Raw genomic sequence first — 134,908 nt, forward strand, 5'->3', positions numbered from 1 at the left:
ATTGAATATATTAGTAATACACACACACACACACACACTTAATAGCTGTCAACGTTTCCCTTTTTTAAAGGAAAATTCCCTTATTCCGAATAGGATTCCTCGCAAGAAAAGGGAAAAGTTGGCAGCTATTATATATATATAAACTATGTTATATCCTTCACGTTTAAACTGAGGTAAATCTGAGGGATGGGATGAACTATTGAATACATATTGCTTTTATACATTTTATATCGTTCCCGTTTAAACTGAGGTAAATCTGAGGGACGGGTTTTGAATGCATATGACAACAGTAATATATATACACACACACATATATATACATATATAGTATATATTTATATGTGTGTGTGTATCTATATATATGTGTGTGTGTGTCTATATATATATATATATATATATCTTTGACGTTTCAACTGAGGTAAATCTGAGCGGCGGCCCCTTCGCGCCAAACGCCTCCCTCTCTTTTTTTCGCGCCCTTTCTCCCCCTCCTCCTTCCCCGCCGCACTGCGCATGCGTGCCCGGCCTGCCTGCCTGCCTGCCGCTCTAACTAACCCAGAGCGCGGAAAGAGAGAGAGAGAACCGGCCCCCCCCCGCGCGGTTTGCGCCCCGACGTCACAGACGCGACGTTCCTCCTCCCTCCCGCCCTCCCCCTCCCCCGTGCGTGCGTCGGCCTGCGCGCGGCGTCACGGCGTCGGGCGTGTCCCAGGGTGCACCGCGCGCGGCTGCTGCTGGCTCTTGCCCACAGTTGAGCAGCTCGGCCTCCGCCGCCGCCGCCGCCGCCGCCGCCTGGACGGAGGAGCCCCGAGGAGGACGGGCGGCCGGGCCCGGAGGCAGCGGGGCGAGGAGGAGGAGCCCGGGCCAGGCCCACCCCCGGCCGCGGCGGGAGGCGCCCCCCAGGAACATGCGGCTCCGGCTGCCCCGCGGCGCGGCCGGCGAGTGAGCGGAGGAGGCGGCCCAGCGGCGGGGCAGGAGGAGGAGGAGGAGGGAGGCCGGCGAGCCCAGCAGGAGGAGGAGGAGGAAGAGGCCCGGCAGGAAGCGGGGGGAGGAGGGCGGGGGGGGCCGCCGCCTCCTCCTCCCGCCGCCGCCGCCGCCAGCGCAGGGCTCGGGGTCGCCGCCTCGACGGGGGGGCAATGACAGCGGCTCCGGGACCCTCCCCGCAGCAGATCAGGGACCGGCTGCTGCAGGCCGTCGACCCCAACAGCAACGTGAGTCTGGGACTGGGGAGGGAAGGGTTAATGGGAGGGAAGGGTTAATTTAGGGAAGCTCTTGGTGTCTAATAGGTTAATTGTGTTTTGTTGGAAGCCGCCCAGAGTGGGGGGGGGACCCAGCCACTTGGGCGGGGGTATAAATAGTGAATTATTATTATTATTAGTGGTATTATATTATTAATGGGAGGGAGAGACAGGGAGAGGGGGCTGGGGAGGGAAGGGTTAATGTGTTTGTGTGGGGGGTGTAGCGTTTTTGCACGCGGGGATGCGAGGGGGGGGGAGAGAAGATGAAGAAGTTTGGCACATACCATATATATATATATATATATATATGCTTTCGTAGATTTTCACGGGTATAGGAATGCAGGTTTTGGTGTCTTCGGGTGTCTTCCCGTGTAAGAGTCGGGGTGTCTGTGCGACGTTTCGACGAGGTCTCACTCGTCGCACAGACACCCCGACTCTTACACGGGAAGACACCCGAAGACACCAAAACCTGCATATATATATATATATATATATATATATATATATATATATACACACTAGCCCATGATAATAGCTGCTACCACCCTGGGGAGGGTGTTTCACCTGCCTTTCCTTCCTGGTTTCTGGGCTTTTAAAGGAAGAGTTGGTCCTGAGGAAAAAAACCAAAACAAAAAACCCACCCCACTCATGCAATGATAAGTATGCCCCCCAAATCTTGGGTCTCCCAGCTAACAATAAAGATAACCGTGTTCTCCAAACCTGGGGTCTCCAACTAATAATATTGATCTTAATGTCCTCTAAATTTGGGGTCTCCAACTATTAATGATGATGCTGATAACGTCCTCCAAGTCTGGGGTCTCCCAGCTGGTATTTTGTGCCCCTGGTCATGGCCTGCTGCAAGGTGGGCCGCATGCACGATTTGGTCAAAAGCAGGCCCTGGGTGCAGAGAGGTGGAAGGCGCCTGCTGTGAGTGGGCAAGTTGCAAGAGAGGGAAGGGCTGGGGGTGGGTGGGGAAGGGCTCCCTTGGTACTGTGGAGCACTTGCTTTGCATGCAGAAGGTCTCCGGAGAAGGCTGGGGAATTATTTCCTGCCTGAAGCTCTGGTCAGCTGCTGCTGCTGCTGCCGGTCAGTGCTGAGCTCTAGGGGCCCAGTGGCCTGACTCGGGAGGAGGTGAAGGACTGCAGCTCAGAGGGCCTGCTTCGTATGTAGAATGATCTCCAGGTAGGACCCGTGAGCCCTAGGCCCTGCAGTCATCATAGGCAACGTCGAGTTGGCTGGAGCAATGGCGTGACACAGTGTGAGGCAGCAGCTTCCAGCTTCAATGAGAGCCACGAGGTCAGGAATCTTGCTTTTATTTCTAAGGAAAGGCCCCCTGCTCAGTGGCAAGGTATCCCCTTTGCTCGTGGAACTACGGTGTCTCTAGGTGCGGGTTTGGAAGACCCCTGGGTTGGCACCCAGAAGAGCTGCTGCCAGTCTGTGCAGGGAGTGCCAAGCTGGGAGGACAACCTGGCCTGCACCAGTGCAAGGCGTTGCTCTGGGGCGTTGGGCTCTCCTTCAACGGGTTTCCTGCCGCCTCTGCCAGCTCCTCCTCCCTGGGCTTCTCACCTGCTAACATAATTTCCTCTTTTCTTTCTTCCCACCTCATCCTGCAAAAGTAAAAATCTCCCTTCTGCTGCTGAAATGCCAAGTCCGGTTTGTTTTCCCTTGGGCCTCCTTTTCCCTCTCCACCCACTCGGGTCTGCACAAAAGGGGAGTCAGGATGATTATCCCCACATGTATCCTCTGGGCTTGACCTTCCGCTTGCAGTTGCCCCCCCCCCAGCCCATTCCCCTGTTTTATTAGGCCGGCAGGTGCTTCTCCCCCCCCATCTCCTTGCCAGTGAGTCCTTTCCTGTGCTCCTTCTTCAGGCCCCAACACATGCCAGTCTGACGCTCTTTCCATGTTACATGGGAGCAGCAGTAGTACCCCAAGCCCCGGTGGCTTAGACCCCGGCTGTAGACTGCGGCTCCTCCTTGCCATGTAATGCTGACCCCCTTTCCCACATGCCCCCCGCCACCTGTCCATGGTGGCACTTGTTCCGTGCCCTGCATTTATGGCGTTCACTTTGTGGAGTCTTGCTATCAGGGAGCACTACGTTGGGCTTGTATAGGAGGCCCTGTTTTCTGTAGGGTCTCCTAATAGTATAAGGGGGGGGGTGTTGCGCTCGCCTGCTGGTCTCCACATCACCCCTCTGCTTGCGCCTTGATGGCTGCTGGTCATTTGGAATGAGCACCACCACATTGGCCGCACTTGGCGCAGAGGGGCTTAACCCGGCCACTCCCTCTGGCTTGCATCTTTCTGAACGGCTGCTCTTCTTGCGCGTCCCCCCCCCACACCCTGCAGACTCCCCCCTTCATGCTTTCTGTGCCTGCTGCCTGCGCTTTAACCCCCCCAATTCTCCTCATATCTTTCGCACGGGATGAAATCGTGCAAGATGCCTAGGGACACAGGAAGATGCATTGTGCGAAGATAGGCCCTTGGTCTCTCTGTCTGTCTGTCTTTCTCTCTCTTTCTATTGTGCCTTCTGACTGGCAGTGGTCCTCCAGGGTTTCAGCCTGGGGGGGGGGTCTTTGCTCCATCCCTGCACTGGAGTTGTTCCTTCAGGGGGTGGGGCCTGACCCGAGCCCTTCTGCATGCAAAGCCCTTTTTGATGTGTCTTCGCGTGGTGACGCCTAAAAGAGCCCTGAGCGAAAGGGGGAAAGTTTTTCTCCAGGTGAACCTTCCTGGGGAGGCACCTTGGAAGAGAAGGCCCTTCCTCTTCGGTGACCTTTAAGGAGGTTAAGGGCCGCAGAGGTCAGTTTTTGTACCTGGACAAGAAGAGATGTTGACTTTTAGGGACTGGCAGAGTGTCTTCAGGGCCGATTTCTGCTGTTCTCGCTGTGACTTTATGATGTGTGGGGTGCCACTGGGAGCTTCTTACGGACCCCGACCCCGGCCAGTGAACGCCACCGGTGATTGAGGCACAAGTCCAGAAGCAAGGGGTGGTTGTCATTCGGCTTCTGACTCGCTGGGTGGCTGGACTTGCCTCTCAGCAGCGGAGGGAGTTGGGGCAGCCTTCAAAGTCAGCCGGATCCATTCATTTCAGCCGGTCTACGCTGAGCTCTCCTAGCGTCACACGGCGCAGGGTGCGTGGTGTTTGGCACACGCTCCCGCCCAAAGCCTCACGTTTAACTGTTCTCTTTCTCTTCCAGATTCGTAACATGGTGGCAGTACTGGAAGTGATCTCCAGCCTGGAGAGGTACCCCATCACCAAAGAGGCGCTTGAGGTGGGTCCACATTCACCTCCTGATGGAAATAGCAAAAGCTGCACGGCGCTCATTTTTATTTCTTAAAATTTGTTCTCCGTTGATGGTAAAAACGAAAAAGAAACTGCCAAAGCCGTTTACAAATAATAAAAGGGTGAAAGCCAGAACAAAATGCCCAACCGTTCTTTAAAACACGTAAAAGTTAAAGCGCAGAAATAGATTTAAATCATCTCAGCTTTCTAAGCATCTGAGCAGGCTTGTCTAAACAGGACCGTTTTTAGCAAGCGCTGAAAAGAGTACGGCGAAGGCGCCTGCTTGATTTCGATCGGCAGGAAGTTCCAAAGTAGCCACACTGCCTCTCTGAAAAGCTGGGTTCTTTCGGATCTGCAGCCGTGGCAATTCTGCCTGTCAAAACGTTCGAGTGGGACCACCTGTTGGTAAGGTGATCTCACAGCTAAACTGGTCCCAGATTGTTAAAGGGCTGTAAATGCTAATAGCAGCACCTTGAACTTGGCCCAGTTGCAAACGGGCAGCCAGAGCAGATGTCTGAGCACAGGAGTTACACGCTGACAAGGCCTCGCTCAGGTTCAGCAATCGTGCTGCAGCATCCTTCGCCAACTGCAGCTTCTGGGTCAAGTTCAAGGGGAAAGCCCTCAGAGAGCACATCGCAGGAACCCAGCCTTGAAGCAGCTTAGGGAAGTGACCTTGGGTAGGCACAAGGTTTATGGTCTGCAGGAACTCCCGCCTGGCCTTGATAGCAAACCCCAAAATTGTAGTTGCCAGGGCCTTTGATGGTTTGGCTTCTGTCTGAAGGGTCGGCTGGGGCATGACCTGCTTTCTCCCACCCACCAACCCTTCAAAAAAACACTGACGCGTTGACCATTTTGCAGCTTTAAGCAAGTATGATGGGTCGCCGTATCCTGGACGGTGGACTTCTACGGGCTGCGCCTTCTCAGCTGCCCTGGTCTTACACCTGGGTCTCCAAGCATCCTCGCACAGCTCTGCAATTGTGTGACCTGGGGGAGGTGAACAGCTGACTCAGCCTTGTGGACTGGGATGGGGCTCCCTGGGAGGGTTGGCTGCTTGTCTGAACACGTTGCAGCCCACCTGCCTCCTCCAAACGGGGGAATTCCGTCGAAGCGTCCCCAGCTCTCCATGTGCCAGCATCGGCCGGAGATACGGAGACTGATTTTCACAGCCGCCTCGCGTTGCTGCGATCCTTAGCCGCTCTGGTCGTTTCCGCAAATGCCAGATGGCTCGCAATTCTCTTTCCAAGCCTCACGGGCTTGCGATTGTCTCAGTCTTGAGAGGCCTGCTCTGTGTCGGTAGCTGAGGAGACATGCAAACTGGCAGGAGGGTTTTCTGGAGACCTTACCCGCTGCCCTGATTTGGTGGGTTTGGTTTAGTTGGCTGAAATATTTAGCAGGTCAAAGCTGAGAGTTTGTCTTCTTCGTTTTATGAGCTCAGTCCCCACGCTGCCCAAACGAACTGAAATGCTTGTTTCAGCAAAAAGACACTTGGTGTGTTGATACTGCAGTCAAACTGAGAGCTTTGTTTCTATTATTATTATATTATCATTATTATTATTATTTAGTACAGTCGTACCTTGGTTTGTGAACGCTCCAAACTTGGAAGCGAGTGTTCCGGTTTGTGAACGTTCTTTGGAACCCGGACGTCAGACGCAGCTTCCGATTGGCTGCAGGAGCTTCCTCTTGCGGCCAATCGGAAGCTGCGCTCTGGTTTCCAAACGTTTTGGAAGCTGAGCGAACTTCCGGAATGGTTTCCGTTCGACTTCCGAGGTACAACTGTATTAACTGTGTGTTTTAAGACAACACGCCAGCAGGTCTTTCCTTTACACTGCGTAGATTTTGGAAGTGCTGAAAGCTTTTAATTCTAGCATGGCTATATAAATAATCTGTGGGAAGAGGTGGCAGCAACTTGGATCCTGACTTATGATTGCTTCCAGTTGTCCGTTTCTCCTTGCCATTCATTAGGTTATAGAGTACCGTATTTTTCGCTCTATAACACGCACCCGACCATAACACGCACATAGTTTTTAGAGGAGGAAAATCCGTAGGCATGCCACCCGTAGGCATTCCCTCCATAACACGCACAGACATTTCCCCTTACTTTTTAGGAGGAAAAAAGTGAGTGCAAAAAATACGGTAATTATCTCAACTGAGGCACTCCTTAGGATTGGGGGGGGGGAGGAACCCACAGGGCAAATAAAGCAGCAGCTAATTTCTGGCAAGATTTCCACCGCACCAATGTGCATATCAACACACTTGTGCAACCATTGACCCTTCTTGGTAGCGCGCCTCCCCGCTCATAGAGCAGCGGTTTTCCACCAGGGTGCTGTGGCACCCTGGGGTGCCTCGAATTATGGTCAGGGGTGCCATGGGCAACACTAGCCTCTGTCCCTCTTTCCCTCACTCCTCGGATGCCCTCTCTGCCTTGAGGAGAGGAGGAGAGGGAACACTCCCCAAGGGAGGGTGTTTGGGAAAGGGTGAGGCTGCCAGCTCTGCAGGGAAGGGGTGACATAACTGGGCTACTGAGCCCCACCAGGGTGCTGCAGAAAGAATGTAGTTGCTCAAGGAGCCATGGTTGAATACCTCTGTCATAGGGTGCTGTGTCTCCGTGTGTGTCACAGGTACCCACCCACTCATACCCCAAATTCCTCTTATTGGAGGGAGACCTTCCTGGGACAGGAGAAGCTGCCTCCTGCTGCTTTTGACAGGTTCACGGGACCCTCTGCCAGCCCAGCACCTCCCTTGTGTTTTGGATTACAACTCCCATCAGCCACCGTTCCATTTGGCCACACCGGCTGGGGACGATGGGACCTGTAGCCCGAAACATCTGGCCGCTGAAGGTGGGGTGATGCGGTATGCAGATATCTTGCAAAGTAACATTCCCTCCCCACTTTTCTCTCTTGTTCCTTTCCCCCCCAAAACTCCACAGGAGACGAGGCTGGGGAAACTCATCAACGACGTGAGGAAGAAAACCGAGAATGTGGAGCTGGCGAAGCGGGCGAAGAAGCTGCTGCGGAACTGGCAGAAGCTTATTGAGCCGGGGGCGCCCAGCGAGGGGGCCGCCAGGGGGCCGCCCAACCCACCAGGGTCTGCCAACGGCGGCGGAGCCCACAACTGCCGGGTGGAGACTCCTCCGGCGGGGGCCGGGCCGAAGCCCGCGCAAGATGCGAAGCTCCGGAACGACGTCCAGAAGCTGCACTCCCCGAAGCAGTTGGTGGAGAAGCCGGCGGCCCGGAAGAGGCGGGGGGAGCCGCGCGATGGCCTGGCGGGGGCGCCTCTCCTGCCTCTGCCAAAGGCCTCCAAGGCCTGCTTCGAAGTGTTACAGAACTCCTCGCCGCCCCCGACGAACGGGATCGGGGGCGGCAGCCCGGACAGCTTCCCCAGCCCGCCGGACGCCGGCCTGCCCGCCGAGCTGGTCGAGGGCGACAAGCTCAGCAAGATCCCCATCAACGCGGTGCGCCCCCACACCAGCTCCCCGGGTCTCTTCAAGCCCTCTGCTTCGTCCCTGCTGAAGGTGGCGCTGCTGGTCCAGCAGGAGAAGGAGGAGGCGCCCGCAGCCGGCCAGCCCAAGAGCCCCCGCTGCTCCTCTTTCAGCCCCAGGCACGTCCGGGCGGAAACGTTTTCCCGGCAGCACACCACCTACTCGCCCAAGGGCTCGCCGCCTGCCCCTTCCCCGACGAGGCCGCCCCCCGCCCCGGACACTCCCGCCGGGGCTCCCTTGTCGCCCCCTGCCCTCGTGCAGCCGGCGCTGGAGAAGCGGCTGGAGGCCCATCCGCAGGCGGGGCTGGAGACGCCCCTGCACGGCATCCAGGAGGCGCCGGCGGGCCGGCTGGCGGCGGACCCCCCTCTGAGCAGCGGGGCGGGCCCCCTCCTGGCGGAGCCCTTGCTGGCGGGCTTCTCGCCGGACGCGTGCCGGGCGGACAGCGACGGCGCCACCTCGGGGTCGGACAGCAAGAAGAAGAAGAAGTACCGGCCGAAGGACTACGTGGTCAACTTGGACGGGCAGGCGCTGGAAGGGGGGGTCAAGCCGGTGCGGTTAAAAAAGGAGCGGCGGCTGACCTTTGACCCCATGACAGGCGAGATCAAGCCCCTGGCGCAGAGGGACTCCTTGCCCTCGGCGGCCCACCCGCCCGCGCTCCCCGAGCCCCAGCACAGGACAGGCGCAGGGGAAGCCGCCGAGCCCAAGCCCCCCCTGCAGAGCCCCTTTGAGCAGACCAACTGGAAGGAGCTGTCCCGGAACGAGATTATCCAGTCCTATTTGAACCGGCAGAGCAGCCTGCTCTCCTCTTCCGGGGTACAGACTCCGGGCGCTCACTACTTCATGTCCGAGTACCTGAAGCAGGAGGAGAGCACCCGCCGGGACGCCCGCAAGACCCACGTCCTGGCGCCCCACAGCAAGCCCACGGACTTGCCCGGGGTGACCCGGGAGGTGACGCGGGGCGACCTCGACAGGATTTGCGGCCACCACTGGCCGGGCGTGAATGGTTGCTACGACACACAGGGTAACTGGTATGATTGGACGCAGGGAATATCCCTCGACCCGCACGGGGACGACGGGCGCCTCAACGTCCTGCCTTACGTCTGCCTGGACTGAGCGCAGGGATGCTTCTGACGCAAGGGGCAGTTCGGTGTGAGCAGGCGGGCGCGGCGGCAACGGCTGCCCCCCCTCCGCCCCCCCGTTGTGCTGAGAAAAAGGCTCATCCAGCAGAGAGAAGGAGGGAGGGAGGGAGGGTGTGTGAGAGAGCGAGAGCTGGACCCCGGCAGTTCCTTCTTCCCTAGGTTTCTTTCTAATTATTCTTTTCTTTTTTTGTGAAGTGCTGCTACCAGTCTACTAACAAAATTGCAAAGCGGGGGGGGGGGGGGAGACGCAGAACAGAGGTTTGATTTAAACGGCGGCAACGAAAAGAGTTCCAAACTCTTAGCCAGCCAGCTCTGAAAAAAAAACACAAAAAGAAAAAAAGTGTTAGGGTTTTTATTTTATTTTATTTTCGTTTCGAAAGGTGAAGATTCTTTCCAGTGATTGGCGGGTGCCGAAATCCGAGGGCAGGCAGGCAGGAGGCCGGGAGAGGAATGGCGGGAGGCAGGACGTTTTAACCAAGAGTAGCCGTAGCCTATTTATTTTTGTCCCCCGATTTTGTTTGTTTTTTTCTTGGAAAGGGAGTAAGGATGATAATAACAGCCGTGAGATTGTTTGAGATGAAACTCTGCAAAAATCCTGTGGTTAGTAGTTCTTCCTGGCGTCGCACCTGTCTCCAGAAAAAGGCGTGTGGCTTGCGGTGAGGGGTGCCAGTCTGCCAGGGTAGGCAGGAGGTAGTGCCCACCTTCAGGTTAGCATTCCGCAAATATCCCTTCCTTCCTTCCTTGGTGGGATCTAATCAGATTTTTGGCTTTAGCCTAAGAAATGCTGCACCACTACCTTTCGCCAGCCTGAGAGTGTCTTCCCGGAATTCTTTCTGCACATTTTTTAGGGAGAGGCAAGGGAGGGGGAAGAGCCCTCTCTCCTCCGCTGCCCCCCCATGTTAAAAAAGGCAAAATCCAAACCGTACAGAGGGTGCTACTTTTGTCCTGTGAAAGGAGGGGAGAGAGAGAGAGATTGGGCAAGCCTGTTCTGCAATGCTGTAAAATACACTCGTTACCATTCCTTTTTAGATAATTTGTTTGCCTTACGGAGATCCATCACAAAAATTTATTAAAAAAAAGAGAGAGGGAGAAGAAGAAAAAAGAAGCGCGACTTGCAAAAGCGAAACAGAGCCTTAGTGAATGTACAGTAACTATCCTAGACTTCTGCGTTCCTGGGACGCAGAAGGGAGCAACTTTGCTATTGGTCCTTTAAGTGGACACGTTGTGATATACATGTGGAAATAAAACAAAAATTTGCACAAAAGCACGGGCTGTTGTTTCTTAAAAAAAGGGAAGTTCCCGGAAAGTTGGCCGACTTGAGTAAGGCAGCTTCCTGTAGCCGGAGGACTTGAGTCCCCATCATCCCTGACCGCCGGTCCTGGGAGTTGTAGTATTCCCACAGCCCAGGTGTAGTGTGCGCTTGCTCTCTAGCTGTTGCCGGCGCCTGTTGCTTCCATCAGTCCTGGCTGCTGGGAGCTGTACTCTAAAGCGCCTGGGGAGGGCGGTACAGAAAGAACAAGGAGGTGTGCGTTTCGCACCCTGTTGCTCCTGGACTTACAGCATGGTGTCAGTGGGCCACAGCTCCCACCCTCTCTTACTGGCTGGGGGTGCTGGGAGTTGTAGCCCAATAGCCTCCAGAGAGGGGGACCATGTCGACTACCTACGACCTATAGAACTGGCATGGGTCAGAGCCTGTGCCCTTCTGATGTTGGTCCAGGAACATCATAATCACTGGCCGCTGGCCATTCCGCCTGGGAGTACCAATGGGAACATCCCGAAGGTCACTTGCTTCGCCTACCGGCTTCCCTTGCTATTTTTCTGCTTTTAGAAATACAGTGCTGCCTTGGAAGTTGGACGGAATCTGTTCCGGAAGTCCGTTCGACTTCTGAAAACGTTTGGGAACCAAGGCGCAGCTTCCGATTGGCTGCAGGAAGCCATAAGCCGTTATTTCGACCAAATAACGGTTGAAAACCAGAACAATCGCTTCTGGTTTGTGATCATCCGGGAGCCGAAACGTTCAACTCCCAAGGCGTTTGAAAACCAAGGTACGGCTATCTCCTTTGAGCAAGTCTGTGAAGATGGGACGTGTGCAAATTTGTTTTTGGACTTCAGTGCCAAAGGAACTGATTTATTTATTTTTATTAAAAATTTTCTTTTAATCAAAAGGGGTTTGCGATTAACAAGGCAGCTGGTTTCCAAGTAAGTGATTTATTTATTTTTAATTCAAGTGCACCTCACCACCTCCCAAGTTTTGTTTGGGGTGGGGTGGGGGACATGCTTTGCTTGGGACCAGTTTCTGTGCACAAATCCAGCAACTGAAACTTCACACACACACACCCCATTTTTACCTCCCCGGCAGATTAGGTTTTTCCTCTGTCAAACTTCTGCATATTCTCAGTTGTTAAAACCACTGCACCAGGGCAAGGAAAGCAAAGAGAGGAGAGCCCCCGCCCCTCTTTTTCACTCCTGGGGGGGGCATTTACCCTGCATTGTGGTGGTACCCAGTTCAGGGAGCAGATTCAAGAAGGGCCAGGGGGTATATTTTTGCCCCTTGTGGTCACTGGCTAAGTGAAAGGTCCCAGGGCTTACGTCCTGAACTGGACTGAGACCTGCGGATATAGTACTGTATACACATAAGAATAAGAATAATATTTGTCTAAGGAGACTGGACTAATAAAGATAAATGTAAGTTGTATATATCAAAATATTGAAAATGCCTAAATAATAATAACAACCCTCGCCCAGGGAAATGGGACTAATACAGATAAATGTAAGTCGTATATCTTCTTTGGCGATCACTCGTAGCCGAGCAAGATTGTCTCCACCCCTGTCGTCCATCCCAGATACGGAGGTCCAGCTCCGAGGGCCTTCTGCCGGTTCCCTGCGAGAAGTGAGGCTACCAGGCAGAGGGCCTTCTCGGTGGTGGCGCCCGCCCTGTGGAACGCCCTCCCACCAGGTGTCAAGGAAATAAACAACAATCTGACTTTTAGAAGACATCTGAAGGCAGCCCTGTTTAGGGACATTTTTAATGTTTGATGCTTTGTCGGGTTTTTAATACTCTGTTGGGAGCCGCCCAGAGTGGCTGGGGAAACCCAGCCAGATGGGCGGGGTATAAATAATAGGTACATAGGACCCTCGTAGCTACGGGACCGCCTCTCCTGGTATGCCCCGCGGAGGACCTTAAGGTCCACAAATGACAACACTTTGGAGGTCCCAAGTCGCAAGGTGGTTAGACTGGTCTCAACTAGGGCCAGGGCCTTTTCAGCACTGGCCCCAATCTGGTGGAACACTCTGTCCCAAGAGACCAGGGCCCTGTGGGACTTGACATCTTTCTGCAGGGGCTTCAAGACAGAGCTGTTCCACCTGGCCTTTGGCTTGGACTCAGTCTGACCCTTATGTCTTCCCGCCCCGTACAGTCTTGATCTATGGGCTACTTTTAAAATGAGGCTGCATTTTAATCTGTATTTTAAATTGTTTTTTTTTTCCTTTTCCTATTATGTTTCTACTTGTAATTTTACTGGTGTTAGCTGCCCTGAGCCTGGCTCTGGCTGGGGAGGGTGGGGTATAAATAAAATTTATTATTATTATTAAAATATTGAAAATGCATAAACAAATATTACTGATAAGATTCCTCGCCCAGGGAGACAGGGCTAATAATGATTAAATGTAAGTCATGTATATCAAAATTATTATTATTATTATTAAAATATTGAAAATGCATAAACAAATAATTAATAAAATTATTAATTATTTAATTAGTATTAATTAATTAATAAAATTATTAAGTATTATATTATACTGATACTCCTCGCCCAGGGAGACAGGACTAATAAAGATTAACGGTAGGTTATATGTCTATCAAAATATTGAAAATGCATCAAATAATAACCCTGGGTCAGGGCATCTCCAGGCCCCGCCCTCTCTTCCCCAGGCCCCTCCCCTTTGTGGGCGCGGCCTCTGACGCCACAACGCCCCTCCCCGGTCCCCGCCCCCTTATGGGCGTGAGCCTCCGCCTCTTCCGGCCGCTTGTCCCCGCTCGGCTCCCGTAGCCACGTCCGCTTCCGCCGCCGGGCGGAAGTGACGCGGCGGAGCGCGCCGGGGAGCGAGCGGCGGCCGAGAGGGGCCGGATCCGGCTCGGGATGGCGTCCTCGTCGCCGCCGCTGCTGCTGCCTCCGCCGCCGGGCCTGCTTCCCCCTTCCCCGCCGCCCCTCCCTCCCGGCGCGTCCCCGGGCGCGTCCCCGCCCCCTCGCCGAGGAGGAGGAGGCGCGCCCCCGCCGCCGGGCGTCTTCCGCGTGCCCGCGCTGTGCCTGGCCTGGTACGCGCTGAGCGCGGGCGGCAACGTGGTGAACAAGGTGCTGCTGGGCGCCTTCCCGCGGCCCGTCACCGTCTCCCTCTGCCACGTGCTGGGCCTGGTGGCGCTGCTGCCCCCCCTGCTGCGCGCCTGGCGCGTGCCCGCCGCCAGCCCCGCCCAGCTGCCCCCGCGCGCCTACCCCAGGCTCATCCTCCCGCTCGCCTTCGGGAAGTACCTGGCCTCCGTCTCCGCCCACGTCTCCCTCTGGAGGGTGCCCGTCTCCTACGCCCACACCGGTACGGCGGGGCTCCGGGGCATGGGCAGAGGGCCGGGGGAGGGCAGGATGGGGAGGGCACCCCCACGATCATCTAGTCCAGCCCTAGAAAGGGGGCAGGTCCTCTGCTCCTGGGAATGTGCAGAGTGCCTGGAAAGAAAGAAAGAAAGAAAGAAAGAAAGAAGTTGACCTTAGAATGGCAGAATTGGGAGGGCACCCCCACGATCATCTAGTCCAGCCCTACAAAGGGGGCAGGTCTTCTGCGCCCTGCTGCTCCTGGGAATGTGCAGAGCGCCTGGAAAGAAAGGAAGAAGTTGATCCTAGAATTGCAGAATTGGGAGGGCACCCCCACAAGGGTCTCGCGCCCCTACAAAGGGGGCTGGCCCTCCACGCCCTGCTTCTCCTGGGAATGTGCAGAATTCTCCTAGAAAGAAAGAAAAGTTGATCCTGGAATGGCAGATCTGGGGCTTTCAATGCCACCAGCCCGTGACAGGGCCTTCTTGGTGCCAGCCCCCTCCTTGCTAACCTTAGGTGTAACTGAAAAGCGGCTGGAAGAAACGGAAATATATTGCTTCCAGCCGCATTGAAATAATTGGTTTGAGGATGTTTCGTGTTTAATTTCTTTTTTTGGGGGGGGAGAAAAAGCATTGTCCTGTTAACCACAGTAATAAATAGTGGGTCAAATCTAGCATTTGTCAAGCTCTTGAGAATTTTATTTATTAAACCTATTGGACATGACCACATTATGCCCATTCATCTCACTGTGTTTGCTCTGCGTAAATCTCTTAGATGGGACACAACCCAAGTAAGGTGCTGAAATATTGGGTGGCTTCCTGCCCACTTTGGTTTTGGGGTCCCTTGGGTGAGTGAAGACTCATGCTCTTTACCTTCCCTCTGTGCAGTCATTCTCCCTTGTGTTTCCCATGGGCTTCTGTCTTTCTCTGCATGCAGTAGTCAGGCTGGGGCTGGCAGAGATTACTGCCTGCACAGCCATTGCTGCCACTTGGTGTAGACAGTCCTGAGCTTGATGGAGCCACAGCTCCCTGCGTTCCTCCTCCCCAGCCTTCTCTTCCGACTCCTCTTCTGCCTCTCTAACCTCCTTCTCCTTTCAGTCAAAGCCACGATGCCAATCTGGGTGGTGCTACTGTCGAGAATCATCATGAAGGAGAAGCAGACAACCAAGGTAGGAGGGAGGAGGAACGGTGGGCGAGACGTCGCCCTTCTTTCTGCAGACAAACTCCCTGGCCCTGAATGGGGTGACTGTGCCCCCGAAGGACCAGGTGCGCAGCCTGGGGGTCATTTCGGACTCACGGCTGTCCATGGAGGCACAGGTCAATTCTGCCTCCAGGGTGGTTGTCTAACTCACCAGAGTGGTTCATATTTTGGTTATCTCCCACTTGGGACTGCTGCAATGTGCTCTACGGGGGCGTCTCCCTTTGAAAGTGACTTGGAAACTACCAACTAATCTAGAATGCACCTCCCAGATTGGTGACGGGGTGCAGCCGCTGGGACAATATTACCCCAGTCCTGAAAAATCAACATTGGCGCACAGTACGTTTCCAAGCAGAATTCATAGGTTTATTGCTGACCGTTAAAGCCCTAAACAGCTTCAGCCCAGTATACCTGAAGGAGCGTCTCCACCCCGGACACCGGGGTCCTCCTCCCAAGGGCCTCCCTGCGAGAAGTGAGGTTACAGGGAAGCAGGCGGAAGGCCTTTTCGGTGGTGGCATCCGCCCTGTGGAATTCCCTCCCATCAGATGTCAAGGAGAGAAAGAACTATCTGACTTTTAGAGAGAAAGAACTATCTGACGGCAGCCCTGTTTAGGGAAGTTTTTAATGTTTGATGCTTTGTTGTGTTTTTAATATTCTGTTGGGAGCTGCCCAGAGTGACTGGGGAAACCGAGTCAGGCGGGCTGGGTACAACAAACAAGTTGTTATTATCTTTGGGGTGGTGACTTCAAGGCGCTTCTTTCCCACCTGAAGTGCTTTTCCCCTCCTTCCTCCCCCCAGGTATACTTATCCCTCATCCCCATCATCGGGGGTGTCCTGCTGGCCACGGTCACGGAGCTGTCCTTCGACACGTGGGGGCTCATCAGTGCCCTGGCTGCCACGCTCTGCTTCTCCCTCCAGAACATTTTCTCCAAAAAGGTACCGTCCACATTGCCTCTCGCGTTCTGCTCAGCAGGGACAGCGGCTTCACCGGCCTCAGGGACAGAAACCGGAATGGGTGCCTTGGGCCTGGGAATCTTTTGCCAGCCCAAAATCAGTCCCTGCCCATTCCAGCTAAATCACACTGGCGGTTGGGTGCAGAAGAACCCGTGGTGCCCTGGTGGTGGTGGTAATTTCTGGAAGATAATAGGCATTGTATCCTAGAGTCTAGAGCGTTACCAACCTTGCACCCCTCCATTTTTGAGCATGGAAGATCCAAGATGCCCCTAATACAGTGGAACTTCAGTTTTCAAGCGTCTCGGGAGCCGAACGATTCGGAACCCGGACGTAGAAAACCCGGACGTAGTTGCTTCCGTTTTTGAACTCGCCTCGGAGGTCGAACTGGTTCCGAGGCGTGTTTGCTTCCAAGGCGCATTGAAATTGCCGCCTGCCCGTTGTGCCTCGGTTGTCAAACGTTTATTGGAAATCAAACGGTCTTCCAGAACAGATTACGTTGGACGCCTGACTCCGTTACTCCTAGGAGAAATGCCCCTGGTCCTTTTGGGGGAAATGATCTGTTAGAACACGTTCGTTACAAGCCATCTCCCACAACCGTCCCATCCTCCTTTTCCCAGTGAAAGTGAGCGAGGCAGCGCTCTGTGTGGGGCACAGAGACTGGCTTCTTTTTCCCTGTGGGTGCTGAGCAGGAGGGGGAAGCAAGTCAAACGTGCCCGTCCCTGATCTCTTTCTCCGTCCTTGCAGGTGCTGAGGGACTCCCGGATCCACCACCTGCGCTTGCTGAACATATTGGGCTGCCACGCGGTCTTCTTCATGATCCCCACCTGGGTCCTGGTCGATCTCTCCGCCTTCCTGGTCGAGAACGACTTGGTGAGTTCCCGGGGCAGGGAGGTCCTTTCCCTTCCTCTCCGTGTTGCTCCCTTTGAAGGTGACTTAGAAACTGCAACTAATCCAGAATGTGGCAGCCAGACTGTGGACTGGGAATGGAGACCATATAACACTGGTCCTGAAAGACCCACATTGGCTCCCAGGACGTCTCCGAGCACAATTCAAAGGGTTGGTGCTGACCTTGAAAGCCCTAAATATCCCAGTAGACCTGAAGGAGCGTCTCCACCTCGGACACCAGGGTCCATCTCCCGAGGGCCTTCTGGCGGTTCCCTCCCTGTGGAAAGTGAGGGTGCAGGGAACCAGGCAGAGGGCCTTCTCGCTAGTGGCACCCGCCTATCGGATGTCAAGGAAATAAACAACTACCAGACTTTTAGGAGACTTCTGAAGGCAGCCTTGTTTAGGGAAGTTTTTAATGCCTGATGCTCTATTGTGCTTTTAATATTCTGTTGGAAGCCGCCCAGAGTGTCTGGGGAAGCCCAGCCGGATAGGCAGGGTATAAGTACAGTAGTACCTTGTTTTGCGACCGGGATCCATTCTGGAGCCCCAGTCACTGGCCAACCCCAGGATGCTGGACAAAATGTTGCGCATGCGTGAGCAGCGAACCCGGAAGAAACCCGTTCCGGTACTTCTGGGTTTGCCACGGACGTCCGACGGAATGGGCGCTCGACGGGGCGGAGGTGCCACTGTAATAAATTATTACTATTATTTTTATTATTTCCGCCGGAGTCCCGACAGCCCCCGGGAGTGACCGTGGGGCTGGCGGGGAAACTCCCCGCTGTCCCTTGAACCCTGCCTCCCTTGCAGAGCTCGATGGCCCATTGGCCCTGGACGCTGCTCCTGCTGACCATCAGCGGCTTCTGCAACTTCGCCCAGAACGTCATCGCCTTCAGCATCCTCAACCTCATCAGCCCCCTGAGCTACTCGGTCGCCAACGCCACCAAGAGGATCACGGTCATCAGCGTCTCTCTGCTCATGCTCAGAAATCCCGTCACCTCGACCAACGTCCTGGGAATGATGACCGCCATCCTGGGAGTCTTCTTGTACAACAAGGTAGGCCTTGGCGGAGAACCAAACGGGCTCCTCTTTTTTTGGGTGGGGAAGGCAGCAATTGCCCAGTATACTGTCTCCGACAGTGGAGGGAGGGAGAGCGTTGCCTTCGTAGCCGATTGCCGTCAGTGATCTTCCCTTTCCATTCATCTAATCCCCCTTATTCTTGTTTTTATTTTGATTGTGTATTTCGCGTTTTTGTGTTTGCCGTTCTCTTTTAATATATAGAATATATATTAATGTAAAGGGTTCAGCTGGATGACCTTTGGGGGAAACCTCCCGGTTCTCCGAAAGGGAGCCTGACGGGGAGCGCTTTTCTCCCCGCAGACCAAATACGACGCCAACCAGGAGAGGAAGAAGCAGCTGCTGCCCGTCACGACGGGAGACCTCCCCGGCGGCCTGGAGCGCCACAGGAGCCCCCCGGAGAAGAGCCAGAACGGACTTTCCTCCTTCCTGCACCACCACGGCGGGGACTTCCAGTACGGCAACCGGGGAGGGGGAGGCGGCGGCGCCCTGGCCGACCACTTCCAGTACAGCCGGCAGAACTACCCCGCGATGTACAGCTCCAGCCGCTACGACATCTAGCGAGAGGCTGGGTCCCGGCCGGCAGAACCCGGGACTCTCCGAGGACGGAGAAGGGTCCTCAAGCACTTGGGAGTGTATGTTTGTGGGCCGGGACTCCCCGTGAGCAGGAGGAGAGGAGGACCGTGTGTGCACTTGGAACAGGAGGAGGAGGAGGGCAGCTGCATGCTGATCAACTTTCTGCCCAGGGACACGGGTGCGGATCGCGGCTGAGCCCCCCGAGCCCAGCCTGGGCCTCTGCGGTTGTCCCTGAACCCACTGGGGGCAGCAGAAAGATGGCCAGTATTCTATTTTTCCTTTCCCCCCGTACGGATTTTGTTTTGTTTTCATTTGGGTTGCACTCTAACTTTTTTATTGTTTTGGTTGCTTTGTCTGGCAGCCGCGCCGGCCTTTACCAACCTGGTGCCCTCGGGGCGCTTGAGAAACCCGTCAACACCCGCAGAGCCCCCTGCGAGGCTCCAGGTCGGCCGAGGCTGAGCTCTGCTGCTGTTTTCAAAGTGCAATTTGCAAGAAGCGTCTTCCTCTCCTCCCTGCGGAGGAGCAGGCCGCTTCTTGTATCCCGCAGTCGTTGCGAGGTTTTGTGTGTGTGTGTGTGCAGTCAAGTTTGTAGCCGCCTTCTGCCCCGGCTTGTGACCGCCGCAAAGAGATACGGAGAGAGAGCGGCCATCTGTTTTAAAATAATAATCATGTTCCGCCGAGCGACGTGTGACAGATTTAGAGATGCGCTTCTTAAACGTTCCCTCTCCCTGCTCACGTCCTGATCCTGTTTTTTAAATCATGATGACGTCCCTGCCTGCAGCAAAACTGCTCATTTAGGAAAGGGCTCCTCTTTGGGGTTGCAAAACTACATTTCACCCCTTAAAAATGAATGGATTTGCCGGGCCCGTTAACTCTCAGTAGGGCTGGCCGTGTGTCTGCGAAGTAGCACTGGGCAACTGGGAAGATTTGGAGCCAGCTTGGTTTCTTCCTCCCTGGCCTTCCAAAGGGGGTCCACTGTGAGTGGGACCGTTAAGACGTCCAAGCCAGAAACCCCTTTTTTAATAAATCCGTGCGTAATTCTCTGCACGGTTTCATCCCATTCGCACCTTCGCTGTCCGACACAGACCCCTCCTCTGCCTTCTCCTGCGTCCTGGAGCTGTTTCTCCCATCGGGGCTTTGTCTGAAATGAGTAGGTCTCTTCGTCTGAGTTTTCTAATCATGTTTCTGGCTTGGCCAAAGGGAAAAGTGGAGGGGGGAAGCTTCGGAGACCCCAGGACAGGAGGTCTCAAGAGACCAGCCCTCTTCCTCTGCCTTGGACACAAGCAGGGGAACAGTTTCCGCCTGCCCTCTCTGTTTTGCTTTCTACTTTCTAATACGTACACCCCCCCCCCGAAAAAAAAAATAAGAGTCTCATTTCGACCAGCAGCTCGGAGAGGAGAGGGAGCAAGCCGTAGGCAGGGAGTAGCTGCTCTTCGAGGCAGCAGAGGGTTCTGATGTGGGCAAATTTTGTGCCTTTCCCCACAGATAACATCCTCTCGCTTCATCTGGTGGGTTTCTTCCCCTCTCTCTCTGCAATGGCGTGATCCCTTCTTGGGAGAGCAGGACACCAGACACGGCACCGAGCTTTTCCCATTCAGAGCTCGCCTCTCCCCAAGGCGAGCAACTCTTCAAGAACGGCTTGCCTGCCCCACTTGCCCCCCGAAGTCTCTGCTAGCCCCAGATCTAGCTGTCAAAGCCCATGTCATTGCCCCGTCTGAAACGACGGGGTTTTCCCAGCCTTGCAGCAGTTCCGGTTCTTTTGCCGCCCCTCGTCCCGTTTGCCAGGGAGCGGCGTGTTTGCGTGTTGCGTGTGTTATATCTATAAGGGGAGGGAAGGCAGAGCGCTTGAGTCCTTGTGTGTATATATATATATATATATTCCGCCCGGATGTTGCCATTTTATTTGGTTTGGAGCGTGTTGTGAAACCTCTGCCCCTTCCCTGAAGAAGCAAAACCACCGCCTGGGGTGAAGGGTCTTGTTCAGAGAAGAATCGTCGATCTGCTTTTCAAAATCTCTGCGTTGACGGAGCATCGTGTTTTATTTTTGCGAAATTAACCGAAGTTTGATTCCCCACTCTATTTCCTTTCCCTGCCAACCTGGCTGCGAAATGCAAACACTTCCTTTGCGGCCGGTTGGAGGTGTAGCTGGTGGTCTTTTCATGGCCAAAGCGCCCCCCCCCCCGTGGCCGGGGGAAAAGCGATGGGCAAGGTGTAATGGGGTGTGTGGAGGCTGCCAGGTCCAGGACTTGGCCTGGGGAGGCGGGGGGGGGGATTCCCTCTTGCCTAAAATCAGCATCTTCAGGAGGGAAATGGCAGAGCAGTTTATTAGTTGCCTCTGCCCCCAAAACGAATACTCCAATCCGTCTCCTGCCTCTCCAGAGACAACCTGGTGCCTTGCAGTTGTTTTCCGAAAAGACTGCAACTCCCATCATCCATAGCTAGCAGGACCCGTGGTCAGGGACGATGGGAGTTGTAGTCCAACCGCAGCCAGGGAACGACCCAAGTTTGAGAAACTCCGGACCGGAGCCTCGGTCATTTGTAAATTATGCGGGCGATTTCCGGAGGAAAGTTTCTTAATCGATAGGTGCAGGTGTACATGTTTTTAGCAACAGCGTTCCCTCCTGGCTCTTAAGTACGAGGAACTTCTTACAAGTTTGTTTCTTCTATGTACAGGAACCATAGTTTGTCTTTTTCTTTTTTAAGCCACTGCAAACTTAAAAAAGGAAAGAAAGAAAAGTTAACGGTTTTCTTTTTTAAGCCTGCAAACTTAAAAAAAAAAAGTTACAATGGAAAAAAGGTGTGTTGTAATTATGCTTTTAAAATATCAAAAATGTAAATAAACCTGAATTCTGCAAGAATCGAAACGTTCCCGTATGGAGTCTTCTTGGCTATGCCTGTGGTCCAAACACCTGCATGGGAGACCAGGGCCAGATTTAGGTTTGATGAGGCCCTCAGCTACTGAAGGTGATGGGGCCCTTTCTATGTCCAGCTGTCCTTTATCAACAACAAAGCGTCACTCTTTTTTGTGTTGAATATAGGCTGTATCGTAATTTATGGACCTAACAGGTATCTAAACCCATTTGCACATAACACAAAACACTGTTGCTGTATGTGGGTTTTATTTTATTTGTTTTTTTATATTTTGGAAATGTACATCCAGGGTTTTTTTCCCCTTTAGTTTTTTGGGAGCCCCAAGAGAGTGGGGCCCTAAGCTTTAGCTAGTTTAGCTTATATGTAAATCCAACACTGGCATAAATAGATAGAGAGAACTAAATATAGATCATTTTTTGGCAATGTACATCCAGTGGTTTTTTCCCCTTAAATTTTTGGGGGGCTCCCAAGAGAGAGGGGCCCTAAGCTAGAGCTAGTTTAAGGTAAAGGGACCCCTGACCATTAGGTCCAGTCGTGACCGACTCTGGGGTTGCGCTTTACTGGCCGAGGGAGCCAGCGTGCAGCTTCCGGGTCACGTGGCCAGCAGGACTAAGCCGCTTCTGGCGAACCAGAGCAGCGCACGGAAACGCCGTTTACCTTCCCGCCAGAGTGGTACCTATTTATCTACTTGCACTTTGAGGTGCTTTCGAACTGCTAGGTTGGCAGGAGCAGGGACCGAGCAACGGGAGCTCACCCCGTCATTGCGGGGATTCGAACCACTGACTTTGTGATCGGCAAGTCCTAGGCTCTGTGGTTTAACCCACAACGACACCAGCGTCCCAGTAGAGCTAGTTTAGCTTATACTTAAATCCAACACTGGCAAAGAAAGAAAGAAAGAGGAAGGAAGGAAGGGAGAGAGAAAGAGGGAGGAAGGAAGGAAGGAATTGATTGGAAATGTCCATCCAGGTTGTTTTCCCCCCTTTAATTTTTGGGGTGTCTGGTTAGCTTATTCCTCAATCCGGCCGGGCACCCTTGCCTCTATCTAACCTCCCCTCGCAGCCTTATGAATGAGGCGCCGCTTCCTTATGAATGGGGCTGCGCGCGCAACTTCCCCTCCTCCCCGCCCTCCCTCGGAATGGAACGCGGCGGGTGGGCGTGGCTCCGGTCTCCACGGCAACCGCGCTTGGCGGCGGCGGCGGCCGTCGCGAGCTCCGCCCGCTTTTCCAGCAGCCGCCGCCGCGCTTGACGGCCGCCCGGGGCCTAGCCAGCCATTCGGAGGCGCTCCTCGAGTCGCCGCCGCCGCCGCCGCCATGGAGATGCCGCTGCCGCCGCCGCCCGAAGGTGAGTCCCCCCCCCCACATACGCGGGGTGGGGGTGGGTGGGGGTCACGTGAGGGGGAGGGGTGGGGGGGTCTCCTCCTCCGGCACTCTGCGTATGCTCAGGAGTCCGGTCGGGGCAGGAGCACGAGGAGCCCCCCCCATTTCCCCACCACCCCCCGCCTCTTCTTGTGAGAGACCCCCAGGGGGGGGGAGAGGGGAAATAAAGGGGGGGTCCCCTCCTTAAGCCACGCCCCCTACTCGGAGTAGACCCCCCCAAAAAATAACCTGTATGTCAATAGGTCTACTCTGAGTAGGGGAGACAGATCGTGGGTGGGACCTGCAGGAACAGAGAGGGGTGGAAAAATTTTTGAAAAATTTAAAATCCGTTAAATTCAATGTTCTGTAGAAGGAATTGAGAGGGAGAGACGAAATAGAACAAGTTAAGGGGATGAGATTCAATTCGAAACCCTTTATTAGGCATAACACACATTAGCAAGCAAACATCATATGCAGACTGTATAGAATACGGGCTCAGCGAACACAATTTATCCTAGTTCTATTCTTAACTCCAAGAAGTGAATCAATGTGCAAAGATAATATAATATATAACACAGCAACGTCACCTGCCATTAAAACCACTAAGTCTCTTTATCACGGCCCAAAGGGGATGAGATCAAATGCCGGCTCCCAGTAGGAGGCTGAGCGGGGGGGGGGGGACGACGGAGGGAGGAAAAGCGAAATGAAGTATATATTAAATCAAATTAATAAAATAAAAGAGTACAATACAGTTTTTAAAAAAAGTATCGAAATCTTGCGCTTGGGTGGGTGGGGGGCAAGTGGAATTAGCCTTTGGCATTGAGTGCATTGGGGTCACACCGAGGGAGGGGTTGTGGGATTGAGACTCAAAGGCCAGCCCCATATCTACCTACCTACCAACCTATCTGTTGATAGTCCTATATCTGTCTGTCTGTCTGTCTACCTATATCTAAGGATAGCCCCATATCTATCTGTCTGTCTATCTATCTATCTATCTATCTATTGATAGCCCCATATCTATCTATCTATCTAGCTACCTATCTAGCTATCTATCTATTGATAGCCCCATATCTATCTATCTATCTATCTGTCTGTCTATCTATCTATTGATAGCCCCATATCCATCTGTCTACAGTGGTGCCTTGGTTTACGAACTTAATCCATTCTGGAATTCCGTTCTTCAACCAAAACCGTTCTTCGACCAAGGCGTGCTTTCCCATAGCAGCAGGGGACTCAATTTACAGATGGAACACACTCAACAAGAAGCAAAGCATGTTCTGCTTCCAAGGCAAAGCTCGCAAACCAAAACACCTACTTCCGGGTTTGCAGCATTCTTAGTCCAAGTTGTTCATAAACTAAGCTGTTCTTAAACCAAGGCACCACTGGGGCTACCAATAACACTTGGGTGTTGCAGGGAGGCTCCGGAGGTTTTTGTGCTAGTTTGCTCCCTGTGACCCAGCAAAGAGCTGAAAGTCAGGACCTTTTCTTTGACACAACCCTTGACTGGTCCCCCCCCCCAATTTCCTTCCCACCCCCTGGAACCCCAGACCAGGAGCTCCGCAATGTCATCGACAAGCTGGCTCAGTTTGTGGCGCGGAACGGCCCTGAGTTCGAGAAGATGACCATGGAGAAGCAGAAAGAGAACCCCAAGTTCTCTTTCCTCTTTGGGGGCGACTTCTACGGCTACTACAAGTACAAGCTGGCTCTGGAACAGCAGCAGCGTGAGTTTGGGGGGGCAGGGTGGTGGGGCGGCCGCTAGCGGGAGACTTTTTAGGAGCCGCAACTCTGTAGAACATTTCGAAATATCGGTATGGTGCGTATCAGTTTTCGAAGGGTGTGCCCTTGGTGGGGTGGAGAGAGGGGCTTCATGGGAATCCTTGGTTCTCTTCCGACCTTTTTTTGGGAAATAATTTCCTTCCCTTCCCTTTGAAACACCCCCGTGCAAATTCTGGCCGGCCCTCCTTTTGGCTTGGGATCGGCCAACCTTTGCCGATGCAAATGTGAGTTTTGCTGCAGGGGCTCACGACCCGGCTCATCGCGTAGCAGTGGAGTTGTTTTGCCACCTTTTTTTTAAAAAAAAGGGGGGGTTGGGACTGACCTTGAAAGCCCTAAATGGCCTCAAAGGCCCAGTAGACCTGAAGGAGCACCTCCACCCCCTTCGTTCAGCCTGGACACCGGGGTCCATCTCCCGAGGGCCTTCTGGCAGTTCCCTCATTGTAAGAAGCCAAGTTACAGGGAACCAGGCAGAGGGCCTTCTCGGTGGTGGCCCCCTCCCATCAGATGTCAAGGAAATAACAACTACCTGACTTTTAGAAGGCATCTGAAGGCAGCCCTGTTTAGGGAGGTTTTTTAATCGCATTATTATTATTATTATTATTATTATTATTATTATTATTATTATTTCTGTTGGGAGCGCCCCGAGTGGGCAGGGTATAAATAAATTATTATTACTATTATTATTATTGGAAAGGGCACCCGCAGCCCACGCCACACCCCCGAGTTGGCGCAGGGTTTGGAACTGTTGCCTCGAGTGGCTGGCCTCTCTCCTTGACGGGCTCCTATCTCCCTCCCCTCCCTTTCAGTGTTGTGCAAGCAAAGCCAAGATCTGGAGCCCGCCCCACAGATCCAGCCGCTGCCCCAGCCCGCCCTGGCCGTGGCGGCGGCCACCCCCATCGCCACACCACAGGGCACCCCCTCCATGGAGGAGCTGATCCAGCAGAGCCTGTGGAACCTCCAGCAACAGGAGCAGCACCTCCTGGCTCTGAGACAGGTGAGGACAGGCGGGTGGAGATGCAAGCAAGCAAGGGCTCTTGGCTCAATATATATATACGTATTGTTCTTCTGTTTTGTTTTCTACAAGAGTACTATTTCTCGTTTCTTCTTTTTTTTGCATTTTATCTTACTCTGCACACTTGCATTTTTGTATTTTTTTCTTTAAATTTCTGTTTGGCTTGTTTTTTAAAAATATAAACTTATATAAAAGCCAATTCAAAGTCAACTTCCCCCCCCATCCCCTCCAGGGGTCCCAATGTCAGTATTTACAACTGCATCCCAGTCCGTTAAGGGACGTGGCAGCCCTCAAGGGGCAGCAAGGGGCCCGGGCCTCGCTCGGAGGTGGGTGTGGGTGGGTGGGCTTTCTCGCCACCCAGCTCTGCCTTCAAGACCCTTGTCGCTCCCCCACCCCCAGGAGCAAATCACTTCCGCCATCGCGCTGGCCGTGGAACAGCAGATGCAGAAGGTCTTGGAGGAGACCCAGCTGGACATGAACGAGTTTGACAACTTGCTCCAGCCCATCATCGACACCTGCACCAAAGACGCCATCTCGGTAGGCAGGGCTCGGGGGGGGGGTGCGATTGCATTCTGGTGCCGTGGGGGGGCTGGCCCCAAAAGGCGTCGAAGGCCACATGTCGTAGCACTCTGCCCCAGAGGGTGCGCTCTTGGGTCCGGCTGTGGATCCTCCCTAAAGACCAGTGCCAGATTTACGTAGAAGCTAAGCAAGCTCTAGCTTAGGGCCTCACTCTCTTGCAGGCCCCCCAAAAATGTAAAGGAAATAAAACAACAACTGAATGTACATTTCCAAAATATTATCTATCTATCATGTATTTATCTATCTGTCTCTCCTCTATCAATTAATATCTCTCTCTCTCTCTCTCTCTCTCTCTCACCCACCCACCCACATCTATCTATGCCAGTGCCAGATTTACGTATCAGCTAAGCAATTTCTGGCTTAGGGTCCCACTCTCTTGGGGGCCCCCAAAAAATGTAAAGGGGAAAAAACACTCAATGTACATTTCCAAAATATTATCTATCTATCTCTCAATCTCTCATGTATCAGTCCTCTCTCTCTCTCTCTCTCATTTATCTATCTATCTATCTATCTATCTATCTATCTATCTATCTATCTATGCCAGTGCCGGATTTACGTATAAGCTAAACAAGCTCTAGCTCAGGGCTCCACTCTGTTGGTTCCCCCCAAAATATTAAAGGAAAAAAACAACTGGACATACATTTCCAGAATATTAACTATCATCTATCTATCTATCAGGGGGATGCGGGTGGTGCTGTGGGTAAAAGCCTCAGCACCTAGGTCTTACCGATCGAAAGGTCGGCGGTTCGAATCCCCGCTGCTCGGTCCCAGCGCCTGCCAACCTAGCAGTTCGAAAGCACCCCCGGGTGCAAGTAGATAAATAGGTACCGCTTACCAGCGGGAAGGTAAACGGCATTCCGTGTGCTGCGCTGGCTCGCCAGAGCATCTTTGTCACGCTGGCCACGTGACCCGGAAGTGTCTTCGGACGGCGCTGGCCCCCGGCCTCTTAAGTGAGATAGGCGCACAACCCTAGAGTCTGTCAAGACTGGTCCGTATGGGCAGAGGTACCTTTACCTTTTTATCTATCTATCTAATCTATCTATCTATCTATCTATCTATCTATCTATCTATCTATCTATCTATCATCTCTCTCTCTCATCTATCTATGCCAGTGCCGGATTTACGTATCAGCTAAGCAAGCTCCAGCTTAGGGCTACACTCTTGGGGGCCCCCCAAAAATTAAAGGGAAAATAAAATAAGGGAATATAAAATGAAAAACCTAACCTCTCCCCAGAGGCATTGCTGCCCCGGGAACCTCCCTTCTTGACTTTGTGGGGGACTTTCTCCCCCTGGCTGCCTCTGACTGTTCCCTTTTGTTATCCTCAGGCCGGCAAGAACTGGATGTTCAGCAACGCCAAGTCCCCGCAGCACTGCGAGCTGATGGCCGGGCACCTGCGCAACCGCATCACCGCCGAGGGGGCGCATTTCGAGTTGCGCCTCCACTTGATCTACCTGATCAACGACGTCCTCCACCACTGGTGAGATCCTGCCTCTTCTGGGTCCACTAGGTCATTTGGGGCTTTCAGAGTCAGCACCGACACTTTGAATTGTGCGCAGAGACGTCCTGGGAGCCAACGCAGGTCTTTCAGGATCGGAGTTAACGTATTTTTCGCTCTATAGGACGCACTTTTCCCCCTCCATAGGACACACTTTTCCCCCTATGGAGCGAATGCAGGCTCCTTGGCTTCGCTGCGACGCGCCTGTCCTGGAAGCCGGAGGAGGAACAGAAGGGTCTCCTTCTGTTCCTTCTCCAGCTTCGCTGAAGGGCGCTGCGCCTTCTCCCTCTCTGCGCAGCACCTTTCCTGTGAAGGAGGGGCGCTGCGCAGAGAGAGAGAAGGCGCAGTGCCCCTTCAGCGACGCGCCTGTCCTGGCTTCTGCCTTAGCCCTGCGCAGCCTCTTTGGGCAGGGGGAGCCTTCATCCCGCTGCCCTGAAGAGGCTTGGCGGGGTTACCCCAGAAGCCAGAACAGCCACACGGTATCCCAGAAGCCAGATCCCTCTTGCTGTTCTGGCTGCTGGGGTTCAGAATAATTTTTTCTTGTTTTCCGCCTCCCAAAACTAGGTGCGCCCTATGGTCCGGTGCGCCCTATGGTGCGAAAAATACGGTATATGGTCTCGGCAGCCGCTCTCAGTGGCCAGTCTGGCTGCCGCATTCTGGATTAGTTGTAGTTTCCGGGTCACCTTCAAAGGCAGCCCCACGTAGAGCGCATGGCAGTAGTCCAAGCGGGAGATAAGCAGAGATATCTGCAGGCAAGGTGGAGCCAGTCTGTTTCCTTCTGCTCCAGAGGGCAGGATCCCATACCCCCAGAGGGCAACTAACTGAACCTCAGGCCGAACTTTTTGAAGCTCCCCTTCTTCCCCCCTCTTCTCTCTCCTTTCCAGCCAGCGGAAGCAACAGCGGGACCTCCTGGCCGCCTTGCAGAAAGTGGTGGTCCCCATCTACTGCACCAGCTTCCTGGCCGTGGAGGAGGACAAGCAGCAGAAAATTGCCCGGGTGAGCCGCCCTGGCGTGGCCTCGGGGGTGCCCAGGGCCCTGCCTGGAGCCCCAGAGCCCAATAACAGCCCCTCTCTCCCTCTTGGTTTCCCACAGCTCCTTCAGCTGTGGGAGAAGAACGGCTACTTCGACGAGGCCATCATCCAGCAGCTCCAGAGCCCGGCCCTCGGACTGGGCCAGTACCAGGTGAGGAGGGGAGCAGGAGGAGGCCGGGGGGCGGGGCGGCAAGAGCAGACGGCCAGGTCTTCCCCCAAAACAGCTCCCTTCTTCAGGAAGAGATTTTGGAGAATAAGAATAATTTATTATTTCTACCCCGCCCATCTGGCTGGGTTTCCCCAGCCACTCTGGGCAACTTCCAATTTTTTTTTTAAAAGAATACAATAATTCACTAAAGATTGAAAGTTTCCCTAAACAGGGCTGCCTTTAGCTGTCTTCTGAAAGTCAGATACAGTGGTACCTCTAGATATGAACCGGATCTGCTTGGCTTTCAATTTGAACTTAGCCTGATCTTTTTATTCCCCTTCCTCCCCTCCCCTTCCCCTTTTTATGAAGATTACCCGCTCTGGGATCCCACAGCTAATTCTCCCCTGGTCTCCTCGCTGGCCCCAAACAGGACTAATTTAGCCAGCTAGCCCTGGTGATCATCTAACGTTTACTGGATGGATTTCCCCCCCTAAATTGATTTTTGAATTTATTGTTAATCACATTTCACACTGTATTTTATGCTGTTTTTTTTCTGAACCGGGAAGGGCGGGGGATAAATAAAAATGTATTATTTTTTATTATTCTCTGTCCTGTCCTCCCCCCCCCCCGCTCTCTCTGCAAATGCCACCCCCTTCCGCGTGGTCCCGGCAGGCCACCCTGATCATGGAGTTTGGCAGCGTGGTCCAGCCGGTCCAAGTGGCCTTCCAGCAACAGATCCAGACCCTCAAAACTCAGCACGAGGAGTTTGTCAGCAGCCTCAGCCAACAGCAGCAGCAACAACAGCAGCAACAGCAGCAGCCACAACTGCAGATCCCACCTCCGGAAAGCGAAGTGAAGGCCACGCCCGCCCCCCCTCCGCCGGCCGCCCCCATCACCCCCACAGGTAATGTTGGGGTCCCCCTTCGTGGTGGGGGTGTACCCTGTCCTTTTTCTGAGCCACAACCCCCCCAGGAGCTTGGCTCTCATGTCCGCCTTTGTTTCAGACGAAGGGAAGCCGCAGCTGCCGCTGCCGGACTCCGCCGAGTATGAGGCCACGGGGGCCGGGGCTGCTGACGCGGCCACGCCTGGACCCCGGGGGCCCGGCCCCCACGACCACATCCCCCCCAACAAGCCGCCCTGGTTCGAGCAGCCGCACCCGGTCACCCCCTGGGCGCAGCAGCAGGTACTATGGGCGGGCAGCGGGAGGGGAGGGCTTGGGTGGGGCCTTGGTAATAATGATAACAATTTTATTATTTATATCGTGCCCATCTGGGTTTCCCCAGCAACTCTGGGTGGCTCCCAATAGAATATTAAAAACTGGATAAAACATCATACATTGAAAACTTCCCTAAACAGGGCTGCCTTCAGATGTCTTCTAAAAGTCAGGTAGTTGTTGATTTCCTTGGCATCTGATGGGAGGGCGTTCCACAGGGTGGGTGCCACCACCGAGAAGGCCCTCTGCCCGGTTCCCTGCAACCTTGCTTCTCACAGGGAGGGAACTGCCAGAAGGCCCTTGGGTGGAGGACCCCGGTGTCCAGGGTGGGGTGGAGACGCTCCTTCAGGGATACTGGACCTTTGAGGCCATTTAGGGCTTTCAAGGTCAGCACCAACCCTTTGAATTCTGCTCGGAAACGTCCTGGGAGCCAATGCAGATCTCTCAGAACCGGTGTTATATGGTCTTGACAGCTGCTCCCAGTCCCCAGTCTAGCTGCCGCATTCTAGATTAGTTGCAGTTTTGGGGTCACCTTCCAAGGGAGCCCCACAGAGAGCGCATGGCAGTAGTCCAAGCGGGAGATAACCAGAGCATGCGCCACTCTGGCCAGACAGTCGGCGCACAGGGAGGGTCTTATTCCTCCCGCCCGCCCGCTAACCAAGGCCTTTTGTCTCCTGCAGCCTCCTGAGCAGCCCCCCTTCCCCCACCACCAGGGCCCCCCGCACTGCCCCCCCTGGAACAGCAACCACGAGGGGATGTGGAGCGAGCAGCGGGAGCCCGGCTGGAGCAACCAGCGCGATGCCCCTTGGAACAGCCAGCCGGAACCCGCCTGGAACAGCCAGTTTGAGGCGCCCTGGAACAACCAGCACGAGCAGCCGCCCTGGGGAGGGGGCCAGAGGGAGCCGCCCTTCCGCATGCAGAGGCCCCCCCACTTCCGGGGGCCCTTCCCGCCCCACCAGCAGCACCCCCAGTTCAACCAGCCGCCCCACCCGCACAACTTCAACCGCTTCCCCCCGCGATTCATGCAGGACGACTTCCCGCCACGCCACCCCTTCGAGCGGCCCCCCTACCCGCACCGCTTCGACTACCCCCAAGGCGACTTCCCCCAGGGTGAGTGGGGGGGGCAGAAGGCTGGCCGGGAGGGGCTAAGGCGGGGGGGTCCCAGGAGCAAGGGGGTCATTCGCTAGGCCTGGGCGATAATCTGGTTTTCGCATTGATGGTATATCAGCCGCTAAACATCACGATACAGTGGTACCTTGGTTTTCGAACGTACGGTGGTGCCCCGCAAGACGAATGCCTCGCAAGACGGAAAACCCGCTAGACGAAAGGGTTTTCTGTTTTTGAGCTGCTTTGCAAGACGATTTTCCCTATGGGCTTGCTTTGCAAGACGAAAACGTCTTGCAAGTGTTCCGATTTTTTTTTGCTTCCCCCCCCCCTTTTTCTAAGCCGCTAAGCTGCTAATAGCCTTTTAGCTGCTAATCCTTTAATAGCCGCTAAGCCTTTAATAGCTGCTAAACTGCTAATAGCGCTAATCCGCTAAGCCGCTAATAGGGTTGCTTCGCAAGACAAAAAAACCGCTAGACGGCGAGACTCGCAGAACGGATTAATTTCGTCTTGCGAGGCACCACTGTAATCCGTTCCAGAAGACCATTCCAGTTCCGAAATGTTCGAAAACAGAAGCGTTTACTTCTGGGAAAACTCTGTTCGGAAGCTGCGCTTTGGCACATTTGACTTCCGAAAGGCATTCTAAAACCGAAGCATTTGCTTCCGGGTTTACGGCGTTGCAAGTTCTGAAACTTTTGTCAAGGGAGACTTTCAGAAACCGCTGTACCGCTGTATACCAGTATATTGCAGTGTTTGAAATGAGGATGGGAGCTATAGACGACATGATTCGCGAAGTATTTCCAGGCCAAAAACTGTGAAACGACATGTCACACGGTATGAACCTCAAAGCAGTTTTGAACGATAATACTGATATGTCACACAGCCCTGGTCCTTGCCCAGTTGAAAGAGGTTTTGCTCAGGGGAGGTTAATTCCCGTGGGACCCTCTGATCCGAAACCTCCGCTGCCTTATGGGATATCTTCGGGAGGAGAAAAGGCTAAGCCAGGCTTCCTCAACCTCGGCCCTCCAGATGTTTTGAGACTACAGTTCCCATCATCCCTGACCACTGGTCCTGCTAGCTAGGGATCATGGGAGTTGTAGGCCAAAAACATCTGGAGGGCCGAGGTTGAGGAAGCCTGGGCTAAGGCACGGGCAGGCAAACTAAGGCGGGCTGGATCCGGCCCATTCGCCTTCTCAATCCGGCCTGCAGACGGTCCAGGAACCAGCGTGTTTTTACATGAGCAGAATGTGTCCATTTATTGAAAATGCATCTCTGGGTTATTTGTGGGGCATAGGAATGCGTTCATTTTTTCCTCCAAAATATAGTCCAGCCCCCCACAAGGTCTGAGGGACAGTGGACCGGCCCTCTGCTGAAAAAGTTGGCGGACCCCTGGGCTAAGGGGTAGACCCTGCACAAATCCAATGCGGAGTCCCTGAGGCGGTTGGATGGCGCCATGTCTGCCTCCTTCTGCCAAACTTCCTTCCTTTGTACCCCCATCAGCGAGGCGGGGGGGGGGTGCCTTGTCATCTGGGCAGTCCAGGACCCCCAGAGACACACCCAGGCTTACACCCCAACGCATTGTCCCGTGCTCAGGTCCTGCAGCTACTCGGGCCGTTCTGAGGCGTCTCCTTCCTTCCTTTGCAGAGATCGGGCCCCCGCACCACCACCCGGGCCACCGCATGCCGCACCCGGGGATCAGCGAGCACCCTCCCTGGGGGGGCCCCCAGCACCCTGACTTCGGGCCCCCGCCCCACGGGTTCAACGGGCAGCCGCCCCACATGCGCCGGCAGGGGCCTCCCCACGTCAACCACGACGACCCCAGCCTCGTGCCCAACGTCCCCTACTTCGACCTCCCCGCCGGGCTGATGGCCCCCCTGGTCAAAGTAAGTGGCCTGAGGGGGGAGCTGCCCCCCCCACAACTCCAGAAGGGCAGGAGGAGGCCTCTCCCGACCCCCGTGGCCTCTCTTTCGTGGTCCCAGGGGTGGAGGGAATTATTTTCCAGCCGGACTGTGTGCCATGACGGCTCCTTTCCCCTCCTCTCCTAGCTGGAGGATCATGACTACAAACCTCTGGACCCCAAGGATATCCGCCTGCCGCCCCCCATGCCCCCCAGCGAGAGGCTCCTGGCAGCCGTGGAAGCTTTCTACAGCCCCCCTTCGCACGACCGGCCCAGAAACAGGTGAGAGGCGAGGCCCAGAAAGGGCTCCTTTGGCTGGCTTGGTTTTTTTGGTTCAGTTGGGCCGGAGATAGCGAAAACGATGATTAAATTGTTCATGCGTGCAACAGCGGCGGCAAGGATTTTTATATATGAGCAGGAGTGGAAGGAAGCAGCAATCGCCACAAAAGAAAAACGGATTAACAAACTAATGGATTGTGCCGAAATGGCAAAATTAACTGCTAGAATTAAGAGACTCGAAAGATGATTTCCTGACTTTTGGAAGACATCCGAAGGCAGTCCTGTTTAGGGAAGTTTTTAATGTTTGATTTTTTATCGTGTTTTTAGTATTCTGTTGGGAGCTGTCCAGAGTGGCTGGGGAAACTCATAATTATTATTTTGTTTTTATTCTTGTTCAATATAAGATGGATTTATGGTCTTGAGCAACAGAAGAATGATAATACGTTATTTTCAGTTTTTCATTTTATACTTTGTGTAACGTTCGAAACAAATGGGCAGTTTGGGGAATGGAGACATAACATCGAGTGATATAGGATGAGAAAAATAAGAATAGCAACCTGCGATGATGGCGATGGGTTGTTATTTTTTATTGTGTCTTTTGTGGTTTTAATATCTTGATTTTATTCTGCCAACCGCCCAGAGACCCTCCAAGTATAGGGCCATATATAAATTCAAAAAATAATAAGTGAAAACCTAATGATATATTTTTTAATCCCCCCCCCCCTTTTCCTACAGCGAGGGCTGGGAGCAGAACGGGCTGTACGAGTTTTTCCGGGCGAAGATGAGGGCCCGGCGGCGCAAGGGGCAGGAGAAGAGGAACAGGTGGGCACAGGGCTCTGGGGAGCGTGCAGAGTGCCACCAGCAGGGGGAGGGGAGTGGGGAGGCGCAGCGGGACCCCCTCCCTGTATCCAAACCGAGCACGGCCCTCACCTGGAGGGAAGGGGATCCTGCCCTCTGGGCTGGAGGGGGTCTCCTGGCTCGGCTGATGTCCGGCGGCCGCAGGGCCAGCCGAGGTTCCCGGGCGCTTTGGCTGCAGGAGTCCAGGGCGATGGCACAGCGCCACTCAGACCCCCCCCCACACACCTTTTCTCCCTGCCCAGCGGCCCCTCGCCATCGCGCAGCAGCCGGTCCAAGAGCCGTGGCCGCTCCTCTTCGCGCTCCAACTCGAGGTCGTCCAAGTCCTCCGGCTCCTACTCCCAGTCGCGGTCAAGATCCTGCTCCCGGTCGCGGTCCTACTCTCGCTCCCAGTCCAGGTGAGGAGGAAGGGCAGGACAGGGGGGCCTGGGTCTCGCTCGCTGGCACGGGGGCATTTTGGCAAGACTGGGGGGGGGGGGCTGCGGACGTTGCCTTTCTGGCTGGCTGGCTGCTTCTTCAGCCCAATTGAAGTTTTTTGGGGAAGGAACTGGTCGTTTTTCACGACGTGCAGCTAGCCGGCGGAACTCACTTCCACAAGATGCCACAGCAGCCGAGAATGAATGAATATTTGCACCAGCTGTCGGCCATAGCAATAAAACATCAATGCGATATACAAAGAATAGAAATAAAAAGTCAATTATATAAAATACATTTTACAGCTTTGAATCAATGGTCAAATGGTGGGTCTTATTCTGATTGCCTCGGCTAAAAGCCTTGCCACCTTTGCCGTCACCTGCTCATCTTGATCTGCCAAGGGAAAGGACCCTGGGGCAGTGGATGGGCGACCCGGGATGGATGATAAAAGAGGGGTGATAATCTCATTCCTCAAGTCTTTATCAAGAGCGCAAGCCAGAAGGGCGTGCGCCACCGATTCGGGACGGCCGTCTCCACAGGGACGTGTTCCGTGTGGCATCTGTTGGCATCGTCCGTCAAGTCCAGCCGAGGGCAAGGCATTCAATCTTGCGAGAGTAAAAGCACGTCTGTATTTTAGAATTGCTCGGTAATGCAGAGAGGGCGCCAGAGAGTCAAAATGGGAAGGTGGAAAATAGTCATACCATGGGCAAAAGTTCCTTATTGTGGCCAAGCTGTTCTGACGCTCAATTATCATTTAGACACTGACAAGTTAGATGGTTTGCTTTACTAAAACCCAGAGTGAGTAGCTGTCGTCGTGATAAAACACAAGAGTGAAGTTTTCGATAGACAATTTTAGGGCGGTCTCTTCCCGAGAGAGGGGCTGACTTTGCTTCTTCCCCCGTCTGTCTTCCCAGGAGCAGAAGCGGCTCTCGGTCCTCTCAGAGCCGCTCTCGGTCCAGGTCCAGGTCAAAATCCTACTCCCCCGGAAGGCGGCACCGGTCCCGGTCCCGCAGCCAGACACCTCCGTAAGATTTGACTCTGCGAAGGGGCTTGGGAGGGGCAGGGTTGGGGGTCGAGGGATCAACATGATAATCCTCACTTTTCCTCGGTTTCTCCCACCCCGTCTGTAGCTCCTCGGCCGGATTGGGATCCAGTTCGGGGCCCCCCATCCCTGAATCGAGACTCGGAGAGGAGAACAAGGGGCACCAGATGCTGGTGAAGATGGGTAAGGCAGCCTGGGGCCCGGTGGCTCTGTCCGTCAGGGGTGGGGTCCGTCTAGGGGGCCTGTTCCACTCCTCCGGGGGTTAGAGGGTGTCCGGCTAGGAGGACTTGGGTTCAGATTCCCACTCGGCCAGGAATTGGGCAGCTCCAAGGCTGGTCATTGACTCCCTGCCCGAATGCCTACCCTGCAGGCTCGTTTTGAGGGTCATATGGGGAAAGGGAGAACTGTGTAGGCCACCCCTGGGAGGAAAGGGGTGGAGATACAAAGGTGCTAATAATGTGGAATTAAAAGCCTTCCAGAGGAATCACCTTCTCTCTCTGGGGTTGGTAGAGCACAGGCCTCAATCTCAGGGTTCTGGGATCAAACCTCACATTGAGTTTAACATTCCTGCACTGCCAGGGATTGGACTGGACGCCCGACTCTACAATTCTGTGGGTCTGCCTGCCAACGTAGAGCGTTTGACGGCTGGGCAGAGAGCAGCAACCTGCCAGCCACCGCTGGGGCCAGTCGCTGCTGTGGTGCCTGGGTCCGGCTTTCAGGTTTGGGGGCACCTGGTTGGCCCCCGCCGGGTCAGAACCCTTTGGGTCCGACTCTGCTGCTGCTGGGCTCCTCCGCCATTGGGTCAGAGGTTTCCGGAGAGAGGTGCCTTGACGCCCCCTCTCTGCCTCCTCCTCCTGTCACCTGCCTGCTTTCCCCAGGGTGGAGCGGCTCCGGGGGTCTGGGGGCCAAGGAGCAGGGGATCCAGGACCCCATTAAAGGCGGCGACATCCGAGACAAGTGGGACCAGTACAAGGGCGTGGGGGTGGCCCTGGACGACCCCTACGAGAACTACCGGAGGAACAAGAGCTACTCCTTCATTGCCCGCATGAAGGCCAGGGACGAAAGTAAGTGGGCGAGCCGCAGGTCCGACCCCTGGCTGCGGGCAGGAGGAAGCCCCTCCTTCCATTTCTGGTTCGCTTTCAATCTGTACGGCGGCATTACTGCACCCTTGCCGGTGGGCTGCCAGCAACCACCTGGCGAGGACGGCGAGACCCCGTCTCCCCGAGACGCTAAGGCAGAAGGGCTTCCATGAGCCTTGGGGCAAAGGTGTGGGGAGCCGGCAGGCTGCTAGGCACCAGGGCTTTAGCCAAACCCTTCCCTTTGGCATGGGGGAAGCTAGAAAGGGGGAAGGGTCTCTTGAGGTTGCCTGGCCAGTGCGAAGGAGGGCAGGAACTGGGGCAACCTCTCGTTCAGGTGGACGTCTTCATGGGGGGCACCTAAGGGTACCCGCCTCCCTGCTGGCTGCAGGAAGGGCTTGCTTCCTCTGTCATTTCATTAAGTGTGGCATGGGAAACCCCCCCCCCCCGCTAGCCCAGGATCGTGGGCTTCTGCCCCCCTGCATCCCGCCTGACCCTTCTTTTTTCCTCCCGAAGCTTAACGCCGCTCAGAGCCGAGGGAGCCCAGCCGGTCGTCCATCAGCATCCGAGCTCCAGCCTGGCCACGCGAATTGAGGCTCTCTACTGTACCTCTTGACCGCCACCCCCCTGCCCCAGACGACACCCCCCTTCTGCCCACCAGGGTGCAGAGGGCTAATTGCTCCCAAGAGCGTTCTTTCCAGGCATTGCGAGAAGAGAAATTATTTGGGCCTTTTCTATTTTTGTACATACCTTTCGGGCAAGACTGAGAAGGAGCCGGGGAGGCCGATTCTTCCATGGTGTCCCCCTTATGCCCCTTGCCCAACCCACCTGTTTCAAAACATGAAGCCGCCCTCCTTTCCCGCCCAGAGACCACCAGCGCCCTGAGGGGGGACACAGCCCCCTCCCTGTACAGTAGACCCCTTTCGCAACCGCCCGCGCCCAACATGATGTAGCGACTGTTGAAGATCGACTTCTGTACCTGTGAAACTTCTCGGCCGCCTCTCGGGTTGCTCCGAGTCAGCTACCCGCCTCGTTCTTTCTGTTGTTTTCCAATAAAGAAAGTTTTTTCCCCTCCCTCTATACAGTTTGTGCGATTTATTTGGGTGGGGAGGCCCCTCTCCGCATTCATCCACGTACACAACTGAATTTTGCATGCTCAAAACACAGCAGGGTGTCCTCCCCAATTCAATCTCCGCTGAGGTTTCTCTTCAATGCTCTGGGTTGGTGCTGTATGGTCCTGGGGGCTGTGCAGGAGTCGATGGGGCAATGGCCTCCCCCCCCCCCCGCCGTGATTTGTAGGGCCTCTGCTTTTCTTGTTCCGAAAGAGCCCAGCTCTTCATTCCGGTAAAAGTGCTGGCCGGTTCCCGAGCGGTTTCCTTCTCGTTCCGGAGGGCCAGTTCTGACGCTCCTCCTGCGCGCTTTTCAAAAGGCGGACTGCCCTCGGCGCTCCAGTTCTCGCAAAGCTTGTTCCACTGTCAGAGGCGGGGGCTTGTGGCGCTGGACGTACTGCATAGGGACAGAGCAGGTTGAGACCCACAGGGATTTAAAGTACAGGTTAAAATGCAATTTAAAGTGCAGCCTCATTTTAAAAGTCAAGATCATAAGGGGAGGGAAACGGAAGGGTCAGACGTGAGTCCAAACCAAAGGCCAGGCGGAACAGCTCTGTCTTGCAGGCCCTGCGGAAAGACGTCAAGTCCTGCAGGGCCCTGGTCTCTTGGGACAGAGCGTTCGGGGCCAGAACTGAAAAGGCCCTGGCCCTAGTTGAGACCAATCTAACCATCTTGCGACCTGGGACCTCCAAAGTGTTGTCATTTGTGGACCTTAAAGTCCTCCGCGGGGAATACCAGGAGACACGGTCCCGTAGGTACATTCTGGACTGCATTTCCCACCCTCCCCCAGCCAGCACGGCCACTGCGGTCCCAAATGCCTGCCGGGTGCCAGGCTGGCCGCAGCTGCCCTAAGGAGGGCCTGTGAGCGAGCGAGAGTTACCTCCTTGGCTTCTTCCAGGGTGTGGTAGTGGAAGCCCCTCTGTTCCTCCAGGGACGCCACCCAGGAGGCGTGGAGCTGGCGGGTGGCGTCTGCAAACTGCCGGATGAGCAGCACGTTCTGCTTCAGCAGCTCGTTCAGGGCGAAGACGGCAGGGCTGTAGGTGGTCAGTGCTGCGGGAGGGAGAACGGGAGGTGGGTGTGGGGAGGAAAAGAGGCATGGCAGCACCCATGGGTCCCCAGACTCAGCTCTAGGGCAGTCTGCTCAGGCCCCATAGGGAAGAGACCTCTCTTCTGGACCCCCAGCACTTTCTCTCAACGGGGACAGAGGCAACGCCGTTGACCGGCAGCAATGGCTGCCTGGGGTTTCAGAGCCAGAGGTCTCTGCCGCCCGTCCCTGCGCCCTTCTGTATGCCACGCAGCTGAGGTGCAGGCAAAGGCTGGGTTCAGCTGGCGCTTGGTTCAAGGATCGAGGGAGGAGAGGGGTACCTTCCAGCGTCTCCAAGCTCACGACGTGGCTGGCGATGGGCGGGGTCTCCAGAAGGCTCCCGGCTTCTCCAAGAGCTGCAGGAGCGTCGCCTGGAGGAGGGGAAGGAGGAGATGCTCTTGGGAGACCGGCAGGCGCACCTGGGGCACCTGGGTCCGGCCTAGAAGGACGTCAGAGCTTTGCACGGATCTCGCCCAGCCTCAGCCGGGAGCGGCTTACCTTGCAGCCAGCAATAGGCCAGAGAGGAGCGGCCTGTCTGCACAGCAGCATCCTTCACGAGGATCCTCGCTGGCAGGCAGGTGGTCTTGGCGCCCCCTGTAGGGCAGGTGAGAGAGGACGAGGCAGGATGCTCAGAAGGCTCCCCGGCACCTGAGGGGTCCCTGGAGGAGGGTTGCTCCCCAGATGCTGCCGAGGACTCAAAGTCCTCCGAATACTCTGCGCTGGTGGGATTCTCTTCTTCCTCCTCCTCGTCTTCCTCCTCGGGATGGGAGCTCCCAGCAGAAGTGCTGTTTAGCCGCTCGGAAATCTCAGTGTCTCCTGGATCATCATCTTCCTCCGTCTCCTCCTCCTCCTCCTCCAGGGAAGCAGCTTCTCTCCTGGGGGGGCTCTGGGCTTTGAAGGGGCTTTGGCTGACGGCAGCAAAGGGGGAGGCTCCCGGATCCTCCTTTGACTCCGTGGGCATCGCAGGTGCCTAGAAAGGACGTCTTTCTGTGAGTATAATGTGAGACGGAGGTGACGAGGGTCTCTGAAGAACAGCCCTCCCCCCAAACCGCCAACCTTGGAATGGCAAACTCCATGCTAGCAACTCGAGTCACAACCCACCCCTCTGCTCCACAAATGAGTTTTCCCTGAAAAGGAAGAGGAGCTCAGTTCCATCAGGGCTGACTTCTGCTCCCCCAGGCAAGTTTTTTTTTGTGGGGGGGCGCCTCTATTTGCCTTTGCATAGGAGGGAAATGGGCACATTTGGCTCTTTTAGTCTTTTCTGAAAGGTTACATTGTCTTTACATTTTTCTAAGTTGCATTTTTTCTTTCGTAATTTGGATGTTGATTTTTTGAGCCCCCTCGCGGTGGACCTCTTTTGGCCAGAAGCTGGCAGAGGGGGGAAAACCTGGCAATAATAATAATAATAATAATAATAATAATAATAATAATGGTTATTAAGGCTCTTGGTTGTGGTTTCCTCGCAATGCTCACACCACCAGAAATGAACAAACGTGGCAAACGTTTGGCTCCTGCTGAGGACGGGGCAAAATAACAGCAATATTAATAATAATATATGACTTATACTCCGCCCATCTGGCTGAGCCTCCCCAGCCACCCTGGGCGGCTCCCAACAGAATTAAAAGCACAATAAAAAATCAGACATTGAAAACTTCCCTCAACTTACGTCTCCTGACACTTCAGCCTTGCTGGCTGCAGCAGGGGCCAAGTCATCCAGGCTCAACACGTTCACTCTGAAATCTGCAGCAAGGAACGAGACGGACATTCAGCGGCAGGCAGAGAGTCTCTCTCCACCTCCCAGGGTCCAGGGGTTGCTCCCCTTTTCCCTGCAATTCCCCACAGGAAGTGTGTGACCTCAGAGGCTGCTCTTCTCACCTCTGCAGCCTCCACAGCCCAGCTGAAGGTTCCTTTGCCAGCCAAGGAGCGCCCAGGCCAGGGCAAGGACCCAGGTCACCTCATTCTCGCCCTCGACCAGCCCCTCACAAGTGGCTTCTGCCCACAGAGCTCCCTTCACTTGCTTCCTGCTCCCTTTCAACTTGGCTCTCCCTTTGCCAGAGACACGCATTCCTCTGCTGGCGCATCTCTCGCAGAGGCCCCCACAGAGGTGACTCACCGCTGCTGCTGCTGGAGTCGTCGTCGCTGGGCCCGCCACCCGCCGCTAAGAAGAGCTCGTCGAGGGACCGCACCACGCTTCGCTCTGAGAGCGACGCCTCCCTCGGGGGCACGGAGCTCGCGTCGGGGGAAGAGGAGCCTGCAGGGGTCGAGGAACGAAGTGCTCCCCTGCTCAGCCGTGCCGGGGGGTGCTTGCCGGGTGGGGAAGGACTCCTGGGCGTGGGCCTCTTCAGGAAAGTTTTCCCGGGCAAAGGAGACCTCGGGCGGGAAGAAGGTGGGGTTGGTGGGGACCGGATCCATTTCTTAAGAAAGCAAAGGGGAGGGAAAGGGTTAGGTCATCGCAGCTCTGAGCATCCCCAACCACCACCACCTCCTCCTCCTGCAGATGAATGGAACCAGCCACAGATGCTGTCCTTTGTAGAGGCCAAGTTGGCCTCTGGTCTTCTTGCCGTCAGCCCCAATCTGAGCAGGATCAGGATCTGCTCTTCTCATCTGAGTTAGGATCTGGAGAAGCTGAGGGGTCACTGCCTCACGGGCCAAGTGGAAAGTCGCTGAGCACCCCCCACCCTGCCTTTTCCACAAACACTTTTTCAGACAGAAGCGCTGCTGGGTAAATGTTGGGGTTCAAAGCCCAACACGCTGTGGGCTCAGCCAGGACTGCCATTGTCAGTAAAACAGGACCTTATTTTCCCCAGCAATGCTGTGAAGCCTAGGCATGGCCCCCGAATTACCTTCCTGCCCAGCAGGTCCTCCTGCTCCCCCGATGCCTTGGGAGGGGCCTCCCTGCGCCCCTCTGTGCCACCCTCACTGCTGCCTCGGATGGGGGCCGCGGTCTCCTTCAGCCCCGTGGCTTTTCCCAGGCTCCCTCGCCCTCCTGCCCTCGGCTCAGGGCTGCGGCTGAAGTCGCTCAGGGAAATCTCCTCGTCCGTCGTGGGCGCTTGGCCGACGTCCCGCCCGGCCTTCCGGCTGCGGATCTTGCTCTCGATCTGCGCCAGCTTCCTGAGGACGGCACTTGACCTCTCCCCTCCGGAGGCAGCGGCAAACCCCATCCTTGTGGCAGGACTGGGCCTTGCCTGCGGGGTGTCTCGGGCCACCTCCTGCGGTTTCTGCTTGACAAATCGGCGGCAGGGTCCAGTCTGCGGCGGTGTTGGGGTCTCTGCCAAGCTGGCCCCCTCCAGCCCCCTCCTTCCCAGGTCGGAGAGGTCGCTCAGGTCACTGGCCATGTGGATGGCAGACAGACCAGGGCTTCTGCTGGGCTCCAAGGCTGCCAATCTGTTCCTGGGAGCCCCGTCCAGCTCCTCCTGCAGGGAGAAGGACGGAGGGTTAAGAGGTGTCATATTAGGAAGACGGTTGGGGAGACGACAGGAGAGCCAGGGTGGCATAGTGGTTAGTGTCAAACTAGGACCTGGGAGAAGAGGATTTCAAATCCCCACTTGGCCATGATACTCAACGGGTGAACTTTGGGGCCAGGCACCGGCTCTCAGCCTAATCAAGCTCTTTTTTCCTCTTTAGGCTGGGTTATAAATGCAATAAATAAAAAGTGAGTAAGAGGGTTCACCTGGGTGGGGTTGCCACCTGTCCTGTATAATACAAGATTGTCCCATATTTCATCCTGTTTTGATATAATTTGGTCCTGTATTTCAGGTCTTCTCTCTCTCTCTCTGCCAAGTTAGGGAGCCTCTCTAAATGCATGTGTTTGAATGGTTGTATGAAATGTCATGTATTTAAGCTCCAGGTAGCCAAGCACAGACAGATTTACAAATTCATGTGTGTATATTTACATGTGTTACAAACTCCAGAGGGGCTGCGAGAGATTGGAATGGATTGCTTTGAAGTTGCTTCATCACCACATGGAAATAAAAATAAAAATCGCCCCACCCCACCCTGTCCTGTATTTTGCCAGAACAAAGGGTGGCAACCCTACCTGGGTGTGTCTTTATCATCACTACTAATTTCAGCTCCTTTCTCTGAGGCTTCCTGAAGTGACTTGCAATAAAAAACATGTGCAAAAGAATTACGCATATGGAGTTTTTGAAACAATTGCATGTACAATCCCGCACTTTAACTACAGCCCTGCTTTCAAAGCCAAAGCAGCGCGTCTCCTCCAGGCTCCATGCGAGAGGACAGTCTCCTGCAAGTCCCTAAAAGCTGAATTTGCAAAAAAACGAGGTTTATGATTTAAAATGTTTATGTTTTTATAAAAGTTGGAAGCCGCCCAAGAGTGGGTAGGGGAACCCAGTCACATGGGCGGGCTACAAATAATAACAGTTGTTGTATATCATATATTATTGTTGCTATTATTATTATTATTATATACTATTATGCTTGTTATTACTGCTGCTCTCCGTGCGGGGCGCAGAGTAGCGACGCTTAACAGGATAAGCACTCTTCACATGCTCAGGGACACCCTCCACCCTCGGAAACCCCTTGGGGTGGCGCGCGTGACGTCACGCCGCTGTTTCCCCCTCTGACGTCACAGCAGCAGCGCCGTGTGACGTCAGCGCGCCGGCACCTTCATTTTTAAAAAACAAACCCTTTACCCTCCCAGTGAGGCGCCTCCCCGTCAGCTGGGCCTGAGCCCGGGCGAGCGCCGCGCTCCTGCCCTCCGCCCTCCGCACCGCCATGGCCGCCGCCGCCGCCGCCGCCGCCGGAAGGCCCTTTCCCCGTCGCCCGCAGCCCGTCGCCTAGCAACCCCCCCGACGTGCCAATATCCTCCACCCGGATTGGCCCGGAGTCGCCGCCCGGAGCCTCTCTCTCATTGGCGAGACGCGGCAGCCAATCGGCGAGCTCGAGGGCAGCGGCGCGTGAGGCGGCGAGGGAAAGCACCAATCGGAGCGCAGCGGGAGTGGGACGCGGACCAATGGGGCGCGAGGCGGGAAAACAGGCAGCCAATAGGGAGCGTCCGTGCCGGCGGCGCCGGCAGCTTCTCCCTTCAGTGGCCGTTGCGCCTCCGCCTCGCCATGGGCCGCTTCGCCCGGCTGCTGCTGCTGGCTGCCCTGGCCGTGGCGCTGGCCCGGCCCGCCCGAGGCACCGTCTACTTCCGGGAGCAGTTCCTGGACGGAGGTGGAGGAGGCAGGGGCGGGGCCTCCCTCTTGACACGCGTCTGGGGGTCCATTCACACGTGCACTCGCGAGTTCAGCCCCTTCCGGCCTCCCCCCCAGGCTGTGCTTGGAGGGAGGAGGGAGGGGCGGTGTTCTCCCCCTTGACCCGTGTCTGGGGCCCGTTCACACGTGCATTCACAAGTCCAGCCTCTTCCCCACGGACCCCCTAGGGCTGTCTACTCCAACCCCCCCCCGCAATGCAGGAATCCTTTTGCCCAACGTGGGGCTCGAACCCACGACCCTGAGGTTAAGAACCCCATGCTCCACCAGCTGAGCTACCAAGAAGCATCGTTAACTTGCGGAAAGAGCTTTCAAAAGTGCGAGGCGCTGCACAAAAACAAAAGGGGCCTTAAAATAACCCGTTGGGAGATTAGAAAAGATGGAGAGGGCAATAGAACTTTGCGTTTCTTTAAAATCTACCAAGTTTACAGAACAACAGCGACGCCATTTATTTAATTTAATTAACTTCAATTATAACCCCCTCCTTTCCTCCAAGGGAGCTGAGCGCGGCCTGCCCAGTTCTCCTTGTATACCCCCATTTTATCCTCACGACACCCCTTTGTGGTAGGCTGAGAGTCCCCCTGGCTCCCCGTAACTTCACCCCTCATAATTAATTTTCATTATTTATTACTTATACCCTGCCCGTCTGGCTGGGTTCCCCCAGCCCCTTTGGCCAGCTCCCAGCATAATATTATTATTAATAATAATGCCACAAGTGTGTTGTGCAACCGATACACAAATACAGACACACAGGTACAGTTCGAGTGCATTGCATGAGCGTCCAGGTGTGTTTCGCTTGCTGGCTTCCTGACGTGTGTCGCTGAACACCTGGGCTTTGGGGGGGGGTTGTGTTTTTCCAAGGGTTTTAAGGCTTTGCTTGCGTTTCCACCTGGCGTGACGAGTCTCCCCTTCTCTCTCAACAGCAAAATGGAAAGAGAGGTGGGTCCTCTCTCAGCACAAATCCAACTATGGGAAGTTCCGGCTGACGGCCGGGAGCTTTTACGGAGACCGCGAAACGGACAAAGGTTTGGGAACGTCCTCCAAGGACGCATTAGCAACACGACATCAGCTTTGACTTATCCCCTGCTGTTAAGCTTTTTAAAGCCGAGGGCCACATTAACTTCTAAGCCATTTTCCAGGGGCCACATACCCGTGTGGGGTTGGACCAGAGGCAAACATGGGGTGGGGCAGTTACTGTTAGTTTTATTGTTTTTAAGTTGGTTTGTTTCTACATACGCCAGGCATAGGCGAACTCAGCCCTCTAGATGTTTTTGGGACTACAACTCCCACCAGCTAACAGGACCCATGGTCAGGGATGATGGGAATTGTAGTCCCAAAATATACGCTGAAACATTTCTCTTTATTCTGCGTCCAGGCAAAGGAGAGGCATTTTCAGAGTCCAACGACACATTCCCAGCCAGACAAAACTGAATACGCACGAATTAGTTTCAAAAATGCGGCTTCGAATCACAGATAACTGACGATAAGCACTGTGTTCTCCATTTTCATTACAGTCCCCACAAAATCAGAGCTATGCTCATTATTGGGAAGAGGGAATAAAGTATCATGGATTCTCGGTTTTCGAACGTAATCCGTTCTGGAAGTCTGTTCGGCTTCTGATATGTGCGGAAACCAAGGATCAAAGGGCTGGCTGCAGAATCAATGGGAGGGGTGGGAATGAAAAACGTGCCTCAAAATCCGTTCGACTTCCAAGGCGCATTCAAAAACGGAAGTATTCACGTCTGAGTTTCCGGCGTTTGGCTTCTGAAACATTTGGCAGCCGAAACGTTGGGAAACCAAGGTTTGACTGTACTGGTAAGGCTTCACATTTATCGCCGGTGGGTCTGAGACGTTGCCTCGTGCGTTGCAGGTCTGCAGACGACTGAAAACGTCAGGTTTTATGCCATTTCGTCGCGGTTCAAGCCCTTCAGCAACAGAGGAAAGCCATTGGTCATTCAGTACACGGTCAAGCACGAGCAGAAGATGGACTGCGGTGGCGGATATGTGAAAATCTTCCCCTCCGACCTGGACCAGAAGAATATGAGCGGGGAATCCTTGTATTATGTCATGTTCGGTGAGATGGCTGCGGTGTTTAAAAAAAACAGAGCCAGATAAAAATGGCACCGGGTGTCAGTTTGATCTCAGGTCTTGTCAGCATCGCCCTTGAGCCAGTGTCACCAACTGGACTCATCCACTCAGCCCCGACTGGGCTAGGCGAGCTGGGTAGCACTTCCAGAGGCCACCTTCTGCACAGGAACAGGTCAAAGTGCTGTGGACTCACAGCTTAAAGTTGTGAGCACCGGATTCACTCCAACAAGAAGGCAGTCGTCGCACAGCAGAGTATAGCAGAGTATAAACGACTCGAGAGCAGCTCTGTAGAATATCTTTATTCTATCTACAACTATAATACACAACTATATACAGAGCTAAATGAGGTCTAAACGAAAATGCTGAACTGCACTTCGTGTCTGCAGCTGCTCTTAGCAGCCACCTTATCTATACACACAATCTCTCTCTAACACTCAGTCTCTCTCTCTCTCGGACACTGACTGACTCTGATGTTAGGCTGGAGCGGAATAAGTAGAGAGCAGAACACCGCCCCTCCTCTCTGAAGAATCAGCAGAGAGCATCAGCAGATTCTTGGATATGGGAGGGGTGAAATCTCCTCAGGTCTGTCCTGGATTTCTGCATTGGGTGCCCCCAAAACATATTCAAAACCTCTCAAGAGCCCCTTCGCATTCTGTGATTTCACTAGGGATACCCCCCCCCCTTCCCACTTCTGCAAAGTTCCTGTAACCTGCTGTGTTTTGGCGTCGGTGCTAGGAATGGCTAGGAAACCGTTCCTTAAAATACCCAGCATCTTATCCGATGTGTTTCAGGAGGGGAGCCAATTTCTGAAAGCTTCAAGTAGCGCCCAAGAGGCAAAACCCGACTCTTTCTCTTTTAAGGGCCTGACATCTGCGGCTCCGACATCAAGAAGGTCCACGTCATTTTAAACCACAAGAACAAACTCTATCCCATTAAGAGGCAGATCCGCTGCAAAGTAAGTGCGGGAAGCGTTTTCGAGTTCCGTTTTGAAACATCCTTCTTGGCAGCCAGTTGGGGAGCGGCTTGTGGAGAACGGGGGCATGTCCTTGGAAGGGTAATAGGGAGCCCTGAGAGGAAAGTGGCGTTGTGGCTACCTTTCACTGCCCGTCACTTCCCCCTGCCTTTACCTGAAGAACAGCCTTTCCTGTGGCAGGGAAAAGGGCAGCTTCTCATACGTTTGAAGCTCTGCTGGCCAGTTTTGAGCTTCCAGAACTAGCCAGGACCCCCGAAAGCCTTACCCACACATATGAGCACACGTGACCCTTGTTGGGTCCAGAGAGTTCATTAATAATAACAATAACAATTTATTATTTATACCCTGCCCATCTGGCTGAGTTTCCCCAGCCACTCCAGGCGGCTCCCAATCAAATATTAAAAACACAATACAGCATTAAACATTAAAACCTTCCCTAAACAGCATTAAGGTAAAGGTAAAGGGATCCCTGACCATTAGGCCACAGTCGTGACCGACTCTGGGGTTGCAGCGCTCATCTCGCTTTATTGGCCGAGGGAGCCGGGGTACAGCTTCCGGGTCGTGGCCAGCAGGACTAAGCCGCTTCTGGCGAACCAGAGCAACGCATTGAAATGCCGTTTACCTTCCCGCCGGAGCGGTACCTATTGATCTACTTGCACTTTGACGTGCTTTCGAACTGCTAGGTTGGCAGGAGCAGGGACTGAGCAACGGGAGCTTACCCCATTGCGGGGATTCGAACCACCGACCTCCTGATTGGCAAGTTCTAGGCTCTGTGGTTTAACCCACAGCGCCACCCGCCTCCCTTATTAAGCATTAAAACCTTCCCTAAGCAGGGCTGCCTTCAGATGTCAAACAGCGACAATTTGTTGTTGACAAAAGGACAGCTGGACATATAAAAGGCCCCATTACCTACAGTAGCTTACGGCCTACACAGCTAGAATGCATTATAGCGAAGTCAATGGTGATAGGAAACCGTGTTTCTCTTCCCCTCTCGTTTGGGTTCAGGTGGACGGATTCACTCACCTGTACACGCTTGTTCTAAGACCCAACCTCACGTACGAAGTCAAAATCGATAACAAGAGGGTAGCGTCCGGCGACTTGGAAGACGACTGGGATTTCTTGCCCCCGCGGAAGATAAACGACCCGACGGTGAGGAAGCCGGAGGACTGGGATGACGTTGCCGAAATCGACGACCCAGAGGACACCAAGCCGGAGGTGATTATTACCGCCTTGCTCTGGTGTGGGGGGTGAGCCGTGCCCTAGAGTTGCTGGCTATAAGGCCTCAGAAGCAGGAAGCCCAGAGAGCCCACCCCAGCCAGAACAGGTGTGTCTTTACAGCTTCTGATCCCCCTTTGGGCTGAAGGTGGAGGCAGAGGAGGAGCTGGGCCTCTCAATCCTCCCCTTTGACACCTGCTAGCATTTCAGTCACCTTAATGAACAGCTGAGTCGCATCCCTTGTGGCTTTCCCTGAGACCTGGGCAACGTTTGCTAATTTTGCTTATTTTCTCTCTTCCCCTCCCCTCTTTCTCCCTCTGCAATAGGACTGGGACGTCCCCGAGTACATTATAGACAACAGCGCTGAGAAACCGAAGGACTGGGACGCCGTGGCACAAGGCCCCTGGGAGCCCCCCCAGCTCAAGAATCCCCTTTACCGGGTAGGGCAGCTCCTTTTCCAGTCACTGGGGGGCCCTTGGAGATGGAAGCTGGGTGGCTCTTTGCATTTGTCTAGCTGTTGGTTTAGCTTTTAAACTCGCTTTCAGAATAACTGCCTTTCATTTCTAAATCGCAGTTGTTTCCACTGCGCCGCAAGATGTTTTGAGATGCCTCATAAGTGAAATTAAATTGCGAGAAGAAATGGCTAGCTTGGTCCACAAGCACTGAGGCCCTGTAATAATAATAATAATGACAATTAATAATTTATAATAATTTATTTATTTATACCCCACCCATCTGGCTGGGTTTCCCCAGCCACCCTGGGCGGCTTTCAACAGAGCATTAAGAACAGAATAATACTTCAAACATTAAACGCTTCCCTAAACAGGGCTGCCTTCAGATGTCTTCTAAAAGTCAGATAGTTGTTTATTTCCTTGGAATCTGATGGGAGGGCGTTCCACAGGGCGGGTGCCACCACCAAGAAGGCCCTCTGCCTGGTTCCCCGTAGCTTCGCTTCTCTCAGGGAGGGATCCGCCAGAAGGCCCTCGGGAGATGGACCCCGGGGTCCAGGCTGGACGATGGGGTTCTCTAACATCCTGTGGCTTCTTCCAGGGGGAATGGCAGCCCCGGAAGATCCCCAACCCCAAGTTCAAAGGCATCTGGCCTCACCCGCAAATCGCTAATCCGGAGTACCTGCCGGACACCACCATTTCCATCTACGAGAACATCAGCGTCATCGGCCTGGACCTGTGGCAGGTCAGTGGGGTTTCCCGTTTTCTGTTCCACACAAAGGCCAGTGGGGGCGGGACCAGCCTCCAGCTTCTGCTCAACTTTTCTCCCTCCTTTGCCCCAGAGGTCATCTGCAGTGGGTACTGCGGCCTGGAAGGGCTGGAGAGCCAGGATGAGGGCAGGGCAGGCCGCCAGGGCAACCCCACAATCAAACATGGTTTTTTGTTCTGGTTGCCTTTCGAAATGGGGCATGAACGTCCCAAATAAACGGGAACCTTTGGCTGGAAGCAAGGTGTGCAGCGTCTAACAAGGGACACTCTCTTGCAGGTGCGATCGGGAACCATTTTCGACAACTTCTTGATCACGGATGACGAAGGATACGCGGAAGAATTTGGGGACGAGACCTGGGGGGAAACAAAGGTATCAGAGGTCCTGCCTGACCCAGCAGGGAAAAAGGGGGCAGCTTCCTCTCCTGGGTTTATTTACATCTATCTCCGGGCATCGCCCGCTCTCTGAGACGGGTCGCTGGCCCTGGCGTGGTCACCAGTTGCCCCAGCCTCTCTAGTCCCTGGCTGGGGGCTTCTCTGCCTCCTGAAACGAGGCTCTTTCCAGCTCAGTGGAGACTGGAGGGCCGTGTTTGGGGGGCTTGGGCCGGCCGGTTCCCCCAGGTGCCCAGTTTCCTCCAGGTGAGGTGGGCAGCGGAGAGGATTCTCCCTCGAACTTGTTTGCTGGGCGGAAAACTCGGCAGGTTTTGATCCGCAATCCGCTTCCAGGAGCCCGAGGAGAAAATGAGCAAGCAGCAGATTGAGGAGGAGAAGCAGCGGGAGCGAAGGGAAGCCGAGGAGGAGGCCAAAAAGAAGAATAAGAAGAAAAAGAAAAAGAAGGAGAAGAAGAAGAAAAAGAAGGAGAAAAAGAAGAAGAGGGAAACCGTCCCAGAGACGAGGATTGTGGCACAGAAGGAGGAGCTCTGAATCTCCTTCTCAGGCCTGGACTGGGAAATTAGGGGCTGGGGGAGGGAAGGGACAGGAAAGGGTTGTATTTATTTTTACGCTGTTCAAATGTTCCTGGAAAAGCCTTATTGCGAAGAGAGGGGTGTAGAGAGCGGGGGGGGGCATTTTCAGTGAATGTAGCTCTGGAAAAGTTCAATAAACAGGCAAAGTTCCTCTGCCCTGTTCAAATGTTCTTTGCTTTCCTGGATGAAAAGGGTGTGTGTTTGGGGAGGGGGGGCACACTAACCAAAACCAGGGAGCTGCTCCCTCCGGGCTCCCTCTAGCAGCCCCCTCCTCTCTCCCCCCCCCATTCCCACCTGCCATGTGGCCCAAAGAAACCAGGTTTATTTTGGGGGGAGAATCCCACTCCTGCCTTCACTAGTCAAAGGACAGGGCATCCTTTATCTTTACCTCATCCTCGGCTGATGGCAGCTGCGGCCCGAAACACTTTGGGGGGGGGCTGCTCAGCAGAGGCTGCCTCACAGCTTATTAGAAGAATTGCAGAATCCTAGATTTGGAAGTGGGACACCAAGGGTCATCCAGCCCAACCCGCTGAAAAGGCAGGAATCTTTTTGCCCAACGTGGGGCTCGAAGCCACGACATGGGCGTAGACAGGGTTTTTTTTTTGGTAGGCAGGTTTTGCGGGGGGGGGCAGAACCTCAGATTTGTATTGATTTTGATGGATTACCGGGGGGCAGCTGTCCCCAAGGGCCCCTGTATTTCAATCCCAGATTTAGAGAAGCCGTCCTGGTTTCTGATTTGATCCTAGAATGCGGTGCTTTCCTTGGGACGTCCCTATTTTCAGGGGAGAAACATTGGAGGGCATTGCATCCCCTGCCTCTGAGCATGTGCAAAGAGCGCCTCCTGGAGGGGATGGAATGTTGTTGTTGTTCTTTAGTCGTTTAGTGGTGTCCGCCTCTTCGTGACCCCCTGGACCAGAGCACGCCAGGCACTCCTGTCTTCCACTGCCTCCTGCAGTTTGGTCAAACTCATGCTGGTAGCTTCGAGAACGCTGTCCCACCATCTCATCCTCTGTTGTCCCCTTCTCCTTGTGCCCTCCATCTTTCCCAACATCAGGGTCTTTTCCAGGAAGTCTTCTCTTCTCCTGAGGTGGCCAAAGTCTTGGAGCCTCAGCTTCAGGATCTGTCCTTCCAGTGAGCACTCAGGGCTGATTTCCTTCCGAATGGAGAGGTTGGATCTTCTTGCAGTCCATGGGACTCTCAAGAGTCTCCTCCAGCACCAGAATTCAAAAGCATCCATTCTTCGGCCATCAGCCTTCTTCGTGGTTCAGCTCTCGCTTCCATACATCACTACTATAGCTTTTACTATACGGACCTTTGTTGGCAAGGGGATGTCTCTGCTTTTTAAGGACGTCGTTATATTTTCATGGGAGAATAGGACGTCCCTATTTTCAGGGGAGAAACGTTGGAGGGCATTGCATCCCCTGCCTCTGAGCATGTGCAAAGAGCGCCTCCTCTTGCGGCGGCTGCGGCGTCGCCTCTTCCCATCCCGGCCGGCAGGTGTCGCTGCTCCGCCTCCCTCCTGACTCCGCCCCCTGGAGGCCCCGCCCCGCCCTCGGAGGAGGAGGAGGAGGAAGATGGCGGCGCTTGGCCCCCTCGGCGGAGGAAGCGGCAGCGGCGGAGCGCAGGTAGCCGGCGGGGAGGGGAGGGGGGGTGTCCCCTTGGGGGCCAGGAGGGGCCCTTGTGGGGGGGGGCGAGGGCATGGAGACCCCTTCCACCGGAGGGGAGGGGGCAGCAGCTGGGGGGCGCCCCCACCCCACATTTCGGGGGGAGGCTGAGCCAGGCAAGGAGACCCGCACCCCACCCCCCACCCCAATGGGAAAATCGCCTCATCCCCCCCCCCGCAATTTTTTGCATTGGAGGGTTTCCTGGGAGGGAGGAGGGGCGCCCCCTCCCCCACCTCTCCCCCTCCCCCCACCAGGGGGGCTGAAAGGGCTGAGCCCCCCCTCTCCCCCCTCCCACATCCTAAGTGCCTGGGGAGGGAGGGGGGCTTCAAACCATTCCCCCTTTCTTCCCCCCCCGCCAGAGGGGCTGAGCCCCCCCATAGGTCCCCCTCCCACATCCCAAGGGCCTGGGGAGGGAGGGGGGCTTCAAAGCTTTCCCCCTTTCTTCCCCCCCCCCACCAGAGGGGCTGAGCCCCCCCATAGGTCCCCCTCCCACATCCCAAGGGCCTGGGGAGGGAGGGGGGCTTCAAAGCTTTCCCCTTTTCTTCCCCCCCACCAGAGGGGCTGAGCCCCCCCATAGGTCCCCCTCCCACATCCCAAGGGCCTGGGGAGGGAGGGGGGCTTCAAAGCTTTCCCCTTTTCTTCCCCCCCACCAGAGGGGCTGAGCCCCCCCATAGGTCCCCCTCCCACATCCCAAGGGCCTGGGGAGGGAGGGGGGCTTCAAACCATTCCCCTTTTCTTCCCCCCCACCAGAGGGGCTGAGCCCCCCCATAGGTCCCCCTCCCACATCCCAAGGGCCTGGGGAGGGAGGGGGGCTTCAAAGCATTCCCCCTTCCTCCCCACCCCCACCCGAGGGGTCTGAGCCCCCCACCCTCTCTCCCCCACCCAATGGACCCCCAGGCAACAGCCCCCCTCCCCACCCCAAGTGCCTGGGGAGGGAGGGAGGGCTTCAAACCTTTCCCCCTCCCCTCTGATTGCCCCCCCTCTCTCTCTCACCCCCCCCCACTGGGCCTGGGGAAGAGGCCCCCTCCCGTGTCTTGGGGTGGGGGGGGGGAAGGGGAGTCTGGAAGGCCCCCAGGGTCAAGCAGGCAGGTCCGCCCCCCCAACCCCATCTTGCATGCCCCCCCAGGGGCGACTGGGGCCAGCCTCCCTCGCAGGGCTGTCCGGGGGTGGGGAGAGTGGGGGGGGAGGTGGGCCCAAAACCCTCCCGGCTCTGGGGGGGGTCACCCTCAGCCAGCCCAGGACTCGGCCGCCCGGATTTGCCTGCTCATCCATCTGGCGGCATGGGGTGGGGGTCATCCGCCAGATGGGCTCCATCTGCCGCAGGGGGGGGTGTATTGGCAGGGTCTCCCCCAGCAGAAGCCGCCCCCCCCACCAAGAAGGTCCTGGCTGTTTGTGTGAGAGAGAGAAGGATGGAGGCAGGACCCCCCCCCCCCGAGGGCCTCATCCAGGGCCTTTCTTAGGAAGATGCTGAACACCTCCCCCCCCCCAATAAGAATAACTGCACCCCCAAAAAATAATAATTGCACCCCCTCTTGAGAAATAAGGGCTGGGGAGGAGTCAGACCTCTGGCTGGGGGGAGACCCCAAGCCTGTGCCCCCCCAGCCAATAATAATTATAATAATAATAATAATAGGACCCCACTCATCTGACGGATTTGCCCCACAGCGGTTGAACTAGCCAGAGGCAGGCGAGGGTGGGGCATGCCCCCCCCTGAATCCTGGGAGTTGTAGTTCTGGGAGGGGTGAACTATATTTCCCTGTGTTCTCTGAGGGCGGGGTATTTTAAAAGCTGAGAGCGCTGCGTTGTGGGGTTTCAGACTCAGTGGCCATCGGGGGGGGGGTCCCTGTTCCACGATGGCAGGCCCGCTGGCGCAGGGAACCAGAGCGCCTCTGAGCGGGTGCAGAGGCCCACCTCTCCCCGGGCGACGGTGGGGCTTGAGTCTCCCGGACCCCCGTGGGGAAGGGGTCCTATTCCCCAGGTACCTGCAGGGGCACGAGGGTCAGAGGGGGCTCAGAGAAGGCGCCCAGGAGCCCTCGGGGGACGTCGGGCGAGGTCAGTGCCGCCCACACAGGCTGGCAGCAACTCTCAGGAGCCTTTTGCCTGGCGATGCTGTTGAGGACTGAGCCAGGAGCCTTCTACAGGCCAAGCCGGGGCCCTTTCCTTAAAAATAAACCAGGATTCTAGTCCTCAAGATTCTGCATTCAGCAGAAGCCCCCTAATAATAATAATAATAATAATAATAATAATAATAATAATAATAATAATTTATTTATAGCCCGCCCTCCCCAGCCGAAGCCGGGCTCAGGGCGGCTAACAACAATAAAATAATAATACAACATTCTAAAACCATTTCATTAAAATTAATTCAACTCAAATTGATGGCAGCAATTATTTCCCAGCGATACCCGGCGACGCTGTCACAGGATTGAACCCGGAGCCTTCTGCACACGGCCTGCCCCGCCTGTCGGATGTGTTGTGTCACCAGCGGGGCGGGGTATTGCGCAATCTCTCGTGTCACAGCTCCCCAAAGGGCCGGGTGCGAGTGCCGGGTTCACGAAGGCCGGAGCAGCTTCCTCAGCCTCTCTCCACTGAGCCCAGAACCTGCTTGCTGGCCTTGGGGTTGCGGGTTCGAGTCCCGCGTAAGCCCCCTGCGTCGAAGGGGATTGGACTAGATGACTCGTGGGGTCCCTCGCGGCGCGGTGGTCCTGTGACCCCCCCCCCCCCGTTATGTGACTTGAAGGGATCCGTCTCTCCTGTGATCTGTCCGGGGGGAGCTGGAGCGGATTGCTGTTGGCCGAGCGTCGGGAATGTGCGCAGGGATCTCCCTCGAGGGATTTTAGACCCGAGTGCGAGAGTGCCCACCCAACCTCCCCCGTAGCTTCTAGCGAAGTCCTTAATTTTCAGTGTTTTTGTACGTTTTTACATTTGTCGGAAGCCGCTCTGAATTGCTGCGGCGCCCAGCCAGATGGGCAGGTTACTATTATTATTATTATTATTATTATTATTATTATTATTATTATTCTAGCGTTCTGGTGTGTGGCAGGTCTGTTTGGCTAGAGAGCAAAGCTTTGGGCATGTTCAGGGGGGGAGAAACTGGCAACTTCCCTTGCGACAATTGCATGCGTTCCCTTCGCCCAGGCTACTGGTTTTGGCCACTTTTGGACGAACCGGCAGAACCCGCATATTGCATGCTTTTATTTCCGGTATTTTGCTGTTCCAAGTGCTCTCCGGAAGCCGATCTGTGGCAACCCGGGGCCCTGACTCTGCAGAAGGCGAGCTCCCTGCTCGCCTCCTCGCGGGCACTGCAGCCGGGAAGGAGCTCTTTTGCCTCCCGGGGGTGGGGGCACCTGCCGCCCAGACCCGCCAGGCGCCGAGAGCCGCTCGCCAGGCCTCTCCCTCCTTGGACGCCGACCCAAATCTCGAGAGCCGCGTCTGCCGGGGGCTGATTTGTATTCCTGCAGAGCGGCCGGGCTGCTGTTGACGGAGAGAAAAGGCCTTCTTGCAGTTGGCAAGGGGAAAGCATGGGTGCCCAGATGGTTCTCCGGAGCACATGGTCTTAAGAGGAGGGACGTGGGGACGATGCGGGGAAGGGGTGGGGCGAGGCAAGGGGGGCACGGCACTCTACGTGCGTGTGGGGAAGGGGGGTCTCTGCCTGCCCCCCTCGTGCTGGCAAAGTCCTGGCACCGCCGAGCGAAAGGTGGGCATGGCAGGAGCTGCCAAACTTGTGCGCCCACAAAAGCACAGCTTTCAGTCCGTTGCACAAAGGGGCGTTTGCCCCCTTTCCCATTTTAAGCTGCACGCCTGGTCCTTCAGGGGCACAATTGGGGGGGTTGGCTGCCGGGCAGGCGGCGTTTTCCGTGAGGGAGATGCGCGCCCTCGAATGCTCTCCCCGCCACAAGGTTGCAAAGGATCCGGTTGTGCAATTCGGCTGCGGGGAGAGGCAGCGCAGGCTGTGGAAGGAAGTTCCTGGCTGCGTCGTTGGAGCTTGCCCAACTTCTCCAGCCAGCCTTCTGCTGTTTCATAAAACCGTACAGTCAGAAGGGGCCCCTCCGAAGGTCATCCAGCCCAACCCGCCGGCGAGGCAGGAGTCTCGGCCACAGCACCCAACAGCTGGTCTTCAGAAGCTTTTCTGCTTTTTCTTTGAAATATAAAGCGGCATGGAAATGAAATAATACCAAGAATCGGTGCCGGATTTTACGTATAATAAGCTAAGCAAGCTCTAGCTTAGGGCCCCACTCTCTTGGGGTCCCCCAAAAAATTAAAGGGAAAAGAAACCCCTGGATGTACATTTCCAAAATATAAGATAAAAAGCAAATAAAATAAAACCTACACCCAGCACTCAATTTGGCTTTGCGCGTGCGCAGAAGCACTGAAGCGCAACCCGCACATGCGCAGGCGCGCCGCTGCGGGTTGCGAACATGCATGCCGCACGGATCACGTTCGCAACCTGAGCGTCGACTGTACTCCGAGCTCCTTGCTTGCTTGGAACTCGGACGTTTCCAACATGAAATCCTTTTGCTTCCCGGGGTCTCTTATTTTGGGGTGCCTCTTTTTTGGGGGGGGAGGTTATGTTCCCCCTTCCCTTTGGAAGCCAAGCTTTGCCAGGAACTGGGGTCTGACTCGCCTTGGTTCCGCAGGCAGATATTGTTCCGAAACGGAGCGTGCAGCCTTTGGGTATTGCCAGCCTGACCTTCGGCGTCGTGGAGGGCAGGGAGCGGCTATTGATCCAGCCGCCTGTCCTTGAGGCCGAGGAACTGGGAAACAGGCTCCTTCTGTTGACAATAGTCCCGGGAGGGCGGCAGAAAGACGAACGGGGAGCTCAGCATTCTTTACCCCGAGGACCTGGGATTGCACGTCCGTAAAAACAGGGAAAACGCAAGGCAAAATAATGAAAATCAATAAATGCATTGCAGAGGCCACGTCCGAAAGAGGGGGGCAGGGAGAACAATCCTAATAATTTCGCCATTTGCACCCCGCCCATCTGGGCTGGGATACCGGAATCCCTGCTTCCGCCTACAGTGGCAGGGAGTTCCCCAAGCACACCCGTCCCTAGGAAGGGCGGGCAGGACGTCAGAAGTGTGGGGGCGAGTTTCCTGCCCTCGATCTGGAGAGATCCGACGGGCTTGCCTTCGCCCAACGGCTGGAGCCGTTGGGGGTTTTAATCCCAAATTATATCGGGGGGGGGGGACGGACTTTCTCTGCTTCGGGGCTTGCCTGCCCTCTGTGGCCCCAATCCCCCTTCCCACAAACCCATCCCTCTGCTTTCAGACAAGCGTGGAGGGAGGCTCCTTTCTTGGGGGTCTCAATAGGGACTGGATCCGCTGAAAGGGGGGCATTTGTGTCTCATTACGTGTTTCACCTTGTTTCTCTCCCCACCCCTCTTTCCCCCTCTCCTGTCTAGCTCTCCGCCGGGACCCCCCTCTACGAGACGTATTACAAGCAGGCAAGTGCCGGGGGCTCCCTTCGCCCCCTTCCCCTGGAAACCCCCGGCGAGGAGGCAAGAATCGGGGTCTCCAGCACAGGCCGGCAGCAGCAGCTCTCCCAGCCCTGCCTGGGTTGGGTGGGGAGAACCTCGCCAAGGAGGCAGGGCAGATGGGGCCCAAGGCGTCTTGGGGCCCCCAATCGGGCCCCGTCAGAAAGACCCGGGGCAGGACGTCGAGTGGAGGAGCTTGCTTGGCGCCCCAACAGCCCCCCAAAACCTGGGGGGTTGCCGATGGCTTGCGGAGGGCGCTGTCCCTTTTTAGGAATGTTTTAAATGATGTTTTATCGTGTCTTTTAATATTCTGTTGGGAGCCAGCCAGATGGGCGGGGTATAAATAAATCTTCTATTATATTTATTTATTTATTTATTTATTTATTTATTTATTATATCTCAGCTCAGGTGTGGCTGTTTGTTCTCCACAGGTGGACCCAGCCTGCACGGGGCGGATCGGGGCCGGCGAGGCCGCCCTCTTCCTCAAGAAGTCGGGTCTGGCCGACGTCGTTCTGGGGAAGGTAAGTTCAGCTCAGCCTGGGATTTCGGGGAGAAGGAGTTTGGGGGGGAGAAGCACCCCAGCCCCCTCCTTCCCCCTTTTAGTCGCAGGGGCCGCAAAGCCATTCCCCGCTCTGGAAAATGCCGCGGGAACAATCGGCCCGTGAGCCCATTTCACAGAAGCGTAGAATTGCTGGGAGGAACCCCATGGGTCATCCAGCCCAACCCCAACGCGGGGATCGAACCGGCAGTTTTGGCGATCTCGCCAAGTCTCCGGAATTCAAGGCTCCAGCAGCACATCTGAGAAAAGCAATAGCGCTGTCCGCGTAGAAAGACTGAGCCATTATAAAGTGAATTAGTGGGGATTTTCGGTAGTGCTGTATTGTATTATTTATGCAAATTGATTGTCTCTGGAGTCAAAGATCTGACTGGGACAAACCGTGTTATGTTGAGCTCGTATTTTGCACAATTTGTACATGGCATCTGTTTGATAATGTGCCTAATAAAGGATCTTGAGTGAATAGCGCTGGATCAGTGTGTGGTTTTTATTTTCCTTCTCTTTGGTGTGTGTGTTTTTTTAGATCTGGGATCTGGCCGACCCGGAGGGCAAAGGCTTTCTGGACAAACAGGTACGTGGCAATGCCCAGCCTAGGGGTTTATAGATTTCTACAGCTGTTTAGGCTTGGAAGAGGGACCCCAGACTCACCTAGCCAGTTCGCCTCCAATGCAAGGACCCGGATATGTAAGCTGTAATGCTGTTGGTTTAATTAAATACATTATTTACTCGTTGCATTTGACCCAGGGCTTCTTTGTGGCGCTGCGGCTGGTGGCCTGCGCGCAGAACGGTCACGACGTCGCCCTCACCAACCTCACCCTGGCACTGCCTCCGCCAAAATTCGTAAGTGCGCCATGCGTTTTACCTGTTTGCTTTCCGAGACCTTCCTCCGGGGGTGGGGGGAATGGCAACCCCTTTCTCCTGGAGCTCTGGCTTCCGAATATTTGGATTTGGGGCCAGCGGAGACGTTTTGGGGAGGGGGTCTTGAAGGTGCGCCGTTTCTCCTTCGTTCCAGCCCGACAGCACCAGCCCCCTGCTGATCTCCTCCTCGGACGCTCACTGGGCCGTCAGGGTGAGTTTCCCATTGGGGCATGGGGAGGGAAACTAAGGCCCGGGGGCCGGATCCGGCCCAATCGCCTTCTCAATCCGGCCCCCGGACGGTCCGGGAATCAGCGTGTTTTTACATGAGTAGAATGTGCCCTTTTATTTAAAACGCATCTCTGGGTTATTTGTGGGACGTAGGAATTTGTTCATTTCCCCCGCAAAATATAGTCTGGCCCCCCACAAGGTCTCAGGGACAGGGGACCGACCCCCTGCTGGAAAAGGTTGCTGACCCCTGCATTGGGGGGGGTCTCCCCCTTGGGCAAAAGGGGGTCCTCCTCCCCCCGCGGTGGGGCCACCTTTTCCCAGAGCTCCCTTTCCACTTCCAGATGGAGGAGAAGGCCAAGTTTGATGGCATCTTTGAGAGCCTGCTGCCCGTCAACGGCTTGCTCTCGGGGGACAAAGTGAAGCCGGTCCTCATGAACTCAAAGCTGCCTCTCGATATCCTGGGAAGGGTGAGCGGACCTCTCTTTCTTTCTTTCTTTCTTTCTTTCTTTCTTTCTTTCTCTCTTTCTCTCTTTCTCTCTTTCTCTCTTTCTCTCTTTCTCTCTTTCTTTCCCTCTTTCTCCCTCCCTCCCTTTCTCTCTCTCTCTTTCTTTCTTTCTTTCCCTCTCTCCCTCCCTTTCTTTCTTTCTTTCTCCCTCCCTTTCTCTCTCTCTCTCTCTTTCTTTCTTTCTTTCTTTCTTTCCCTCTTTCTCCCTCCCTTTCTCTCTCTTTCTTTCTTTCCCTCTTTCTCTCTTTCTCTCTTTCTTTCCCTCTTTCTCCCTCCCTTTCTCTTTCTTTCTTTCTTTCTTTCTTTCTTTCTTTCTTTCTTTCTTTCCCTCTTTCTCCCTCCCTTTCTCTCTCTTTCTTTATTTCTTTCTTTCTCTCTCTCTCTCTCTCTCTTTTCTCTCTTTCTCTTTTTCTCTCTCCCTTTCTCTCTCTTTCTTTCTTTCTCTCTCTCTCTCTTTTCTTTCTCTCTCTCTTTTCTTTCTTTCTCTTTCTCCCTCCCTCCCTCTTTTTTCTTTCTTTCTCTCTTTCTCTCTCTCTCTCTCTCTCTTTTCTTTCTCTCTCTCTGTCTCTCTCTCATATCCTCCCCAGCTTTTAATTTCCTGCTCCAAACAGCGGAATTTGCCCCATCACAGGAGCATAATTAGATTACAGTGGTACCGCGGCTTACGAACTCAATCCGTTCCAGAAGTCTGTTCTTAAACCGAGGCTCGCTTTCCCTAACGAGGCCTCCCGCCACCGGTGCCTTTCCACCCTTCGGCTTCCGTTCATAGACCGAGGCAAAGTTTGCAAGCCGGGACACTACTTCCAGTTTTGCGGAGTTCGTAAACCGAATAGTTCGTTAACAGAGCTGTTCGTAAACCGAGGTACCGCTGTACTGCGACGCGTTCTACGTAGGGCTGCCTCTGAAGACGGTTCGGAGACTTCAGCCGGTGCAGAATTCAGCTAGACCAGGTTGTCCGCGGCTGGACCTAATGGCCAGGGGTCCCTTTACCTTTATGCCTGCAGGTCTCCGGGCACTTATCAAAAAGACATGATCAAAACGAAAAGGGAAGTTTAGGGACGTTTTTAATGTTTAAAGCTGTATTGTGTTTTTAATATTCGGTTGGGAGCCGCCCAGAGTGGCTGGGGAAACACAGCCAGAGGGGTGGGGTATAGATAATAATTATAATTATTTTTAAAAATCAACAATATGGGATAGATTTTTGGCGGCGTTCTGACGTCTTTCTGTTCTCCCTCCCCCTCTCTCCTTCCCTCTGTCTCCTCTAACGGCTGCGAAGGTCTGGGATCTCAGCGACATCGACAAGGACGGCCACCTGGACCGAGACGAGTTTGCCGTGGTAGGTTTGTCCAGCGCTTGGTCGCCGGGTCCGTGCTCTCTCCGATGGAACCTCCAGCCGCAGGCGCAGTCTATCTCAGTTGCCGGGTTCTCATTTGCCCACAATCGAGGGGAAAGTGCCAAGCTTTCCCACGGCACCCCCCCCCCATTTTGGCACAGCCTCTCTGCACCCCACCCTCCCCTTGTTGCCCCCACCACCACCACCTGCAGACATCTTTTCCCTCTCTGGGCCCTTTCAGGATTTAACCTTCAGGATTTAACCTCCTTCCATCGGGCCTGTAAGACAGAGCTGTTCCGCCCGGCCTTTAATTTGAATTCGGCCTGATCTTTTATTTCCCTTCTCTTCCCTCCCCTATTATGAAGATCACCCGCTCTGAGACCCCACAGCTAATTCTCCCCTGGCCCCCTCGCTGGCCCAAGTAGGACCAATTCAGCCAGCTAGCCCTGGGGATTATCTAATTGATTTTTGAATTTTATTGTTATTCGTGTGTTTATACCGTATTTTATACTGCTTTTATAATTAAGCGTTTTAAAGTGTTTCAAATTTGTTGTTGTTGTTGTTGTTTTTCCCCCAAAATTTTTTATTAGTTTTCCAAATGTATAACAAACAAATAGAAAAAAAGAAAATAAAAAACAAACCAACAAGCATTTATCCACTTTTGTTAACATTGTCAGGTGACTTCCTCAAGTCGCCCTGGCTGAGTTTACATATAAATCATTATAACAGTTTTCCAAAACTATTTCCACATAAAATTTACTTGGTCAATTAACATCTTTCTCTCTTTTTGTTTTCAACTTTAACATAGTATTTTACACATCGCATTTTCAAATCCTAGGCCCATTTGGTACTCGCAAGTAATCCTGTTTATATTATCTTAACATATTTAGCTAAATAGGCTTTGAAATTCTTCCACTCCTCTCAGTCCTCCCTCTGGTCACGGACTCTTCCGGTCAGTTCGGATAGCTCCCAAAAACCCATCATCTCCATCTGCCTAAAGTGTTTTAAATTTGTTGTTAGCCGCCCTGAACCCGGTTTTTGAACCGGGAAGGGCAGGGTATAAATAAAAAAATATTATTATTATTTCAGGCGATGCACTTGGTGTACCGTGCGCTGGAGAAGGAGCCCGTCCCGCCCGCCTTGCCCCCGCCCCTGGTGCCCCCCTCCAAGCGGAAGAAGGCGCCCTCCCTCCCCGGGGCTGTGCCCGTCCTGCCGGCCAGCCCCCCGCCCAAAGACAGCCTGCGCTCCACCCCTTCGCACGGCAGCGTCACCAGCCTCAACAGCACCGGCAGCCTCTCTCCCAAGCACAGCCTCAAGCAGGCGCAACAGGTAGGAATTGGGGCCTCCCCGCACCCCCGGGGGGAGGGCGGATCTGGTCCTCGAAGCTGAAGGGGGGCGGCCGCTCGCATGATGAGAACTTCGGTGCGGTTGGACCGCGGAACTCACTTCCACTTGAAGCGGCAGCTTCCCCGCTGAATCATTTCGTGGCATTTGTGCGCTGCTAGATTGCAAAAAGTGCCCCACCCCAGAATAAGAGATCAAGAAGACCATAGGTTTTAAGAAGATTGGGAAATGTTTATTGAATATGGCGGTACCTTTGTTCTCAAACTGAATCAGTTCCAAAACCAAGGCGCTCTTCTTTCCCATAGAAAGTCATGCAAGACGGATTAATCCGCTCCACACTTTTAACAACAACCCCTAAAACAGCCATTGAACATGGATTTTACTCTCTAACGAGACCATTGATCCATAAAATGAAAGCAATAATCGATGCACTGTACTATAAAATAAACAAGGCAGCATTGTAGATAATAAAAATGAAAATTATTTTTTTCTTCCCTGCACTGATGACGGTCATGGTTTGGATGGGGGGCTTTTATCCATGTCCGCAGTCACATGATCAATCAATCAGTAGCTGAACTGACCCAGCTGCTGCGTCAGCGTTCTGTCGATTCTCCGGCAGAGCCTCCACAGGCAGGGCTAGTCTACCTTAGAAGGGCGGGCAACCAGAGCCCATTTCTCTCTAGTTTGGGGGGGGGGTATCTTGTTGGCTCTCGGGAGGCCAGACCCGGATGAGCCCCCCTCCCAAGCAGTTTTTAGGGCACCTGGGGGGCCCACGCCTAAGTCTGATTTTCTCGTTCCAGCCGCCCGCGTCCTGGGTGGTCCCCCTGACCGACAAGATCCGCTACGACGAGATCTTCCTGAAGACAGACCTGGACTTGGACGGCTTTGTCAGCGGCCTGGAGGTCAAAGACATCTTCATGCACTCAGGGCTGTCCCAGAACATCCTGGCACACATCTGGTAATAATAATTAGTAATAATAATAATAATTTAGTTACAGATAGTCAAAATAAAAAAATTCCTTCCAGTAGCACCTTAAAGACCAACTAAGTTAGTTCTTGGTATGAGCTTTCGTGTGCATGCACACTTCTTCAGATACACTGAAACAGAAGTTGCCAGATCCTTCTATATAGTGAGAAGGTGGGGAGGGGTATTACTCAGAAGGGTGGTGGGAATGGGAGATTGACAGATAGCTGAGATGAGCCGGTTGACGACTCTTAACGACTGTAATAGGTCTTCCAGGAAAAGGCAAGGGGTGAGAAGGTGAGAAATGGCTTAGTCATGTATAATGAGATAAGAATCCAATGTCTTTGTTCAGACCAGGTCTCTCCATGGTTTTAAGTTTGGTGATGAGTTGCAATTCAGCAGCTTCTCTTTCCAGTCTATTTCTGAAATTCCTTTGTAGTAAAACAGCTACTTTGAGATCTTGTATGGAATGTCCTGGGAGATTGAAGTGTTCTCCTACTGGTTTCTCTGTTTTGTGGTTCTTGATGTCAGATTTATGTCCGTTTATTTACTCCTAGCCCATCTGGCTGTTTCCCCAGCCACTCTGGGCGGCTCCCAATCGAGTGTTAAAAACAATTCAGCATTAAATATCCTTGGAGGGGAAGCAAAGGGTGTGGGATAAATATAATAATAATAAAAAGGGTGATTGACGGCTCCTCGCTTCCAGGGCCTTGGCGGACACGAGGCAGATGGGGAAACTGAACAAAGACCAGTTTGCCCTGGCCATGTACCTCATCCAGCAGAAAGTGAGCAAGGGCGTCGACCCCCCGCAGGTCCTTCTGCCGGACATGATCCCCCCGTCGGAGAGGACCGTACCTGCCCAGGTGAGCTCCTCCAGGTTGGCCACTCCCCGGATCAACGAAACCACAGGCCCCTCCCGCATTCCTGGCCCCAGCCGGGCTCCGACAGCCCTTCTTAACCCCCTTCTCTCCGTCCCGACGCCCCCCACACCGCCCACCTTCTTGTCCGGTCCTCCCCACTCCAGTGCTGACTCTTTCCCCCCCTCCACTGCCCCCCCCCCTTTGCCACCCTCTCCAGACCGTCCCCGGCTACTTGGCTTCCGTGGGCACTGAGGTCTCGACGCTGGCGGAAATGCGTCGTGTGAGTAGGACCGCGGGGATCCCCGGAACGTGGCGCTCCCACCCCTCCCATTTTCCTCTTTTGCCTGCTCCATGAAGCATGAAGGACCCTCTGGATGTGGGGCAGCGGAAAACCTCTGAATCACTCCTTATCTATCTATCATCTATCTTTCTATATATCATGTCTGTCTGTCTGTTATCTATCTATCTCTATCATCTGTGTATCTATCTATATCTATCTATCATCTATCTATCATAGCCATTTGTCTGTCTACATCGTGTCGTATCGTCTGTATCGTATATCTATCATATCTATCTGTCTATCATCCGTCTTTCTATCATCTATCTATTATGTCTGTGTGTCTGTCATCTATCTATCTTTATCATCTCACAACTCCCATGACCCCTAGCTAGAAGGACCAGTGGTCGGGGATGATGGGAACTGTAGTCTCAAAATATCTGGAGGGCCGAGGTTCTATACGTTAAGTCTGCAAGCTGTGCATATTCCGCCGGCTTATGCTAAGATTCCTCAGCCTTAGCCCTCCAGATGTTTTGGACTACAGTTCCCATCATCCCTGACCATTGGTCCTGCTAGCTAGGGATCATGGGAGTTGTAGGCCAAAAACATCTGGAGGGCCGAGGTTGAAGAAGCCTGGCTTAAGTCACCCTTAGGCTTTTTAATTTCTTCTTTGACACTGTGTTTTGCACCCCAGTTTGCATGCGCCTTGCCCCCCTTTCCTGGCCGTATTTTTTGGGGAGAGGGGTCTGTGCGCTCCCCAATTTTCCCAGCTGGGGTGTGGCCTGACTTGTTTGGGCTCCTTAACAGGACAGCTCCAGTTCCGTCGGCTCCGGGGGCGAATTCACCGGCATGAAGGAGCTGGATGACATCGGCCAGGAGATCGCCCAGTTGCAGAGGTGGGTGGCGTTGGGGGCGCTGGGGGGTCCTGGGAGAGGTGCAGGCGGCACGAGAACCCCCCAAAAAGCACTGCTGACCAGGATGGATTTAATTTAAGTCCAACCCCCAAAGACAGAGAATCATTTGAGACTGATTTTACTCACACGACCTTTCTCCCTTTTTTTTTGCAGAGAGAAGTATTCCCTCGAGCAAGAGATCCGAGAGAGGGAGGGAGCAATTCGGCAGAAGACCAACGAAGTGCAGGTAAATGGGTTTGGTTTTTTCCCCACCCGGCGATATCGCGCTCTCAGAGTAGGCCTGTTGGGGGACCCTGAGGGTCATCCAGCCCAACCCGCTGCAACGTGAGAAAATCCGTGCCCAACGTGGAACTCGAACCCACAACCCAAGATCAAAGAGTTTCAGGCTCTACCTATCGAGCTTATCCCAGCCATTAAACCCCAAGAGAGGGGGCCCCTAAGCTATAGCCTGTTTAGCTTATACATAAATCTGGCACTGGCCTAGATAGATAGATAGATAGATAGATAGATAGATAGATAGGTGGATAGATGATAGATAAATCATCATCATCAATCTTTATTACGGTCCAGAGACCCAGCAAATCATTACAAAGCAATAAATTCATACAGCCTAGGTTTCCAGGTTAAACAAGCATTTTGTTCAGAATATAGGGACCATTTGTTCTTGCAACCACCGATAAGATAAATAGATATAGATAGATAGCTAGATAGATAGCTAGATAGATAGATAGATAGATAGATAGATAATATTTTGGAAATGTACATCCAGTGTTTTTCCCCCTTTAAAGTTTTTGGGGGCCCTCAAGATTGTGTGGCCCTAAGCTAGAGCTTGTTTAGCTTATATGTAAATCTGGCACTGGCATAGATAGATAGATAGATAGATAGATAGATAGATAGATAGATAGATAGCTGGATAGATAGATAGATAGATAGATAGATAGATAGATAGATACATAGCTGGAGAGAGAGAGATAGATAGATAGCTGGATAGATAGATAGATAGATAGATAGATAGATAGATAGATGGCTAGATAGATGGCTAGATAGATGGCTAGATAGATAGATAGCTGGATAGATAGATAGCTGGATAGAGAGAGAGAGAGAGAGAGAGAGAGAGAGCTGGAGAGAGAGAGAGAGAGATAGCTGGATAGAGATAGATAGATAGATAGATAGATAGATAGATAGATAGATAGATAGCTGGATAGAGATAGATAGATAGATAGATAGATACATAGATAGATAGATACATAGATAGATAGAGATATAGATAGATAGATAGATAGATAGATAGATAGATAGATAGATAGCAGGATAGAGATAGATAGATAGATAGATGATAGATAGATAGATAGATAGATAGATAGTATTTTGGAAATGTACATCCAGTGGTTTTTTTCCCCCTTCCAATTTTTTTGGGGCCCCCAAGAGGTTGGGGCCCTAAGCTAGAGCTTGCTTAGCTTCTACGTAAATCCAGCGCTACCCGCCCCCCCCCTAAGCCGCCTTCTCTTCCTCCTCCGCCTCCGCAGGAGCTCCAGAACGACCTGGACCGGGAGACCAGCAACCTGCAGGAGCTGGAGGCGCAGAAGCAGGAGGCCCAGGGCCGCCTGGACGAGATGGAGCAGCAGAAAGCCAAGCTGAAGGACATGCTGAGCGACGTCCGGCAGAAGTGCCAGGAGGAGACCCACGTGGTGAGCTGGGGGGCCGGGAATTGCCCACGCTCCTTGTGCCGCGGGAAACCGGCGGAACTCCCTGCCACAGGATTCCCCCCCCCCTTTCCCCTTCTGTTTCTAAGAGTTGGGGTTTTTTTCCTCTCTGTGGTTTTGTCTTCCCAACTCCGTTTCTGTTTTTGTTTTATTTATTGAAGTTGTATAATCCGTCTTGTTTATTATTTATCAGTTCAGTCAATAAAGCGGATAAAGTATAAACAGATAAGTTATAAATTCATTCAATAAAGTAAATTATAAAGAGATAAATTATAAATTCAATAAATAAAATAGATAAATTATAAACAGATAAGTTATTTATACGTACATACGTACCGTGCTCCGTACAGAGATTTTACCGGTCAGGGTGTGTGTGCACTTGCCTTGCAGAACGGCTGCCTATCCGTAATTTTCGGGGGAGCCTTGCATCATCTGTTAAAGCGTATTCTCTTTCCCAACCCCATAATGTTTATTAAATTTTCTGTTTTACGTTTTGGAATGTTCATTCGCACAACCTTAAAACGCCAACAGCTTCCCCTCTTCTCTTGCTCATTTGGCAAAATGCAAATCCCTGCGTATTTTATGCAAGCTTAATAATAATAATAATAATAATTTATTTATTCATTCATACCCTGCCCATCTGGCTGGGTTTCCCGAGCCACTCTGGGCAGCTTCCAAGAAGAGATTAAAAATACATTAAAACATCAGTCATTAAAGTCTCCCCTAAACAGGGCTGCCTTCAGATGTCTTCTAAAAGTCAGAGAGTTGCTTCTTTCCTTGACATCTGACGGGAGGGCGGGTGCTACCACCGAGAAGGCCCTGCAACACGTGTACATTCTCCGCCCTCCTCCTCTTCTCGCGAACTGGGTCTTTCCCCCCCCCCTCAAGACCACCTTTGCCCTTCCAGATCTCGTCGCTGAAGATGCAGATCCAGTCTCAGGAGTCGGACCTGAGATCCCAGGAGGACGACATCAGCCGGGCGAAGTCGGAGCTCAGCCGGCTGCAGCAGGAGGAGTCTCAGCTGGAGCAGAGCATTCAGGCCGGAAAAGTCCAGCTGGAAACCATCATCAAGTCTCTGAAGTCCACTCAGGAGGAAATCAACCAGGTGGGAGGCAGGAACCCAAACGGGGGCAGACTTCAGGGGACACCCCTTTCCCCCCCAGGGCCAAGACCTTGCTCCCAAATTTCCGCAGGTGTTTCCTTGAACGGCGGCTGTGCCTGGGTCTTTCCTGTGTTATATATTTTTTTAACTGCCCCTTTTCCCTTATGGGGTATCAGGAGCCCCTATAGAGTCCATAAATGGGTATAGGGTATTCCAGAGCCAATATAAAGTCCTTAAGTGGGTTCCCCGTCAGTAGGAGGAAATGACAGAGGCCAAGCAGACAGCATGAAAGGAAAGAGGGATGGGGAGGGAAGAGGAAACCAAGCGAGCTCAGGCTCCGACTCTTCAATTTGTCGTTTCTGCAACCTCCAGATGTAATATCTGGTTATGCAATGTGAGAAAAGTGGGGCTGGACCAGGCAGATCTTCCCTAGGAGTTATTTAGGAAATAGAGGACATCCTTGCATGTTCTTTGCTATAAGAATAAATCTTCTCCTAGAGCGCATCTAGAGTCCTTAAGTGGGAAGTAGCAGAGGCCAAGCAGACGGCACAAAAGGGAATTCAAACCGCTTTATACATTACACATCTATGCTTACAGACCACCCTATTTTTCCGTGCATAAGACTATATTCCCCCCCCCAATTTTATCATTGATTTTTCTCCGCCCTGTCCCCCCGCAGGCGAGGAGCAAGTTGTCCCGCTTGCAAGAGAGCCAGCAGGAAGCCCACCGGGGCATTGACCAGTACAACGAAGCCCTGAACGGGGTGCTTGGTGGCAGCATGACCAACCTGGCGGATCTGAACGAGGGGAACCCCCAGAAGGAGCGGGGCGGCCGGTTCGGGACCCTGGTGAGGCGCCGGGCCGATTCCTCGCGGGAGCAGCCTTTGCTCGACAATGACAGTGATTTTATTATTTGTATCTCAACCACCCAGCCACTCTGGGCAGCTTCCAGCACATATAAAAAGCTTAACGCCAAGCATTGAAAACTTCCCTATACAAGGCTGCCTTCGGACGTCTTCTTAAAAGTCAGGTGTTTTAAAATTTCCTTGGCGTCTTGTGGGAGGGAGTTCCACAGGGCAGGGGCCACCACCGAGAAGGCCCTGTGCCTGGCTCCCCTGTAGCTTCACTTCCTGCCCCGAGGGAACCACCAGAAGGCCCTCGGGAGATGGACCCCGGCGTCCGGGCTGGACAATGGGGTTGGAGGCGCTGTTTGGGGCTTTCAAGATCGGCACTGACGCTTTGAATTGCGCTCAGAAATGTACACTGGGAGCCAAGGTAGACCTATCGAGGGAAGTTTGGAATGTTTGATGTTTTACCGTGTTTTTAATATTGTGTTGGGAGCCGCCCGGAGCAGCTGGGGAAACCCAGCTAGGTGAGCAGGGGATAGATAATAAATTATTATTTATATAAATTACTATTTTAAGGCTGAAGCAGGGAGGGCGTCCCTGGAACCGAGAATATTATAATCCCCATTATCATTAGCCCTTCACCACGACTTCCGTGGCGATTTAGAAACACGAAGCCAGATAAGCGAATTAGCTGCCATTGCTCCCTTGCAGGGGTTGGGCTACAGGACCTCAAGAGGGCCCCCCGACTCTGCACACCTGCAATTCCATGATTCTTTGGGGGTTTCTCAGCAGAGGTCATCAGGATCCTTTAGCCGGGGGTCCCGTCCAACTCTTACGACTCAGACGTGAACCTGGGGGGGGGGTCTTTGGGGGTCTGTTTTGTGCCTGACTCCCTTCTCTCTCCCCCCCCCTCGCCTTGGCAGGATGACCCGTTCAAGAACAAGGCCCTCCTGTTCAGCGGACACACGCAGGAGCTTCCCGCGGACCCTTTCCAGGCGGAAGACCCTTTCAGGACGGACCCCTTCAAGGGCGCAGACCCCTTCAGAGGCAGTGAGTGGCGACGGGGGGGGGCAGCGGGCCCTGAACCGTCTCCCAGCATGATCCTCCTCTTAACCGCGCCCCTCTCTCTCTTTCTTCCTCCCTCACCCAGGTGACCCCTTTCAGAACGACCCCTTTGCGGAGCAGGCCCCCGTGGTTGCGGCGGCGGTGGTGGCAGGTGAGAGAATAATCAGAATAATTTATTATTTATATCCTGCCCATCTGTCTGGGTCTCCCCAGCCACTCTGGGCGGCTCCCAACAAAAGATTAAAAAGACATTAAGTCATTAAAAGCTTCCCTAAACAGGACTGCCTTCAGGTGTCTTCTAAAAGTCAGAGAGTTGTTTATTTCCTTGACATCTGGCGGGAGGGCGCCACCACCGAGAAGGCCCCCTGCCTGGTTCCCTGTAACCTCACTGAGTCAGGCAGAGAGGCAGTGATGGGCCCAAAGGGCGATTTGAAGTAGATATATAGGTACCGCTGCGGTGGGAAGGTAAACGGCGTTTCCGTGCGCTCTGGTTTCCGCCATGCGCCAGAAGCGGTTTAGTCCTGCTGGCCACACGACCTGGAAAGCTGTCTGTGGACAAACGCCGGCTCCCTCGGCCTGAAAGCGAGATGAGCGCCGCAACCCCAGAGTCGCCTTGGCCTGGACTTAACCGTCCACGGGTCCTTATAATTTAACCCCCCTAGCAAAATCGATGCTGATACGTGTGCCGGTCCTCAAATTGCTGCTCCGGCGTCGCCTTTGCTCCCCCTGCTCTTGCGCACAAACCCCAAATTTAGTCTTTCACCCCGGAATCCCAAAAGGCCTCTGCAGCGGTGTGGGGACGGGTGTCAGTCTCTCGCCTCCCGGAGAGGCCGGCTGCCTCCTTCCCTCCCTCTTCACTCTCCGGTGAACGATTCGCTCTCTCCCCGCAGATCCCTTCGGCGGAGATCCGTTTAAGGAAAGCGATCCCTTCCGCGCCGCAGCGGCGCCCGACGATTTCTTCAAGAAGCCCGAGAAGAGCGATCCGTTCACCGCCGACCCCTTCTCCAAAAACCCCACGCTGCCCTCCAAGGTGAGGACGTTTCCGGTGGGAGGGGGGCTTTTCCCTTGACGGCTTTGTTTCGTTCAGGGGGGTCCCTCGGTTCCGTTCGGGGGCCGCAGGATCCTAAGCCCAGCTTGCTTGGGGGGCCCTGCTGTGAAACCCTCGTTCTTCTGCCCCTTTAGGCGAACTTATTTGAAAACAGCGACCCCTTCCAGTCTCCGAGTGTTGTCGCCACCGCTCTGAAAGGGCCAGGTAAGCCCACGGCGGGGGGGGGCGTTGCCCCACGGCATTGCGTGTCCGTCCACCCCCCTGTCCCCGCCCTCCAAGGATTCAAACTCGGGTCCGATGCTTCGGTTAAGCTGCCCAGCGTTCATTTCTTGCGGAAGAAACACCGGTGGGGTGTGAATTCTGGAAGGGGGGAGCCCTGTGCAGGAGGACGGTTGTTTGGTTCAGGGGTTGGGGGGGCGGCTTGTGAGTTACTGGGGGGGGGGAGAACAAGGGCTGCCTACCGGAGGGTCCCAACAGGGAGCCCCTCCAGCCTGCAAACCCTCAAAGTCTAGGAACGGGAATCCACTGACCTCCCCTCCCCTTTGATTTCAGATCCTTTTGGAACGCTAGATCCCTTCGGGAGCAGCAGTTTCAACAGCGGCGGGGGCGGCGGCAGCGAAGGCTTCGCTGATTTCAGCCGGATGTCGAAGGTAAACCCTTCTCCCTCCCCAGATTTGGGGCGGCCGCTTAGCCCCCCTGACTTTACAAATCCCCAAATTGCCTCCTCTTGAGTTCCCTCCACAGGGGCAGAATCCCACCCCCCACCCCAAGCAAATCTTGCCCAGCCTGTGACCCGCTTCCTGTCAGGTCCTGTAACCCTGGGGTTTTTTTAAGGGGTGGGGTGAAAATAAAAGACTACAAAACTACTCGCAAAAGAAAAAGGAGGTCAGCAACGCCGACGCGTTTCCCCTCCTATCTCTGGTTCTGCAAATACAGTCGTACCTCGGAAGTCGACCGGAAAGCCCGTCCGACTTCCGAAAACATTCGGGAACTGAGGCGCGGCTTCCGATTGGCCGCGGCGAGCTCCTGCGGCCAATCGGAAGCTGCGTCGGGCGTTCGGGTTCTGAAAAACGTTCACTTCCGGGTTTGCAGCGTTCGGGAGCCAAAACGTCTGAGTACCAAGGCGTTTGACAACCAAGGTGCAGTTGTACTGGAAACTTGATTTATTTGGGGGGGGTTTTAAGTTGGGGAGTAGGGTTCATTGGGATGGGGGGGCGCAGCTTTGGCCCCCTCCTCCCCACAGCTCCAGCCTTGCATGCTTAGGTGGCGAAGGCTCCCTTAATCCTCAATTCCATCTAGGAATTATCAGCGCCCTCTCCTCTCCCTCGGCCCAGCCCTCCCTCGCAGGGATGTTGTGGGGGGGTGGGGAGAGAGAGAGGAGAGGCGGATCTAGCACAGGGGTCAGCAGATGTTTTCAGCAGGGGGCCGGTCCACTGTCCCTAAGACCTTGTGGGGGACTGGACTATATTTTAAAAATAAAAATGAACGAATTCCCTAGCCCCACAAGAGATGCATGTTAAATAAAAGCACACATTCTACTCATGTAAAGACAAGCTGATTCCCAGACCGTCCACAGGCCAGATTGAGAAGGCAATTGGACCGGATCCGGCCCCCGGGCCTTAGCTTGCCTACCCATGATCTAGCAGAAGGGAATCTCCAGTCTTAGCGGCTGAAACGCTTTTCTGCCACAGGGTGGCGTGAGAGAACCTTTCCCGCAGCCCCGTTCCATTTAAATTAAAAACGTTAAATGTCTGCTTTTCGTTCAGAAATCCAGCCAAAACTAAACACACAGTGGCCCCTTGGTTCTCAGACTTAATCCGTTCCAAAACCAAAGCGTTCCAAAACCAAGGCGCTCTTTCCCGTAGAAAGTCATGCAAAACAGATCAATCCGTTCCAGACTGTCAGTAGCTGAACTGGGTTCCACGCAGTCACAAAAACAAATGAACCGAAAAAGCCGCAAAATAAAAAAACCGCAAAATAAATAGCAAAAACAAAAGTGCCAGACTTAATCCCTTCCGGAAGTCCGTTTGACTTCAGAAATGTTCGGAAACCGAGGCGCAGCTTCTTAAATGGTGCAGGCACCCCGGAAACCATAGCCGACAGCCACGTTGGACGTTCGGCTTCTGAAAAACGTCCAAAAACCGAAACATTAATTTTGGCGTTTTTGGCGTTTGGTTATTATGGAAGAAGATGCGCTGAAATGAATGGGCCCAAGATCCGTTCTTTGTTTGCATTTCGTGAAATCCATGCACATCGCCTTGTTGCAAAAACAACCGAAAAACACCTTAAAGTAGTTTGCGAAAGGATGAGGCGATAAAAACCAAGGAATGTTTTGCAGCAGCGCTTTAGAAACGTACAAAATTCAAAACAATGAGACGGATTGTAATTGCGCCAACTTTTTAAAGGATGTTAGAGGGGTTTTAGTGACAGGTGAGAATTTGAGAGTAGAAGAGAGCGGAGGTGGGAAGTCAGTACAGGAAAAGACTTAGCTATTTGATTTGTGGAAAAAAATGGAAATTCGGTAATAATTATATTGGGGTGGGGGAAACCATTCAAAAGTTGAAATATTAAAACAGATTAAAATTGCGCCAACTTTCTTAACGTCCTGGGGCTTGTCTAACAGTTTTAAAGAATTTAAACCCGTTTCAGCGGGTCTACTACTCGCGAGCCGGTGCCGAGTTTGGGGGTGGCTCGTGGAAGCGGATATCCGCCGGGTCTCCTCTGGTTGCGACCAGCCCGTGTCGGAGTCAGCCTGCCCCCCGCCAATGTCAGGTGATTGACGGGCGGGGGGGGGGGTTAGCCGAGGACCCGAAACACCACCCCCATTTCCTCGTGGTTTTGTTCCGTTTTGGGGGGCAGACCTGCAGCCCTTTCCCAGCTGTCGCAAAGCTTGGTTTTGGCTGGCTCCTTGCTCTCTTGCTTGCAAACCAGCGCCTCTCTGGGTCTGCCTCTGTCACCCCCGAGCCCCCCACTTCCTCCTCCCTGCCCCCCTCCCTCTCTCTGCAAGCCCCCTTTCCGCTTCTGCCTCTCTCTGTCTCTCTCTTTGCAGCCGCCGGCTTCCGACCCGTTCTCGGCCTCCTCTTTCGGGGGCTTCCCGGACGACCCCTTTAAGGGCAAGCTAGACACCCCCGCCCTCCCTCCGAAGAAAGGCTTGCCTCCCAGGCCCAAACCGCCCAGTGGTGAGTCTTCTCTGCGGTCCTCCTCCCCACCCCCAACTTCGTGCCGGGGAAGGGGTGGCCGGCCGTCACGGAGGGCGGGGTGGGGGCTGCCTTCGTCTTGGACTTTCCATGGTGGGGGGATTGGCCTCTCTCCCTCCCTCTCTCTTTCTCTCAGACATGCACTTGCCCCCCCATTGCACTCTTCCCCCCCCCCTTGCTTTTTACTAGAATGCTTGCCGGTCTGCAGCCAAACTCTGGGGCAGTGTGTTGGGGGGGGTTGGGGGGGAATATCGGGCCAGGGTGGGTTTGATTTAAATCAAATCAGTTTAAATCATGGTTTAAATCAAATCGGTTTAAATCAAATCGGTTTAAATCATGGTTTAAATCAAATCAGTTTAAATCAAATCGGTTTAAATCAAATCGGTTTAAATAACAGTTTAAATCAAATCGACTTAGGTAAAGGTAAAGGGACCCCTGACCATTAGGTCCAGTCGTGGCTGACTCTGGGGTTGCGGCGCTCATCTCGCTTTATTGGGCGAGGGAGCCGGCGTACAGCTTCCGGGTCATGTGGACAGTGTGACTAATCCGCTTCTGGCGAACCAGAGCAGCGCACGGAAACGCCGTTTACCTTCCCGTCGGAGCGGGACCTATTTATCTACTTGCACTTTGACGTGCTTGCAAACTGCTAGGTTGGCAGGAGCAGGGACCAAGCAACTGGAGCTCACCCCATCATTGTGGGGATTCGAACCGCCGACCTTCTGATTGGCAAGTCCTAGGCTCTGTGGTTTAACCCACAGCGCCACCCGCGTCCCTTTCAATTTGGCTTAAATCATGATTTAAATCAAATCGGTTTACATTACCGACAATTATACGAAACGTATAAAGAGGACAACAAGAAAGGGTTTAGCTACACGACATCCAGATTCCGAAAAGAAGTGGTAGAAGGGAAAGCTAAATTGCCGAAAGGGGTATAACAGTATCTTGTTAGAATGGGAGACGAAAGATGAAGAGGTGGAAGCGGTAATGATTAGATGGGCACAAGACGTAGGCCATAACATTACTCTGGAAGATTGGGAAAGGTTATGGAAAATAGACTTAAAATTTACAGACTGTTCTTTACTGAAAAAAATTACATGGAAGATGATGTATAGATGGAATGTAAAAAACTGGCTCAAATTTGTGTTGGAAATGTAAGGAAAAGGAAGGGACTGACCTTCAGTTATCCAATAGATCATTAAACATTAAGAACTTCCCTAAACAGGGAATCTGCCTTCAGATGTCTCGTAAAAGTCAGGTAGTTGTTTATTTCCTTGACATCTGATGGGAGGGTGTTCCACAGGGCGGGCGCCACCACCGAGAAGGCCCTCTGCCTGGTCTGGTTCCCTGTAACCTCACTTCTCGCAGGGAGGGAACCGCCAGAAGGCCCTTGGGAGAGAGATCCCGGTGTCCGGGGTGGAGACGCCCCTCCAGGAATACTGGGCAATTGAGGCCGTTTAGGGCTTTCAAGGTCAGCACCAACCCTTTGAATTGTCCTCAGAAAGCCCCCAAGGGAACCCCCAAGGCAGTATCTGAGCATCATAACAGGTATTCTCCACACCTGCGGTTCCTTGTTCTCAGGACCATCACAGCTTCCCTGGCCAGTAGCCATCAATGGCTTTCTCCTCTGTAAATTTGCCGGGTCCCCGTTTAAAATTTGCGGTTGCTAGGGTTATAACTTACTTACTTTTTCCCCCAAAACAACTTTCCTGCATCCTAAAGTGACAAACCTTTGCTCAGACAAACAAAAAAATTCTTCTCCGTTGCGGGGAGGGGAAAAGTCACCCCGAAAGCTGGAATCGCCGTGACGTAACGTCACGACTCCTCTAAGTATTAGCACTTTTTAAAAAAGCTTTGTGGAGCTTTTACAGCTGCCTGGGGACTTCCTAAAACGGTCCGAGAATGTCCTAGAAGAATCCAAAATATTGGTCTATAGAAAAGAACACGCAATACAAGAGATTTACTATTAGTATTAATATTATGTTTTTAGATATGCCATAAGCCACCCAGAGCGGCTGGGGAAAGCCGGCCAGGTGGGCGAGCTGTGAATGATAAAAGTATTATTTTTATTATTTTTTTGATTGATTGATTGATTGATTGATTGATTCTGCTTGCGGCAGAAACAAAGGCAAGCTGCAACCTCGCTTTATTCTAAGGGACGTGCAATCGACAAAACGCCGGACAAGTCTTAGAAAACCTGCAAGCTCAAATGTTTTTCCTGTGTCGTGCAATACTCGCTCTGCGTACGACATTATACAGTTCCAGAGAAAAAATTGATTGGTTTCGGGGTGACCTCCCCCCCCCCGAAGGTTTGGGAAATGGCAGTTTACGTCTTTGCTTTTGGGCAGATGTTCATCTGGCTAAGCTATAGGAACGGGAGGTGTGAAAAAATACCGTATTTTTTGCTCTATAAGACTCACTTTTCCCCTCCTAAAAAGTAAGGGGAAATGCGTGTGCGTCTTACGGAGCGAATGCAGGCTGCGCAGCTATCCCAGAAGCCAGAACAGCAAGAGGGATTGCTGCTTTCGCTGCGCAGCGATCCCTCTTGCTGTTCTGGCTTCTGAGATTCAGAATATTTTTTTTCTTGTTTTCCTCCTCCAAAAACCAGGCGCGTCTTGTGGTCTGGTGCGTCTTATAGAGCGAAAAATATGGTGGCTTTAACTAGTGTCCAGACCCTGCGGGGCACAGAATTGCACCAATCCTGGCTCTCTTGTCAGAGGCAGGAAACCCCAGCCCCTGAAGACAGCAAGAGGGGGGGCAGTTGGTGCTGCACTTGGGGGTCACCTGGCCGGCCATGGGGCCCCAGGGGCCCGATCCAATTGCTGCTGCAGCGCTGGCGAGGAAGTTGCACCGGGGCTGGACCTGAGCCCAGAGAGTTCAAAAGCGGTTATTAGGAGTTGCCTCCTCCTCCACCTCCTCTGTTCTTTCGTTCCTGTCTTCCCTCCATTTCATCTGCTTTTTTGCACCGGCTGCTGATAAGAGATCTCCGTCCTCGCCGCTAACTAGCTTCTAGGTAAAAGCTGTTGAGCGTCAAAAAGAGAAAAACAGATTTTATTTTTCCCCTCCTCCCTCCCTCTCTCTCTCTCTCTCTCTCTGGTGTGTGTGTGTGTGTGTGTATTCTGGTTCTTTAAAGGGGCAGGAAGTCTCTGTGTGGGTGTCAGTGATTGCGAAGCCTCCCCGGGGCTTGCTGCCACCACCATCGTGGGACCATCTGCAGCCGCCCCACCCTCAGCCACTTCCTCTCTCTGCGGTCGGCGCTCACCAGCAATATCAGGGCCCCGGCCTGCGCCGCCAACCAGGCACAGCCGCCGCTGCCTTGGGGGGGGGTGGCAGCAGCCTCCTGCAGCCCGGACGGGGCAGGGGCTGCCAGTCCTGCAAAGGACCCCCTGCCCCGAGAAAGGAGATCGTCGGGGTTGGGGAAAAGGGAACGAGGAAAGCACGTGGCGTTTGGGGCTTCTTAGTTTCGGGAAGAGAGGAGACGGGATAGAGATTTGTAGAATGACGCACAGCCTTCGCTCCTGGCGCTAGAACTCCCGCTATGCTGAATATTGAGGGGCTCAGGGTGGATAAAGCGCCGGGTTGTGTTTTTCTTTGAGGATTTGTGTGTGTGAGAGCGCGCGATACGAAGCAAACGAGCGAGGGAAGACGCATACGGCGTCTCCGTTTTCAATTCGTAAGAGTCCTTTTTGCAGTTTGCATTCGGTACGAGACACTTTCGTAAAGAAGGTGTAGGGCTGGACTGTGGGACTCCCTGCCACATGAAGCGGGTGCCAACCTGGGTTAGACTGATTTGAGGAGGAGGCTCCTAGGTAGAATGGCTCGGCCTCCACAGTCGAAACGCCGGTCGCCAGTAACCTCAGGAGGGGAGAGGGCTGCGGTTCAAGACTCCGGGGCCGGGGTGTAGAGCACGGCGTTTGTGCATGGGATCGGGGGCTTGCTGCAGCCCTGAATGTGCTCTGCAGCTCAGGCCCACTCTCTGTTTGACGGACCCCCTTCCTCCCGTGGGCCAGAGAGCCTGGCCGGAGGCGCTTTGACCGCTGCTGAACTGCGATTGCGGCAGGCAAATTTGCTTCCGGCTGGCGGGTCGCTCAGCCTAGGCACCTTGGAAAGGGGGTCTCCGAAGGCGCTGCTGGTTCCGGGAGACTTTGGCGGGTAGTTCCGTAAGCTGCTTCTTTGCGGAGGTCTTTAGCTCGGCCGGTTTTTGGAAGCCGACCTCCTGGGTTCGCGAGTTTGCTTTGCTGTGGTCAGCGTTCGAAACCCGCCAGCCGCGTTTTGCACCCGTCGCCCACCGAGTAAAGATGCCCAGGAGCCAGGACAGCGCCTGACGTCCCTGCCATTTGGGGGAGTCCTTGGATCTGGACCCTTTTCACACTCTTAAGACCCCACCTTGTAGCATTCCATCTGATATTTTATCCGCACAACCGGAATGAATTTCCCCAGCGTGATAGCGAATTGTCACTTGTCTTCGCTTTCCCCTTCTCACCATTGGGGAGAATATTCCTACGTTATGAATGGTCTGTGTCACCATTCAGAAAAAGGCAGGAATAAGCCAATATCTAGGCAGACTGTCCCTGGATAAAGTGACTTTTCTTCTTCTAAGTTCTCGAAGCTCAGCTCAGCTCTGAACTAGCCAGATATTTAACTGAGAATCCATCCTGTGGAAAATAAGATTTCGGAGCCATCTTGCCCCCCCAAAAAAATGGCAACTGGATGTTCCATTTTGGCAATCGCAACCCTGGTTTAAGGATCTAACGCTCCGATCTGGGGCAGAACCCACGGAGTTCACCCTTGTTCTGTGCTGGTTAGGTTGAGTCCAGTTTTGGGTGTGCCCCATTTAAAGTGGGGTGGGCCAGGATTGCGGGTGGGGGGCTGGAGGCCAAGCCTGCGTACACCCCTTTGATTTAAAGTACACCCCTTCCGAGGGGAAAAAAATAGAATCCTGGAAACTGTAGTTTGGTAAGCGTCCTGGGAATTGTAGCTCTGCGAGGGGTGAACTACAGTTCTCCTCTGAGGAGGGGGTGAAAGAGGGAGGGGTGATATAATTTGGAGCAGGGAAGGCTAAAGGGCCCAGGGAGCAACGAAGGTGGTCTGCCAAGGATTCTGCCGTTGTAACATCAGCACAGATTGGAGGGTTGGGCTGGATGGCCTCTGGGGTCCCCTGTGCACGGACAAGCAGCTTCCAGAACCCCCCTTTTTTTTTGGTCTGCCGTTGGAGGCTTGAAGCCGGCCGACGTCCATTTTCACCACAGCGCAAGGATGTTCCGTTCAACACGACGCTTGGTGGATGAATCTTTATTTGCGGCGGCCGCCGGCCATCGCAATAAAACAACAACGCGATATACAAAGAACAGAAATAAAAAGTCAATTATATAAAATACATTTTAGGGCTTTGAATCAATGGCCAAGTGGTGGGTCTTATTCCGATTGCCCCAGCTAAAAGCCTTGCCACCTTTGCCGTCATCTGCTCATCTGGACCCTGGGGCAGTGGCTGGGCGACCCAGAATGGACAATAAAAGAGGGGTGATAATCTCATTCCTCAAGAGGACAAGCCAGAAGGGCATGCGCCACCGATTCAGGGCTGCCATCTCTGCAGGGACGTTTTCTGTGTGGCATCTGTTGGCATCGTCCCTCAAGTCCAGCCGGGGGCAAGACATTCAATCTCTCGCGAGGCTAAAAGCTCGGTGGCTTTCCACCAAAGGTCCAAGCAAGAGGCGTGCCTTGTGTTTGAGTTTCCGTCGGCCGCGAGGAGGCTGTGCGGCCGAAATCAAGGCCCGGGGGCGACGCGCTCACAGTCTGTTTTCTTGCGTAGGGTGTGTGTGTGCTGCTGATCTCGAGGCTTTTTCGCTCGGGAGGCATTGCTGAAAAGGCACCCTTTTGCAAAGTTGGCATATCGTCTGTTTCTCGGTGGTTAACACCTCTTCTGCGAAGGACCGGGTACCTGGTTCCCACACCCGCCGGCGAAGCTGGTTCTCAGGGGCTGAAATATTAACAGTGGAGGCAGAAGAAGTTTGCTTGGGGCAGGGGAAAAACAGAGAACTGTTGTCATTTTTTTGCGCCCGAGCCTCGCCGTGTTGTTCCGGTTCTGCTTGTTAGGGGGCTAGCTTTCCTTTGGGGGGGGGGCATCCGGTGGGGGGGACACACAAGGCTGGACTAAACGGGTCCCCTTTTGGCCCAATAATCCTTCTTTTTCACGACTCCCAAGCGGAACCTCCATGGACAGAGCCAGTCTATCTTAGAACAAGGAGGTTTTCCTCCGGGCGAATGTGGTTTGGCCGCTGCCTGGGGACAGGACTTAAGAGCGGACCTCCTTGGGCCGGATCCGACACCGCTGCAGGGCTCCCTTTTGGGTGGTATCACGGCTGGGCTGGAGAAACCTTGCTCAGGCTGGGTTTCGCAAAACATTTAGGGGTATGCGTACCCCTGTGCCCCCCCCCCTGAGAAAAGCACTGTTTGTGGGTCCCCTGGCGGCCCCCGCGGAGATCTTTGGGCGCCGGGTCCGAGGCTGGGGGAAGCGAAACGCCCCTGTAGTATATTGTATTTTAAAATGGGGTTTCAGAGTTTTTTGGGGGTTTTGAATGTTTTATTTAGATTTCCGATTTCGTTGTTCTGTAGGGGACAATGTCAATAAAGATATCGTATATCTTAGAGAAAAGGACGTGGAAGGTTTTCCCGCGGAGCTTGAATTCGGTTTATTCCGGGTGGTTTTGTTTCGACGTGCTTGCAAACCGCTTTTGAGATCTGTTCTTTGCGGTATAGAAACAGAAATAATAATAATAATAATAATAATAATAATAATAATAATAATGTCCCATCGTGGGGAGAGGACAGCTCCTAGACATTGCATTGTGCCCGGGTTTAAGGCGATGAGATTATATATCTGCGTTTCTAACGCCGCCTGGGAACTCTTCCCTGCTCTGAATTAATCGGCTAATTTTGGGGGTACAGGGGCCACCATCACCGCAGGTGTTTCTCCAGGGGCTGAGGGGGAGCCCCTTTTCCCGCAGCTGAAAAGAGGGCGAAGGAAAAACTGCCCGATGGAGGACAGGGAACCAGAGCGGCTGCTTTTTTTGTGCGAAACCTCGGCCTCTCCCGGTTCCTCTCTGCCAGCCTGGCGCCAGTCTCACTTTGAGAAAGGGAAGTGGGGAAGAAATCGTCGCCTGGCCAAGTTCCAGGCTTGCGGCTGCCTACCGGGTCAGGGTGGCAGAGAGAGAACCAGGGGCAGCTGTGGGCAGGACCCCTCCCTCCAAGGGGGTTGGGCTGGGTGGCCTCTTAGAGGGCCCTTCGAACGCTGCGATTCTAGGGTGCCACCCTCGTGCCCGAGCCCGCAAGTCGCTAGTCCTCAGCCGCTGCCAAAACCCTCATGTGGGTCCTCTGGGCTTTTCAGGGAGCGAGAGGCAGCGAGAATCCCGTCTCCCCCTCCCCAGAAAAAAACCCAAAGCTGTCAAACACCGAAATATGCCTATCGCTAGCTGCAGAGCTGACCCACCCCCTTAAAGACCCCACTTTCTTTTTGCGGGGGAAGGTGAGTCCGAGGCATGACCTTGGGGGGTCTGGGGGGACTTGGCGCGTGCCCCCCCGGTTGAATTTGGGGAGGCGGGAGGACAATGGGACACATTTGAGCAGGCTTGGTGCCTCAATTTCAGGATTTTTTTGGCCGGGAAAAGAGGGGGGCATTGTTGCGGATTTGGCTGTGCGAAGCAGAATTCTAGGCAAAAGCTGGGGGGGGGTCCTGAGCTGCCAATTTAGGGTTAGGTGGGCTTCCCTAGACACCCCCCCCTCCAACCACTGCCCCCCTTGCCCCTTATGGTAAGTAACCTCTCCCTTTCTTCCTCTCGTTTCTCCCTTCTCCCCAACCCCTCCCTCTCCTTTTCTTCCTCGGTTTCCCCCCCCCCCATTTTTTTTCTTCTCTCTCTTTCTTTCTCTCGTTCCCTCTCTCTCTCTCGACCTTTTCCAGGTAAATCTCCTCCTGTCATCCATGTCGGCTCTTCCGATTTTGACAAGCCCCCCGACCTGTTTCGGCCGTTCGGGGCTGACACCAGCGACCCCTTTCACAGTAGAAAGGGGTTTGGGGACCTTTTTAGGGGGAGAGACGGATTTTCTCCCCCCTCGGCAGGCAAAGCTCCCAAGGACCCTTCCTCCACGGGATTTGCTGACTTCACCTCTGTAAGTTGACGTTCCTTCAATCTGGATGGAAAAAAGAAAAAGAAAAAACGGGGCGGGGGGCTTTTTGGGGGTCGTTTCCCCCTCCTCATCCTCTCCCTCCTCCCCCCTCATCCTCCTCTCCCTTCCCTCTCCCCCCTCTGGCAGTTTCTATCTCTTAGTTCCCCCCAAATCCCTCTCTCCTCCCATAGACCCATAGAACGGTAGTTGGACGGGACCCCCAAATGCCATCTGGACCAACCCGCTTCCTCCGTAGTTCTGCATTAATCCCTCTGTATGTCCCCAGGGTTTTGATTCGCTGGAAGCTGCCCAGAGTGGCTGGGACAACCTAGTCAGATGGGCGGCATATATTATTATTATTATTATTATTATTATTATTATTATTATTATTATTACAGTGGTACCTTGGGTTCTCAAACGCCTTGGTTCCCAAACACCGAAAACCCGGGAGTGAGTGTTCCGGTTTTCGAACGTTTTTTGGAAGCCGGACGTCCGACGTGGCTGTCGGCTATTGTTTCCAGGGCGCCTGCGCGAATCAGAAGCTGGTTTCTGAACATTTCAGAAGTCAGAGCCTTGGTTTCCGAACATTTCAGAAGTCAAACAGACTTCTGGAACGGATTAAGTTTGGCTCTTTCGTTTTCGCTTTTTATTTTGCGGGGGTTTTTCTGAGGTTTTTTCGGTTCATTTGTTTTTGTGACTGTGTGGAACCCAGTTCAGCTACTGATTGATTGATTGATTGATTGATTGATTGTGTGACTGCGGAAATGGATAAAAGCCCCCCCATCCAAACAATGAACTCTCACCAGTGCAGGTAATTTTAATTTTTATCATCTACAATAATGCCTTGTTTATTTTATAGCACAGCACATTGATTCTTGCTTTTCGTTTTATGGGTCGATGGTCTCGTTAGGTAGTAAAATCCACGTTAAATTGCTGTTTTAGGGGTCGTTTTTAAAAGTCTGGAACGGATTAATCCGTTTTGCATTCCTTTCTATGGGAAAGCAGTGCACCTTGGTTTTGGAACGCTTTGGTTTTGGAACAGATTAAGTCTGAGAGCCAAGGGACCACTGTATTAAGCTTTGAGTCTGGTGCTGGGATATTTTTTTGGGGGGGGATTCCCTTCCTGAAAATGTTTGGGGCGTAGGAAAACCGCCTTATCGCGTTGCTCCGTAAGCTAAGACTCTAGTCCTCAAGGTTTTGCAATAAAGTGCTGGTTTCAGGAGGGACTGAAATGTGTGAATCTCCTTCCTTGCAGGGAGAGATGCTCTGGTTAGCGTCTTAATTATTTCGTTCAGCTTATTAGTCTTGGAGGAGTGTGTGTGTGTGTGTGTGTGTGTGTGTGTGTGTTAGCAAAAGGAACTCAAAGCCACGTTGTGGATCTTTATTCTAGCGGCAGGTTTGGCGTTGAGCGTTTGACGCAGAGAGAAAGAGAGAGAAGCGTTCAGCTGATAAACAGGAAAACCTGCGATGGTTTTATTTTTAATTCTTCTTTTTTTCTTCTTTTTTAATTTCCGAGGCACCTTCAAACTTTCTCACCTTCCTGGCTTGAGTTTTGGGGTTTTTTTTGCTGAGCCTTCCCATCCATTTCCCCAGCCAAAAACCAGACTTTGCAAAAGGAGGAGGAGGCCGGTGAAATCGCCGCTGCAGTTTTCGGTTTATTACGGTCGCGGGCCAGCATTTTTAAAATAGCTAAAATACAATGGTGAAAGCAAGATGCAGTGATTTATTTTGCTTTATTTTAAAAAAAAACCAAGCCAGAATAAGATCAGAGAGTCGAGCAGGAGGTTAAAACAACTAAAAGAATCGCAAGGTTTCATAAGCGGAATAGCCTTATTGTGCTGCTATAAGGCTTGCTGTCCTTTAGGGAAGATTTAAATGTTTTATTGCATTATTATTATTATATTATTCTGTTGGGAGCCGCCCAGAGTGGCTAGGGAAATCCAGCCAAATGGGTGAGGTATAAACAAATTATTATTATTATTATTATTATTATTATTATGGCTACGTTGCGTCCAGAATTTCCCAGGCATAGCTGGGATTCACCTGTCAAATATAGCGGAATTTTGTAAAATGGGTTAAAATCTCCGTTGCTTTTTTTGTCGAATTTTCTATTAAAGTCAAAAACCTTCACTGGAGATTTTGCAAAGAAAGCTCAACGATATTTTTTTCTCCGGACTGTCACCGTTTGAAACTGGGCAAACCCTCCTCTTATGTCCTTGATTTTTGTGTGGGTCCTCCCCTCTTTTATCGGGGGAACTGCCGGCTGCCTTCCCTCGGGGAAGGGGGAAAGGGTTTGCAGCCAGTGGCGGGCAGTTCCCCTGGCTCTTAGCCCTGTGTATGGGTGTGAGACAGAGAGACCATACTTGGTACAATTAGGAGTCGATAGTCTGATTCCCACGCCCTTCGTGGCTTTTTGGGGAGGAGGGAGGGTCTCCCTGCAGTGTGAGCTGCCCTCAAAGTTCTGGCTAGAGCACTGAGCTCTGAGAGTCGGACTGGGACCCCAGTGGGTCATCTAGACCAACCCCCCGCGAGGCAGGATTTGAACGGGGCAAAGAGAGCCCAGTCAAACTGAAGGGGGGCCCCCAGACGCAGCCTCCATGGGGAACCCCAAACTCGCTCTAGGCGTGTGACGGGACCGGGCCCTTCCCCGATATAACCGGGTGCTGCTTTTTTCGGAGGGCGGGAGGAAGGAAGGGAAAGCAGGAGCGGGGCCCCCACCATCCCTTCCCATGATGGAATGGTGGCCCCCAGGGAGAGAATTGGAAAGGGGGGCCCTCCAGCGGTCATCCATCCCAACCCCGCGGCTAAAGACCCTCCCATGATCCGGGAGGCAGGAAATATGGTGGCCCCTAGGGAGAGAATTGGAAAGGGGGGCCCTCCAGCGGTCATCCCTCCCAACCCTCTCTTTCTCTCCCCAGCTTGGCAATGAGGAGCAGCAACTCGCCTGGGCGAAGCGAGAGAGCGAGAAGGCGGAGGAGGAGCGCCTGGCGCGGCTGAGGCGGCAGGAGCAGGAGGACCTTGAGCTGGCCATCGCCCTCAGCAAAGCGGACATGCCCGTCTCCTAGGGGGCTCCGGGGGGGGCTTCCCTCTCCTCCCCTTCCGCCGCTCCCTAGACCACCGTCTCCGACCCGCCGACCCCGGTCTCCGTTCTTTCGACGCGACGAAGCGAACCGCCTCTCCGTGGCGCCGCATCCGGCGCGGGGAAGCCCCTCTCTGCGGGGGAAAGGACGCAGGACTCGCACGAGGATGCCGTCTCCTTGCACAGGCGGACAGGTGGGGGGCTGCCCCCAAGAAGCTGCTCCCCCACCCCCTGGTGAACTCAGCCGGCCGTTTCCCCCCCCCCCACTCCTTTTAATTTTTGCCCTCTGCCCGCCGGAAAAGACCCTGGACCTCTCACTCTTCGAAACCTCCCATGGGGGGGCTTGGGTGTTGCTCAGCTGTGCCAGCCTTGGGGTGGGCATAGGGCAGGGGGGGTGGGGAAAGAAGGGGGTCCCACCCAGGCCTTCCCCCCACGGCGGGGCGCCAGGAAGATGGCCCCCTCTGCCTTTTTTCCCCCTTTCTTTGCAGCGCTCTCAACGTGGATTCCTTTTCACCCCCTTTTCTCTCCCCCCACAAACCCCCCAGGCACCCCGATTCCTAACGCTCTCTTTGATCGCCCAGGAAAAACCCTGCTGATAACGCCCCCCGCCCCCCCCCCCGGCTGCCTCGAACGTTCGGTTAACCAGCGCCAATTCATACCGAAACCGGGGGAAGTTAAAATACGTTGCAGCCTCGAAGGGCAGGTCGGTGTGTTTATATCTCTCTCTCTCTCTTTCTCTGTATTTCTGCCTGAAAAACATCCTGGAAAGTCTTGAGAAAAGCCAAGCCGCGTCTTCTGAGCTGTGGGGCAAGAGGGGGGTCTCCGTTCCAGAGCTGGGGGGGGGCAACGCGGGTGAGAGCAGGGGGGCAAATGTGCGGCTGCAAGCGGGTTCCTTTTGGGCATGTGGGTGGGGGTCCGAGTGGCGTGTTGGGGGGGCTTTGTGCACCCCCCCTGAGACGGCTGCTGCTCCTGCAATAGGGGCATCTCCCCCTCAAAGGGGTTCCCTCTCCCCCAGGCCAGGAAAGCCTCCAGCTTCCCAGGCTCTGTGCAGAGATGGGGCCCCCTAAGTTCTGCCCCCTTGCCCTCCCCAGAACAGCTTTTCCTCCTTCCAGAAGGCCGGCCCTCCTTCCATCTTCCCCAAGGGCCTCTTGACCCCGGTGCCTTTGCCCTGGGGGGGCTGAGGGCTCCCCACCGCCCTTCCCCACCCATTGCGGGTGGGGTGGGGGCTTCTCTTGCCCTCCCACCCCCTCTCCGAGGCGCCCGTTTCCCCTACGGCTGTGGGATCCGAGACCGGCTCCGTCCTTCCCTCCCAGCTCCGGTGGAGAATCGGGGGGCCCCCTTTTGGCCACCCCCGGGGATCCGCCCCCCCCCCAGGCAGGAAGATCCCATTCGCCCACAGAAGCACCCAGAGACACCAGCCCCCTTTGTGTGGGGAGGGGGGTCGGCCAACCGCTTAGCAGCTCCAAAGGGATGGGACAAATTCGGGCGCCAAGGCTTCAGGAGAGAGTTGGGTCCTCGGCCGGTTCTTCTTTGGAGGAGGAGGAGAACCCAAAGGAGAACCCCGTCCCACACACACACACGCACCCCAGGAAGGACCAGATCCGCGCCTTCCTTTGGGGTCCCCATCCGCCTCCATCTTGCGGGCTGAGAAGCTGGGGAAATGTGCCGCCGCAGCCTCCAGATCTATTACAGTTTTTTGTATCTTTGATTTTCGCCGCCCCCCCCCCCCCGGTGTATATTGTCCCCATCTGCCGTCTCCTCAGCAGCCAGCCCCCACCCCTCCGGGACGCGACCCACCCCCTTGTGATATAGAGAAATGTAGATATATATAGGAGATTTTATATATGTATATATCTGGGGGTGAACGTGCCGAAGGACCTTGCCTCTGAGCGCTGCCCGTAAATCCGCCGGCCTCGTGTGTCGCTCTTATGTGTGTGTGTGTGTGTTTGTGTGTGTGTATATATATATATTTACTCCCTAAGATCTGGAAATGAAAGAGCGATTCTTGTGGTTAGAGTCTCAAGCTTCTGCCAAACAAGAAAGAAAAAAAGTCTGTTTCTCTCTCGCTGCAAATTCTTGCTTCTCAAATATAGGGGGCACGGGTAAATGCAATTCGCTTCTTGAGGGTGGCGTTTTGGGGCTGCAAGAAATACGTGTGCAGGCACCCCCCCAAAAAAAAAAACAACACTCCCAGGGGTGGGGTCTTAATCCTGCACCCATTTCTCTGTGTGTTTGTGTGCGGATGAGAGAGAGAGAGAGAGTTTTCTTCAGTTTCCTTTCCTGTTGGCAGAATCAGCCACGGTTTTCGGTTGACCCCGGGGGGAGCATGGGGCTCCCTTTTAGCACCCCAAAACTACTCCTAGCCCCCCCCCCGGGGAGAGGGATGGGCAAGGGTGCCGCTTGTGGGGAGGGGCGGCCAAACACAGACAGGGCTTCCTCCGTCTTGGGGGGGGGGGGCACGGCACAAAATAGCAAGGGGCAAAATGTGCCAGAATGTGCATTTAGAGCTATCCTGCCCCCCTCTTTACAGTCCATGGGGAATCCTGGGAACTGCAGTTCGCTGGGGGGCACTTTGCCAGGGTGGGTGGGCGCTTCCCCCACCTAGGAGCGTTCTTTGGTCATGGGGGGGCCCTCCAAACCGGCTCCCGATCCAGTTGATCCAGTTGTCACAGGGTCTTGGTATTAAAGAGACGTGCGCCCCCCCCCATTTCTCCACTGGTGTTTCGCCATCAGTGTTTTCCACACTTTCGCACCCCCCCTCCCACCCCAAGGCACTCATCTTGTGGCTCTTAATATCCACGCCGTCGCCCCCCCCCCACTTCATTTCATGTGGGACGCAAACCGGCTGCTATCTCTCTTCTCCTCTGCCTGCCCCCCTCCGCTAGGAACTCTTCTCAGCTGCTTCCAAGCCCTCCTTAGAGTAGACCCATTGGCTCAAGAGGTCTCTTGCTTGCGGAGTTCCTTTCTTAAACAGAGTTTAAAGTCTTTACATTTTTTGGTGGAGGAGAAAGCATTCTCTTTCATTTCCTCTCCTCCCTTCGTTGCTTCTCTCTTTAGAAAGAGTTTTTTGGGGGGGGGCTTGAGCAGCTGTGCCCCCTCCTGGACCTCAGGCACCAGAAAAGTCAAGTCCTCTGCATCAAATTGAGCTTAGGGGTCTCTCCAAGGGGGCAGAGGGATTTGGAACAGTGGGGAGGGAGAGAGTGGGTTTTTTTTTGGGGGGGGGAGATGTGTGTGTGTGTTTTGCTGCTGCTGCAAGGGGAACCAAGAAGCCCCCCCCGGCACATCCTTTGGACCTCGGCCACGCTGCCCCCTCCACTCCCCCCCCCAGGAGATCGGCTGATGATGTATTATATATCCAGACATGTACATGACTGTATCTATGCTCTTGGAATTATCCTATAGCAAAGGGGGTGGGGAGTGGGGGGGCAATAGGGAGGAGAGAAGGTTTGCCGGGAGGGAGGGGGGAATGTTTGAATTTTAACCCATGCTCTGTGTTTTATTGTTTAATATAAGAGAAATGTTATTGTTTAATATAATAAATGAAAAGTTTACTTATTTTGGAGCATGCGAGACTCTGGGATGGCTCTCTCTCTCTTTCCCTTCTTTTTTGGGGGGGTGGGGGGGTCGGGAGCCTAGTGGGTCGGACCTGCTCATATTTCTGCCCCCATTTGTTTGGGGTCTTCCTCCCGGCGGTTCCGGGGTCCTCTGTGACCACAGAGAGTCTCCCCTCTCCTGCCTCTCCTCCTCCTCCTCTGTTACGGGGAGGGGGGCATGGAAGAGGCACACACCCCACCTGCTCCTCCTCTGGGGGTGTCCTGGACCCCTTAACCTCTTTCCAGTTGCCCACAAGTGGGGCTGGTTTCAGACGAGCTCCCTGTCCCCCATCTCCAGCTGCACGGAGGAAAGAGGCTGGTGGGAACTTCGCAGGAAGCACTGGGGGGGCTGGCTGCCACCCCCCCACCCCACTTAACTCCAGCCCCCTTGGACATTGTACACCAGCGGCCCACCACATTTTCCAGACACCTTCGTGGTGAGGCTTGGGCAGCCGTGAGGGCAGGGAGAAAGCCATCGGGGAAACCCCTGGGGTTGTAAACAGCCGAGTTATGTCGGCGCTTATAGAATCGCCAAATGGCATAGTTGATAAGGGACCCCAGGGGTCATCCATTCCAGCCCCCTGCAATGCAGGAATGTTGTGCGGATGCCCGATGGTCGCCTTCCAAAGCAACTCCTCTATTCCGAACTTTAAAATGGAAAGCGTAATGCTGGTGGTTGACAAAAGAGGTTCAAAGACTCTCTCAAGGCAAATCTTTTAAAATGTAGTATAAACACCGACAACTGGGAAACACTGGCCTGCGAGCGCTCCAGTTGGAGAACAGCCTTGACCAAAGGTGTCCTGGGCTTTGAAGACACTCGAACTCAGGACGCGAGGGAGAAATGTGCCAAGAGGAAGGCACGCTTGGAAAACCCTCACCAGGATCAACTCCCACCTGGAAACCAATGTCCCCACTGTGGAAGGACGTGGGGGTCCAGAATTGGCCTCCGCAGTCTCTTACGGACTCACTGGGAAAACCGTGTTTATGGAAGACAATCTTACTCGGCTACGAGGGATCGGAGAAGAAGAATGCAGGAATCTCTGCAGTTGGTTGGAGCATGGTGCCAAGGAACCAGCCAAGGCTGCAGGTTCGATTCCCGCATGGGGGCAGCTGCATTGCAGGGGGTTGGACTGGACGGTGCTGTGGGGTCCCTTCCAACTCTACAATTCTGTCCCTGAGAGGTGGGCGTCCAACTTCTGCTTTAAAACCAAAAACCTCCAGGGAACGGAGGGAGTCCGATGCACCTTGCAGGAGGTCGAGGGCGCACCTTGAAGCCAGTGGCATTTGAAGAAGGCGGGGAGGGCAAATGATTGTGTGTGTTTGTGTGTCCCCAAGTCTCCCGGTCCCTGAGCCGCCCCCTTCCACCACCCCCCCCCAGCCTGCCCCTTTGGGGTTTGGCCTCTCCGTTTGCTGGTGAACCTGTGCGCTGTGGTCGGAACGGGAGCCGGAAAGGGCTGAAGCCATTGCAGCAACAATCGGAGCCCATCATCGCCGCCGCGCTTCCTGCGCCCGCGCTCGGAGCTGCAAGTTGTGCAACCTCGGCTTTCTGCAGAATCTGGAGCCGCGGAGTTGCTTCCTCCAAGGCTCTCCTCTTCTTCCTCCTCCTCCTCCTCCTGCTGGCCAACTTTGCAGGACTGCCCTCCAGCCCCCTTTCCAGAAATGACAGCGTTTCGCTTTCTTTGTTGCTTATTTCGGCAACGGCCTTTAAATAGCTCCCCAGTCATTTTCTGCAAAGCGGTCTCTCATTGCGGGGAGAGCTAATTCGGGCAAACCTTTTTTTGGTGAACAACAACCGACCGACCGACCCCGCCGCCCCTCCATGCAAATAGCGAGAGCCTGTTTCTTCCTTTCTCCGCGCTGCCCGGTTAACCCGTGAACGGCTCGCCTTCCTGGGCTCACCAGGGGAGAATTTGCGGGGCGCTTCTGCCTGTGCGCAATGCGCTTCCAGAAAGAACCCTTTGCGGAGCTGGAAGAGGTCTAGAAATGGCGAGAGTCCGGAGCGACTCCCTGAGTGGGGTTGCGGGGAGGGGAGAGATTTGGAAGAACAGCGTGCGTAAAGGCGCGAGTTAAGAAGTTTTTATTCCTCCTGAGAATACTTAGAAACGCCGCCGGCTATCCAAAGGCAGGCGCAAGGAACGGGTCCCTTGTGGCGTTTACTGCCCCAAACTGAAAAGGAGAATCGGATAAATTCAGGGCTGCCAATGGCTGCGACCCTTTTCGGGCAACGCGCAGCCTGTGATGCTCTGCGCACTTGCAAGAGGTGCCCGTTCTAGTTTGCAGCAGGGTCAATTTTATTCCACCTCCCACAACCTGGGGCGCGTCAGGTGGTTTTAAACTATAGCTCATTTCCTAAACCCAAGCCTGCGCTTGCTGTTAATAGTCGAAATAATTCAGAGACAACACGTGTGTGTGTGTGTGTGTGTGTGCGCGCGCGCGCACAGCGAAGGGATCTAAATTCTCTCCAAAGTGCCGTAGTTTTGCTGACTCTCTCAATAAGCTATATTGGGTAAGCGGCTTTGTGAGCACCTCCGAGGGCACAATCCTGCGCCTTTTGCACACACCCATTTCCCCTCTCCTCCTCCTCCCTCCCCACCCCTGAGAAACAGCAACGAACTGCAGCCTCGCTCTGCTTCTGCGCGGTTTGCTTTGCGGGAGGAGACGTTGGTTTCTTGCAAAAAGGGTTTGGTGGCGGTGTTTGTTGTTTTTGCAAAAAATCTCTGCAGCCCCGCCGCGTCACCCCGTTTTTGTCTTTTTTTTTTAATGGCGCCGTGGAAACTGCGAGCCCAGCAATCACAAAGTGTCCAGATACAAAACCCTGGAAGGGAAATGGCGGGGGTTGATTTGCAGAGGTGCGAAAAAGAGGGTCAGAAAACGACCCTCTGGAGCGTGGAGGAAGATGCGCGCCTCTCACGCAGTTTGTACGCACCGCAAGCGGGTGGCGGGCGCGTTTAGGGATCTAGTTACAGATAGGTAGCCGTGTTGGTCTGCCATAGTCAAAATAAAAAAATTCCTTCCAGTAGCACCTTAAAGACCAACTAAGTTAGTTCTTGGTATGAGCTTTCGTGTGCATGCGTATCTGAAGAAGTGTATCTGAAGAAGTGTGCATGCACACGAAAGCTCATACCAAGAACTAACTTAGTTGGTCTTTAAGGTGCTACTGGAAGGAATTTTTTTATTTTGTTTAGGGATCTAGTTAGCGAAGAAACTACCTTTCTCTGTTCCAGCGTCTCCATCCGCCCACCCCCAGCCTTTGGGGAACAGCAGCAGCCGTCCTGACCCCCCCCCCTTCAAAAAAGGACTCTGCAATTACTGACATGCCGTGTTTACGTTTCACATTAAAATACCCACACGCGCGCAAAACCAGCTTGCCCACAGAGCCCGGCCGCGGGCGCAGCTGCCGCAGCATCTGGAAGAGATTTCAGGGCGCTCCCGAAATAGCTGTCGAGTAAACTAAAAATGAGACTCGGATTATAGCCTTGGGTTGCTTTTGAACTGGAGAGCCGTTTCTGGTGCAAAGCATTCGCCCTGCTGCGGTCCGTGCCCGGGTCTATTTCTTGCGCGCTGAGGGCGTGGGGGGGCAGGCGTAGGATTTTGGGGGAGCTGGGAGGGGGTAGGTTATGGGCACCTATAGGTCCAAGGAATAACAACAGCAACAACCATCTTTTTGGGCCCGGGGCTTGCACCTGCCTTCCTCCCACCCCCTCCAGGCCAAAGGATTCCTAGACAAAGAATCAGGCTTATTTTAGAAAAAAGAATCTTTAATATATATATTTTATAAAAGTTTTCATTTTTTTCCCCAAAAAAAGTGGACATGGGCAAGAAACGTGCCCATTTCGTCTTTCGCGTGTATCCTCCCAACACTTGTGTATAAAACTATGTACATTATTTATGTATATATTCTTTTCTTTTCTTTTAAAAAAAGGTCGTTTCTTCACAAGACCTCAAGCCTTGTTAAGGAGCTCTAGTGTAGGTTAAGGCAGCTGGGAGCGTTTTGCGCGAGGCGTCTCCTGCCTCCGCGCGATCCTTCCGCGCGATCCTCAAGCCAAGCCTTCCGTTCCAGCTGATCTTCTGGGCGGTCGCAGATCGACTATTTACACCCGGACAGCCCTTTCGTCTCAAGAGCCCTATAAATTAAGTCCCATATTCTCCCTCCCGGGGTTAGGGGCGGAGAGCAGCCCGTCAGGTTTCCGCGCAGCCTCCTGGAGAGAGGCGCAGGCCGCAGCCCCGCCGTCTCCTGCTCGCTACTACGGGGGCCAGCGCAAGCCTTTCCCTCCCCGCTCATCCCAGGCGCAGGCGGACGTAGTACCAGCTACAGGATCCCGACTAAGTCCTGGAGAGTCCCCCCCTCTCTCTCTCTCTCTACATGTGCCTCTTCATGTGCAGCGCCAGGTGGTCGGAGCGAGAGAAGGCGCGGTCGCAGAGGTGGCACTGGAAAGGCCGGTGCCCGGTGTGCTTGCGGTAGTGCCGCGTTAGCTCGTCGGAACGCGCAAACTTCCAGCCGCAGCCGTCCCAGTTGCAATGATAGGGCTTCTCGCCTGTGGAGGGAAGGAAGCGGGGTAAGTGTCGATCGATTGACTGGAGGAATACCTGGGATAGAAATGCAATCAAAGAGTCGATGTGCGTGGTTCCTGCAGCGCAGCGGGTTGGGCTGGATGACCTTTGGGGGTCCCTCGCAGCTACGATTCTAGCATTTGATCCCCACGACAACCCTGCGAGGCTGGTTACGTACAGAGGCAGTGGCCCAAGATCACCCATTGAGCTTCAAAGCTGAGTGGTGGGGGGAGGATTTGAACCCAGCACTCCCCAAACTTAGGAGTTTTTTTCCCGGACTACAATTCCTATCATCCCTGACCGCTAGCTACAGATGATGGGAGTTGTAGTCCGGGAAAAAAACAGCCGGAGATCCAAGTTGGGGAAACGCGGCTCTAACACAGCTGGGCTTGGAGACGCCCTTTGTGTGCGGATAATAATAATAATAGCAATAATAATAATGTTTATACCCCGCCCATCTAGTACCCCCTAAGACGCAGCCTGCCTCTGTCACTTGGCAGCGCCTCTTGGGAACAGCTGCGCCCCCAAGCCCAGAGCCCCCGAGCGCTCAGCTCCACCTTAAACGTTGCCAAGCTCGCACTGTGCGCAATTTCACGCCGGGATGTTGCTGCACTGCCAGCCAGCGTGACCAATGGTCACATACCTAGAGGACCAGCACCTTCGAGGGCACCGATGTCCCCCCCCCCAAATGCCACGAGGCGAGGTGGGTCGGCCCAGTGGCGTAGCGTGGGTTGTCAGCACCCGGGGCAAGGCAAGTAATTTGCGCCCCCTAACCCTAACCCCCAGATGTTGCGCCCGGTGCGGCCGGCCCCCCCTGCACCCCCCACGCTACGCCACTGGGTCGGCCAGCCAATCTGGAGAGCCCACAGCTCCCGGGTTAGAGAGTTTGAGTGGTGGCATCGACGGTGGTTTAGCAACAGCCAACGCCCGCCTGCCAGATTTTTCAGAGAACTGGGGCCAGGCTACAGGAAGCCTCTTTCTCTGCTGTTTTGGAAGACTTAGCGGACGCAGAGAAGAAAGAGAAAAAAATCTGCTTTTCCCTCCATGCACCTCAGCTTCGCCTCCACCAGGGGCTCCCGAACTGCGGAGGACCTGCGCCCCTCAATATTTGTGCCTGGCTTTCAACTGTATTCTTGCTTGCTCAACTTTGCTGTTTTTTTATGATTCTGCGGACTCCGCATCGGAATGCAAGAGCTTAGAAGCAAAAGCAGCAAAGAACGGAACGCAATTGAAAAGTATCCAGCGCGTTGGGGTCCTCCTCCCCCCACAATAAAATATTAGAGCCCCCCATATAATATATATATTAATGGGCATTGCCATTCCAATTGTGTGTAGTGCCATGTGATCGATTATGTGGGGCGGGGCTTACCTGGGGAACTCCCCCCCCCATTTTAAAAATTCAAATTGGCACCCCAATCCAGTGCATGCAAGTTGCCACAGCAGGGGGCGGGGGAATCGCATGTTAATTTTTTTTAATTTGTTGCACTGATTTGTAAAAATGAAAACCAATAAAGATGATTTGGGGGGGGGGAGTTGCTAGGTGGCCTGTCCAGACCCTCAGGTGGGGGCGAGGGGGGCGGTTGGACTCTCTGGTGGGGCCCTTAGCGCCGCCTGGCGCGGGCAAGCCTGCGCTTACCTGTGTGAGTGCGCAGGTGAGCCTTCAGGTGGGAACTTTTGGTGTAAGTCTTTCCGCAGCCGGCGTAGGTGCAGGTGTGGGTAGCAGTCCGTTTGCGCGGCCAGGAGCGGCGTCCGCGCTTGGGCTTGGCTTCCAGCAGCTCCAGCGGCGACGAGGGAGGCGTGAGGAGCCCCCTCGGGGCAGAGGCCGGGCAAGGCAAGCTGTCGTCGAAGAAGGCGAAGGCGGGCGGCGCGCTCTGCTGCTGCTGCTGCGATGGGTGCTGGCGGTAGTGGAGAGGGTGGGCGAAGGGCGCCGGGTAGGGGGGCTGCGCGTGGCGCCCGAGGGGGGCTTGGCACTCGGCGGCGGCGGCGGCTGCCAAGAGGTCGTCGGGGCTGAGCGGAGGGGTCTCTGCCCCCGGGAGCGGCGGAGACGCAGCCAGCATGCAGGGCGTGGGGCTTGCGCCCTCCTGCTTGATCTGCGCGCAGGATTGCGGCCACGACATCTCCGGTTTGGGCCCCTCCGCGAATGCCGACGTGACGAAGAAGCGGCCCTGGATGAAGCCGCCGTTGGCCCCCGGGAAAGGCACATAGGGGGCAGCTTCCAGTTCGGGCAGGAGGGCAGCGGTGGCGCCGTAGGGCGGTGGGCTGCCCCGCTCCATCTGCTCGTAGCCGCCGCTGCAGCCGTCGGGCGAGGGGCTGAGCTCGTAGAAGGGCTCCCGTCCGGCGCCGTAATCCCCGCGGGGCGCGCCGCTGTCAGGGCCGAAGGACCCTCCGTCTGCGCCGCTGCCCATGGAGAGAATCAGGTCCAGGACGTGGTTGAGGTCCTCGTCGTCCTTCGACGGCGCGCACAGCCCGTCCAGGCCCGGCCCGGGAGGGCAGCAGAGGTCCCCGCCGCAGGGCAGCTTCTCCGCTGGCAGCCCGCAACTCCAGCGCTGCAAGAAGGGGAGAAACGGGCCGTGAGCGGAGTCCGGATCCCGCCCGCCCCGTCAGAGAAAAACAGCCGGCGCGCCCCCTCCCTGGAGAAGTCCCCGCAGCATCCCCAAAGTCTAGACCCCACGTCCCCAAAGCCCCTCTTTTCAGTGTCCAGCGCGGTGCCTCTGAGCATACGCAGAGAGCCGGGTGGGCGAGCGAGCGAGCTACTTACTTGGTGGGCCGGTCGGCTGTCCCTGCAGAAGGAGGCGAAGGAGGGCAGGCTAGGCGCGGGCAGGAGCGCCATGATCTCGGAGGCTTTTGGATGTGTCTGCCCGGCGCGGCCGGCGCCTTGCTTTTAAGCCGCGCCGTCGAGCGCGCAGGCCAATGGCGGGGGCGCAGGAAGCGCGTCCCGGGAAGGCAGGCGGCGGAGGGACCCGGCGCTGCTGCCTGGAGGGGGCTGGAACTGCCGCTTGGCCCGGCCCCGGGCCGGCCTAAATTTAGCCCCGCTATAAAAGGAAGGCGGACAGCGCAGGAGAAGCAGCAGCGGTGGCGCGCAGAGAGAGAGGCCGAGCCGAGCCTCCTCCTCCTCCGGCATCGGACCTTCCCTGCTCGGCTGCAGCCCCCCCCCGGGGGGCGCTCTGCACATGCTCGGGGAACCCCTCGCTTAGCCCGCTGGCTCCTTGCGCGCTCTGCATTCGCGGGTCGCCTTGCGCGCCTGGGCCCCGGCACCTCTTTGGCCGGCTCCCCCCTCGCCAATAAGTCTGGGTGGCGGGCAGCACCCCCCGTGGGGGCTCTTGAAGCGGGTGGCCCCTTTGTTCTAGATGGGTGGGTGCGGAGCAACAAAGCGGACCCGCTGCTAACCCGGTTTCGCCGCTGACCGCGCGCGTTGCTGGGGCCTCTGAGCGCGTACAGGGTGCCTTTCCGGGTGGACAGAGCAAAGAAAACAGCGTGGTGTTTTGTTTTGTTTTGTTTTGTTTTAGCAGAGGGGGGGTTAGTATGCGATGAATGCTCCCCATGCAAGGCCATTTTTTCCACAGCCACTGGCATGCAAATCTCTCTCTCACACACAACCTATTTATTTATGCATTTATTTCCTTCCATTTCATATGAAAGATCGCTCAGCAATTAAGCAACAGCAAAAAAAAAACCACTTCCACGAGAATGGCACGCCATATAGAAAACGATTTCATAAATCCTAACCATCCTGATTTACTCCTTTCCAGGGGGTGGGAGGCCCCTGACCCACTAGCGCTAATTTAGTTTGCAGTCCTCATCTGGAAGAACTGCTGTTGGATTTTCCGTTGAAAAAGCCTTCCCAGATTCCATGGGGGAAATAATATGGGTCCCAGAGGACGTGCTGAATGAGGGGGAAGAGCTCCCATCCCCACACAAACCCTGGGTGCACCCCCAGGGTCAGAAGGGCCTGTGGCTGGGAGGCGGCGGCTTATAACAACAGCCCTGCAATCAGTGGCGTAGCGTGGGTTCTCAGCACCCGGGGCAAGGCAAGTAATTTGCGCCCCCTAACCCGTGGATTTTAGCACTCGAGTCTGTTCCACGCCCCCCCCCCCAGATGTTGTGCCAGGTGCGGCAGGGCCCCCCCTGCACCCCCCACGCTACGCCACTGCTCCCACCTCAAGTCTTCAGGACAGCCATCCGAAGGCTGGCGCGGGGAGAAGGTCTCTCTGCCCCACCGCCAGGCTTCGGAGGAGGTCCGAGGACAGTGGGGAAGACGCGCTGCGCTTCCCCGCTGTCCCGGAGATTTCCCTATGGGCTTTTGTCTTGCGAAGGGCCGGCCAAACGCGCCCCCCCCAATGTTGCGCCCGGTGCGGCCGGCACCCCTGGCACCCCCCACGCTACGCCACTGCCTGCAATACAGTTCACACTCTTGAGTGGTTAACAACAGCCCTGCCATGTTGTCCAGAGGTATTAGACTTCATTTACAGGCTGGAACTGTGAGCAACAACCTAGCAAGAAGCTTGTATGATCAACAACAACTTAATTATCTGGGACCCATCTGTCTGTGTTGCCCCAGTCACACTAGACAGCTCCCAATGGAATATTAAAAACACGATACGAGGTCAAAGAGTCATACAGGGCTGTCTTCTAAAAGCCACATACAGCGGTATCTCGGGTTACGAACAGCCCTGTTAACGAACTATTCGGTTTACGAACTCCGCAAAACTGGAAGTAGTGTCCCGGTTTGCAAACTTTGTCTCGGTCTATGAACGGAAGCCAAACGGTGGAAGGGCACCGGCGGCAGGAGGCCTTGTTAGGGAAAGCGAGCCTCGGTTTAAGAACAGTTTTAGTTTAAGAACGGACTTCCGGAACGGATTAAGTTCGTAAACCAAGGTACCACTGTAGTTGTTTTATCTCCTTGACATCTGGTGGGAGGGCGTTACACAAGCCGGGCGCCACCACTGAGAAGGCCCTCTGCCTGGTTCCCTGTAACCTCGCTTCTCGCAGGGAGGGAACCGCCAGAAGGCCCTCGGAGCTGGACCCCGGTGTCTGGGCAGAATGATGGGGGTGGAGATGCTCCTTCAGGGATATAGGACCCAGGCCATTTAGGGCTTTCAAGGTCAGCCCCAACACTCTCTCTTTCACTCTGTTTCTTTATTAATGCTTTATACGTTTAGTTCGTTTCTGAGCACAGTTCAAAGGGTTGCTTCTGACTTTGAAAGCCCTAAATGGCCCTGTATCCCTGAAGGAGCGTCTCCGCCCCGGACACCAGGGTCCTCTTCCGAGGGCCTTCTGGCGGTTTCCTCCCTGCAAGAAGTGAGGTTACAGCGAACCAGGCAGAGGGCCTTCTTGGTGGTGGCACCCGCCCTGTGGAACGCCCTCCCACCAGATGTCAAGGAAATAAACAACTATCTGACTTTTAGAAGACGTCTGAAGGCAGCCCTGTTTAGGGACGTTTTTAATGTTTGATGTTTTAACATGTTTTTAATATTCTGTTGGGAGCCACCCAGAGTGGCTGGGGAGGCCTGGCCAGGTGAGCGGGGTAAAAGTAATAAGTTGTTGTTGTTAATGCGTTTCAAAAAAACCATCCCGTCTCACTGCTTCCCAGTAACATAAGCTTAAAACACACACACAGAGAGAGAATGTTTTCTTATATTTCGACTTTGCTCTGGCCTGTTTAAATACGGCCTTACCTGGACCTTATTTCCCTGGTCGCTCTGCCCCAAAGGAGCTTCCCTGCTTTGCCCTACCGCTTCCCTTTCCGAGGACAGGTCAAGCCTCAGTAATATATGGTATATATATTTGGAGGGGGCAGATGGGGGCTGGCGATGAATCTGACGAGTTCTCTCCTTCTGTGCTGTTTTGGGCTGTTGCAACATTATTCCGGTGTGGTGGTGTTTTTTTTTTTCCTACGTATGTGCTTGCTTTATCTCTGGGTGCCCCCCCCCCCTGTGAGGGCATCTCAGTAACACAACATTTTAACCCCTGTGTTGCAAACAATAGCCAGTAATATCCAAGGCAACACAATGACCAAATACAGTGGTACCTCGGGTTAAGAACTTAATTCATTCCAGAGGTCTGCACTTAACCTGAAACTGTTCTTAACCTGAAGCACCACTTTAGCTAATGGTGCCTCCCGCTGCTGCTGCGCGGTTTCTGTTCTCATCCTGAAGCAAAGTTCTTAACCCAAGGTACTATTTCTGGGTTAGCGGAGTCTCTAACCTGAAGCATATGTAATCTGAAGCGTATGTAACCCGAGGTGCCACTGTACAATGATACAATATCAATATACACTCTTGAAAACAAAAAAACATAAAGCCAAATAAACATAAGTCTTATAAATCTCTGAAAGTCTTTGAAACATAAGAATTATGTTTACAGTGGTACCTCTGGTTGCAAACGGGATCCGTTCCAGAGGCCTGTTTGCAACCTGAAAGGAACGCAACCTGCTTCTGCGCATGTGCGTGATGTCATTTTGTGTGTCTGTGCATGCGCGAGAGGCGAAACCCAGAAGTAACCCTTTCTAGTACTTTGGGTCACTGTGGGACGCAAACTGCAAACACTCAACCTGAAGCAAACGTAACATGAGGTATGATTGTATTTGGTTTTATGTTTTCAAGAGAATCTATTAAGAGTGAATATTTTGTGACTTTCAGAGATTCCTAAGTTTTCTGTCTAGGTGATTTCATATATTTCGTACTATATCAAAAGTGTATATTGATATCGTGTCGTCGTATTTGGTCGTCGTGTTGCCTTACATGTTCCATCTCAGTGACATGAAGAATCGGCGGCGCATTACTCGAGAGGAGAGGACAATCCTCTCCCAGCCACTGACAGCTGAGCTTCCCCGCTGCAAAACGCTTAAAAGCAGTGATGCACACTTCAGAGGTTTTTGTCTTCCAGAGTTCAGAGAGAGGAGAAGGAGGGATCCCTCCTTAACCGGCAACCCCCACGTGAGTCATGCCTTTGCGATGTCGCACTTGTGCAATGCCGCCTCCTGTCAGTCGCTGCTGTGGGTGGAAAACTTCCCTTCACCAAGGAAACCGAGTTGACGCCCCTCCTGGGCGCAAGAAGGCAAGCGCCTGTGGGTGTCTTTGCGTGACGCACCAGGCCTTCTTTGGGAAGGAGAGAAAGTGTGAGCATGCGCTCTGCTTCGTGGCTACGGGTAAATATTGTGATCCTCGCCATGTGCAATCTAGGGGAACCACCGGGGACTCCCGGCCTTGGTGGGGATGAGCTGTGTCCCCAGCATGACTCATAATAATAATAATAATAATAATAATAATAATATATTACTTATACCCTGCCCATCTGGCTGTGTTTCCCCAGCCACTCTGTGCGGCTCTCAAAAAAAATATTTAAAACACCAAACATTAAAAACTTCCCTAGATAGGGCTGCCTTCAGTTGTCTCCTAAAAGTCAGGTAGTTCTTTCTCTCCTTGACATCTGACGGGAGGGCGCCACCACCAAGAAGGCCCTCTGTCTGCTTCCCTGTAACCTTGCTTCTCACAAGGAGGGAACCGCCAGAAGGCCCTTGGGAGATGGACCCCGGCGTCCGGGGTGGAGACGCTCCTTCAGGTCTACTGGGCCATTTAGGGCTTTCAAGGTCAGCACCAAACCCTTTGAATTGTGCTTGGAAACGTAGGTCTCTCAGGACTGGTGTTCTATGGTCTCCACTCCCAGTCCCCAGTCTGGCTGCCGCATTCTGGATTAGTTGCAGTTTACGGGTCACCCAACAGACTTGCACCCTACAGACTTGCAAGCATAGCATAAGTCAGCTAACATCTGTCCCACCGCTGGAATATAAAACAAGCTTCTTTCAAATCTTAGGACTTTCCTCTTCCCCTCCATGGCTTCTTCAAATACCTATGTCAACTGCATATTTTAGTCTGTCCAAATTATAGTCCTCCCTTTTTTCCAAAGTCTTTGTAACATTGCAAGAGTTATTCAACGCCTGAAGTTGTCCCCCCTCACTTTTTAAATAATGTACACAGTATCTTTTTGTTGTTGTGTTTTGTTTTCTATGTGGGCACTGCTTATTGTTTCCTCTTCTTCTGTTTGCGTGTCTTACTCTAATTTTGTAATTTTTTATTTTTCTATAACGGATATAAAAAGAACAAAACCACGAATTTCCAGATTCAGTGTAGCGATTTATAGGAGATACTTTACACACACAAAAACCCCAAACCCCACAAAAACAAAGAAGGGCTACATTCAGACTGCGGGTGTAAAGCGGGAACCCCATCAAAGGAAAGGAAAGATGTGCCTAGCCCCCCTCATTGAAAATTTGGGGGTGCGTCGGCTCCCACGCCCTGGCAGAGATAGCACCCCTGTTCAGGACATTTAGCTGAGATTTTCTAAAGTCAAATTTCAAACTGCTTAATTTCATTCAACGGTGGCTATTGAGTCTTGTTTAACATTTAATGTTTAACTTTTTAAAAATTTCTTTCTCTTTTATGATTTCGTTGTCTAAATTATGCCCAATAAAGGCTGAATGAATGAAAGACAAAGGTTTGCTCTCTTGTGCTCAAATCCCTGCCCGAGAGCCTAGTATTATGGGATGGCCTAGAAAGCTCGGTTATCAAAAATGGCAGGCCAGCGTTGTTAATCCGAGGAACTAAATCCCAAAGGAAGGAGTCAGTCCTGTGGCGGCAGCGCCGGATTTTTTGAGGGCAGCGTCCGAAAAGTGCGTCCCTCTGAGCATGTGCAGAATGCTCTCCGGGTCGAGGGAGAAGGCGAACCGAGATATTGCCCAGTTCGCCCTGGGATCGTTCCGTGCGGAAGAAGTGTCCATGGCGGCTGAGTCAGGGACCCCTTTTTGCTGGCAGCACCTGCCCAGGCCATTCTGTTCCCAAGTTGAATTCGTGGAAGTGTGATTCAGAGGCTGGCTGGGGGCAGCAGGAGGAAGGAGGCCGATGACTGCATCGCATGGCCTCCAACATTCCTCCAATGAATATAGGGACGTCCCATTCCATAACGATGATTTTTACTATTTATATACCATCTGATTGCCCCAGCCCACTCTGGGCAGCTTCCAACATATAGAAAACAGAATATAACATTAAGCATTTTTTAAAAACTTCCCTATAGAGGATTGCCTTCAGACAGCTCAGGGGGGTTGGATAACTCCATCCCCTCCAACGTTTCTCCCCTGAAAATAGGGATGTCCTATTCCATCCCTTTGTGTTTTTGTGTTTAATATATGCTATATGGACCTAACAGGTATCAAAAGCCATTTGCACATAACAAAATACGTATTTTTATCAAAGTCGTTGTTGAACTGAAATGCAATCAAGAAATATATTAATAGTGAAATACAATTAAGAAGAAGTGTATGAATAGTGAAAGAACGATTAAGCTCTAACTTACAATGGTTTTTGATTCATAAACTTAATAATGCAAACACATTGGCGTTGGGCAAGGAGACAAAAGTTCCTTCAGAAGCATAATTTACAAAGACTCATCATCTAGTCTCTAGAAACTTGCTATAGAATGAATCAATAACAGGTGCAAATATATGATGCAAACTACTAATAATGATAAATAGCAGAATGTAGGTACCCTGTATAAGGTACGCGGGTGGCGCTGTGGGTTAAACCACAGAGCCTAGGACTTGCCGATCAGAAGGTCGGCGGTTCGAATCCCCGCAATGACGGGGTGAGCTCCCGTTGCTCAGTCCCTGCTCCTGCCAACCTGGCAGTTCGAAAGCACGTCAGAGTGCAAGTAGATAAATAGGTACGGCTCCGGCGGGAAGGTAAACAGCGTTTCCGTGCACTGCTCCGGTTTGCCAGAAGTGGCTTAGTCATGCTGGCCATATGACCTGGAAGCTGTACGCCGGCTCCCTCGGCCAGTAAAGCGAGATGAGCACTGCAACCCCAGAGTCGGCCACGACTGGACCTAATGGTCAGGGGTCCCTTTACCTTTACCTTTAGGCACCTGTATATAGAAAGTAGCAAGGCAGTGATATTTTCGGGTGCAGGCTAGCAGACGGGGCCCATGACTTACACCATAGGAGCCTACACAAGACAAAACGCTGTTGCTGGATGAAGGTTTTATTCTATTTGTTTTTTATCTTATATTTTGGAAATGTACATCCAGTTGTTGTTTTTTTCCTTTACATTTTTTGGGGGGCCCCAAGAGAGTGGGGCCCTAAGCTAGAGAGTGTTTAGCTTATACGTAAATCCGGTACTGGCATAGATAGATAGATAGATAGATAGATAGATAGATAGATAGATAGATAGATAGATAGATAGATAGATAGAGATGATAGACAGACAGACAGACAGATAATATTTTGGAAATGTACATCCAGTTGTTGTTTTTCCCTTTCAATTTTTGGGGGGCCCCTAAGAGAATGGGGCCCTAAGCCATAGCTTGTTTAGCTTATACGTAAATCCGACACTGTTCCCCAGGACGCCTCTCTCTCAATGGACAGGAGGCGGGGAAAGTGGGTGATGGCTTGTGGGGTGTGTGTATGTCTTCCGGGCCAGAGGTACCACATTTTGCTGCCCTTTCCTGGAGGGGAAACTGAGGCAGGCCGTCCTGGGCTGCCCAAAAGGCCCCCTTGCCAGGAGCCGGCTGCAGCCCGGAGGCTGTTGCTGCTGCAGCAAGGAGCGGCTGCAAGAGAGAGAGAGGGGATCCTCAGCAGCCTTTATATACCCAAGTTATTTTTAACCGCCTGCCTCCCCTTTGCTGATGATGCCTTCGTTTCCTCTCCCAGGCGTTCGTTCAGGAAGCCCTGCTTGGCTCCCCTTCCTGCGAACACGCGGCCCAAAGCACAACAACTGGGGGGGGGGGCGGTGGAAAGAAACCTGGCACCCTCCTCCAGCCCCAAACAGAAATCCTTTGAAAGCTTTGGAGGGCGGCCAGGGAGCAAGGCAAGGCAGGCCGCAGAGAGGCTGGACCACAGCAAAGGCTTGCAGGATCCCCGACCGACAGGCTTGGGGGAAAAAGGCCCTATTGAAGGCGAGGGGAAAGGGGGCAGCTGGCTGGCTCCCCCCGCCTCCTGGCCTCAGGTTCCTTTCCATGCTCGCGAGGGCCGGGCACATACCTTCCAGCCTTTCTCCGGTGAAAATAGGGGCACCCCATTCCATAATAATAATAATAATAATAATAATAATAATAATAATAATGTGGTTGATGCCCTGCCCCATCTGACTTGGGTTTTCCGGCTTCCAGCATATTATAGAAATGTAAGAAAACATTAACTGTTTCAAAAAATTAAATGACTTCGCTATACAGGGCTGCCTTCAGATGAATTTTTAAGGTTGTATAATTGGTTGGCTCAGGGGTCAAGGTAACTTCGGACTCTGCAACATTTATCTGATGAAAATAGGGATGTCCTATTCAACAATAATAAACAACTTCCCTATACACAATAGACATAATAAAACTAGACAGGGCTGCTTTCAGATATCTTCTAAAGGTTGTATTGTTACTTATATCCTTGGCTCGGGGGTCACATAACTCAATCCCCTCCAACATTTCTCCCCTGAAAGTAAAGGTAAAGGGACCCCTGACCAATAGGTCCAGTCGTTGCAGCGTTCTGGGATTGCGGCGCACATCTCGCTTTATTGGCCGAGGGAGCCAGCGTACAGCTTCCGGGTCATGTGGCCAGCAGGACTAAGCCGCTTCTGGCGAACCAGAGCAGCGCAAGGAAACGCCGTTTACCTTCCCACCAGAGCGGTACCTATTTATCTACTTGCACTTTGACGTGCTTTCGAACTGCTAGGTGGGCAGGAGCAGGGACTGAACAATGGGAGCTCACCCCGTCCTTGCGGGGATTCGAACCGCCGACCTTCTGATCGGCAAGTCCTAGGCTCTGTGGTTTAACCCACAGTGCCACCCGCATCCCTCTCCCCGGAAAATAGGGACGTCCTCTTCCATCCCCTCCAACGTTTCTCCCGTGGAAATAGGGACGTCCTAAGGAAAAGTGGGATGTTCCAGGATCAAATCAGAAACCGGGACGGCTTGGACTAGACAACCCTTTTGATCCCTTCCAACTTTATGATTCTAGGATTTTATTGCTCTTGCTGTTAAGCCAAGAGCTCTCTGCAGAGAAGGCCGGCCTGCGTTGTGGACAAACTACGGCCGAGTCCGAGATGGCGGCGGAAATGATTCCTTCTCTCTTTCCACCCTCGAGGTCCAGCGGACATCAAAGCCTTTGGATGGGGAAAGGGGCCAAGTCAAATCGAGGCATCGTCAGCCCGGAGCTTGCACAAACAGAGCCGGTTCCCCACATGCCGCCGTTTCAGCCGAACATGCCCCCAACCTTCTCTGGCCAAAACTAAGTGCTTGCAGGTGTTCTTGCAAGAAGGCAGAGGTTCTTCTGGGCTCCCACAATGACAGACTCCAGCTACAAACTGCAAAAACCGGGCCGGGGAAGAGAGGATGGAGGGGGCCGCATTCCAAGGGCCTGGACAGAAATAGTTTGTCCTTTTATTTGGAGAGAGAATTACAGAGGGACTTGTGGAGCAGGCGGCTCTATTTCTGAACATGGGCAGGGGCAATGCCAGCTGGGTCAACGGCTGGTTCCCCAAAGGGTCTCTCATCTTCTGCAACCAAAACACACCAGGAGGAGGGCCAGAGCAGGGGGAAGAGACATTTTTTGGCTGTGCCGGGAGAGGGAGGGGCGTCCCAGACTTTAATGGGCATAATATTTTGCTTTGCTGTGCGCAGTGATTATTTTAACATTGCAGAGCAAAGGCTGCTTTTGCTTTCCTTGGCAGGGGAACTTTACGAGTGGAATCTGGCAGGCTGGGCTCTTGTTGTGATCCGAACGCGAGGCAGAGGCACGCAGAGGGCCGGGAACTGGCTCCCAGCAGCCCCTGCCATGCTTAGGCCAGCGCTTCTGACTCAGGCTGGCAGCAGCAGACCCTCCAACATTTCTCCCCTGAAAATAGGGACGTTCTATTCCATCCCCTCCAACGTTTCTCCCGTGAAAATGTTGTTGTTTAGTCGTTTAGTCATGTCCGCCTCTTTGTGACCCCCTGGACTAGAGCATGCCAGGCCCTCCTGTCTTCCACTGCCTCCCACAGTTTGGTCAAACTCATGCTGGCAGCTTTGAGAACACTGTCCCACCATCTCGTCCTCCGTCGTCCCCTTCTCCTTGCGCCCTCCATCTTTCCCAACATCAGGGTCTATTCCAGGGAGTCTTCTCTTCTCATGAGGTGGCCAAAGTCTTGGAGCCTCAGCTTCAGGATCTGTCCTTTCAGTGAGCACTCAGGGCTGATTTCCTTCAGAATGGAGAGGTTGGATCTTCTTGCAGTCCATGGGACTCTCAAGAGTCTCCTCCAGCACCAGAATCCAAAAGCATCCATTCTTCGGCGATCAGCCTTCTTGATGGTCCAGCTCTCACTTCCGTACATCACCCGTGAAAATAGGAACGTCCTATTCCATCCCCTCCAACTTTTCTCCCGTGAAAATAGGGGTGCCCTAAGGAAAAGTGGGACATTCTGGGATCAAATCAGAAACCGGGACAGCTTCTGCAAATCTCTGGGAAACAGGGACCCTCGGAGGGTCTGGGCTTTATGGCCCCAGCAATGCCATTGAGAGACTAAAGGTTTTCCTCCCCAAAACGGAAGCAAAGCCCCTCTCGGTTTCTCTTACTCCCCTCTCCTCAGCCGCGGCGGCTGGTATGTGGGCCCACCGCCCTGCATATTTTGGAAAACGAAAGAGCGCCGAGCTGGGAGCAGATTTGGGGCGTTCCTGTTGATTTGTGCAGCGGGTGGAATCTCTTGTATATTCTGCAAGTTTCCCTGGCGCAGCCGAGAAGCCGTTCTAGAAAACCTGGTGGAAAAGAGCCGAAAGAACAAGCGTCTTTTAATGTGAGTAGTTTCAGGAGCCAATTGGCACAGCCAAGGCCTGAATGCGCACCAGCTAAAGTTATTGTTCACCGGGTTTCTACATTTTCAGTTTTCCACTGAAACCTCCCACAGGCAAAGGGGGGGGGGAGGAGAAGAATGAACACAAGGAACGCTTGCGATGCTCTCCTTGTTGGAGAATCCAAAAAATTAATCTGCCAAAAGACCAGCAACATTCAATCCTTCTCTCTCAGGTTCACCAGACTTGGAGGCGGGGGGAGGGTCTTTCCAAAGCCTAGCAAATTTTGGATCCTCCTTCCCCAAATCTTTCCGTTCCAGTTAAGCGACAGGGCACAAGAGGAAAAGGGTTTGGGGAGGGAGGAGGAAAAACAAACACGTGCCCTAGTTACATTGCAAAGTGCCCTGCATAGGGCGGTATAGAAATTCAGTTGGTTAATTGATTGATCATTGTTCTTACAGAAGAGACCCTTCTCTGAGCCACAGCTGCTCATCGGCGTCAACAGCCTGACTTGATATGTGGCGGTTTCTTATGTTTCTAGCATGCTATCAGCCCAGTATACCTGAAGGAGTGTCTCCACCCCCATCTGAGGTCCAGCTCCAAGGGCCTTCTGGCGGTTTCCTCCCTGCGAGAAGTGAGGTTACAGGGAACCAGGCACAGGGCCTTCTCGGTGGTGGCACCTGCCCATCAGATGTCAAGGAAATAAACAACTATCTGACTTTTAGAAGACACCTGAAGGCAGCCCTGTTTAGGGATGCTTTCAATGTTTGATTATGTTTTTGCTTGCGCTGGAAGCCGCCCAGAGTGGCTGGGGGAACCCAGACAGATGACTGGGGTATAAATAATGAAATTATGATGTCTTTCCCTGGTGTAGCATGGGGAAGAGAAAGGGGTGCCCGAGAATCACCACGCAGGGTGACGAGATGTGCTTTGCAAGCGCCCCAAATCCGGGGCAGGCCTCGTGGCTGCCAGGTCCCCATGCCGCGCCTTTGCAGGGAGGAAATGCGAGCTTTGCCCCCCTGCGCCACAGAAAGAGCGAGAACGACAACGAGGGCACGGCAAGCGGGGAGTTGGCACTGTGTGTGAGAAAGCCCTCGTCGGGGCGGCCGCTGTGGTTTGCTTGTTTGAAAGGGCTCTGCTTGGATTTGCTCCTGCGCCAGCGGCTCGCCTGCAGAAGGCCGCCTCGCAGGGTGAGCGCGCCGGTGCCCTTTCCAGGCCCGGGTTCAGAAACCCGGTGGCCTCGCATGCAAGTTTTTACAGTTGGCTGCTGCCAGTTATGGCTCTGGCACAGCTTTGAGCTGCATATCCTCCTCTCTCTCTCTCTCTCTCTCTCTCTCTCTCTCTCTCTTTCTCGGTGGTTTATCTTTCTAAAGGCTTGTTATTAGCATAACAGTCGATCAGTAAACCTCAGATAGCTGTGGAGAGCCGCAGGTTTCGTAGCCAATCTCTTGAGTGGTTTTGAAACTGGATGAAACCACGTGCCAAAAAAGACACAAGCCGCTCGCCTCTTTCCAGCTTGTTTTTCGTTTTTTTCTGCGGCCGGAGAAAATTTCGTTCCAGAGCAGAAGGGTTCAGCTGCACGTTTTGGATCCTGTTTTTTTAAAAAACAAACAATTCTTTTTTAAAAACCAACAACAACATTTCTTAGCGGTGCTCAACAGCTTGAACTCACCCCTAAAAGGTGCATTCTGTCATTGTCTCCTGAGACAGATGGATGCTTTGCACGCCCTCCAATGCTTCTCTGATGAAAACAGGGACATCCCGTTCCATAATGATAATTTTACTATTTATACCCCACCCATCTTGACTGGGTTGCCCCAGCCGCTCTGGGCAGCTTTCAACAGTTATAGAAACATAATTGAGTGGGTATATATTTTTAAATGGTTTTTTTAAAAGCATTTTCACTGTGTTTTTTAAAAATATACAGTATGTGTAGATTCAGCCTGAGAGGGACGCCGGTCCCCTTCGTCTCTCCTGGCAGCTGCGTGTCACGTGTTGCCACTTAAATCTCATGACGACAAATCTCACAGCTTGCTAGTGTGCCTAATAATAATAATATCAATTTTATTATTTATATTGTGCTCATCTGGCTAGGTTTCCCCAGCCACACTGGGCGGCTCCAAACAGAACACTAAAAACAGAATAAAGCTTCAAACATTAAAAACTTCCCTAAACAGGGCTGCCTTCAGATGTCTTCTAAAAGTCAGAGAGTTGTTTATCTCCTTGACATCTGATGGGCAGGTGCCACCACCGAGAAGGCCCTCTGCCTGGTTCCCTGTAACCTCACTTCTTGCACTGAGAAGGCCCTTGGGAGATGGACCCCGGTGTCTGGGGTGGAGACACTCCTTCAGGTCTCCTGGGCCGAGGCCCTGAAAACAGACCTTCCCTTCGTCTTTTCTCTTGCCGGTCAGTTCTGCTGGCCTGAAAAACACAAGACCTCTTCTCCATCTCCATCTGGAAAATCTGGAAGAGCTGTCAAGCCCCCCTTTGATTTGTCTCAGAAGCAGAAGAACCTGGGCTTCATTTTATCCACCTCCTCAGCAATGGTTGTTGGGCAATGTGTTTGCTTTGTTTGTTTCTTAAACACGCGTGTAGTTCGTTTTTTAAAAGATGCACAAAATCAACGCAACTTTTTGGGCGGTGCAGCCGTGCTTAAAATGCAACGCTCTGTGTGTGTGTGTGTGTGCGCGCGCACGCGGAGAGGCCTTGCTTAAAATGCAAAAAAAAACCTCTGTGCGCGTGGAAATGTCTTTCTGCACCCAGCAACTGTAAAGAGAGAGCTTAACCTGGGAAGGTCGGGTGCCACCACTCGTTTACGGTAACTTGCAACGGACGAGACTCTCGGGGCCTCTTATCGATCCCATCTAGATTGCAGGGCGAGATACAGAAGCGGTGTCTTGTTGTTTTTTTTTGTTCTTTACAAAAACGAATAACAGCCCCAAACTCTCCCAGCGAAACACACACACACACACACACACACACACACAAAAGCCAGCAAGGTGTTTGCAGCAACAGACACATCTTGGTGGCGGCTTCTGTTCTGAGAATCAGCAGAGAAGCTGCTCACTGTAACCGCATTCTCACCCCTGATGGGAGAGACAACAACAGGGTGTGACCTTCTGTAGACCAAGGTTGTGGCTCGGCCCCCAGCCTGCTTGCAGAGGTCAAAAGCAAAGGCGTCTTTTTCAGGAAATTTGCCCAGGTGGAAAGGTGTGGGGCAGTTTGGACGGGGGTGCAGCAGCGCAGCTCAGAAAGTGGGGGGCCGCGAGGGCAAGGGAAACCAGGCTGTACCAAGGAGACCCTCCAGGAACTCTGCATGGATGTGGAAGCCCCTTCCCCAATTTCACAGCGCACCGATAGACCCTGTAGCCTTTGCCCACACTTGTGCAAAATCAGGTGTGAACGCCTTTGGGGGGGAAAGAACCACACAAAGGTTTGCGCTCTGAAATTTCGCTCTTTGAAAGCCAGCAAGTTTTTGATGTGGGACTTGAATACTTTTTGCACAAAACTCTTGGGGAAGAGATTTTGCAGCGCTAGCTGAGATCCCAGTTTGCAGTTGGCCTCTCTTTTTTGTGTCCCTGCCCCATGGAAAAATAAAAATAATAAAATCTTTACCTGCTGTCCAGCCTTGCAACTTTTCTGAGCGGAGGGACATGGTTTTGCTCTCCGCTGCAAGAATGGCCTGCAGCTCTGATGGAAGGGGAGGCAAGGAAAAAATTATGTGCAGTGAGCAACGCAGATTCGGCCTTTTGCTCCTAAAGGGGAGAGATGGGTAATGTTCCCGCTTGGAGCCAAAAAGAAGCTTTGGTGCCTTTTCTTTTGGGACCCTAGCTAGGCCAAGAGAGACCTCAATGTCAGCAAAGGTTTGCAGGCCTGCAGGACTGTGGGGCAAAGTGGCAAATCTGGTGGCACAGTGTCCCGTCCCCCCAGAATGCACCCTGACTCTCCTGTTTTCGCCATCTTCAGCAAGGGCGGCTGGGAGGAAGAACTGCCGCCCCGAAGCGCCTCTTACAGTGGTTGCACAATCTGGGCCTCTCTTAATTTATTTTTAAGCTCAGAGGAAATTCAGCACAAAGGAAGCGCGTTCGGCGTCGAGGACATCAACACAGGCAGGTGATTCTTGCAGCTGATTTGCATCGCGCTGTCTTCCTTTCTGCACGGCTGCTTGATTCCAAACACTTTGCTTTTCCTTTTTGGTGTGTGTGTGTTTTCTTTCAGGAGAGGGAAGGAGGGAGAGAGACAGAGAGAGAGAGAGAGAGAGAATTCAAGCCAAACGCGTCCCCCCCATCTAATCCTGCATCTGAGCATCCTTGTTCTCGCAGCGGCCAGAAAGATGCCCCAAAACGAAGTTCACAACCATCTCCTGTGCCTTCCAGCAACTGGCAGTCAGAAGCCTTTACGTTCCTCCCTTGGAGACAAGACCAGAGCCATTGTGGTTTGTAGCCACAAATTTGTCTAATAGTTTAAAAGACATCGAAAGTGGCTGAGCATCACTGCGAGTCCTGCAGCTTAACCGTGCACCTTGCAAAGGTGACTTTCCTTTTATCTGATCTGAATTGCCCAACGTTCCGCTTGTAGATTCGTAGAATTGGAAGGGAGCCCCAAAGGCCATCCAGTCTGACCTCCTCCCACCCGGTAATGCGGGAATCTCAACCAAACTGCCTGTCCAGAGTGGTGGATGCTCTGGTTGTCTCCTGCTTGGACTACTGCAACGCGATCTACATGGGGCTGCCTTTGAAGGTGACCCGGAAACTGCAACTAATCCAGAATGCGGCAGTTGGATTGGGGACTGGGAGTGGAGACCAGATAACCCCAGTCCTGAAAGGACCTACATTGGCTCCCAGGACATTTCCGAGCATAATTCAAAGTGTTGGTGCTGACCTTGAAAGCCCTAAATGGCCCAGTAGACCTGAAGAAGCGTCTCCACCCCCATCGTCCAGCCCGGACACCTGGGTCCATCTCCCGAGGGCCTTCTGGCGGTTCCCTCCCTGCGAGAAGCAAGGTGACAGGGAACCAGGCAGAGGGCCTTCTTGCTGGTGGCGCCCGCCCTGTGGAACTCCCTCCCACCAGACGTCAAGGAAATAAACAACTATCTAACTTTTAGGAGACACCTGAAGGCAGCCCCGTTTAGGGAAGCTTTTAATGTTTGACGCTTTGTCATGTTTTTAATATTCTGTTGTGAGCCACCCAGAGTGGCTGGGGTAATAATAATAATAATAATAATAATAATAATAATAATAATAATATTCCTGCATTGCAAGGGGGTTGGGCTAGACGACTCTCCCTTCCAACTTGGCCAATCTACGGTCAACCCGTCTGTCCAGAAACCGGGTTTGAGGCCTCCTTGTGTGGCAGAGGCTCTTGAAGCTGACCCCGTTCGAGGTGAACAGAGCTTCCTTTCGCCATCTCCCCAGAGAAAACCAAGCGGTTCTTGAAGCCTTTTACAGAGGGATCTCCAAATCCATTGCTCCTTCTGCTTTGCAATTCTCTCTCTCTCTCTCTTTGCTGCTGCTGTTGCTGCTGCTTTATATACGGCTCCTAAAAATATCCCCGCCCTGATAGGCTGCCCGAATCCCGTCATGTCCTCGTCCCAGGCCAATGACAAAGGCCCACTTCCTGCCCCGAGAAAGATGTTTCCTGTTGATAGTGCAGAGGGCATCGGAGAGGGGCATGGGGGTGCTGCCACACACACCCCAACGCAGTGCAAACAATTGTGTGGCCTGCGGCACTCACTGCCACAAACTGCTCGGCTCCCCTTGTTTCTGGCAAAGGGTTTGGGAGGAAGGGAATAACTGGAATGTGGCGGCTTGGCATTGGGGGAATACCTCTCCTGCCCCCCCCCCGAGTGACATCACAGCTATGCTCGGGGCACAGCTGTCAACTTTTCCCTTTCCTTGCGAGGAATCCTATTCAGAATAAGGGAATTTCCCTTTAAGAAAGGTAGCTATGGCTCAGGGTTTGAAAGGAGAGACCAGCGCAATAGGCTCCTTTCTTCGGGTCCTTCTCCTCTGTTTATTATTATTATTATTATTATTATTATTATTATTAGGTTTTATAAACAAGAATAATGTTCTACAAATAAGTTTTCTCATGTTGTATGCATATCACGGAAATAGCATAATAAATGTAACGATGACATACAGCCGTAGCTTGGTTCTCAAACGCCTTGAGACTCAAACAACTTGGAATCCAAACACTGCAAATCCGGAAGGAAGTGTTCCAGCTTGCAAACTTTTTTCGGAAGCCGAACGCGCTCCATTTTGAGTGTTACGCTTCTGATTTGAGGTCTGTTTTTTTGCTATTTATTTTGCGTTTTTGTTTTTGCGGCTCTTTTTTGTTTTGTTTTTGCGACTGCATGGAACCCAGTTCAGCTACTGATGGGTTGACTGATTGTGTAACTGCAGCACATTGTTTATCGCTTTCATTTTATGGATCGATTCTGGATAGTAAAATCCATGTTCAGTTGCTGTTTTAGGGGTTGTTTTTAAAAGTCTGGAACAGATTAATCCATTTTGCATTGTTTTCTATGGGAAAGCGTGCCTTGGTTTTGGAATGCTTTGGTTTTGGGACAGACTTCCAGAACGGACTAGGTTTGAGAAGTAAGGGACCACTGTATGTTTCGTTATTAGTGGCCAATGTGTAAGTTCTTGGTTCAAGAATGGACTTGTCCTCCTTCTCGGTTGAACCCGCAGCCCAGCAGAAATTCCCTCACTGCTGTCATCCCCAAAACAGGGGAAGAAGGCGCCACGCAGCCAGGGCGAAAAGGCGTTCCACAGGGTGGGCGCCACCACCGAGAAGGCCCTCTGCCTCGTTCCCTGTAACTTTGCTTCTCGCAGGGAGGGAACCGCTAGAAGACCCTCGGGAGATGGACCCCGGTGTCCAGGGTGGAGACACACCTTCAGGTCTACTGGGCCATTTAGGGCTTTCAAGGTCAGCACCAACACACTGAATTGTGCTCGGAAACGTCCTGGGAGCCAATGTAGGTCTTTCAGGACCGGTGTTATGTGGTCTCCACTCCCAGTCCCCAGTCTGGCTGCCGCATTCTGGATTAGTTGTAGTTTCCTGGTCACCTTCAAAGGCAGCCCCATGTAGAGTGCATGGCAGTAGTCCAAGCGGGAGACAACCAGAGCATTTAACATAGGAAAAACCCTAAGCAATATGGTATATTTTCCTCTCGGCTGCAGATCGGACCTGGCTTTGGCTTGGGTTTGTTGCGTTGTGTCTGCTGCCCCCTGGTGGCCCGCTGGGGATTTGCGCCCATCTTTGCGCCCATCTTTGCGCGCGGTCCTTGCGCATTTCCCTCGGCATGTGATTTGATTTGCAGGGAACCAGCCTGGGGCTGATCGACAATGGAAGAGGTTCAGGAAGACTCTCTGCCCGAGGAGATGAAACCTCCTTGATAGCTCAAGCATGAGACATTCAGTGCCACGGTCGTGGGTTCGAGTCCTGCGTAGGGCAAAAAGAACCTTGCCTTGCAGCGGGTTGGTCTAGATGACCCATAGGGTCCCTCTACACTCCAACGGTTGGATTTCTCCTCCCCCCCCCCGTGACCTGTCCTAAAACTAATAATGTTGATTCCGGTGCTGTGATTGGCTGGCCAGTTTTTCTCCCGGTGGACTTTATGAATGGCTGGAGGGAGATGCTCGGATTGGATAACTGTTCTCCCGAGCTAGGAGCGGTGAGTTGTGATTGGCTGGAGGAAGCTAAGCTCGCCTGCCTCTTTTGCCTGCCAATTTGCTGGAAATGGGGAGACGTGAATGGATAGTGTACCAGCTTGAATGGAATATTTATCCAATGAAAATAGGGACATCTTATTCCATCCCCTCCAACGTTTCTTCCGTGAAAATAGGGATGTCCTATTCCACCCCCCACTGGTCCCATCACCTCCTGGCAAATAGAAGCGGAAGAAATGGAGGCAGTGAGAGATTTTACTTTCTTGGGCTCCATGATCACTGCAGATGGTGACAGCAGTCACGAAATTAAAAGACGCCTGCTTCTTGGGAGGAAAGCAATGACAAACCTAGACAGCATCTTAAAAAGCAGAGACATCACCTTGCCAACAAAGGTCCGTATAGTTCAAGCTCTGGTTTTCCCAGTAGTGATGTATGGAAGTGAGAGCTGGACCATCAAGAAGGCTGATCAACGAAGAATGGATGCTTTTGAATTCTGGTGCTGGAGGAGACTCTTGAGAGTCCCATGGACTGCAAGAAGATCAAACCTCTCCATTCTGAAGGAAATCAGCCCTGAGTGCTCACTGGAAGGACAGATCCTGAAGCTGAGGCTCCAAGACTTTGGCCACCTCATGAGAAGAGAAGACTCCCTGGAAAAGACCCTGATGTTGGGAAAGATGGAGGGCACAAGGAGAAGGGGACGACAGAGGACGAGATGGTGGGACAGTGTTCTTGAAGCTACCAGCATGAGTTTGACCAAACTGTGGGAGGCAGTGGAAGACAGGAGTGCCTGGCGTGCTCTGGTCCAGGGGGTCACGAAGAGGCGGACATGACTAAACGACTAAAGAACAACAACAACATTCCATGCCCTCCAACATTTATCCCGTGAAAATAGGGACGTCCTATTCGATAATAATGAGGAGGTAAGTGACAGGGTGAGCTCCTGTTGCTCGGTCCCAGCTCCTGCCAACCTAGCAGTTTGAAAGCACGGCAAAGTGCAAGTAGATCAATAGGTACCACTCCGGCGGGAAGGTAAATGGCGTTTCCGTGCGCTGCTCTGGTTCGCCAGAAGCGTCTTAGTCCTGCTGGCCACTTGACCCGGAAGCTGTACGCCGGCTCCCTCGGCCAGTAAAGCGAGATGAGCGCCGCAACCCCAGAGTCGGCCACGACTGGACCTAATGGTCAGGGGTCCCTTTACCTTTAAGTAACTAGACAGCCATTAGAAGACACCAGAAGGCTGCCCTGTAAAGAGAAGTTTCTTCATGTTTAATTTTGTTTGTGCACACTGTATGTGGCTGGGTCAACGTGGTTAGAAGGGTGGGGTATAAATAATAAAATTATTCACCATCATCAGCATCATGGAACAGAGTGTCCCTGTTTTCATGGGAGAAATGCTGGAGGGTATGTCCTGGGGTGAAGGGCAAGTGGTGATTAATAAGAATAAGAATATTCTTCATCATCATCATAATTCAGAACGTATCCTGTTGTACACAAACTAAAGGAAAAAAGCCGCTTTTCTTCTTCTCTTCCCCTCTGCATTCAGACCTCCACCCTGGAATGGGAACCTGAATCTACACAGATATTTAAAAAACACTGTGAAAATGCTTTAAAAAAAACATTGTAAAATATATATGGAATTTGCCATTAGCTCCTCAGCGCCATCTAGTGCCCCATTTGTACAATGCACCCAAAACACGCTTAAAATGTTGTATCTGCAGCTCTTAATCAAAACTGACCACATGCAGAAGTATTTTTCAGCCTAGATTGGTTTGCAACCTCGCCTCTGCTTTTATTTCTGCCCGGTTGCCAGCCGGACACCTGTTCTGCTTCTTCCCTGCTTTGCTTTTCCGCTACCGCTGCCTCCTGACCCGCCCCAGAGCCGCCTCTCTCAATTCCCTTGATGTTTGTTCGAAAGTTCTCCATAAAAGGCCTCGGACCGTCTGCCTCGCCATTTCCTGGGAGACGGATCCTGTTTCGACTGGGCTCCGAACCAGAGCCGCTCTCCAGCTGCCTGGCCTGGTGGCAGAGAAGCAGCCCTCCTGAAGAGGGGCTTCTCCGGGGTCCAAGCATCTGGGAAATGGGCCATTTCCTTTGGGGCAGCAGCCCCAGTGCCAAGAAATTCTCGGCTTGCGATGCAAGAGCTTCCCAGAGCCTCAAACTCTTCCCCAACCAGTCGATTTGCAAGAGGCTGTTTTGAAAAGGTGAGCTCAGATTTTCCCAGGATCCCAGACGCCTTGCTCCCTGGCCCCACGGAAGGAGGGCGCTCTGCACATGCTCAAAGGGTGCCCTTTGCATGGCCCTCTGCCAGACCTCAGCTCGGCTTCCGCAAGCAATTTTGCAGTACCAGGACGACTTCTCCTTATCGAAGGAAAGGAGGCAGGTTTTCAGAGCCGGGCTCAGCCAGACGACCACCAGGAAGAACGAAAGGCTTAGCTCTGTTTGTGACAAGGGATGATTTACGCGGGGCCCAAAAGGGCTTGCGGCGGCCAGGACCCATTTCCACTGGGCTTTTATCTGGAGATGAAAGTATGAGGGAGAAAGCAAGGAGGACTAAGCTGGAATGCAAAGGCCGCTTCAGGCCCCGGGGAGCGCGAAAGCAGCCTCCAAAATACTCCGCAACCCTGTATCCTGTTTCCAGCTTTCTGCCACACACTTTGCTTGCCGTCGCCACCATCTTTCTGATTATGAATCGCAAAATCGTAGAGTTGGAAGGGTACCCCCAAAGGACATCCATCCCAACCCCTTTGCAATGCAGGAATCTCAGCTAAAGGATCCCGGACGGATGGCCGCCCAACCCCTGCTTAAAACCCTCCAAGGAAGGAGAGTTCGCCACCTTCCATTCCACAGTCAAACAGAAAGTTCTTCCTGATGTTGAGCCTCTCCTTTCTCGGAACTGGAAGCCATGGGTTCGAGTCCTGCCCTCTGCCAGCTGCTGCTGCTGCTGCTACAACCTTGGGAACTCACCGCATTTGAGCAGAGTTTGAAGCCCATGTGTTTTGGCCGAGGCCCTGCGCACTCCTTGCAAGATCTCCTTGCTCCATTCCCACCTGTAGGGTCTGGATCCTTCCCTATGGGTTGGGCCAAGTCTTGGCTCGGCTGCCCCACAGTGCCAGCCGAGGGAGCTTTGCGTCCCTGGCCCAGGCACTCGCTTCTGCCGGAAAGTTAAAAATGGAAACAAGTGCTTTTCTTTTCTTTAAAGACGCCGAGCTCCTAATAAGGTGTCGGGAGAGGGCTGGAGAGATTCTTCCCCACTTATTGTTGGCTACGTCAGCACAGTCAGGAGCTTAAAACCAGGAGCTCAAATATAGGGCCCCCCCAGTCGCCTGCTTGCCTGCCTGCCTGCCTGCCCTCTGCCCTAACTCTGTCCGCAGAATCTCCCGCCAGCCGCAAAGATGGAGGCCATCAAGAAGAAGATGCAGATGTTGAAGCTCGACAAGGAGAACGCCATCGACCGAGCGGAGCAAGCCGAGGCGGACAAGAAGGCAGCGGAGGACAAGTGTAAACAGGTGAGGGCGCAGAAGACGGGGGCAAGAGGCTTGAGGGGGCATGTGGGGGGAGAGGGGGGGCAGGCTGCCCCATTGGGAGGTCTAATACATACATTAACTGTCACTGCTGCTTTTATTTCGATTATGTGCTCTGTAGATTGATACGGAACGAATCTTTATTGCTAAAAAGCTACAACCAGACACGTCCAACAGGCAGGTTGTGATCTACTGGTAGATCGCTGGAGTTCTGTGGTAGATCACTGGTAGATCACTGGTCCCCCCCCTCAAGAAGCTGAACAAGTCTGGCTCCCAAAAAGCTCAACATTTTTGCCCCGGACCCTTCAAAAACATGGTTTTCCCCTTCCTAAGAAAAGCTCAACCACTTCAGCCTGAACTCCCCCAAAATGGGCCTTCCTCCTTCTTTAAAAAAAGCAAAAATAGCTCATCAACTTTGACCTGAACCCCACAAAAGGGGAGTAGATCACTGTGAGTAGATTGCAGTCTCTTGGGAGTTGGCCACCCCTGCTATAAGCCGCCGCAATCGGTCGCAACAAGTAGGATAATGAATTTAAAACTGGAACAACAACAGCAGACATACAAAAATGCAAAAAAATCACTCTTGCGTAAGTTAAGCACCCCGCTTCTCACACAGACACCCCCCTTATGATACTTGCCTTTGGTGCCCAGTTCTCAGCTTACTTGAAGCCGAGGCAAATTTTGCAACCTGTGCAAAATAATAAAGACATTATCGCCAGATAGCTAAATAGAGATTTGCTCAAGAGGAGGTCGGTTGGGGAGAGAGCCAAGGACGTAATCGAGGAATTTTTTTGTCTAGGGGGTGTATATAAAGGGCACGTAGATTTATATTCTGGTTTTATCCTGTGAACCGGCCTGAGACTTTGCAGCTATAGAGAGGTGTATATAGTCAACAAATAAATTATGCCCATTCTACAGACCGTGCCACTGAGGCACAAACTGCTAGGCGTCTCCAGAAGCAGCTTCTAGGGGGCTTACTCTCAGGTAAGGCTCTGCTGGGATGAAACGGGGACTGTTCACTCCTCCAAGACGCAGGATCTGCTCTGCAGGAACTCTCCAAAGCTACTTCTTCTTGTTTTTATCGTTTTTTGAGTCCGGAGAAACGTAGCAGAGGCAGCCCAGCAATCTCACTGGTTCCCCCGAATTTCCCCAAACAAGAGTGAGGTTGGTGGGAGGCTGGCTGCTTCCCTTCCTCATATTTCCCATGAAGAACAGATGAGCTCATGGCTGGATGTGATGGGCAGGATTAAGAGGCATTTATTTGCAGCTCTCCGCACCCGGGGAAAGAACACGGACGGCTCGCTACCTGGGTTTAACGCTGACCTTCTGGGATGAGGTGCTGGCAAACTCTGGGTCCCAGGGGTCTCCCTCTCCCTCTCTTCCCCCAGCGGCACTTTAAGCCGCTCCAGCTGGCACCAAAGGCCCAACCTCAGCTGTCTCTCAGCCGCAGCCCCCCAAACCCAAAGCGGGGAGCGGCCCAGTGACACACTGTGCAACCGTAACACCTGTCAAACAGAGGAGAAAAAATTCTCCCATGAAAATAGGGGTGTCCTATTCCATCCCCTCCAACGTTTCTCTCCTGAAAAGAGGGACGTCCTATTCCATCCCCTCCAACGTTTCTCCCATGAAAAGAGGGACGTCCTATTCCACCCCCTCCAACGTTTCTCCCATGAAAATAGGGACGTCCTATTCCATCCCTTCCAACGTTTCTCCCCTGAAAAGAGGGACGTCCTATTCCATCCCCTCCAACGTTTCTCCCATGAAAAGAGGGACGTCCTATTCCACCCCCTCCAACGTTTCTCCCCTGAAATAGGGACGTCCTATTCCATCCCTTCCAACGTTTCTCCCCTGAAAAGAGGGACGTCCTATTCCATCCCCTCCAACGTTTCTCCCCTGAAAAGAGGGACGTCCTATTCCATCCCCTCCAGCGTTTCTCCCCTGAAAAGAGGGACGTCCTATTCCATCCCCTCCAACGTTTCTCCCCTGAAAAGAGGGACGTCCTATTCCATCCCCTCCAGCGTTTCTCCTCTGAAAAGAGGGACGTCCTATTCCATCCCCTCCAACGTTTCTCCTCTGAAAAGAGGGACGTCCTATTCCATCCCCTCCAACGTTTCTCCCCTGAAAATAGGGACGTCCTATTCCATCCCTTCCAACGTTTCTCCCCTGAAAATAGGGACGTCCTATTCCATCCCCTCTAACATTTCTCCCCTGAAAATAGGGATGTCCTATTCCATCCCCTCCAACATTTCTCCCCTGAAAATAGGGACATCCTATTCCATCCCCTCCAACGTTTCTCCCCTGAAAATAGGGACGTCCTATTCCATCCCCTCCAACGTTTCTCCCATTAAAAGAGGGACGTCCTCTTCCATCCCCTCCAACGTTTCTCCCCTGAAAATAGGGACGTCCTATTCCATCCCCTCCAATGTTTCTCCCCTGGAAATAGGGACGTCCTATTCCATCCCCTCCAACGTTTCTCCCCTGAAAACAGGGACGTCCTATTCCATCCCCTCCAACGTTTCTCCCATTAAAAGAGGGACGTCCTCTTCCATCCCCTCCAACGTTTCTCCCCTGAAAACAGGGACGTCCTATTCCATCCCCTCCAACGTTTCTCCCATTAAAAGAGGGACGTCCTCTTCCATCCCCTCCAACGTTTCTCCCCTGGAAATAGGGACGTCCTATTCCATCCCCTCCAACGTTTCTCCCCTGAAAACAGGGACGTCCTATTCCATCCCCTCCAACGTTTCTCCCATTAAAAGAGGGACGTCCTATTCCATCCCCTCCAACGTTTCTCCCCTGAAAACAGGGACGTCCTATTCCATCCCCTCCAACGTTTCTCCCATTAAAAGAGGGACGTCCTCTTCCATCCCCTCCAACGTTTCTCCCCTGAAAACAGGGACGTCCTATTCCATCCCCTCCAACGTTTCTCCCATTAAAAGAGGGACGTCCTCTTCCATCCCCTCCAACGTTTCTCCCCTGGAAATAGGGACGTCCTATTCCATCCCCTCCAACGTTTCTCCCATTAAAAGAGGGACGTCCTCTTCCATCCCCTCCAACGTTTCTCCCCTGAAAACAGGGACGTCCTATTCCATCCCCTCCAACGTTTCTCCCATTAAAAGAGGGACGTCCTCTTCCATCCCCTCCAACGTTTCTCCCCTGGAAATAGGGACGTCCTATTCCATCCCCTCCAACGTTTCTCCCCTGAAAACAGGGACGTCCTATTCCATCCCCTCCAACGTTTCTCCCATTAAAAGAGGGACGTCCTATTCCATCCCCTCCAACGTTTCTCCCCTGAAAACAGGGACGTCCTATTCCATCCCCTCCAACGTTTCTCCCATTAAAAGAGGGACGTCCTCTTCCATCCCCTCCAACGTTTCTCCCCTGAAAACAGGGACGTCCTATTCCATCCCCTCCAACGTTTCTCCCATTAAAAGAGGGACGTCCTCTTCCATCCCCTCCAACGTTTCTCCCCTGGAAATAGGGACGTCCTATTCCATCCCCTCCAACGTTTCTCCCATTAAAAGAGGGACGTCCTCTTCCATCCCCTCCAACGTTTCTCCCATTAAAAGAGGGACGTCCTCTTCCATCCCCTCCAACGTTTCTCCCCTGAAAACAGGGACGTCCTCTTCCATCCCCTCCAACGTTTCTCCCATTAAAAGAGGGACGTCCTATTCCATCCCCTCCAACGTTTCTCCCCTGAAAATAGGGACGTCCTATTCCATCCCCTCCAACGTTTCTCCCATTAAAAGAGGGACGTCCTCTTCCATCCCCTCCAACGTTTCTCCCCTGAAAATAGGGACGTCCTATTCCATCCCCTCCAATGTTTCTCCCCTGGAAATAGGGACGTCCTATTCCATCCCCTCCAACGTTTCTCCCCTGAAAACAGGGACGTCCTATTCCATCCCCTCCAACGTTTCTCCCATTAAAAGAGGGACGTCCTCTTCCATCCCCTCCAACGTTTCTCCCCTGAAAACAGGGACGTCCTATTCCATCCCCTCCAACGTTTCTCCCATTAAAAGAGGGACGTCCTCTTCCATCCCCTCCAATGTTTCTCCCCTGGAAATAGGGACGTCCTATTCCATCCCCTCCAACGTTTCTCCCCTGAAAACAGGGACGTCCTATTCCATCCCCTCCAACGTTTCTCCCATTAAAAGAGGGACGTCCTCTTCCATCCCCTCCAACGTTTCTCCCCTGGAAATAGGGACGTCCTATTCCATCCCCTCCAACGTTTCTCCCCTGAAAACAGGGACGTCCTATTCCATCCCCTCCAACGTTTCTCCCATTAAAAGAGGGACGTCCTATTCCATCCCCTCCAACGTTTCTCCCCTGAAAACAGGGACGTCCTCTTCCATCCCCTCCAACGTTTCTCCCATTAAAAGAGGGACGTCCTATTCCATCCCCTCCAACGTTTCTCCCCTGAAAACAGGGACGTCCTATTCCATCCCCTCCAACGTTTCTCCCATTAAAAGAGGGACGTCCTCTTCCATCCCCTCCAACGTTTCTCCCATTAAAACAGGGACGTCCTATTCCATCCCCTCCAATGTTTCTCCCCTGAAAATAGGGGCGTCCTAAGGAAAAGTGGGACATTCTGGGATCAGATCAGATCAGAAACCAGGGCGGCTTCTGTTAATCCGGGGCTCTCCCTGGGAAATAGGGGCACTTGGAGGGTCTGTGGAAGGAAAGGGGCCATTAAGGTGTTGGCTGAAGGCCAGGTGAGTGGGAAAGGGGACGAGTGAGAAGTAGCCTCAGGCTCCCCCCCCCCAGCCACCCCGAAAAGAACACAATGCAGAGGGCAGAACAGGGCGTTCTTTCCCACAGCCAGATAACTTTATCGCTGGCCGGCTGCAAGATAAGGGAAGTGCTCATCAGAACCAGGGGAACTGGCACCCAGCACTGATCTGGAATGATATAAATAGCTGCTTTGAGAAAGCAGGATGGATTTATATGGGAAGGTGGAGGTGGAGGGAGAGAGGGAGAGAAATAGAGAGAGAGAGATAAGGCTCCTGAATACATTTTTTGGCTTCTCGGCCCAGGGATCAAAGGGGTGGTTTTCCATAAGTGGTTGCAAGAGGGTCACTGACCGGCCCCTCCAAAAAAATGTGCATCACAATTTACTGTTAAAATAAAACGCTGTTCTCTGACCCAACCAATTAAATCTCCATTGTTGTGGTTTTCCCTCTTGATGTTTCCTTCTTCTTTGTGGAAGCAAAGAGCGCAACATTAAAAAGATTCCTGGTGGATCACGATTCTCCGCTGCAGGCCTGCTTAGATCTGAGTTGAACACACTAGGAATTTTTTCTTGGGTTACTGTAAAGAAAAACACCAAATGAAAAAACCCAGATTTAAAAAAATCCAATTTTAATCCTGAAAAAGAGGACGTGTCTGGGAGAAATAGGACACATGGCAACCCAACGCCCTATCTTCTTCTCTGGCGATCCCTCGTAGCCAAGTATAAGATTGCCTTCCATGAACACGGTTTTAGCAGTGAGTCCATAAGTGACTATGGAGGCCAATTCTGGATCCACACGACCTTCCACAGTGGGGACATTGGTTTCCGGGCAGGAGTTGATCCCGGTGTGGATTTGCCAAGCGTGCCTTCCTCTTAGCATGTTTCTCCCTTGTGTCCTGAGTTTGAGTGTCTTCAAATCCCACAACACCTTTGGTCAAGGCTGTTCTCCAACTGGAGCGCTCGCAGGCCAGAGTTTCCCAGTTGTCGGTGTTTATACTACATTTTTTAAGACTTGCCTTGAGAGAGTCTTTAAACCTCTTTTGTTGACCACCAGCATTACGCTTTCTATTTTTAAGTTCGGAATAGAGGAGTCGCTTCGGAAGACGATCATCAGGCATCCGCACAACATGACCAGTCCAACGATATTGCTTTGACACTGGCAATCTTTGCTTCTTCCAGGACACTGGTATTCGTTCACCTGTCTTCCCAAGTGATGTGTATGTAATAATCTGCAATATTATCTTTCCCTCTATTTCGGCAGGTGGAGGATGAACTGGTGTCTCTGCAGAAGAAGCTCAAAGGCACAGAGGACGAGCTCGACAAATACTCCGAAGCCCTCAAGGATGCTCAGGAGAAGCTGGAGATGGCAGACAAGAAAGCCACGGATGTACGTAGGCCGGCCACGCCAAACTTCGGGCTGGGGGGGGGGTCCTCTGGGTTTTTTGGTCTATGATTCCCATCAACTTCTACAGTGGCCCATGCCAAGGCAGCAGTACTTGGCCTGTAAGGTAAAGGTAAAGGGACCCCTGACCATTAGGTCCAGTCGTGACCGACTCTGGGGTTGCGACGCTCATCTCGCTTTACTGGCCAAGGGAGCCGGCGTACAGCTTCCGGGTCGTGTGGCCAGCAGGACTAAGCCGCTTCTGGCAAACCAGAGCAGCACATGGAAATGTCGTTTACCTTCCTGCCGGAGCGGTACCTATTGATCTACTTGCACTTCGAAGTGCTTCTGAACTGCTAGGTTGGCAGGAGCTGGGACCGAGCAAACGGGAGCTCACCCCGTCATTGCGGGGATTCGAAAGGAGGAGAAGGAGGAAAGCCAAAAAGGCTTTGGACGACCTCCCTGGAAAAAGTTCAGCTACGCCAGGGATGGGGGCTGAGGAAGAAATATAAAGTGCCTGTTCAGGTTGGCGAAGACGTTTGGAGAGCAGGGGCGCCAGCTGGAATAAAAGACTGGATAAAATTCTGGCTTCAAAGATAATAAACCAAGATGCAAGAAAAGCGTAGGGAGAATTCGGGGAATGTTGAAAGAATTTCAGCATCTATCCCTGTAGAGGACCAGGCAGCTAAATTAAGGAGGAGGAGGAGGGGAAGGATATTTTGAACAACTGAAGAGTAAAGAGGAACCTTAGCGGAGGGAGAATCTCAGCTCCAGATTTTTGAGGATTTTTTGGGGGGGCTACGCCCCTGGCCCCGGCGCCTTTCCCCCGTGCGCCTCGGCTGGAGACCCAGAAAGAGCGCGTGGCTTCGGGGGCCTTTCCAAACCCCGAGGGAGGAGCACCGAGGAATTTTTTGGGTGGGTGGGGGGCCTTCTTGAAAATATGGGGGCGCCCGGCTCCCCCTAGATGCCCCCCGTGGTGAGCTCCGTTGCCTTTAGCAGAGACACCTGCCGTCCAGGTGGGCAGAAAGGGGGCTCCGTCCAGGGTTGCTTCCCTCGGACAGAGCGAGGGGTCCCGTCTGATGGCTTGGGGCTCCCCGTCCCCTGAGCAGGAGCAGCCCAGCCTCTGCCCGCCCCGTCCCGGCTAGCGGACCTCGGAGGTGCCCTCCTCCTTTGCGCGCCACCCCGAAGGGGCTGTCCTCGGGGGTTGTCCCAGCGGTGGCCACGTCACGATGCGCCAGCGGTGCCGACGTCACGGCCCCTCCCCCGTCCCCTCCCTCCTCCTCCTCCTCCCCTTCCTCCCGCCCGACGCCGCTGCGCCCTCGCCAACGCGCACCGGAGGAGCCGCGCCCTTGGCTTCCTTTGGCCGTCGCCGCCGCCGTCGCCGCCGTTGCCGCCTCCACGTGTGGTTCGGGATCCGACGGGATGGCGGCCGCCACGGGCTCCCTGGAGGCGGTGAAGCGCAAGATCCAAGCGCTGCAGCAGGAGGCTGACGAGGCCGAGGACCGCGCCCAGATCCTGCAGCGCCAGCGCGACCAGGAGCGCGAGCTGCGCGAGAAAGTGAGAGCCGTCGGAAGAGGAGCCTCGGCGGGGCGCCTCCTCCGCCGCCGCTGCGCGCCTCTCCAGCCTTTCTCTCTCCGCTCTCCTCCTCCTCCTCCTCCTCTGCGCTCCTGCTGCCCCGGGACGCCCCGTCGGGGGAGAAGGGCGCGCCGTCGCTGCCGCCCGTTCCCCTCGCTTAGGATCGCCTTGGGCCGGAGCCGGGAAAGGCCGAAGAGGCGCCCGGAGGGGGGAGAGCCCCAGCCGTCGAGGGTCCTCCGCCCGACGCCTCTGCAAGATGCTCCCGGGGCTGCGCGCGCCTCCTCCCGGCTCCTTCTGCGCCTCCTTCCCGCTGCGCCTGGACGCCTGGAGACCCCAGGGCCGGACCTCGCTCCGACGGGACGGGACACCTCCTCCTTCTCCTCCTTCTCCTGCTTTTTCTCTCCTACCTGTCCTCACCTGGCGTCCTCCTCTTTCCGGGCCTTTCGGGGGCTGCCAGGTAGGAAGCAAGGGGAGCCCCCCCCCGCAAGGAGACCTGCTACTGCCAGAGCAAGCACTGGCCATGGGTGAAAATGTGGGGTGCGGGGGGCGCCCTAAAACTTAAACCATCCCCCCTATCCTCAGGAGACCCAGTTAGCCAGAGCTGGAGCAATGGGGGGGGTGTTAACCGGTTTTTTTCTGCCCCCTTTGCGTGTTCCAAACTGGCTCTTTGACCCGGGTGAAATTCAGCCTCGTTTCGTCCTTGCGTCACCCAGCCCCAGTGGCTCACTCCCCCCTCTGTGTTTCCCCACAGGCAGAAGGGGATGTGGCTTCCCTGAACCGCAGGATCCAGCTGGTGGAAGAGGAATTGGATCGGGCCCAGGAGCGTCTGGCTACCGCGTTGCAGAAGCTGGAGGAAGCCGAAAAGGCGGCCGATGAAAGCGAGAGGTACGTGGGGGGAGGCGTAAGGGGCTTGCAGAGGAAAGTTCGTAGCCCCACAGCAGCTGAGGCTGCCCAAAGTAGTAATAATGATGAAAATATAATAATAATAATTTTGTTATTCGTACCCTGCCACTCTGGGCAATTTCCAACACACATAAAACATACATGAAGCATCAAAAACTTCCCTATACAGGGCTGCCTTCAGATGTCTTCTAAAAGTTGACATCTGGTGGGAGGGCGTTCCACAGCGCGGGTGCCACCACCGAGAAGGCCCTCTGCCTGTAACTTGGCTTCTCGCAGTGAGGGAACCACCAGAAGGCCCTTGGGAGATGGACCCCGGTGGACGATGGGGGTGGAGACACTCCTTCAGGTCTACTGGGCCATTTAGGGCTTTCAGGGTCAGCCCCAACACTTTGAATTGTGCTCAGAAACGTCCTGGGAGCCAGTGTAGGTCTTTCAGGACTGGTGTTATGTGGTCTCCACTCCCAGTCCCCAGTCTAGCTGCCACATTCTGGATTAGTTGCAGTTTCTGGGTCACCTTCCAAGGCAGCCCCACGGAGAGCACATTGCAGTAGTCCAAGCGGGAGAAAACCAGAGCATGCACCACTCTGGCCAGACAATCTGCGGGCAGGGAGGGTCTCATCCTGCCTAGCAGATGGAGCTGGTGGACAGATGTCCTTCCTGGTTGTAGAATAGTGGGGAAGGGCAAGAGAGTCTACCCTCCCACCTTTTGCACCTCCCAAATTTAGGATTCGTCCCCAACTGTGACCGTTGGAATGAGTAGACCCCAAATTAGACACCTCTCAGTTCCGAGACGCGGGCTCGACCTGGTCTCATCCGATAAGGGCCTGAGCGTTGCAGGTGGGGAATGACGGGTGTTTGGGAGTTCAGAACGGCTCCTCTTGTGTCTCCAGAGGCATGAAGGTGATCGAAAACAGAGCCATGAAGGACGAGGAGAAGATGGAAATTCAAGAGCTGCAGCTGAAGGAAGCCAAGCACATTGCAGAGGAGGCTGATCGCAAATACGAAGAGGCGAGTTGGGGGGCTCTCCTGGGGGGAAGTGGTGATGGTGGGGGGCTGCACAGGGCCAGGTTTGGAGGCAGACCCCTCTAGCAGCCCCTTTTGGCATTCCTTGCCGCAGGCAAAATGGACCTGAATCGTTCCAAAAAACCAATCATTATTATTTATAAATTTTCAGAACGAATTCTTAAGCAAAAATGGCTTCATCATCTTCTTTTTCATCCAGTGAGGATATTATTGTATGGGGCGGGGACTTTCTGGGGTTTGTTTTAAGAAGCAAGTTCCTAAATCTGTTCAGATTTAAACAAGCAGAAAGCATACAACGCTTTTGGGTTGAGACAAAATTGCAAGGGCGCAGAACAGGAAACATTCAAAAGCCCGGGAAGAAGAGACCAAGACGTGATTGTAACAAGGTTTCCAACGTTGAGAGCAGGAATCAAAACTTTAGTAGAGAGAAAACAACAGATTGAATTGTGTTACTTATCAATGAACGTTTCAGCAAAGTTTCTGCTGTAATTATACTGAAGATTTGACATTGCAGCGCAGATCTTCCTTCTCTGCCTTTCAAACTCAAGCCCCACAAATATCTCCCTACCCTTTAAAAGTCAGTATTTGTTATTCTTTAACTAGGACATATGGAAACAAAGAAGCGCTCCGTTGCATGAATAGAAAGCAGCGATACCAAATCTGAAGGTTCTGGCAAAAGAACCTGAATCGCTGCATTTAATTAATTTTATTTTGCAACTGCAGGGACCGGGAGATAAATCTCTGGTTCTGCGATTTGGGACAGAGCAAGCTGCGATCGTTAGACCGAGAGATAAAGTTGTGAGGTCACTTCCTGCAGCTCGGAGGGTTGCATCCGGCTTGGAGGCCAGGGGCATGTCACAGCCCCCCCCCCCGCAAAAAAATGGCAGCTTCCTGTGTTCCTATCTGGTTTTTGCAAATCTTTTCTTTCACTCCACGTGGGGTCTGTGACCAGTGCCGGATTTACGTATAAGCTAAACAAGCTCTAGTTTAGGGCCCCACTCTCTTGGGGGCACCCCAAAAAATTCAACGGGGGGAAAAAACCTGGATGTGCATTTCCAAAATATAAGATAAGAAAAGAAATAAAATAAAGCCTGCAGACAGCAACAGTGTTTTGTGTTGCGTAGGCTCCTATTTGTGATGTGCAAATGGCTTGAGATGCCTATGAGGTCCATAAATCACCATATATATTCAACACAAAAAAACCAGCGGCAATTTGTTGTGGACAAAGGACAGCTGGACATAGAAAGGGCCCCGTTACCTTCAGGAGCTGAGGGCCGCATCAAACCTAAATCCGGCCCTGGGTCTATCCATGCCGTAACTCAGCCTTTCTCAACCTGTGGGTCCCCAGGTGTTGTTGAACGACAACTCCCATCACCTCTAGCTAGCAATGCCAGAGCTCAGGGATGATGGGAGTTGTAGTCCAACAACATCTGGGGACCCACAGGTGGAGAACTGCTGCCCTAGCTGGCAAGGTCAAGGATTATTATGGGGTGTGTGTGTTACAGGCTGCCTCCCCTTACCCACGATTTCATAAACTGGTACCCCCCTCCAATTCTGGGCTCCTTCTTTCCCACTTTCCCCTTTGCAACCGATGGGCTCCTTGCAAATTTTCAGATTTTCTCCAGCTGGCTGCTTTGACATTAGGAGGAAATTCCTTTTGGATGTTTCCTGCCCCTCTATTTTTGGAGCCCTGCAAAGGCTCCCGAGGTTTCCTCTTCTCTGATCCGTTACGCTTCCTGCAGGTTGCACGGAAACTGGTCATTCTGGAGGGAGAACTGGAAAGAGCAGAGGAGCGAGCCGAGGTTTCTGAGTTGTGAGTATCCCTTGACGCATCTGAATGGAGCCTGGAAGCCCCTCTGCCCCAGCAAGGCTGCTTTGGAGAGAGATTTCTCGAGGGTTGCCATTCAGTACTTGGGCGTGATCTCAGTGGGGTGGGGGTTTTTTGGTGCCTCGTTGATTTTAGTGGGACATGGGGGGTTTCCAGGGATTGGGGGAGCAGGAGGTTAATGGGAAGTAGATTCTGGGGGGCACAGATTGCCCCCATCTCTGCTCAGGGTCGTGACAACTGGACCTGAACTCGCCACTTCAGCCAGAAACACTCATTTGTGTGAATATTGGGACTCTGCAATAAATAAGGAAGTCGGCTCTCCCAGCAAAGGCGGTGTTTAAAGTGTGTGTGTGTGTGTGTGTGTGTGTTTCTGTGTGTGTATATCTATATCTATCTATCTATCATCTATCTATCTATCTATCATCTATCTATCTATCATCTATCTATCTATCATCTATCTATCTATCATCTATCTATCATCTATCATCTCAATATTTGGATCTTGAATTGTTCTTTGTTGTATGTTTATATTTTTTACAATCACACACACACACACACACACAATCACACACACACACACACACACGTGATTGTAAAAAATATAAACATACAACAAAGAACAATTCAAGATCAAAATATTGAGATTACTCTGAATTTCCCAACTCGCCCCCCTCCATCCCTTCCATGGGTCCTGAGGGTAATATTTACAACTGCATATCCATACTTATCCAAATTTTGTTTTATCCTTCCCAATTATCCATACTTTCTGTTACATTACAAGTGTGGTTAAGATCCTGCCAATGTTAAAACTCTCTTAAGCAGGTTAAAAACTTTCCCCATTCTTTAAAAAAATTATTGTCTTCTTGGTTTCTGAGCTTCCCAGTTAATTTTGCCATTTCGGCATAGTCTATCAACTTTGTTTGCCATTCTTCAAAATCCATATTCATTTTATAACATAACATAACAACTATTACATAGCTGACTAAATTAAAATATACCTAATTGCTATAGACTTCCCTTCACTGTATATAAATGCAATGCGATTAGAAATATTATATTAGAAATTTTTATAAATTCTCCTGTACCCCCCACTCCTCTTCACCCATGTGAGATCTCAATATTTTTTTTACTTCTTCCATCTTGTTGTGTTGTTGTAGTTTAATAATTATTCAATTGCTTCTTTTATTATTTCATTGCTTACCTGCGCGTTTTACACATGATCTATTTAGGTTCCAGTTCTGGAACCATGTTTTTTCATGTACATTATCTCCCAGAGAGAGTTTAAAGTCTGGGGGGCTCTTGAATGCGTTGTTAAACAAAGGCGGGGGGGACCCACTTGGGAGAGTAGGGGGAACGACGACAAGCGCTGACCCCCAGTCCCTATTTCCCCCTCTGGCAGGAAGTGCAGTGACCTTGAAGAGGAGCTAAAGAACGTCACCAACAACCTCAAGTCGCTTGAAGCTCAGTCGGAGAAGGTTGGTAGCAGCCCTTGGAAGAAGTTGGGACTGAAGAGGCAGACTGGCTGGGAAGTGGGGGCTCCCCTCCCCAGCCCCCCATCAAGCCCAGCCTTGTTTGGGGAGAGCAGCCTTCTGCAGAGAAGTTGGGGAACAGCTTGATCTTTGAGGCGTCCCTCTTCTGGCTCTTGAGGAGGCTGCCCCAGGGTGCTGCCCGCCTCGGGGTGACTGGCGAGTGTGGGAATCAGCGGCGGTCTCAACTGTTGCCCAGGATTTCCTAGGAATAAAGGAGCCTGTTTTTGACCTGTTTTTTATAGTACTCTGAAAAAGAGGACAAGTACGAAGAGGAAATCAAGGTTCTGACTGACAAGCTGAAGGAGGTGAGGTTCTTGGGTGGCCGAGTTGGTTTTGGGGTGGGGTGGGGTCCCTGCTCAGTGGTCACAGTTCCCTTTTCTCAATCTCCTCCGTGTCTCTAGGCTGAAACGCGAGCCGAGTTCGCAGAGAGAACGGTTGCCAAACTGGAAAAGACGATCGACGACCTGGAAGGTATGAGGCTGTTGCGTTGAAGTGTGTGTGATTTAAGTTGCCGAGTTAGTATTCGGGTTTCTCTTGCCGTGTGTCTGTGGCTAGCCCCAGGAAGTACATATCTGCCCCCTGAGCTGTGGCCGGACTCTCACCTCTGTGTGGTCAGGCTGAGAATAAAGACCAGGAAGTCTTGGGGTGACTTCAGTCCCTGTACAGTGGTCCCTTGGTTCTCAAAATTAATCCGTTCTGGAAGTCCATTCCAAAACCAAAGCATTCCAAAACCAAGACGTGCTTTCCCATAGAAAGTCATGCAAAACGGATTAATCTGTTCCAGACTTTTAAAAACAACCCCTAAAACAGCAACTTAACACAAATTTTGCTATCTAACGAGACCATCGATCTATAAAACGAAAGCAATAATCAATGCACTGTACTATTAAATAAATAAGACAGTATTGTAGATGATAAAAATGAAACTTTATTTTTTGTCTTTCCTGCACTGATGACGGTCATTGTTTGGATGGTGGGCTTTTATCCATTTCCGCAGTCACACAATCAATCAGTAGCTGAACTGGGTTCCACGCAGTCACAAAAACAAATGAATCGAAAAAGCTTCAAAAACAAAAATGCAAAATAAGGAGCAAAAGCGCCAAACTTTATCCGTTCCGGAAGTCCGTGTGACTTCTGAAATGTTCGGAAACTGAGGCGCGGCTTCTGATTGGCGCAGTCGCCCCGGAAACAATAGCCGACAGCCGCATCGGACGTTCGGCTTCCAAAAATCATTCGAAAACCGGAACACACACTTCCAGGCTTTCGGAGTTTGAGAACCAAGGCATTTGAGAACCACTTTATTGTCCTTTTTGCAAAACTACTGGGCTTTAACGTAGGTGGAAGTGTTTGGGACAAACTAATGCCTCTCTTATTGCTGAAATCTTTCTGAAAATCTCCTCTGAAATGTTTCTGTGTGTATTTTTTTAACGTTCCCTTTCCTCCTTCTCCCTTTTCTCCTCCTCCTCCTGCTCTGTTTCTCTGTCCGGCAGACGAGCTGTATGCTCAAAAGCTGAAGTACAAAGCGATCAGCGAGGAGCTGGACCACGCTTTGAACGATATGACTTCCTTGTAGGAAGATAAATCAATCGCTGTGACCTCTCTGCCAGCTCTCCTGCCCTGCCTAAGAACTTGCTGCCTCCGTGTGCCTTCTTCACAAGTTTCCCAGTCTTTTTTCCTGTCTTCCTTTTTTCTGTAAAAACTTGCTTCCATTAAAAAACCCCTAAAGTTCTTGTATTCCCTCTCTGCTTATTCATTTTCTCCATTTCCTATACAAAAGGCGTCTCTCCCTCTCGCTTGCTTCTCTATTATTAGACGGTTTTCCGAGGTCTAAGGTGGCTTAATAGCTTAAAACAATTCATACAGAAAAAGATTTCACAGCACTCAAATGGACTATAACTAGCCAAGCCGAAAGCTAGAGGCAAAAAATGTCGGTTTGTTGTCCTGTTTTTAATTATTTCCTTGTTTTTATCCTGTATTTTATTCTGCCCTGAGATGTTATGATGAAGGGTGGTAGACAAATCTAATAGATAAATTAAATATTACACCACAGCGCTATGTATTTTGGGCTGTGGTTTTTACCCGAACTTCCACATACCCTCAAGAAAGATGCCTTTTTTCTATGTGAGCCCAGTCCTTTTTGTAGCTTGCTGGAAATCATGGATCTCAGAGACAAATAAAGGTAAAGGTAAAGGTACCCCTGCCCGAACGGGCCAGTCTTGACAGACTCTGGGGTTTGTGCGCCCATCTCACATCTATTGGCCGGGGGCCAGCGCTGTCCGGGGACACTTCCGGGTCACGTGGCCAGCGTGACAACGCTGCTCTGGCGAGCCAGAGCCGCACACGGAACGCCGTTTACCTTCCCGCTGGTAAGCGGTACCTATTTATCTACTTGCCCCCGGGGGTGCTTTCGAACTGCTAGGTGGGCAGGCGCTGGGACCGAGCAGCGGGAGCGCACCCCGCCGCGGGGATTCGAACCGCCGACCTTTCGATCGGCAAGCCCTAGGCGCTGAGGCTTTAGCCCACAGCGCCACCCGCGTCCCCTCAGAGACAAATAGCCAAAGCTTATTCAGAGGGGTGTCTGCCTTGATAAAAAAAACCCACAACAGGAGATTGGTTGCAACTAGAATAGAGCCGTCCTAGTCAGACATGCCCCTTGAAACGGGCGTCTCAAAATAAACTTGTCTCCCATTCATTCTCATCAGAAAAAGTTGCCCAGGCGAAAGAAGAGAACCTGACTTTGCACCGGACGCTGGATCAGACCCTCAGCGAGCTTGGCAGCATATAACTCCGAGCGGGAAAAAGCACCCCGACTACGGGAAGCCAAGAGGATCCTGCCAAAAATAGCGGCTTCCTCTTTGAATCCACTTCTTTTCTCCTGCTTCCTCTCTCTCGTCTTCCCCGCCTTTCAGATCACACAAAATGCCAGCCTTCTCTTATCCTCCCTCTTTCCCCCTTTAAGCATTGAGGTTTTGGGCACCAACTGAATGTAGTTTATTTTTTGTTTGTTCGTAATCCTCTGCGGCAGAATGTTGCGAAACCAGGAAAGCTGTGCGCCAAGGCATCTGTTTCCCGCAGGGCTGCTCCGAAGGTGTTACCTTCTCTCGATAACTGGAAATGCACGTGTTTTGTGCAAAACCGAGCAGGGAGCATGGGCCCAGTTGAGGCGACAGGGAAACGGAGCTCATGGCGGTAGTTAGCGTCATTTTCTTAGCTGCCGTTTCTTACTGCAA

General features: G+C 53.2%; 8 protein-coding genes and 1 long non-coding RNA gene across 20 annotated transcripts in view; 7 read left to right on the top strand and 2 right to left on the bottom strand.

Annotated features, from left to right (window-relative positions):
- Nucleotides 1-877: 877 nt before the first annotated feature.
- MED26 (mediator complex subunit 26) lies at nucleotides 878-10,390 on the top strand. Its single transcript, XM_082206952.1, has 3 exons — nucleotides 878-1,205; nucleotides 4,424-4,498; nucleotides 7,436-10,390. The coding sequence occupies exons 1-3, from the start codon at nucleotides 1,131-1,133 to the stop codon at nucleotides 9,098-9,100; spliced, it is 1,815 nt and encodes a 604-aa protein (XP_082063078.1). The 5' UTR covers nucleotides 878-1,130; the 3' UTR covers nucleotides 9,101-10,390.
- Nucleotides 10,391-13,250: 2,860 nt separating this feature from the next.
- On the top strand, nucleotides 13,251-18,527 carry SLC35E1 (solute carrier family 35 member E1). The gene is made up of 6 exons (XM_082207028.1): nucleotides 13,251-13,713; nucleotides 14,804-14,874; nucleotides 15,702-15,839; nucleotides 16,602-16,727; nucleotides 17,550-17,795; nucleotides 18,120-18,527. The coding sequence occupies exons 1-6, from the start codon at nucleotides 13,266-13,268 to the stop codon at nucleotides 18,375-18,377; spliced, it is 1,287 nt and encodes a 428-aa protein (XP_082063154.1). The 5' UTR covers nucleotides 13,251-13,265; the 3' UTR covers nucleotides 18,378-18,527.
- Nucleotides 18,528-22,509: 3,982 nt separating this feature from the next.
- On the top strand, nucleotides 22,510-37,620 carry CHERP (calcium homeostasis endoplasmic reticulum protein). 2 transcript variants are annotated; one of them, XM_082206301.1, is made up of 18 exons: nucleotides 22,510-22,604; nucleotides 24,166-24,339; nucleotides 25,201-25,388; nucleotides 25,806-25,943; nucleotides 27,312-27,463; nucleotides 28,366-28,477; nucleotides 28,574-28,663; nucleotides 29,333-29,564; nucleotides 29,665-29,843; nucleotides 30,554-30,983; nucleotides 32,622-32,860; nucleotides 33,023-33,156; nucleotides 33,889-33,975; nucleotides 34,254-34,406; nucleotides 35,337-35,447; nucleotides 35,553-35,647; nucleotides 36,343-36,528; nucleotides 37,057-37,620. In XM_082206301.1, exons 1-18 carry the CDS (start codon nucleotides 22,574-22,576, stop codon nucleotides 37,059-37,061), a joined length of 2,736 nt encoding a protein of 911 aa, XP_082062427.1. In that variant the 5' UTR covers nucleotides 22,510-22,573; the 3' UTR covers nucleotides 37,062-37,620. The 2 variants fall into 2 exon arrangements, with proteins under 2 accessions (XP_082062427.1, XP_082062426.1); XM_082206300.1 differs by having other exon boundaries at nucleotides 28,366-28,663.
- A 62-nt stretch (nucleotides 37,621-37,682) lies between these two features.
- LOC309522815 (uncharacterized protein C19orf44 homolog) lies at nucleotides 37,683-43,488 on the bottom strand. Of its 4 annotated transcripts, none has more exons than XM_082206425.1 (8): nucleotides 43,379-43,488; nucleotides 41,577-42,146; nucleotides 40,847-41,147; nucleotides 40,400-40,473; nucleotides 39,232-39,703; nucleotides 39,015-39,104; nucleotides 38,530-38,699; nucleotides 37,683-38,046 (listed from the first exon to the last, which is right to left on the bottom strand). In XM_082206425.1, exons 2-8 carry the CDS (start codon nucleotides 42,066-42,068, stop codon nucleotides 37,963-37,965), a joined length of 1,683 nt encoding a protein of 560 aa, XP_082062551.1. In that variant the 5' UTR covers nucleotides 42,069-42,146; nucleotides 43,379-43,488; the 3' UTR covers nucleotides 37,683-37,962. The 4 variants fall into 4 exon arrangements, with proteins under 4 accessions (XP_082062551.1, XP_082062550.1, XP_082062549.1 ...); XM_082206424.1 differs by having other exon boundaries at nucleotides 43,464-43,486; XM_082206423.1 differs by having other exon boundaries at nucleotides 43,386-43,486.
- A 269-nt stretch (nucleotides 43,489-43,757) lies between these two features.
- On the top strand, nucleotides 43,758-50,586 carry CALR3 (calreticulin 3). Its single transcript, XM_082206936.1, has 9 exons — nucleotides 43,758-43,908; nucleotides 44,870-44,971; nucleotides 45,817-46,020; nucleotides 46,895-46,989; nucleotides 48,013-48,222; nucleotides 48,549-48,662; nucleotides 49,273-49,416; nucleotides 49,717-49,809; nucleotides 50,163-50,586. The coding sequence occupies exons 1-9, from the start codon at nucleotides 43,806-43,808 to the stop codon at nucleotides 50,358-50,360; spliced, it is 1,263 nt and encodes a 420-aa protein (XP_082063062.1). The 5' UTR covers nucleotides 43,758-43,805; the 3' UTR covers nucleotides 50,361-50,586.
- A 1,360-nt stretch (nucleotides 50,587-51,946) lies between these two features.
- On the top strand, nucleotides 51,947-89,130 carry EPS15L1 (epidermal growth factor receptor pathway substrate 15 like 1). Of its 5 annotated transcripts, XM_082206877.1 has the most exons (25): nucleotides 51,947-52,026; nucleotides 57,467-57,508; nucleotides 57,970-58,059; nucleotides 58,618-58,665; nucleotides 58,839-58,934; nucleotides 59,107-59,163; nucleotides 59,522-59,647; nucleotides 60,962-61,021; nucleotides 62,108-62,347; nucleotides 63,163-63,320; nucleotides 64,033-64,189; nucleotides 64,404-64,466; nucleotides 65,271-65,359; nucleotides 65,531-65,603; nucleotides 66,904-67,065; nucleotides 67,988-68,185; nucleotides 68,862-69,029; nucleotides 69,953-70,079; nucleotides 70,180-70,245; nucleotides 70,985-71,124; nucleotides 71,277-71,346; nucleotides 71,695-71,792; nucleotides 74,192-74,321; nucleotides 82,291-82,499; nucleotides 85,415-89,130. In XM_082206877.1, the coding sequence occupies exons 1-25, from the start codon at nucleotides 51,976-51,978 to the stop codon at nucleotides 85,559-85,561; spliced, it is 2,865 nt and encodes a 954-aa protein (XP_082063003.1). In that variant the 5' UTR covers nucleotides 51,947-51,975; the 3' UTR covers nucleotides 85,562-89,130. The 5 variants fall into 5 exon arrangements, with proteins under 5 accessions (XP_082063003.1, XP_082063005.1, XP_082063004.1 ...); XM_082206879.1 differs by lacking the exon at nucleotides 74,192-74,321; XM_082206878.1 differs by lacking the exon at nucleotides 64,404-64,466.
- A 3,775-nt stretch (nucleotides 89,131-92,905) lies between these two features.
- On the bottom strand, nucleotides 92,906-96,623 carry KLF2 (KLF transcription factor 2). The gene is made up of 3 exons (XM_082206929.1): nucleotides 96,478-96,623; nucleotides 95,356-96,265; nucleotides 92,906-93,703 (listed from the first exon to the last, which is right to left on the bottom strand). Exons 1-3 carry the CDS (start codon nucleotides 96,547-96,549, stop codon nucleotides 93,528-93,530), a joined length of 1,158 nt encoding a protein of 385 aa, XP_082063055.1. The 5' UTR covers nucleotides 96,550-96,623; the 3' UTR covers nucleotides 92,906-93,527.
- On the top strand, nucleotides 93,712-94,731 carry LOC309523171. The gene is made up of 2 exons (XR_014215274.1): nucleotides 93,712-94,435; nucleotides 94,569-94,731. It is a non-coding gene; the product is annotated as an uncharacterized lncRNA (long non-coding RNA).
- Nucleotides 96,624-118,504: 21,881 nt separating the features above from the next.
- The window catches only part of TPM4 (tropomyosin 4), a 16,880-nt gene continuing 476 nt past the window's right edge, over nucleotides 118,505-134,908 (top strand). Inside the window, exons 1-9 of one of the 4 annotated variants that reach the window (XM_082206694.1) lie at nucleotides 118,505-118,698; nucleotides 124,701-124,826; nucleotides 127,147-127,280; nucleotides 128,189-128,306; nucleotides 130,064-130,134; nucleotides 131,549-131,624; nucleotides 131,921-131,983; nucleotides 132,080-132,149; nucleotides 134,381-134,908. The exon at nucleotides 134,381-134,908 is cut by the window's right edge and continues 476 nt beyond it. In XM_082206694.1, the coding sequence (XP_082062820.1) occupies nucleotides 118,585-118,698; nucleotides 124,701-124,826; nucleotides 127,147-127,280; nucleotides 128,189-128,306; nucleotides 130,064-130,134; nucleotides 131,549-131,624; nucleotides 131,921-131,983; nucleotides 132,080-132,149; nucleotides 134,381-134,463 (855 nt within the window). In that variant the 5' untranslated portion in view covers nucleotides 118,505-118,584 and the 3' untranslated portion in view covers nucleotides 134,464-134,908. Of the gene's footprint in view, nucleotides 118,699-124,700; nucleotides 124,827-126,227; nucleotides 126,378-127,146; nucleotides 127,281-128,188; nucleotides 128,307-130,063; nucleotides 130,135-131,548; nucleotides 131,625-131,920; nucleotides 131,984-132,079; nucleotides 132,150-133,168; nucleotides 133,413-134,380 lie in introns of those variants that run through there. The other 3 variants (XM_082206693.1, XM_082206696.1, XM_082206695.1) reach the window with 3 other exon arrangements.

Source organism: Podarcis vaucheri (assembly GCF_965113315.1).
Source record: "Podarcis vaucheri genome assembly, chromosome: 18".
Taxonomy (NCBI): domain Eukaryota; kingdom Metazoa; phylum Chordata; class Lepidosauria; order Squamata; family Lacertidae; genus Podarcis; species Podarcis vaucheri.

What these genes read in the sequence shown, in the direction of transcription:
- LOC309522815 (XM_082206423.1), bottom strand. Translation starts at nt 43,469, where the DNA reads ATGGCGGTGCGGAGGGCGGAGGGCAGGAGCGCGGCGCTCGCCCGGGCT. An exon ending in GAGCTTGGAGACGCTGGAAG is followed by an intron (nt 38,700 to 39,014) that starts GTACCCCTCTCC and finishes TCCCTCCCGCAG; the next exon opens with CACTGACCACCTACAGCCCT. An exon ending in CCCTGGAAGAAGCCAAGGAG is followed by an intron (nt 38,047 to 38,529) that starts GTAACTCTCGCT and finishes GTCCCTATGCAG; the next exon opens with TACGTCCAGCGCCACAAGCC.
- MED26 (XM_082206952.1), top strand. Translation starts at nt 1,131, where the DNA reads ATGACAGCGGCTCCGGGACCCTCCCCGCAGCAGATCAGGGACCGGCTG. An exon ending in CCGTCGACCCCAACAGCAAC is followed by an intron (nt 1,206 to 4,423) that starts GTGAGTCTGGGA and finishes TTTCTCTTCCAG; the next exon opens with ATTCGTAACATGGTGGCAGT. An exon ending in TCACCAAAGAGGCGCTTGAG is followed by an intron (nt 4,499 to 7,435) that starts GTGGGTCCACAT and finishes AAAACTCCACAG; the next exon opens with GAGACGAGGCTGGGGAAACT.
- EPS15L1 (XM_082206877.1), top strand. Translation starts at nt 51,976, where the DNA reads ATGGCGGCGCTTGGCCCCCTCGGCGGAGGAAGCGGCAGCGGCGGAGCG. An exon ending in CACTGCCTCCGCCAAAATTC is followed by an intron (nt 58,935 to 59,106) that starts GTAAGTGCGCCA and finishes CCTTCGTTCCAG; the next exon opens with CCCGACAGCACCAGCCCCCT. An exon ending in CAGGCCCAAACCGCCCAGTG is followed by an intron (nt 74,322 to 82,290) that starts GTGAGTCTTCTC and finishes GACCTTTTCCAG; the next exon opens with GTAAATCTCCTCCTGTCATC.
- CHERP (XM_082206300.1), top strand. Translation starts at nt 22,574, where the DNA reads ATGGAGATGCCGCTGCCGCCGCCGCCCGAAG. An exon ending in GCTGCCGCCGCCGCCCGAAG is followed by an intron (nt 22,605 to 24,165) that starts GTGAGTCCCCCC and finishes CTGGAACCCCAG; the next exon opens with ACCAGGAGCTCCGCAATGTC. An exon ending in GGGCAGGAGAAGAGGAACAG is followed by an intron (nt 33,976 to 34,253) that starts GTGGGCACAGGG and finishes CTCCCTGCCCAG; the next exon opens with CGGCCCCTCGCCATCGCGCA.
- CALR3 (XM_082206936.1), top strand. Translation starts at nt 43,806, where the DNA reads ATGGGCCGCTTCGCCCGGCTGCTGCTGCTGGCTGCCCTGGCCGTGGCG. An exon ending in AGAGGCAGATCCGCTGCAAA is followed by an intron (nt 46,990 to 48,012) that starts GTAAGTGCGGGA and finishes GTTTGGGTTCAG; the next exon opens with GTGGACGGATTCACTCACCT. An exon ending in AGACCTGGGGGGAAACAAAG is followed by an intron (nt 49,810 to 50,162) that starts GTATCAGAGGTC and finishes ATCCGCTTCCAG; the next exon opens with GAGCCCGAGGAGAAAATGAG.
- SLC35E1 (XM_082207028.1), top strand. Translation starts at nt 13,266, where the DNA reads ATGGCGTCCTCGTCGCCGCCGCTGCTGCTGCCTCCGCCGCCGGGCCTG. An exon ending in CGTCTCCTACGCCCACACCG is followed by an intron (nt 13,714 to 14,803) that starts GTACGGCGGGGC and finishes TTCTCCTTTCAG; the next exon opens with TCAAAGCCACGATGCCAATC. An exon ending in AGGAGAAGCAGACAACCAAG is followed by an intron (nt 14,875 to 15,701) that starts GTAGGAGGGAGG and finishes TCCTCCCCCCAG; the next exon opens with GTATACTTATCCCTCATCCC.
- KLF2 (XM_082206929.1), bottom strand. Translation starts at nt 96,549, where the DNA reads ATGGCGCTCCTGCCCGCGCCTAGCCTGCCCTCCTTCGCCTCCTTCTGC. An exon ending in ACAGCCGACCGGCCCACCAA is followed by an intron (nt 96,266 to 96,477) that starts GTAAGTAGCTCG and finishes CCCTTCTTGCAG; the next exon opens with CGCTGGAGTTGCGGGCTGCC. An exon ending in TCACCTGCGCACTCACACAG is followed by an intron (nt 93,704 to 95,355) that starts GTAAGCGCAGGC and finishes TTCCCTCCACAG; the next exon opens with GCGAGAAGCCCTATCATTGC.